This window comes from Artibeus jamaicensis, unplaced genomic scaffold (genome assembly GCF_021234435.1).
Source record: "Artibeus jamaicensis isolate MK-2021 breed Jamaican fruit bat unplaced genomic scaffold, CSHL_Jam_final contig_426, whole genome shotgun sequence".
In the NCBI taxonomy this organism is placed as follows: domain Eukaryota; kingdom Metazoa; phylum Chordata; class Mammalia; order Chiroptera; family Phyllostomidae; genus Artibeus; species Artibeus jamaicensis.
This window is the reverse complement of record NW_026521826.1, coordinates 1,314,821-1,458,999: the sequence shown is the minus strand read 5'-3', so window position 1 is coordinate 1,458,999 and position 144,179 is coordinate 1,314,821. Positions and strand designations below refer to the sequence as shown.

The window sequence follows — 144,179 nt, the reverse complement described above, 5'->3', positions numbered from 1 at the left end:
CTCTGTGAAAAGTATAACAGAGCCCGAGGAATTCATTGAGTGAGGATGAATAGAAGGAAGCTTGAGGAAAGACTAAACCATAGGGAATATATTTTTGCATTTCAGGGTCTCTGAGTGTCTGGTTTCATAAATACCACTTTCACTTATTACTGAAATGCCACTGAATACACCTAGATATGAGGCTCAGCAGATGTAGAAAGCTTACGCTGTATGATGCATAGCTCAGTTTGCATGAACAGCAGGTGTTGTTCAATAGTATTTCATTTTCTAACAGAGCCCAGTCACAAGTAAGAGCTGTTTCTCCAAAGGATAGTAGTTATGCATCAGAATGGTCTTATTTTTGTCCCTCAGATACAATGAATGTTGTTATCATTATTTTATTGGGGTTTATCATATAACACACATTGTACCTGGTCTGATATTCTGAGGATTTTAGCTCAAGGATCCTTCTTGCTATCTCTCATACTACTTTAATATTTTACAGTGATTTTAGTATATACTGGTAAATAGATGGTACTTCCAATACGCTGGCCTCTCAGTACCTGATCTCCTTTCTGTGAATAAACTTGCTCTTCCCACTAGCCTTTGTCATTACCAATAACTACACAGCCTCCATAATCTGTTTCTGGTGTCCATTGTTTTACTACCACCTTCTATGTTGCAGCTCACATAGTTTTGTACCCTATATCCAACAGTGCTTCTACATCTCTGAGTCCCACAATTCATTGGGCCTATTAAATCATCAACGTCCCTTAACCCTGTCTTGCATTCACCTTCCTACTTAGCCAGCTTTGATTCCATGGTCCAACATTACAACTCCACTGCTTAAACCCTCAACTATCATGACCCCCCACCTGATACCATTGCCCTCAATAGTAAAACCTCATCTCGTTAGACTCAGACTTGGCCTATTCAAGGTTTATACCTCTGCTGTTGAACCTAGTTGGAAAAAAAATACCCAACCATGGTAACTGGACTACCAACATCAAACAATGCTGGGAAATATTGTATTTCCCTGACCATTCTCATTCTCTCTCTCTCTCCTAACAATTTTATACTTATCTCTTCTCAAATATGCAACGCACTCTAAGTAATTTGTACTTTTTCAGATCTTACTTCTTATCTCCCTGAAAAATCAGAAATGATCAGAAAAGAGCTTCCACAAGCTCCAATCCTGCCTTTCTTCTGTTTCCATAGATGAACTCTCTGTGCTCCTATCTAAAGCCAACACCTCCACTTGTATTTTTTATTTTTTAACATTTCCAATAACTTTATTTTTAATGCTTTTTAAAAATTATATTTTATTGATTATGATATTACAATTGTTCTGATTTTTCTCCCTTTGTCCCCCTCCACCCAGTGCCTCCCTCAGGCATCTCCACCATTGTTCATGTCCATAGATCATGCTTATAAGTTCTTTGGCTACTCCATTTCCTACACTGTACTTTGAATCTCATTTCCCTTTGCCTCCTTAAAGACATCACCACAACAATGATGTCTTATCTTTTTTAAAAAGAGAGACTTCTCATGCTTCCATATGGCTCATGGCAGATGCCCATTTCTCTGTTTTCTGTGCAGCAAAATTCTGTGGAAGGGTTGAATCTGTTGCCTTCCCTCTCTCTTCCTAACTTTTGGTATTTATTGAAAAATTGTCAAATGTTAGAATTCAATTAGAAGAAAACAAAAAGTGGATCAGGGAAAAAGAGATTTGGACAAAATATCTGCAACTCAGACTTCTACCAGGTCCTTGTCTTTTAAAATTCAATCCTACTAAATAACCAGTTACCTCTCTTATCCCCTGCACACATCTTCCTTTCCCACTTTCTCACCATTGAGAGAATCCTTATGTCAGTGCCTGAATCACAGTTTTGAGGCCACTGACCTGAACCTTTCTGGACAGAACCAGAAGTAGACTCTTCAAGCAGACTATAAATCCCATGTAACATGTTTCTCAAAGCTTCTGTTTCCTTTTGGCCATGAAGAAAATTATAAAATTAAATATGGGGAAAGGTTACTTACCTTAAAAAATTAAACAAGCATAGAATAGTACTAAAAATACAAATTGTCCTCCAGATTATTTTTAAGATTTTTGGATTGTACTGCTTCTTAGCTACAAGGAACTATGAGAATTCAATGGGTAGTTCACCAGAATGTGTTCTAAAATTAAAGGCAAGCAAATATTTTTCTAAGATGATCTTTTTGTGTTTATTATCAAGCTGCATAGACTGAACAGATAGTTGCATTCTCTATATGACATGCATTTTATATGCATGTAAGCTACAGTTAGATAAGTAAGGAAATGTTTTCATGGATTAAAAATACTCTCACACTTATTACTAAAATTCTACAGGTTTAGCTTGATTTGATTTGCAAATTACCTTGTTTAATGAATTATGTATCTTCTCTATAAAATCTTTGAATAACAGATTCCTTTTTCAAGGTCCCTTAAAATGACCTTTAAGCCACCCTTGAAAACTTACTTTTAGTTTGTCTAATATTTAATGGTGAAATACTTGAAAACATCTAACCACAACATTCAGAAAACTTTCCAAGATGAATTTGCAAAGTCATATATTCTGCTTTCTTTGACCCCCAAAAGTTCAATTTATGTGTCCTAGTTTTTTCTTTGAAGAGACAGGAACAAGTTAGTCACATGCTAATCAGACTTTTGGGTTGAATGTGTAATGAATAATTTTTTGGAATCATTAATTTTTATCCAAGAGCCATCTCTGACATAAATGGATTTAAGAAGAGATAACAAGAAGCAGGTTCTATCAGAAATAAAAGAAAATCCACATATTTTTGAAAAGCTACCTGCTTCAAGAGGTCCATATTTATTGGTCCTCATTCTTCCATGTCTAAATTTCTGGATTCAAATCCCAAAGTTTCTGTCTTATTACAGAAGAGATGGTTATCACCATTTAGTTTTTGAAAATGTCCTTAGAATTTCAAGGCTCAACCTCTACAATGGGCAACCATGCCAAGGAAATGTACTGAGAAACTTAATCAACCAAGGTCTATTATCACTGTGAAGTAAGAGTACTTATTTCATTCATTCATTTGCTCATTCATTTATTTACTCAACAACCATTTAATGAGAATGCCAGATTCTGTGCCAAAAGAACTAATGAAACACATGTGATTAAAATATAGCTGGCACTGTCAAGTAGCTAACATTCAGTAGAGGCAACAGAAGTAAGTAAAAAATGAATGCAATACAATCTGGTAACAGAATATTATGTCTTTGTTTCTGGGTGTCTTGTCATAGTCCTGCCAGAATTATCTCAGAGTATATATTTGCCATTCCGTTGTCAACTCATCATCTGAAGTTCTTGCATTATGAGTCTTGGGAGGAGGGAGAATCTATCTCCCATTGTAAAAGTTGAACATGGTAGAACTTCCCTTTTCCAGCCTCCCATGCAGCTAGCTTATGAGTATATGGCTTAAGCTACTTCAGTGGAGTGCCTCTATCATTTATTTAGAGGTGGAGCCCCTTCTAAATTTACCCCTCTATTACCCTCTACTGGTGGAGCCAGTAGTGGTTAATAGCACCAGTGACAACATATGGTGTTCAGTGTTCTGGGTACTGGGAGTGCAGCAGCAATATACTCACCAAACCTGTTCAGTACTTTTCCTGCAAATGCTGTCCCATACCTAGATCTTTAGTGCTGCCTGTTCTTGGAGCTACCTGCTGGACTTCTCATGAGTTTCATTTCTGCTTACATTAGGCAGATACCTGAATTTTTAAATGCATTGGCAAGGCAACCTTTTTGACTCTTTTGCAGAGGGGTTGCTTGTTTTTTTATGGAAGGTAATGACCTAGATACCAAGTCAATGGGAGATGTTTATATTGTGACATTATTCAGAGCTTGAATAAATTGGGGTTAGTTCAGAGATACTTATGCATTCTTTACTTGAAGTTGCTAGTCCCCAAAACCATGAAAGTTCGAACTTATTTATCAGAAAGCTTGAAATTCACAGCTTGGCTTCACCTGAGAAACTCTAAGACCAGCACAAGTAGAAGCCATCTCAGATTGCTTTCTAGCTCAGGTAGGTTGGCCCCAGGCAAAACATAGGTTGGGGCTTACCTTGGCCTGCACCACCTGGGAAACCCCAGAGCCTACATGCCCAGTGGAGAGCTACAGATCATGTTGGAGTACCACTACTCTTTCCCCAAGTGGCTGATCCTCCATAGAGGGCAGAAGCTGGAGGTCAGTGGTCAGAACCAATCTTTGCAGCTGACTGGCCTGGGTAAATCCCACCATTGACCTGCCAACAGCAATCAAGGCTCAACCTCAAGAGGAGGGTGTACTCAGCCCACATGGAGGACACACCTTGAGTATCCAGCTTGGGTGATAGAGAAGGCTGTGCCACTGGACCCTATAGGACACCTATTACATTAGACCATGCGACCAAGACAGAGCAGCATAGCAGCTCTACCTAATACATAGAACAAACACAGGGAGGCTACCAAAATGAGGAGACAAAGAAACATGGCTCAAATGAAAGAACAGATCAAAATTCCAGAAAAAGAGCTAAACAAAATGAAGATAAGCAATCTATAAGATAGAGTTCAAAACACAATGATAAGGATGCTCAAAGAACTTAGTGAGGACCTCAAAACCATAAAAAAAAAAAAACCCAGTCAGAAACAAAGGGTACACTAATTGAAATAAAGAACAATTTACAGGGAAACAATAATGGAGTGGATAAAGCTGAAAATCAGATCAATGGTATGGATCACCAGGAAGCCAAAACAACCAATCAGAACAACAAGATGAAAAAAGAATCCAAAATAACAAGCATAGTGTAAGCAGCCCCTGGGAAAACTTCAAGTGTTCCAACATTCACAGCATGGGGTGCCAGAAGAAGAAGAGAAAGAACAAGAAATTGGGAATCTATTTGAAAACATGATGAAAGAAAACTTCCCTAATTTGGTGAAGGAAATAGACATGCAAGTCCAGGAAGCACAGAGAGACCCAAACAAGACTGATGCAAAGAGGCTGACTCTAGGACACATCATAATTAAAATGCCAAAGATTAAAGATAAAGAGAGAATCTTAAAAGTAGCAAGAGAAAAGCAGTTAGTTACACATGGGGGAATTCCCATAAAACTGTCAGCTGACTTCGCAAAAGAAACTTTGCAGGCTAGAAGGGATTGGAAAGAAATATTTCTTTTGAGTCATTCCTTTTATGTTTATTTTTATTATGATACAATATATATAAATGAAATTTGCCATTGTGTTGATTTTTATGTGAACTTTTTTGCAATTAATTATATTTATAATGCTGTGTATCCATAAGCACTGTTTATTTCCAATGTGATTTTGTTATTTAAACATTTCAGGGCATTCTGTTTTTTTCCCCCAGGTATTTATTCAATTTTTAATTATTATTATTTTATTGTTCAAGTACAGTTGTCTCCATTTTTCCCCCACCAATCCCCCAACTCCACCTATCTCCACCTCCCACTCTTAATCCTTCCCCCCTTTGGCTTTGTCCATGTGTCCATATATGTTCCTTGACCCTTCCCTCTTTTCTCTCATTATCCTCTCTCCCCTTCACTCTGGTTACTGTTAGTATGTTATTTATTTCAATGTTTCTACATATATTTTGCTTGCTTATTTGTTTTGTTAATTAGATTCTGCTTATAGATGAGATCATATGGCATTTCTCTTTCACCACCTGGCTTATTTCACTTAGCATACTGTTCCCCATACCCAGCCATGCTATTGAGAAGGGTAGGAGCTTCTTTCCTTCTCCTGTTTAGTATTTCACTGTGTAAATGTACCACACTTTTTTGATCCAGTTACTTACTGATGGGCATTTAGGTTGCTTCCAACACCAACTATCATAAATTGTGCTGCTATGAAGATTGGGCTGCCTAGGTTCTTTTAAACTAGTGTTTCAGGATTCTTAGAGCATAATCCCAGCAGTGGAATTTCTGGGTCAAAAGGTAGTTTCATTTTTAGTTTCTCTGAGGAAATTCCATACTGTTTTCCACAGTGGCTGCACCAGTCTGCATTCCCACCAATAGTTACTAATGTTCCTTTTTCTCCACAACCTCACCAGCACTTATTGTTTGTTGACTTGTTTATGATGGTCATTCTGACTAGTGTGAAGTGGTATCTCACTGTTGTTTTAATTTGCATCTCTCTGATGGCTATTGATGCTGAGTATCCTTTCATATGTTCTGGGTTCTCTGCATGTCCTCCTTGGAGAAGTGTGTGCTCAGGTCCTTTGCCCATTTTTTTTTAAATTGGTTTGTTTGTCTTCCTGAAGTGGAATTGTGTGAGTTCTTTATATATTTTGGAGATCAAATCCTTGTCTGAGGTATCAGTAAGGGAACTGTAGAACAACATGAAACATAATAATATCTGTATAATAAGGATACCAGAAGGAGAAGAAGAGGAGCAAGGGATAGAAAAGCTGTTTGACAATGTAGTGATGGAAAAATTTCCTAATTTGATGAGAGAAAAAGTTGCACAAGTCGAGGAAGCACAGAGGATCCCAATCAAGAGGATTCCAAAGAGGCCCACTCCAAGACACATCGTAATTAAAAAGGAAAAAATTGAAAGACAAGAAGAGAATCTTAAAGACAGCAAGGGAGAACCAGAAAGTAACACAGAAGGGAGCCCCAATAATGCTAGCAGCTGACTCCCCAACAGAAACACTAATAAGCCAGAAGGGAGTGTAATAAATCTTCCAAGTAATGAAAAGCAAAGGCCTGCAAAGAAGACTATTTGGAAAGAAATATTTAAAGTTATGAAAGGCAGGAACCTACAGTCAAGGTTGTTCTACCCAGTGAAGATATCATTTAGAATCAAAGGGCAGATAATGAGCTTTCTAGACAAGAAAAAACTAAAGGAGTTCATCATCACCAAACCATTATTATATGAAATGTTAAAGGGACTTATTTAAGAAAAAGAAGAAAACCAAAACTATGAAAAAAATGGCAATAAATACATGTCTATTAACAATTGAATCTAAAAAAAACAAACAAACTAGGCAAACAGAAAGAACGGGGACAGAATCATGGATACGGAAAGCATTTTGATGATTTCCAGATGGAAGGAGATCTAGGGGAGTGGGTAAAGAGGTGAGGGGATTAAGATGTACAAATAGGTGGTTACAGAACAGCCATGGGGATGTAAAGTACAGTATAGGAAATGGAGTAGCCAAAGAACCTATACACATGACCCATGGACATGAACAATGGTGTGAGGATTGCCTGAGGGGGTTAGGGGTGCTTGGTGGAGGGGGGCAAAGGGGGAAAATTGGGACAACTCTAATAGTAGAATCAATAAAATATAATTAAAAAAAGAGAAATGTCCACAGCTTTCATATTAATAGTCTTGTTAATAAAAAAAAGAAATAATCTCCAAAATATTGATTGTGTTTATTATTGGTTTTAGACATTTCCTTCAAAAATCAATTGGGTAGATTTTACTGTAAATGTGGTTCATTATATTGTCTTTTTGTGTTCTCTCTTTGGGTATTTAAATTTTTTTGTTTCATTTATTATTTTTCAAAGTACACTTTCAACAACTCATTTGTAATTTTACATGATGTTTTAAAATGATCAGGTTGGAACATCACTTTGAGCAGAACATAGCACAAATGATGAAGGTCCATTTACAAATCATTTTAGATAATACTTTAGGTGATTATTTACATACTGAATTTTTAAATAAATTATATCTTAATCTCCAAATGACCATCTAGTTTGGGCAGTTATGAATTGAATTATATCTCTGATTACTGCTCTATTTACAGTATATTGATATCTGTCCTATGTAATTTCTTACTTGATGAAGAAGACTTAACATAAGGTAAAAGTTCTAGTATACTAAAATGTGACAATTATTATTTATAGAGGGAGATACTAGCTCATTGTATGAATATAATTTTTTAAAACTTCTTTCTTCTTTATATAATCTTGAAAGAAATATTAAAGGTCAGTCAAATTGGCCTTCAAACTTTTCTATTACTTTTGAGTGTTTTATTTAAGTAGCAGCTAATGAAGTTTGTGTTTTATGTAACTTAAGAGTAAGAGTGGGATGCACAGAGATAATCTTTAGTAGCACTTAATGATCCACCCAATGCTCTGGAACTCCAGTAAAAGAGTTCGAATGATCACTTTCTGTGAGCATTTAGAAAAAATTTTCAACTCTATGCCAATAGCGTCTAATGCTACTAAATTATCTTTCTAGGCCATTTAAGGGAGTAGTTACAAATATATTTTTCTTAAGAGAAAAATAAATCATTAGCTTATACTAAAACTTGAAGTTACATTATTTCAACAATATATTTTACTTTATAGTTGTATCTCATATACTGATCATACTGGTTCCTTATTACATTAACATAAACATTAATTTTATACTATAATAATTATTAACATGCAATATAGCACTACTAATATTACTACTAATAATATGATACTGAGCACACTTTTGAACTTCTGTGGTTCTTTTGCTTTTAGAGTATATTCCATTAAGAATATATAGTCGAAATACTGCATTTTAAAATCAATTAAATAATTTCAATTGTCATTGTACTTATCAATTTAATATATCACTTGTATGTACAAAATAATTTCAGGTCCTTTTTAATATTGAAGAATAGTTTTTCTTTCCTTTTGATTATGTATGGTTTTATAATTGCATAAAGTGTTTATATGATTCCAAAGCCAAAATTATAAAACAAAGTATTTTCACAGAAGAGTCACTTTGATCTCTTTCCTCTCCATTCTGTTCTTTCTCCAAATGAAAGTTATTAATTTTATTAATTTTTGTTTTAGGCTTTTCAGCAATATTTAAAAAATTAAAACTGAAATATGTCCATAACAAATATTTTTATATTTCCCCCAATTTTTTTTACTATAGACACAATTTTGTGCCTTGCTTTTCTACATAATAACATATTTAGGAGATTGCTCTGTATCAGTACTGAGAATCATCTGCCTTTCTCTGTACAGCTGCATAATATTCTACTTTGTGGGTATCCCACAGTTTAGTCATGTTCTCTCTTTTTTGAACATTTGAGTTGTTTCTAGTCTTCTACTATTAGAAATAAGACTATAGTGAATATCCTCATATATATATGGCTTTTTGCATTTTTTGCCTGTGTATCTTTGGGGTAGATTTCTTTAAAAGAATGGCTGCATAAATAATTGTTCTTTTACTTTTTAGTTTGTAATGTGAGCTTCTTGTCCTTGTCCATATGTATATGTATTTTACACAATTTTACTCATGTTTACAAGGACTTTTTATTTTTCATTTACATTTAATATAATTGTTTATCAGTGTCTATACCTCTTTATTTTTATAGACTATTACAGAATTATTTTCATCTTTCTATAATAGTCATTAAAGAATATTTCAGAATTATTTATCTTCTATTTCTTTCCTTTCTGAGTAACTACTTAATGGATATGTACTGAAATAAAGAGAATCAATAGTACTTTATGCCTGATACAAAGAACATGAGGAAGTGCTTGTGTGCTTGTGCATACACATGCATAACAATTTCTGTGTGTCTCTTCAAACATCTAATTGCCTATGCATTTTAAAATTTGGTAATGTAAAATTCTATACACAACTGGATTTCAGATTATACCAGCTCATCTTATATTATATCATATCTATCAGCTATGAAGAAACAGAGTTGGTCCATGTCATATATTTCTGTACACTTGGAACATATAAACTGACCAAGACCAAGAATTCACTTATGAAATTAGAAATCACCAAAAGCCACTTTCCTCCCTGGCTGGTGTAGTTCAGTAGATTGAGTGTGGGCCTGCAAACCAAAGGGTTGGCGGTTTGATTCCCAGGCAGGGCACATGCCTGGGTTGTGGGCCTGGACTCCAGTTGGGGGCAAGTGAGAGGCAACCACACATTGATGTTTCTCTACCTCTCCTTCTCCATCCCTTCCCCCATCTCTAAAAATAAATAAGTAAAATCTTATAAAAAAAAACACTTCCCCCCACTTACTTCCTTCTTACCTTGTTGAACAGATGTGCTATGGGTTAAGAGGAGTATTGCTTTCTTGGACCTTATACACTGACCCCTTGTCACTAGCACTTGAAGCCCTTTCCTATGCATATGAGCTTTCTGTAACTCTTCTTGTGCCTGGACTCTTCCTTCTGTCCTCTCTGTTTATCAAAAAAGTTACACTTAAAATTGAAAAGCAAGTTACTAAGAAATGTAGATTGAGAAGAGCTAGTTGGTTTGGCATTAGAATGTCCATGTAATTTAGGAGGTAAGTTTTGCTAAATTCTCTTTGTTTTCTACTTATGTAGCAAGAATCAAAAAAAATTTAAATAAAAAAAAAAGAATTCTGAGAATTAACCATAAGTGGGTATGTAAAGAATATAGCGGGGTGGTAAATGGTGATGGAAGGAGCTTTGACTTTGGGTGGTGAACACATAATACAGTATACAGATGATATATTATAAAATCGTGTACCTGAAACATATGTAATTTTATTACCCACTGTTATCACAATAAATTAAAAAATTAAAATAAAAAAAATGATTTAATAAATCTAATTATGATCACTTTTTACATTTCTTAATCCAGCTTAGAACCATGATTTTTCTTGGGAAACAAATAGAAACACAATTTGGTTTAGCCTAAAACAATCCCTCAGCTATCTGTAAACATATGATTACATAATACAGAAAGTCAGATATCACATTCCTCAGTTGTTTTGGAATTAGAAACTTAATGTCATACAAAAATTTACAGATTTTATCCTAAAATACATGTCATACAAATAGAGATATAGAAACATTTTATTACAATTTCCATCCTTATTTGTTAATGGCAAAATGATTCAAAATTATTAACCCTGTCACAAAAGCCTAGATTGATGCATTTGTTATAGATGGAGAGATCCACAAAAATTATTTTAAAGTGAATGTGAGAATCATCTAACATTATTTACAGTATAACTATCTAGGATATTTGAACTAAAACATAGACAAAAGGGATGTAAATGAAGAAAAAAAATAAATGGCAAAAGAAATCTTTTTTTTTTCCTTAAAGGGAAGTCAGTAAGGAAGGGAACCAGCAGCATTTAAAATGTAATAGAACCCATGTGTAATTTTCTTCCAGGACCCTGAGCCACAGTGTTATCCAGTGAAAAATGAACCAGAGACATTTATTGCTGCCGAGGGAATCCCTAGGCCATCAGTGATAGGTTTGGACTGAGGCTTTGCTTGAAGGTTATGTGAAAACTTTGTCATTCAAAGTCAGCATCACTGACAAGCACTATCCTCTGTAGGGCCACACTAAACTCTAGTGGATAAACAAAGGGGCAAGATATATTAGAAAGTGTGGGGGATCTTTCTGCCTCCTCACAATTATTCTTTTGGATTTATGGTACGTGATTTTGACTCACTCTGGCCAGGGTCACTGATCATGCCATAAAGAGGCTCATTATCAATAAATGCACATTGATCACATGTGTTGAAACATGCACAAGCCAGCACAGACATCACAAAAGAAAACCAGTCATTTGATTGTGGTCACACGCATTTTAGACCCCAATCATTCTCTACTTTGATCAACCATCATTTTCAACAAGACCAGAACTAAATAATTGTTTGGCTGCTTCTAAAAAGCAAATTCATCCTCACAGATCAGAAATTTACTGCTCCACAGAATATTGAGAAAAAAATATTCTACAGGTTTTGATCCAATCTTTAAAAAGGCATCCCAAACTGATTTTGAATTGCAGCACCACTGGAATAAATGAAAGATTTCTCAAGACTTTGAAATAGATAACTCTAATCTGGGATTTATATCAGTTCATTACTGCTTCACCTCTTGATTTTATGCTCACCTCATAAAAAAAAGGATAATTCACCTATTAATCTTTACCACTTCAGCAAATGGTTACTGCACTAGTTTGTTGGCCCAAAGACCTATGGTCATCCTTGATGCCAATTTTTCGGACTCTACAACCAATCTAACAACAAATCTGACAAGGGTAGTGAAGCAGTTTGGATATCTAAAGAAATCTGTTGCCCTAGATGCTGTGGTTAACTGGTTGGAGCACTGTCCTGTGTACTGAAAGGTTGTGATTTTAATTCTGGTCAGGGCACATGCCTAGGTTCCCTGTGGGTTTGGTTCCCTGGTGGGTGCATCTGGGAGGCAATCAATCCAGGTTTCTGTCTCACATTGATGTTTCTCTCTCTCTCTCTCTCTTCCTTTCCTCCCTCCCTCCTTTCACTACTTTCTTTTAAAATAAATATATCATCTGGTAAGAATTGATAAAAAAAATCTCTTCATGTACATTATATCTAAATTCTAGCTAAAGTACAATTTGTTAACACACAGTTTGAGGTGATGGAAAATAAAGCAAATATTTATAGGCCAGTAATGTAAAGCATACATAGATCCTAATTATTTACTTTGCCGTGAGGTAAGTGCCTATGTCTACCAGCCCAGAACCTACATTTTGAGGGGCTGCAAGAGTGGAGAGGAGTCAAGTGAGAAGTCTGTGAATGGTGGGAGGTTGGACTGGAGACTTGGCCCATGAAATCTCCATAACACCATGGCAGGGATCTGGGTTAACAAAGAGAACATGAGAGTTTCATACCACCAGATCACATTGAAAGAGGTATAGGGCTTGAATTTATACTATATGTATGGTCCTCTCTAAACAAGTGAAAATTTTTGTCATTCCTTAGGATCCTTTGCTGCTCCATCATTTTCTCCCTGATTACTCAGGCCTGAGTGCTTAGTTCTTATTTTTCTCAATACTTATTTCTTGGCACATATTCACTCATAAATACCTGTCCCCCACCTGCTTAAACTCCAGCTTCGTATATTTACCTGCCACTAGGCACCTCCATTTGAAAATTTAAGAAGCTTTTTATAACTTCAGAAATTTCTGATTTCTACCACACCCTGACGAAACCTGGTCCACGTCCATCTTCCCCATTTCGTTTGCTCCTACTGAACCTTGGACCACCTTCTGCTCCTTTCTTCTCCTCACACCCCACACCGGACACCCAACCTATCCATAAATGCCACATCATTAGATGATGTAATGTTTTTACATCAAAATCTATAATTGACAGATTATTAGAACTAGTAAGAATTTAGTGATATCAACATGTCAAAGTTCAATGTAATTCTATACTCCAGCAACAAGAAATTAGAAAATACAATTTAAGAGGATGCCATTTTTAACAATAACATAAAACATAAAGTACCAGCACACATCTAACAAAAGATATGCAAGATGTTTTGGTGAAATCTAAATAAAGATAAACATAAAATATGTTCATCACCAGAAATATATAATATTATAAATTCTACCAAAAATCAATTTGTGATTAAATACATTTCTAATTAAAATAGTCCCTGTTTATTATAGAATTTGACAAGCTGATTCTAAAAGTATTCAGAAAACCAAGTACATATTTGAAGAAGAATTGGGAGCAAACCTGCCATGTCAGCTGACAAGACATCATAATGCTGGAGTAATTATATAACTATAGGAATGTGCATTGAGGCAGGGGGTGACAAAGAGACCAATGGAGCACACAGTCTCGATCAGGCTCCCCTTATGTCAAAATCTGATATATGACGGACCTGGCACTGCAGCTCAGTGTGGAAAGGACAGACAATTCAATAAACTATACTCTGAGAATTTCTTACCCACATGGGAAAAATTAAAGTGATGTCTTCTCCCATAAGATATAAGCAAATCAGCTCTAGATGGGTCAAAGATTCAAGTGTTAAACATGAAATGTTAAATTTCAAAAGGCAGTGCGACTTTTTATATTTTGTAGAGTAGGGAATGATTCTGGAATAAGATCCTAAAGAAAAGTTATAAAGAAAAACATTGACATGACTTCTGCCAAGATGGAGGCATAGGTGGAAGCACTGTGCCTTCTCACACAACCAAGTTTAAAACCAACAAAGTTTTAGCAACAAAAATGCACCCAAATCACAGAAAATTGAACTAAATGGAAGTCTGACAACAACAAACCCTTCAGCCAAACCAGTAAGAGGGGCAGAGCCAGCAGCATAGCAGGGTTGAGCAGGAAAGATCCACCAAACCAACCGGGGCATGCGACCCAGGTGTGCCTGCAGTCATGGGTGGATCCCAGGTGTGGAGTAGCGGGTGGACTCACTGAGGGCTGACTGAGGTCACACATTGGCGCACAGATAAACGGTAAAGGATCGAGCAGTGAGATGGACCATGCAGGCCCCAGTGGCAGGAAGCAGCAGAGGGGACCGCCATTGTCCCTCTCTAACCCCGCCCCCACATACAGCGTCACAAACCAGCGACCTGGGTGGCCCCGCCCTGGTGAACATTTAAGGCTCCACTCCTCATACGTAACAGGCACGAACAGATAAAAACATGGCTCAAGAACAACTCAGAGCCAATAAATCTAAGCGATGAAGAAATAGCCAAACTTTCAGATGCACAGTTCAAAACACTGGTCATCGGGATGCTCACAGAACTAATTGATTTTAGTCACAAAATTAGTCACCTCAAATTAGAGGAACATATGAAGGCTCAACTAATTGAAATGAAGAGAAATGCACAGGAAACCAATAGTAATAGAAAGGAAGCTGGGACTCAAATCAAAGGAGTGGACCAGAAGGAAGAAAAAATGACCAAGCAAAAAAGAATGAAAAAACAAGAATTCAAAAAAATGAGGAGAGGCTTATGAACCTCCAGGACATCTTTAAATGTTCCAACATCCGAATTATAAGGCTACCAGAAGGGGAAGAGGAACAGCCACCAGTGGAAAACTTATTTGAACAAATACTAAAGGAGAACTTCCTCAATCTGACAAAGGAAATAGACTTCCAGGAAATCCAGGAAGCTCAGAGAGTCCCAAACAAGTTGGACCCAAGAAGGAACACACCAAGGCACATCATAATTACATTACCCAAGATTAAAATGAAGGAGAGAATCCTAGAAGCAGCAAGAGATAAGGGAATAGTCACCTACAAAGGAGTTCCCATCAGACTGTCAGCTGATTTCCCAAAAGAGAACTTACAGGCAAGAAGGGGCTGGAAAGAAGTATTCTGAGTCATGAAATCCAAAGACCCACATCCAAGATTGCTCTATCCAACAAAGCTTTCATTTAGAATGGAAGGACAGATAAAGTGCTTCTCAGATAAGATCAAATTCAAGAAGTTCATCATCACCGAGCCCTTATATGAAATGTTACAGGGACTTATCTAAAAAAAAGAAGATAAAAAAGATGAACAGTGAAAGGACAGCAAACTCACAGTTATCAACAAGCACATCTAAAACAAAAGCAAACTAAGAGGATAGCTAGATCAGGAGCAGAACCATAGAAATGAAGATCACATGGAGGGTTAGCAACAGGGGAGTGGGAGGAGGAGAAGGGGGGAGAAGGTACAGAAAATAAGTAGCATAGATGGTAGGTAGAAAATAGGTGGGAGGGCAAGAATAGTATGGGAAATAGAATCTAAAGAACTTGAGACATGTGGTCATAAACTAAAGGTGGGAATGGTGGGGGAGGGGGTGTGTAGGGTGGAGGGGAATGAAATGGGGGAATAGAACAACTGTAATGGCATAATCAATAAAATATATTTTAAAAACAATGTAACAACAACAAAAAAACCATTGACAAATTTTACTACATTAAAGGTACATTGCATGCCATATAACTAATAAATGACTAAGCTCCAGAAACATAAAGAACTTATAGAAATTAACTAGACAAAGACCATCAACCCAACAGAAGTCATGCACTGGCCTTTCTTAGAAAAGGAAACAAGATTTCTACTATGTATGTGAGAAATCACTTAGTTGCACTAGATCAGTGAATTGCATATTAAAATCATAATAAGCTGCTTTTTCACACAAAAGAGGTTGGGAAAAACTGAATCAACTGAGAGTATGGTATTGGTGATGATACGGAACCAAAGACACTTTAGCATTAATAAGTGGAGTGCAAATTGGTTAAACCGCTTTAAAAAACAACTTGTCATTAACCAGTGAAGTTATGAGCTAGCTATTCTTTTTCTTGGAGTTTCACCTAAGAAATTTTGAACAAGTGCTCCAAGAGACATGCACAAGCATGTTTACGTTAACCTCCAGTCAGGGGTGTCCAACCTTTGCCATTTCTGGGCCACCCTGGAAGAAGAGTTGTCTTGGGTCATACATTAAATACACTGTAACCACAAAAAAAATCTCATAATATTTTAAGTAAATTTGCGATTTTGTGTTGGGCCACATTCACAGTCATCTTGGGCTGCATGAGGCCCATGGCCGCAGGTTGACCCCCCCTGTACCATCAAGTCAGGAACTTGATTTCATCCGGCTTGCAATCCTGCTAACTTGTTAAGTTAGCCCACCAAAGATTCATAGATACTGGCAAAAATACACAAGATGTCAGAGTTAAAGACAAAAGATAAATTATTCACAGCAAAAACAATGGTCTGAGTAACCTGCAGACCCCAATTCCTTCAGGGTGATGTGGTGAGGGCCAGGTATTGCTTGTAAAAGCAATGAAAATGCATCACAGAGAAAAAACCCTGAGAGACTCTGATTGTATGTAAGAGCTGCTGATAAACCTGCCTATCCTCTCTTCCAGAGAAAGAGAGAGAGACATCACCTTATTAGCCTGAAATGTAAGCAGTTCTCTCTGGGGACTGAGGGGAGGCATCTTTATCTTTATTACCCTGGAACATCTTTAGGTAAGGGGTTGTGTCTATCTTTGTGTTCTGGGAACATAAATAAATTAGCTCCAGAGGAGGTCCTTATCCCCATCTTTCTAGGGCTCTTGGCTTATACAAATATTGCTAAGATGATAACTCAAGAGCAAATTGGTTGTTAGTGCCAGATGTTAAGCAACAGGTGAGATTAATAGAGAATTGTATGTTGACAGTTCATAAGAGCATGGTTTATAACAGTAACACGAAGCAAGGCAAACCACGATGCTTGATGGCAGAAGTCTAGGCAAATATATTGAGGACTATCCAAACAAAGAAACATTTTGCAGGAGCTGAAAATGAAATGAACTATAGCTTTTTTCAACGTGCATGAACCCTATGTTAAGAGATCTAGTAATACACAGAAGTATATAAATTTGAGTTCAGAAACAGGTAAAACTAGCAAAATCATTTAAATAAAGTTATACATATTATAAATAAAATTATAAAGGAAAACAAGAGAACAATTAGCATAAAATAGAGTTTAACTCTGAAGGGAAAGTGAGGGGATGTGATTGGAGATGGACAGACAGTATATTCCAAAGATGTTGACAACATTGTATTTTTGACCTAGATGATGGGTATTCTTTTTGTTAATACTCTTTCAAATTACACATGAAAGTTGTATACAGTACTTTGTAAAAAAACAACAAAATACCAAATACCTGTTTAAAAATGGACAAAGGACACAAACAGACATTTCTCCGAGGAAGACATACAAATGACCAACAGTTACATGAAAAAGGCGCTCAACATCATAATCATCACAAAAAATGCAAATCAAAACATGTTGGTCTATTGCCTCATGTATTAGGTTGTATATTATGAAAGAAGAAAGAAAGAAAGAAAGAAAGAAAGAAAGAAAGAAAGAAAGAAAGAAAGAAAGAAAGAAAGAGAGAGAGAGAGAGGAGGGAGGAGGGAGGGAGGGAGGGGGAGAGAGGGAGGAGGAGGAGGGGGGGGGAGGGAGGGAGGGAGGGAGGAAGGAAGGAAAAGAAAGAAGGGAAAAGAAAAGAAAGACAAGCATGAGAATGAAGGGAAACCCTGGTATGGAATGGAATGGAATGGAATGGAATGGAATGGAATGGAATGGAATGGAATGGAATGGAAACTGTGGGTGGAAATGTAAATTAGTGAAGCTGCTATGGAAAACAGTATGGTGGTTCCTCTAAAAATTCAAAATAGAACTACTATATGGTTCAGCAAACCAGCTCCTGGAAATTTAGCCAAAGGAATTGAAATCAGATCTTGAAGAGATACCAGCACTTCCATATTCATTGAAGCATTATTACAATAGCCAATATATGAAAATAACATAAATATCCATTTACAGATGAGTGGATCAAGAGGATGTGGAAGAGTGATGTTACCAAGATGCTGAAATAGGTTGTTCCCAACTTTGCTTCCACTCACAAGAAGCACTACCAACAATTATTCATGGACAAGACACCACTGAGAAAAATCTTGGAACACGGAAGTGAGCCTGAATCACCCCTGCACCATAGAGACTAAGACAAACTGCATTAGAAGGGTAAGTGGAGTGGGCTACATACATGGACCACACTAACCCTCCTCCACACTATCACAGCACCACACTGAGAATTTACGATGAGCCTACCATTTCTCCAGTAGAAAAGGAGAACCCGGGGTGACATCTAGGTCTCCCAGATTCATGTGTAACTTTTTGGGAGTCTCTAGTATAGTCTCGAGTCATGAGGGTCACTGGGGAATCTGGGGGCCTTGATTACTGGGAATCTGATTCTGATGGAAAAAGGAGGGAGGAGTCTGCAAAAACCAGCACTGAGAACTTGACATTTTTTAGTATGAACAGTATGTCAGTTAGATCTCAAAACAAGTCTTACCATGTTCTTGAAGTTATACCAGGTTTCTTCTCTAACCACAGTGGTATGAAACTAGAAATCAATAACAGATAGAAAACTGCAAAACCATGAACTCATGGAAACTAAATCATACTCTCTTAGCCCAGGCTGGTGTGGCTCAGTGGATTGAATGCTGGCCTGTGGAACAAAAGGTCACTGGTTCCATTCCCAGTCAGGGCACATATCTGGGTTGCTGGCCAGGTGCCCCTTTAAGGGGGCGTGAGAGGCAACCAAGTGATGTGTCTCTTGCACGTTTCTCTCCCTTTCTTTCTCACTCTTGTTCCCTCTCTCTAAAAGTAAATAAGTAAAATATTTTTAAAAATTAAAAAATCATACTCTCTTAATTAATGGGTCAAAGAAGAAATTAAACACAATAAAAATATATTGATACTACTGTAAATGGAAACACAACATACCAAAACTTATGGAATGTAGCATAGAAAAAGCAAGAAAGAGTTTTAAGAACCTAACTTTACCCTTCAGGGGAAAAATAAAAGAAGAAACTAAGCACAAAGTTAGTAGAAGAAAGGAAATAAGAATAGAGTGGAAATGATATAGAGAACAGAAAAATAGAAAAATTAATAAAACTAAGAGGTTTTTTTTTGAAAAGATAAAGAAAATTATCAAACTTTAGCTAAACTAACCAAGAAAAAAATATTCAAATCAATAAAACTATGAGTAAAAGATGAGACATTACAACTGATACCACATAAATACAAAGGATCATAAGAGGCTACTCTGAACATCTATATGGCAACAAACTGGACAACTCAGAAGAAATAGAAAAATTCTTAGAAATATATAACCTAGCAAGACCAAATCAGGAACAAATAGGAAATTTGAATAGTACACTTAATAGTAAAGAGAGTGAATTAGAAATAAAAAAATTTTCTCAATTAAGACATACCAAAGTCCAGAAAGTTTTGCTGGTAAATTTTACCAAACATTTAAACAAGAACTAATATCAATACTTCTCAAACTCTTTTAAAATACCAGAAAAATAGAGGACACTCTTAAACTCATTTTATAAGGCCAGCATTATCTGATATCAAAGCCAGAAAAGAACACTACCAGAAAAGAAATTACAGGCCAATATCTCTGAAGAATGTAGATACAAAATTTCTTGATAAAATACTAACAAACTGGGTTCAGCAGTGCATTAAAAAGATCATTCACAATGATCAAGTGAAAATTTATCCTGGGATGCAAGGATGAAAAATCAATCAATGTGATACATCACATTATTAGAATAAAAGAATAAATTAGTATTCATCTCAATAGATACAGAAAAAGCTTTTGACAAAATTCACTATCTGTTCATGATAAAAACACTTAACAAATTAGGGACAGAAGTAATATACCTCAATATAATAAAAGACATATATGACAACCTCATAGCTAACATCACACTCAGTGGTGAAAAAATTGACAACTTTTCCTCTAAGGTAAGAACTAATGCAAGGGTGCCAACTCTCACTACTCATATTCAGTGTGGTGCTAGAAGTCCTGCCCAGAACAATCATGTAAGAAAAAGAAGCAAGTCAATAAAATTGGAAAGGAAGAAGTAAAACTTCCTATTTGAGATGACATGATTATATATATATATATATATATATATATATATATATATATATATATAAACTCTTAAAGATTCTACCAAAAAACTATTGATCTAATCAATTAATTAAGTAAAGTTGCAGGGGAAAAAATCACCATACAAAAACCAGTAGTAGTTCTATACACTAACAACAAATTATCTGACAAAGAATTATAGAAAATGATTCCATTTTTAATAGCATCAAAAACAATAAAATATTTAGAAATATATTTGACAAAGGAGGTAAAAAATCTATACTGAAAATGCTAAGTCATGGATCAATGGAATTGAAGAAGACACAAATAAATAAAAATATATCTCGTCTCATCATGGATTGGAAGACTTAATATTATTAAAATATCTATACTACCCAAAGCCATCCATGGATTTAATACAATTCCTGTGGCAGTTTTTACAGAACTAGAAAAACAACCCCAAAATTTATATGAAACCACAAAAGACCCAAAGCAAAAGCAATCCTGAGAAAGAGCAAAGTGGGGGATATAACACACCTTGATTTCAAACATATATTACAAAACTATAGTATCCAAAACAGTATCATATTGGCATAAAATCAGAAACTTTAGCCAATGGAACAGAATTGAGAAACCAGAAATCATCCAATGCATATATAGTCAAATAATATTTTTTTAAAGATTTTATTCATTTATTTTTAGAGGGGAAGGGAAGAAGAGGAGAGAAACATCAATGTATGGTTGCTTTTTTGGTGCATCCCCTGCTGGGAACTGGCCCCTGCTGGGAACTGGCCTGCAACCCAGGCATGTGCCCTGACTGGGAATCGAACCGCGATCATCTGCTTCGCAGGCCCACGCTCAATCCACTGAGCTACACCAGCCAGGGCCTTATAGTCAAATAATATTTGATAAGAAAACCAATAATACTCAGTGAAGAAAAGAAAGTCTCTTCAATAAATGATGCTGGAAAAATTGACATTCTCATGTAAAAGAATGAAAGTAGATCCCTACCTTATACAACTCACAAATATTAGCCCAAAATGTAGTAAAGATTTAAATGTAAGACTGAAAACCGTGCAATTCCTAGAAGAAAACAGAAAACATCTTTTTACATTTTATTTCTTTTAATTTTTATTGAATTTATTGGGGTAACATACTTTATAAATTTACATGGGTTTCAGGTACACAATTCTATAATGCATCATCTGCATATTGAATTGTGTGTTCACCACCTGAAGTCTCCTTCCATCACCATTTAGCCCCTGTTTACCCTCTTCTACCCGCCCCCCCCACTCTCCTTTCTTTCTGGCAATCACTATACACTTGTCTGTGTCTATGAGGGTTTTTTTCTTAGTCCTTGTACCTTTTACACCCAGCTCCCCAATCCCTCTGACCTCTAACAGCTGTCAATCAGATTTCTGTATCTATGAGTATGTTTCTATTTCATTTGCTTATTTTGTTCATTAGATTCCACATATAAGTGAAATCATATGGTATTTGTCTTTCTCTGACTGGATTATTTCACTTAGCATAATCTTCCCCAGGTTCATCCATGCTGTTGCAATAGATAAGATTGCCCAAGCGCCTATTAGTAGATGAGTGAATAAAAAAAAATCTGTGTTAGTTTACATAATGGAATACTACTCAGCTGTAATAGAAAATGAGAGAGAGATAGAAAAAGGCCCTTCTTGAGAAGGGCCTTGGCATTTATTATTTACCTATGACACCTAAAGTACAAACAACAAAATAAAAAGTAAACAAGTGGAACTATATTACAATAAAAAGCTTCTGCACAGCAACAGAAATGATAAAAAAGACATATCACATATGTATATATCATGTATCTGATGAGGGGTTAATATCTAACATATTAAGAATTCATAGAACCCAATAGAAAATAAAACCCAATTAATCCAATTTAAAAATGGGCAAAGGGTACAGGCTGGGTGGAAGGGTTGGAGGGTGAAGAAGTGGGCAACTGTAATAGCCTAAGTAATAAAATATTAAAAAATTAAAACTTAAAAAATAAATAAAAATGGGCAAAAGACTCAAATATACATTTTTCTCAAAAATACATAAGTGGCCAATAGGTACACAAAAAGGTGCTCAATGCTAAACAGTAAGGGAAACAAATAAAAAGGAGCATGAAACACCACCTCACGCCTGTTAGAAGGGCTCTCATCAGAAAGACAAGAGATAACAATGTGGGCAAGAATGTGGAGAAAATGGAAACCTTGTGTACTGTTGGTGAGAGTGTAATTTGGGGAAGCTACTATGGAAAGTAGTATAGAGGTTTTTCAAAAAATTAAATATAGAACTACCATATAATCAAAATTTCTGCTTCTGGGTATATATTTGAAAGAAATAAAAACACTATGTTAAAGAGATATGTGTACCCTCATGTTCACTGCAGCTTTATTTACAGTGGCTGAGACATGGAAACAGTTTAAGTGCTCACTGATGAATGAATGGATAAAGAAGTTGTGACACACACACACACACACACACACACACAGAATGACATACTATTCAGCTAGTGAAAAACGAAAATCCTGTCATTTATGACAACAGAGATGGACTTTGTGGGCAATATGCTAAGTGAAATAAATCAGAAAGAGAAAGACAGATACTGGATGCTCTCAGTTACATGGGGAATCTAAAAAAAAAATCTCATAGAAAAAGAGGTCAGATTTGTGTTTACCAGATGTGGGGGGTGCAGAGTGGGGGAATTAGAGGAAAGTGGTCAAAAGGTACAAATTTCCAGTTATAAGATAAGCAAGTATTGGGGTGTAATGTACTACATGATGACTATAGTCAGCACTGCCATATGGTACATTTGAAAATTGCTAATAGAGCACATCTTAAACTTCTCATTACAAGAAAAAAATTTTATCTATATGAAATGATGGATAAACTAAATTCATGGTTTTACAATATGTGTAAGTCATTACACTGTATACTTTAAACTTATACAGTGCTGTATGTCAATTATATCTTAATAAAACTGAAAAAAAATTTAGAAAGAAAATGTAGTATATGCATACAATGAAATATTATTTAGTCTTAAAAAGAAGGAAATGCTGCCATTTTCAGGAACATGATTTGACCTGGAGGACGTTGTGCTATGTGAAATATGCCAGACACAGAAAGACAAATTCTGGATGATCTTATTTATATGTGGAATCTAAAATATAGAACCAGAGACGTGGAAATAAAGAACAGACTGACAGTGATCCAGGAGGGGGATAATGGAGGAAAGAAGAGAAAGGGTCTAGTCAAGGAACATGTATAAAGGACTCCTGGACAAATACCACTGGGGGAGGATTGAATGTGGAAGTGGGGGGTGGGTAGGGCGAGGGAGAGTAATGGGGGAAAAATGGGGACAACTGTAATTGAGCAACAATAAAAAAATAGTCAAACTCATAAAAGCAGAGGTTAAATGGTTGTTTCCTGGAGCTGGGAGCAGGGGAAATGGAGAGGTGATGGTCAAAGGGTGCAAAGTTTCAGTTATGCAAGATAAGTAAGTTCTAGAGATCTTCTGTACAGCATAGTGCCTATCATTAACAATACAGTATTGTATACTTACAATTTGCTAAGAGAGTAGATCTTATGTGATCTTATTCTTACCATACCACACACACACACACTAAAGGGGCAGTAGGAATCTTTGAGAGGTGATTAATATGTTTATGGCCTTGATGGTAGTGATAGTTCCACAGATGTATACTTATCCTTAGACTCATTGAGGTATACACATTAAATGCATATGGTTCATTTCAATCATACCTCAATAAAGTGGTTTAAAACATAAAGCTGGGGCTACAGTCATATAAAGCCTTAAGTAGGGTGGTGGATCCAGTTCCAATCCCATGCATACGCCTGTTGACAGACCTTAATTCCTTATTGGCTTTTTTCGGAGGCCTCAGTTCTATGCCATGAAGGTCTCTCCTAAAGGGCTACCAGAGTGTGATTGTGACAGAGCAGCTGACCTCCCCTACAGTGAGTGGTCCCAGACAGAGAGCAAGCAAGGTAGAAGTTATGTCATTTACAACCTAAGCTGAGAAGGGACATATCAATTACTTCTGCCACATTTTAGTGGTCTCATTGTCTAATGCTGCTATGACGTGGGAGAAGGAACGAAGAATGAACAGCAGCAGTCAGAGAACACTGGGGCCCATCTTGGGGGCTGGTTAACAGAAGGGATTACACCAATACTTAAAGCTAGGAACCACACAAGGCTTAACAAGAATCTCAGTGGGGAAAGAAAGTAGAGAATGACTTGATCAATGTTTAGGATACAGAATTAATGAAACTTGGTGACTGGCGTGGTATAGGAGATGGAAAAGGCACAAGTAGAAACAACCTCAAATTTCTAACTTGCATGTCTGAATAGGAGACAGTACCTCAAAATCCAACAGAAGAAGCAGTTTCAGTGCAACAAGCTTTCCACTAATTCCTTATCACCTCCAGCAATGTCTTTTCCAAACACTTCTTGCTCTCTTCAACTCTCATCATATTCTAAGGTCATCTCATTCTCAACTGACAATATCATTTCCTTTTTTACAGAAAACATTAAGACAATCTGATGTTTAATTCCATCTGCTCTCAATATCACCATCTCAAGATACCATATTTCTTGGTTCCAAGACATATTTTTCATGTTTAACTTATCTGAAATTGAGATATGTATTCAAATGAAGTATGCTTTAGATATTCAATGAAATATGGCATATTGGTAATTTATTTTTTCATGCCTTCTTTTTTTCCTGTGAGAAAGACAGAGCTTTAAAAAAACAAATAATCATTTTTCTAGTGAAGCACTTGTGTCTTGAGAGAGTCAATTAACTCCTTTACTTCAGTTTGCCTTCTGAGCAGTCCAGGCTTTGTATGTCCCCAGGTTTACAATCAAGATCCAAGTAACAAGAAGATACATCAAGAAGAAAGAAAGATACGAGTGAAATCAAATTGCAGCATTCTCTATATATTTCTAACCTCCTCCTATGTCTCCAAAGATTTCTGTGATGTTTACACTCCATGATTGAGCCAGTCAATGGTTGTTGGGAGGAAGGCTTCTCCTTTTAAGATAGTGCTCGATGCATTGACATAAAAAACATTTTTTTAAGTGTTGGGCACTGGCCTGGCAAAAGAATAGACAGGGCAAAGGAAGGATGCTTGATCCCTGACCACCTGGCCAGACAGTCCAGACCTCCAGCTGTGCTCTCAGCTGGTGTCTTATTCTTCTTGGCAAGAAGCCTCTTTTCTATCTTGCAAGAAAGGAGCATTCTGACAAGGACACCTCATTGTTTAATTAAACCTCATAGAGCAGGAACCATGATCAGAACCTTATGAACCATTCTTGGATGGGTTTTTAAATCATCCTAAAAGGAAAGAATGCAATGTCTCTTCTGCAGATTTCCTTCCCCGCCAAACAGTAAATACTCCTGGTTGAGAAAGTAACATCTTTTAAACTGGGAGATAAGTTCTGCAAAGTTTAGTAGGCTTCCTAGAAATGCTAAAGATTTTGTTAAGCAAATCTTGCATGTAATAGATTTCTGTACTTAACTGTGAAAATATTTTATATTTACTTCAGTTTGCCTAAATGAGTATGGGCAATCATGATAGGGCTTTGCTAGCTTCAGATTTAGGATTTGGGGAAAATTTCTCACAGCTTTTATTACATCTTAATACAATTCCTTCCTTTCTCCTTCTGGTCTTTCTGCCAGCTCCTTTGCTGCTCTTCTTAGCAGTCTCTTCTTTGACCTTCTTCCACTCCTGTGATAAAATCTTCACACCACTCTTCTAGGTCCTGCCACTTTCTTTCCAACTATCTTTTTATTCCTCCCTGGTTACCTAACTTCTTGAAAAACGATGGGACACCAACTGTCTTCCTTTCTCTTCTCAAACTCTCTGTAATCTGGATTTTGCCCCAGTGATTGTTTGAAACTGTTCTTTCAAAAATCCTGAGGTCCTGATTGTTAAACCCTTTGGGTTTTTATCATTTTCTCAACATTATTGACCTTCCTCCTTCCCATACTTTTCCCCACCTTAGTTTTAAAAAATTCTTCCCACTCATATGGTCTTCCTGATCTTTTAAAGAGAAACATGGAAATGTCGTTCCCTTGTTCTTCCCACTGGCCTCAGCATTGAGAACAGACACTCAATGTGCTTTATGGGACCTACCAGTATCTGGTAGGTCAGTATGTCTCCAGTCTTGCCTTTTTCAGTCGGCTGCCTTACACTCAATGCTGGAGCCAGGCCTGTAGCTCCTTGGATGTACCAGGTTTATCTTGCCCCACATTTGATCATTTCGCATACCGTTCTCCCTTCTGGAAGATTCTATCACATTTACTATTCTTATTTTGTTACTATTTCATGTTTATCCATCTCTGTCCCAATTTAGACTGCAAGCTCCTAGAAGCAATGTCTATGTATATTGTTGTATTCTTGTATCTTCATCACTAACAAACGCCTCTCCCTTAGTATTTGTTCGGTGACTGCCTGCATTATACAAAAATGAATGCAGCATTTGATCCTCCCACCAGGACCCTCAAGACTCCTTTCCCCTCTTTTCCTATTGGCTTTAGTCTTGTTTAACCCCCTATGTTCCTGTACATCACAGTGGCTTCCTGTTTTACCTCTATTTCATGGTCTTCCCTTTTCATTGTTTGGCACCTAGCTGCAGGCTGTTTTCCATCAGGTACAACTCTAATCATGCCATACCACTTCTTTGTTAGATAATTTTCAGACTCTTCAATGCTTATATTATAAAGGTTGAAGTCCTTAATACATGGCTAAAACAATCCTAGGCAATGATAATATACTTCCCTAGTCCGTCTCTCACCAGTTTGTTCCACTAACCCTCACTGCAGCAAGCAGACTGCCAAGTTTCCATGATTTTGTGTGCAAGCTGTTCTCTTCCCTTAGACATGAGAGGGACTTGCACTCCCTCTAATGAAATTTTAGCTCCGCTCCCCAGCTCAGCGCAGGTGCCACTCCTCCATAAATTCTCCCTGACTCCCCCGGAGGACAGTACAGTTTCTTTCCCCAGCATTTCCAAGACACTTTGTTTTTACCTCTTTTTAGCATTTGTTATATACCACCTTCTGTTAAGAATATTTTGGGGGGGTTTAATTCAGTGATAAGGTGAGAATGGGTCTTGTTCATTTTTTGTATTTCCCAGAGTGCTTTGCACATATATGTTCAATAAATGTTGAATGAAGTATGGCAATTAATGAAAGAAAACCAGACAATGTTAAGCTTTAAATCACAGTAAGTTATATATTTTACTTTTTATCCAAAATAACTGTGGTGGTGCCTACACTCAAAAACCTAGTGTTAGTTATGCGAGAGTTTCATTAATACTTTTTTTAAAGGCATAGGAGTATCCCTAACTTACATTAAAAAGAACAGCTTAATAAAGTAGGATAAGAAATGAATGTAGCCCTTAAAATATCATAGTTAGTAACATGAATGTTAAACATGCTTTACATGTGTAAAGACTAATGTAAAAATGTAGTGGCCAAAGCACTGAGGGAAAAAAATGAAGTTAGTTTATTAGCATTTCAGAAAATGTCCTTACTTATGGCTTCAAACACTTCATATGCTGTAAGGTTGTGCAAAGATGGAAATGTCCTTATTGTCATATTCTGCAATGTAACCATTCCTTTTGGACTCTGCACTCAAGATAATATTGCTGATTACACAAACAAGCACCTGTGCTGTAATGTTAGCAACAAGCCGTCCATACATTTCCTTCCATTTCTTCATTCTGTGTGTGACCTTGGAAATGCTGTCCCACCTCTTTGGAAAGGAGACACCTCATAGCACTAATATGCAGATACTAATATCTTTTCTGAGTGAGGGTGGGCAGCTTGCTTAGATGGCTTTCTCACTACTCTATTTTATTTTTCACCCCCTCTGAAGCTTTCATTTAGTCATGGGTACCTTAATCTCTCTGAGTGAAGTCCTGCAATATTATCAATGCTGTCATGATCACGAATGTTTTAATGAGGGCTTGTGTTGTGCTCAGTAGCTCAGTATTGCAGGGAGCATCCTGGTAGACTTCATTCTCTGCCTTCTCTAGAAGCAGTCTCCAGATGAGACAGAGAAATCAGAGGCCAGCAGAAAACATTGCAGGTAAGGCAGGTATATCTATGTCCTTGCCATGTCTAGGGATGGTCAAACATCACAAGAGATTCATCTCTTACAAAAGATTGTCTTTCAAATTGAAGACAAAAGATTAATATAAAGAATAAACTGACAGTGACCAGAGGGGAAGTGGGAGGGGATAACGGCAGGGGGTATGGGGAGAAAAGGGAAGGGTCGTCAAAGAACATGTATAAAGGACACATGGACAAAGTCAAAAAGGGGTAGGATTAAGGGTGGGAGGTGGGGGTGGCTGGGGTGGATGGGAGTGGTGGGGGAAAAATGAAGACAATTATACTTGAACAACAATTAAAAAAGAATAAGAAAAGATACATAAAACTGTTAAGGTCAGGGTCAAAAACCAAGAGTCACAAAATTAGCAGAGGATACAGTAGGTGTAAAAAAAAGATACAGGAATTCACTTTTATGATCAACCCTCAAGGAAGGACTCAGGCCAGTCCAGCATCTGTCACAGCGCAGGTACATCCTGCAAGCTGCTTCAGGCCCACAGTCAAGAAGCATTTCTTCTGCTAGAATGAACCTTATGCAGAAGTCCTCTCTGAAATATGAGCCCAAAACATACTGAGTATCATCTGCAAGTGACAAAAATGATATTTGCTCATTAGCAGGGTTAATAGTAACCTTTCAGCAAGTCTTATTTCAAATTGTGTGTTCTCAGGCATGAATGAATGGGCTTTTGAAATTTAATCAGGCACAACAAAGTTATACGCACTATTTTCATGATAACTATGGTGACTTGATAGAAACATTACAAAGCAAACTATGCTGTAATGATCTCAAAATCTTTTCAGAGAGATCTATAGGAAACCACAAATGGACTTTAGCAATCGAATCCATACGTCCTGAGTGGCCTCCCTTGCTAACCCCAAATAGTTCACAGACAGCCACATATTTTGATTCATTTTCTCTCAGCAGGCAGGAGGTATAATCACACAGCACCAAGACATGGCAACATTCTTCATTCTAGTGGCCTCTATCTTGTGCATGGATGTGAAACTGACAAGTATGGAGATGAAATCTGCCTGGGAAATCCAAGTAGTTTTCTGTACAGCGCTTGGATGAATGGATATTTAGAACAAATCACAGATTGCCAGAGGATATTTTTTATTCACTCATGGGCAAAAAGAGTAGAACAGGACAGCACAGATTTCTTCTTTTTTTTTTTATTGTGGTTAAGAACACTTAAGATGAGATCTACCCTCTTAACAAATTTTTAAGTACATTAAAGAATATTGTTAGCTATAGGTACAATGTTGTACAGCAGGTCTCTAGAGCTTATTCACTTTACATAACTGAAATTTTCTACCTGTTTAACAACAGCCCACATTTCTTCCTCCCCACAGCCCCTGGCAACCAGCATTCTACTTTCTGCTTCTCTGAGTTCTATTGCCTATTTTGAATGCCTCACACAAGTGGAACCATCAATACTTGATCTTCTGTTACAGATTTATGTCACTCAGCATACTGTCCCCCAAGTTTTTCCATGTGGTTGCCTATGGCAGTGTTTCCTTCTTTTGGGGGGTTGAATGATATGCCATTGTAAGTTTATACCATATTTTATTCATCCATTCATCTGTAAATGGACACTTAGTTTGTTTTCATATCTTGGTTATTGTGAAGAACGCAGTAATAAACATGGTTGTGCAGATATTGCTGAGATTCCCAACTTCAATTGATTTCGACATATACCCAGAAGTACACATTCTGAATCATATGGTAATTCTATTTTTAATTTTTTGAGGACGCTTTACATTGTTATTCACAGCAGTTGCCCCATTTTACATTCCTACCAATAATGTACAAAGTTTCCAAATTCTCCACATCCTTGTCAAGATTTGTTGTCTTAAAAAAATACACACATGATAGGCCTGGCTGGTGTAGCTCAGTGGATTGAGCACAGGCCTGCGAACCACACGATCGTGTTTTGATTCCCAGTTGTAAATTTCAGTTATATAAAATGAATAAGCTCTAGAGACCTGCTGTACAACATTGTACCTATAGCTAACAATATTCTTTAATGCACATGCCTGGGTTGCAGGCCATTTCCCAGCAGGGGACTCAAGAGAGGCAACCATACATTGATATTCCTCTCCTTCTCTCCTTCCCTTCCTCTCTAAAGATAAATGAACAAAATCTTTTAAAAACAAACAAAAAATGGCACACACGATAGCCATCCTAACAAGTGTGAGGTGATTTCTCATTGTGTTTTGATTGATTTAAATTTCTCTGATGATTAGTGATGTTGAACATCTTTCACATACCTGGTGAGCATTTGTATGCCTTCTTTGGAAAAATACCTATTCAAATTCTTTGCCTATTTTTTAGCCAGTTTTTTGTGTGTGTATTCTTTTTTTCTTTTGCTATTGAGTAGTAGGAGTTACTTATATATCAACTGGTTATCAGATATGTGGTGTGCAAATATTTTCTGCCATTCTGTAGTTTGTGAATATTTAGTTGACTGTTTTCTTTGCTGTGCAGATGATTCTCATTTGATGTAGTCCCACTTGTCCCATATTTCCTATGCTGTGCTTTACATCCCCATGACTATTCTGTAACAACCAATTTGCATTTCTTAATCCCTTCACCTTTTTCACCCATTCTCCCAACCCTTCCCATCTGGCAACTGTCAAAATGTTCTCTGTACCTATTATGAGTCTGTTTCTCTTCTGCTCATTTATTTTTTAGATTCAATTTTTGATAGATATGTATTTGTTGTAATTTTGTTCTTCATATTTTTGTTCTTTTTTTTCCTTCTTCTCCTTAAAGAAGATCCTTAAAGGATCTTCTTTAAGGAAATATTCTTTAAGGAAATATATTTCATATATTACTGGCTTGGTGACGATAAACTCCTTTAGCTTTTTCTTGTCTGGAAAGTTCTTTATTTATCCTTTGATTCTAAGTGATATCTTTGCTGGTAGAGTAATTTTTGTTGTATGTCCTTGCTTTTCATCACTTTGAATATTTCCTGTTAATCCCTCTGGCCTGCAAGTTTCTGTTGTGAAATCAGCTGACAGTCTTACGAGAACATCCTTGTAGGTAACTAACTGCTTTTCTTTTGCTTCTTTTAAGGTTGTTTCTTTGTTTTTACTTTTGGCATTTTAATGATGATGTGCCCCAGTATGGGCCATTTTGGATTCATCCTGTTAGGACTCTGTGTGCTTCCTGGACTTGTGTATCCATTTCCTTTACCAGGTTAGGGAAGTTTTCTCTCATTACTTTTTCAAATAGATTTTTAATTTCTTGCTCTCTTTCTTTTTCTTCCAATACCCCTGTGATGTGAATGTTGGTACACTTGAAGTAGTTCCAGAGGCTCCTTATATTATCCTCATTTGTTTGAATTCTTTTTTCTCTTTGCTTCTCTGATTGGGCATTTTTTAAAATTCTTTATATTCCAAATTGCTGGTTTGATTCTTGGCTTCTTCTACTTTACTGTTGATCCACTGTAAATTATTCTTCATTTGATTTAGTCTGTCCTTCATTTATGACTGGTCCTTTTTTTATGCTGTTGAGGTTCTCACTAAGTTTATTGAGCATCCTTATAAATAGTGTTTTGAATTTTGAAATTAAGTACATTGCTTGTCTCTAATTTCTTTAGTTCTTTTTCTGGGGTTTTATTCTGTTCTTTCATTTGACACATGTTTCTTTGTCTCCTCATTTTGACAGTTTCCCTGGTTTGTTTCTATGTCTTAGGTAGAGATATCTATGTTCCTCAGGATTGGTAGAGTGGTCTAATATAGTAGATGTTTTTTAGGGTCCAATGGCACAGCCTGCCCAATTTCCAAGGTGGGCACTCAAGGTACACCCACTTTATGAGCTGTGTATACTCTCCTCTTGTAGTTAAGCTTTTACAGCAGTTAGCACATCAATGGGAGGGATTTACCCATAGCTGCAAGGACTAGCTGTGATCACTAACCACTGTCCTCTAATGAACATGGAGGATCAGCATGTAAGGACCCTCCCCACAGAGAAGGACTTACTTCAGAGGGGCTCTGAATTCACTGAGTCTATTCCTTGAGTGGGTCACTTGTGGTAGTGTTTGGATGGTGATGCTTCAACTTGATCTGAAGCTGTCCACTGAGTATGCTGGCTCTAGTGCCACTGAGAGGTTCAGTACAAGGTCGGCTATCACCCATGTTCTGCCCAAGGCCACCTGGCATGAGCTACAAAGTGATTTGCAGATGGCTGCTACTTTTGCTGACGTAGGAGGTGCCTGGGAAAGGCCAAGCTGTGTACCAAGACTGACTGCTGCTAATGCTACACCTGGGACCACTTAGTGAGAGGTATAGGACATGCTGAGGCCAGGTACTGCTTGTTTGAGAGACTATAGGAAAATATGAAGCATGGGGCAAGACAGGCTATTCACTTAGTAAAGCCTGTGAGAACAGCTTGGGTGGGCCTGAAAGTTGAGTGGGGCAGGTCCTCAGAGAATCACCAGGCTGAGCAAGAAGCATTAGCTGGGTTGACAGAGATTCAGCTTTGGTGCTACCTGCCAGATTTTTGGGTTGGGAGTGCTCATCAAAAAAACAATGACCTTTGCCAGGACTTCTGTCTGGGAGAAAACTGCCTTCCAGATCTGGGCCTGATGCTAGACAATTAAGTCCTTCTCTATGTGTCTCTGTTGCCTTTTAAGTTGCTCTGCCAGAACTGGAGCTCAGAAGGAGTATGAGTAAATCTGTGCATGGGCCCTTTAAGAAGAACTGTCTAGACCTCCAAAAGTCATCTGTCTCCCTTAGCCTCAATCCTTGCTAGTTTTTACAGCCAGAAGTTATGGGGATTTTTCTTCCTGGCACTGGAACCTTGGGCTGAGAGGCCTGGTGTGAAACTAGACCTGTCACTCCTCAGGGAGACCTCTGCAGCTGAGTTATCCCTCACAGTTTTTATCCACTGCATGTGGGTATGGAACTAGCCCATTCCACATATCTTCCCCTTCCATCAGTCTGGATGGGGCTTTTTCTTTAATTCCTTAGTTATAGAACTTCCATTTAGCTATATTTCAGGTGGTTCTGAATGACTGGGGTTCTAGAGTTTAGTTGGAATTTTGATGTAATTGTGGATGGATGTGCATAATGCATTTACCTATGCCACCATCTTGACTGAAAGAGTAGCACACTATTTTAATTCCTGTAGCTTTGTAATATATTTTAAAATCAAGAAATATGATGCCTATATCTTTGTTCTTCTTTCTCAAGATTTCTTTGGTTATTTGGGATATTTTATGGTTCCACCTAAATTTTATCATTCTCCCCCTAATTTGATAAAATATGTCATTGGGATTTTAATAGGGATTGCAATAAATCTGTGATTACTTTAGGGAATATGGACATTTTAAAAATATTAAATCATCTAGTCCTTGAATACAAGATGTCCTTATATTTATTTGTTTCTTATTTAATATATTTTATCAGTATTTTGTAGTTTTTAGTGGTTAGTTTTATTTCTAAATATTATTCTTTATAATGCTGTTATAAATTGGATTGTTTTCTTCATTACCACAACTTTGATTTCTTTATGTGAGCAATCTCTTTTATCAGCACAACTCACTCTGAACTATTAAAAAAAACCAACTAGGTGTTAAGTGGCCAAATCAAAATTTCTATATTTAATGGTAAACATTTACCATAAAGGGGATGATCAAAATTATATTTAATGTTATCAAAGATAGATATAAGATTAAAGTTTTCTGGAATAAAGTATATTTTGGTAGTCTGGGTAAGCTGCTTATAAAGTATAGGAAAGTATTCTGTTTTCCTATGTTAGGGATTGTCTAGTGAGTCCATACCCAAAGGGTTTTTTGACTTTTTTCTACTGGTCCCTTTTTTTAGATTGTGGGTTGGGATATGACCTTATAATTCAAAGGTCTTCTGCTCATTTTATGGATAAACAATCCAGAAAAATTTGTGGAGAGATCAAACAAGTTGGTTAAGATCACATGTTCCTTAGTGGCAGAGCTAGGAAAGATAAATACTTAAGTTTTCTAAGTAAATCCACTGACATTTTTTAGTGAACTTGCTGCTTTCTAAACTGAGGTTCACATTCCATCATGTAAAGTCAATTTGGCCATGTTCTTTTTAGGTAAACAAGTTTTATGGATTGAGTGCTTCCTACACAAAACCAGTTATCCTGGTTTTCTCATGTGTATAGAAGATATCCCTTATCACATATTCTAGTCAAAATTCTGACATGAATTGTATATATGAGCCATCCAGACACACATTGCCTCTCTGAAAATCTGCCTGGCTAGATGTTAGAAACAAAGTTTCTTGAGAAATTGCTTTCTAATTATACTGTAGACATTCAAACAGTCATAATATTTATGAATGCTCATTAAACATGAATTGATTATGCTGTTTGCTTGACATTCTTTATTAGAGCTGATGTACCTCAAAAGAAATCTCTTTAAAAGCAAACCATTATTAAATCAATGTGTCCATTACACACAACCTATTGATACCCTTGGAAAGCAGGAAAAGATGTAAAGGCATTGGCTTATACAATTATTTTTTTTTAATTTTTATTTATTTATCTTTAGAGGAGAAGGGAAGAAGAGAGGGAGAGAAATATCAATATATGGTTGCCTCTTATGTGTCCCCTGATGGGAACTGGCCTGCAACCCAGGCATGTGCCCTGACTGGGAATCGAACCGTGATCCTTTGATTTGCAGGCCCGTGCTCAATCCACTGAGCTACACCAGCCAGGGTGGTTTATACAATTATTAAGATCTTGCCTATGCCTTTACTAATAGAGCATAAGAGTTTTCTACTAAAAGTAAAATGAAACAAAACCTTATTATCCCAGGTAGTTGTGTTAATCAAATATAATAAAGCTTAGTTACAGGGGGAGGAATAAAGCATATAAAATGTGAGCCAAAACTTAGGCGTCTATTAAGTCTGGAGTTGTACCATTATGTATAATCTCTGATTCAAACTTCAGAGAATCAGTTAAGGAAGGAAATATAGATGTAGGATTCTAGGAGGCATGAAAAGTCTTAAACTAACACATGCCTTTAAAAAACGATCACAGCACATAGAGCTATAGAGTGAAAGCAAGTAGATTTATGTTGAAATCAATTACTGGGTGCCAATGCTGAAGACATTGAGGTTGCATATTAGTGGGTTTATATCTAATTTTAGAGACTAGAACATTTCTGTTCATGTCACCATTTTTTTGCTGTGCCAAAAGAGATCAAAATAAGTGCCATTTTCTGGAAACTAACTGATAGCTTCCCCAGGTTGCAATTTTTTAAGAGACATTCTCTCAGTGTTTGAGAGAGACAAAAAGAAAAGGCTACATTCTGCTGTTTAATAAAGGGAATCCTTTGTAAAAGCTTTATAAAAGCACGAGACAGATTTTCATATGATAATGAGAAACAGAATGTGTAAAAAAGAAATTGGAAAAAAAACTTTAAGCAGTGGAGTGGTAGTAGATTTTTTTTTTGTAAATACCTTATAGGAAATAAGAACATTTTGAAACTGGATTTTCTTTAACTATACGGGAAAGCAACAACACTTTTTGGAAATGCCTAAATTGATAAACAGGGTACACAAGCTGACCTCACTGGTTGTTTGAAACATTTGCCTCTGCTGTTCTTTTTCCTTTTCTAGTTTCTTTTAACACTATAATCCTACTGAAAATAACTCTGCACAAAAATAATCAAAGTCATGTACTTTATAAGAAGAAATGTATTATTTTTATATTTGGATTGTTAAAAAATACTATATTTTAGTTATACTAACTTAATTGTGGGGAAAAAGTGATTGAACAATAAATAAGCATTTTTAAGACAATTTTGTGCAAAATGTTTATAAATAAAATTTATAGAAATTTTCTAAAAATAATAAATTTGCATTTACACTGATTTCTCAATTCAGTTTAGCAATGTGCTTGCTAAATTTTTAACCACAGATATGACTATCTAAAATATATATATTTAAAAGAAAATAATTTTCTCATGACATCTATGAAGAAAGGTCATAAAATTCTCCATTTTCTCAGATACTCACTGAAATTAAATGAAATTAAAAAGAACACTTGACCTTTTCTGCTTCTGTTCTCTTTTGCAAATATAGAGCTATGCCAATCTTATTCAATAAGTAGCATAAAAATAAGGCAAGTAAACAAAAAATAAAATGTACTTATTGAGTTGATTTTCTTAGATTTTAATCGTGAACTAGGGTCTAGATGTTTTGGAACAAGAATCCAGTTCTGCTTTGCCTTTCTATCCAGTTCACACAGAACTAGCACAATGGTAACATGTCACCACTGAGGGCATACTGTGCAAGATTTATCTTCCCGTGTTCCAACAAAGCATTAGATTTATCTTTTTTGGTATCATAGGTCTTCATTGAGTCAAATAAACCATATTTTGTTTACTATACTGGAAAGATATAAATGCTAAATACTGTTTAACTTTATTTTATGAGAGCGAATATTATATTCTTTCCAGTGACCTTTTATTGCCTTGTGAATAAAGAAATAATCTGCCAGACAAAAATAGCAGCAAGAGAATGATGGAATTTATGAGCAGACCAACTCTGCTAATACTGAGAGATAAACATGATAGTTTCAGGATAAAAAATAGAGGATTTTTCTGTACCCCATTCTCAAAACTTTTACCAACTTTATATCATAAGTAAACAACACAGAAGGTTTAAAAGGTAGACAACTCATCGATCTTTTGCAAAAGAAAAATTAGCTCAAAACTAGTGATAGATAGGATACTTTGCCAAACTCTTCAGAATTTGTTCTTTTAACAATATAAAAAAGGAACACAGAAAAATGGATAAGTACAATAGAATACCTTTCACAAGAGAAAAAAAATAACCCAGTAACACCCAAAGGAAAGAGTACAAGGGTTTCTAGGACTTTATAGAGCACTCGTGATGGTGTGATAGTGGGCAGGTCACTGCTCTCTGATTCTCATTTTCCTTTCATATAAGGTGGAGATGATAATTATATGTTCCTATCTTATAGTGATGATAATATAATTAAATGATATGAGAGATGTAAAACACCTTGCATGTGCCTAGGATATTTTAAGTACTTGATGAATGTTAGCCATTATTATTAATTTTAGTTAACAGCTGGGTTTTCTTACCATGTACACATAAATTGTGGCTGCATATGTTAAAATTGTGGCCACTCAGCAAAATATTGCAGAACTCAGCCTATCAATCTATTTTCCAATCCATCTCAAATTGTTCTAGACAGTCCCTTCTGAGATTTCCTACTTTTGACATAGTATCAGAATCTTATAGCCTGGGAGAAAGTTAAAATTAAATATGCAAGAATATTGTTTAAGATGGCAAAGCTGAAAAGAATATTACTACTAAATTTACAATAAGAGAAAAGATGGCTGGCTAATCTATACAATCTTAACCTTTCCTGAATGTATTAGAGAGTTGAGGTCACAGGGGAAGAATAAGGCTGGTGAAAAACAAACATTGATACAAATACTCTAGAAATGAAGTCATTACCCCAAACATAAAGTGTCAGTAGAGGAATTTGAATCCTGTGGTTCACTAAGTGTGGCCACAGGGACAACCAAATCCAAATCTAAGTCAAGTCATAGCTACATTGACTCACTACCCACACCAATAACCTCCCAAATGAGACGTGTGCTCATCTACAGGCATACCAAATTTACCTCCTACACTCCTGTTCAATAGAAGATGTCTAGCAGTCAAATAGAAGTTATGAGAAAGATAAAGAAACAAGTAAAAACCAAATAATATCACAGTTATTAACAAAATCAGGCCCCAATATGATCCAGATATTGGTGCTGTCACACAAGAAATTTAAAACAATAATAATTAATATATTGTATTAGTATGATTAATAGTGGAGACGATGGATAACATGTTAACAAATGAAGGGTTTCTATCAAGGAAAGAAAACTACAAAAAATCAATATATAAATAAAATTCACAATAACAGAAATGAAGAAGGCTTTTGATAGGCTCATCAGAAGAAAAGAATTTGACACAGTGAGAAAATGATTTTTCAATTGAAGATAAATCAATAAAAATTACCTAAAGCAGAAAAGGCAAAAATCATGGAAAACTAAACAGAGCATATGATAGCTATGGAACAATATCAAACAGTCAAACATATTTGTAATTGGAATCCCAAAGGAAAAGAAATAGAATAGAGCAAAAAATATTTACAAACTAAAAGTTGAAAAAATTTCAAAATTGATAAGACAGCAAAACACAATCCCAAAAAGCTCAGGGTAGACCAATGTGGATAAATAACAAAGAATTACACCCATACAATAAAATTGTTGAAAACTAAAGACAAAGTCTTGAAAGCATCTGAAAAAAAGAACATTACATTCAGAGAAATGAAGTTTAGAAGTATATCAGACTTAAAATGAGAAACAATGAAAGGTAAGCAATAGTTAATTAAGATCTTTTAAATGCTGAAATTAAAAAGAAAAAAGAGTCAACCTCAATTTCTATACCCAAAGAAAATATCTTTCAAGTGTGGCAGGGAAATAAAGAAGTCTTTAGACAAACCAGCACTGAGAGAATTCTAACCAGAGCACATGCACTTTAAGAAATGTTAAAAAAATTTCTTCAGGCAGAAAAAAATATGATACTAGACAGAAACTAGGTTCTACATAAAGAAATCAAGAGTTCTAGAAATGGCATGAATAAATGTATATATAGAATATATTATTTTTATCTAAATTGCTCTAATAAAAATTGTGTAAAAATATAGTTGCAGTGTGGGAGGGGATAAATAGGGTACATTGATTTTCAACAAAGGGGAAAGGGAAACTCAATTAAAAAGTATATTTATTTAATAAATAGAACTGAATTAACTGGATATTCATGTGGATGAAAGTAAACCTTGATTCATATTCTGTACCACATACAAAATTTAACTGAAAATAGGTCAGTTAAATGTAAATGTAAACCTAAATCTAAAATTTAAAATTATAAAACCTATGGAAGAAAAGATAAGAATATTTGTGACCTTGCTTCTGATGATGATTTCTTCAGAATGATACCAAAACACAATACATAAAAGGAAATATGATAAATTAACTTTCATTAAATTGAGAATAAAAATCAAACTAATACATACAAAGAAGAGATTGGTGGTTGCCAGATATAGAGGGCATAGGCAAAATCATTGAAGGGGTTCAAAAAGTACACTCTTCCAGCTCTAATAAGTCCTGGAGATGTAATGTACTGGTGACAAGAGTTAATACTGTGTATATTACACACTGAAAGTTGCTAAAAGAGTAAATAATAAACGTTCTCATTATGAGAAAAAAATGTCTAACTATGTGTGGTGATGGATATTAACTGGACTTATTGTGGTGATTATTTTGCAATCTATACAAGTATTAAATTATTATCTTTATAGTAAGGCTAAAACTAACATGAGGATGTAATCCAGATATACCTCACTTAAAAAATAAAGCCATTAGACATAAGATGTTCAACATCACTAATTATCAGAGAAATGCAAATTAAAACTACAACAACATATCATCTCACACCTGTCAGAATGGCCATCAATAACTCAACAAAGAACAAGTGCTAGTGAGGATGTGAAGAAAGGAGAACTCTTTTGCACTGTTGGTGGGAATGTAGACTGGTGCAGCCACTATGGAAAGCAGTATGGAGATGCCTCAAAAAAGTAAAAATGGCACTTTCTTTTGACCAAGAGATCCCATTTTTGGAAATATATCTGAATGAACCCAAACACTAATTTTTTAAAATCATTTTTATTGTTATTCTATTACAGTTATCCCAGTTTTCCCCCTTTTGCCCTCCTCCACCCATTCCACCCCCTGCTCTACCCAGTCAATTCCCTGTATTGTCCATATCTGTGCATCATTCATAAATGTTCTAGTCCCTTCCCCTTCTTTCCACCATTATCCCTCTCCCACCTTCCCTCTGGTCACTTTTGGTCAGTGGTTCTATTTTGTTCATTAGATTCCTCTTATAGGAGAGATCATACAGTATTTGCCTTTTACCACCTGGCTTATTTCACTTAACACAATGCTTTCCAGGTCCATCCATGCTGTTGCAAAAGGTAAGAGTTCCTTCTTTCTTGCTGCCGCATAGTATTCCATTGTCTAAATGTCCCATAGTTTTTTGATCCATTCATTTACTGATGGTCACTGAGGCTGTTTCCAGCACTTGGCTATTGTAAATAGTGCCACCATGAACATAGTGGTGCATAAGTTATTTTGAATTGGTGATTCAGATACCTAAGGTATAACCCCAGCAGTGGAATTGTTGGGTCAAAAGGCAGTTCCATCTTTATTTATTTTTTTTTAGGAAATTCCATACTGTTTTCAACAGTGGCTGTACCAGTCTACATTCCCACCAACAGTGACACTAGGGGCATGAACATACAATGGAGTAAAGATGTCCACTTCAATAAATGGTGTTGGGAGAACTGGACTGGTACATATTTAAAAAAAAAACAAACTAGTCCATCAATTTACACCATACACCAGAATAAACTCAGAATGGATAAAAGACTTAAATATAAATTGTGACACCATAAAACTCCTAGATGAAAATATAGGCAAGAAAATGTCAGATATCTCACATAGAAATATTTTTGCTAATATATTTCCTAGGGCAAAAGAAAGAAAGGAAAAAAATAAAGAAATGAAAAGCTCCTGCATAGTAAAGGAAACCATCACCAAAATAAAAAGGGAACTGACTGTATGGGAGAACATATTTTCCAATGATATATTGAATGAGGGTTTGAGCTCCAAAATATATAAAGAACTCATGTAACTCAACACCAGGAAGACAAACAAATCCAATTAAAAAAATGGGCAAAGGACCTGAATAGACACTTTTCCAAGGAGGACATATAGAAGGCCCATAGACATATGAAAAGATGGTCAACATCACTAGCCATCAGAGAGATACAAATTAAAATCACATTGAAATATTACCTCACACCTGACAGAATGGTCACCATTAATAAATCAACAAATAACAAGTGCTGGTAAGGATTTGGAGAAAAGGGAACCCTAGTGCATCAAAACACTAATTTGAAAGAACATAAGCACCTCTATGTTCATTGAAGCATTATTTACAATTGCCAAGATATTGAAGCAGTCCAAGTATCCATCGGCAGATGAGTGGATAAAACAACCATAAATATTTACATATAGAAATACTACTCAGCCATAAAAAAGATGAAAATTTTTACCTTTTGTGACAGTATGGATAGACCTGGAGAACATTATGCTGAGTGAAATTAGCCAGTCAGGGAAAGACAAATACCATATGATTTCACTTATATGTGGAATTTAACAAACAAACTGAACTAATAAGCAAAATAGAGACAGACATATAGATGGAGAGCAGGCTGACAACTAAGATGGTGGAGATAGGGGTGGAGGGATTGAGTAAAAGGGAAAAAGAACTCATGAACATGGACAATATTGTGGTGATTGCAGAGGAGAGGAATGTAAGAGGACTAAATGGTAATGGGAAAAAACAATAAGCAATTAAAAAAAATTTTTTTAATTATTTTTTTAAATTTAATTTATTTATCTTTAGAGGGGAAGGGAAGGAGAGAGGGAGAGAAACATCAATGTATGGTTGCCTTTTGTGCATCCCCTGCTGGGAACTGGCCTGCAGGGAACCAGCCTGCAACCCCTGTCTGTGCCCTGACTGGGATTCGAACCGCGATTGTCTGGTTCGCAGGCCCACGCTCAATCCACTGAGCTACACCAGCCAGGGCAAAAAATTTTTTCTTCTTTGAAAGCTGACACGAATCCAATCTCCTGGGGTCTGTGGTGTTATGGATGAGACTAGACAAATTCACACTGACTATCGAGTCCTGTGGAGGAAAAGGGATGGTGTGGCTTCTCTCTCTAGGGGACAGCACCTTGGACCTCCTCAGCTACCCTCTCAAGAGGAGAGCGCCTCAACCCTCGCCTCGACAAGCTTTTATTGGGTTCAATTTGCATAGGAATACAGGGTGTATACATAAAGCTCAATCATTGTCAGGCAGAAATGATTAACAATAGATAACATTCAAAGAACCCTGAGGGATTATTCTGAGTCAGGGTCAGATAATTAAAGGGCCATAAAACTTTGGGGAACAAACTCACTTCCTGCTTGGACCCTTATTATTTAAATTGAGGGTATTAACAAAGTAGGTTTCATAGAATTTTATGCATTCTTTCTTAGGCCTGATCACCCCAGGAAACCTGTCCTTTCCAGCACAGGACCATACCCATCTCTAGCATTGTTTCAGGCTTAAGGCATTGTTTCAAGCTTAAGTTAGGCAGGGGGAGTAAGGCAGCCAAGAGATTAGACTTCTCGTAAACAGAATGAGGACTCAGTCTATATCAAAGCCATGGGGCAAGGGTCCATCACCCCCTTTTGCTATAGCCTCCCAAGTCCTTCCCTGAGGGCCCCTTAATGATCATACCTGTCTTAGGTCATCCCTCTTTTGAGGAATCTTACCCATCATTGGCTAACCAGCCATCCACCTGGGGCCAAGCAGGGTGAAGAAAAAGGGGGCAGAGGTGGAGTCCATACAAGGAAAATCAGCTTTGTCTCCTAAGTGGTTTATGGTTCCAAGGTCCTTTACTCTGCCTTACTCACAGGGGATTGCAGCTTCTGAAACTAGGCAGGGCAGTTCCCAACAGAACGTTACTATTAAGGAATGAAAAGGCAAGTCAGAAACTAGGAGAAACTAATTTGAAAATGCATTTTTATAAAGACTGGTTCAGTCACTGTGGAAAACAATATGGAATGTACTCAGTACACTAGAAATCAAACTGCCTTTAGACCCGGCAATTCCATTGCTGGAATTATACCCTAAGAACCCTGAAATACCAATTCAAAAGAACCTGTGCACCCCATTGTTCATAGAAGCACAATTTACAATAGCCAAGTGCTGGAAGCAACCTAAGTGACAATCAGTAAATGAGTGGGTCGAAAACTTGGTACATTTTCACAATGAAATGCTATGCAGCAGAAAGAAAGAAGGAGCCCCTACCCTTTTATGACAGCATGGATAGAACTCGACAGTATTATGCTAAGTGAAATAAGTCAGGCAGTGAAAGACAAATACCATACGATTTCACCTATAAGTGGAACCTAATCAAAAAAACAAGCAAGCAAAATATAAGCAGAGACATTGAAATAAATAAAAAACTGACACTAACCAGAGGGGAGTGGGGAGAGGATAAAGGGCAGAAAAAGGGGAAGGGTCATCAAGGAACATGTATAAAAGACACACGGACAAAGCTAAAGGGTGGTAGGATCAATAGTGGGAGGTGGGGATGGGTAGGGAGGAGGGGAATGATTGGGGAGGGGAAATGAAGACAACTGTACTTGAACAACAAAACAAAATAAAATAAAATAATTTTTGTGTTTGGAGTCCTAAAATAGAAGAGAGAAAATATGGTTGAGCATTCTTTGAAGATATAATGGCCAATATTTTCCAGTGCTGATAAAAAAATTAACCCACAGAACTAAGAAGTTCTCTAAGCCTCGAGCAGGATAAATACAAAGAACTCCACATGTAAGAACATTAGTCAAAATGCTGATAATCAAAGACAAAGAGAAATCTTAAACACTCATAGAACATTAACTTTAGAGAAGAATTATAAGATTTGAACTGGATTTTCCAACAAATCATACAGATGCCAGAGAAAAACACAATGGCATCATTAAAGTTAGGAGGGAACACTACCAACTTTTAATAACTAGAGAAAAAAACTGTTAAATGATGATCCTATTTTTTAAAAAAACAAAATGAAACCCTTTAAACCTCAGACATACACTAAAATAAGAGGGGTTCTATGGAAGTAAGATGATATCAGACAGAAACATAGTAATGAATAAAGAGCCCTGAAAAAAGAAAAAAAATGTATACAAATATAAATGATTATTCATTGTACAAAAAATAGATGCTATCTTGGGTATTTAAAAAAAGTATAGCACAAAAAAAAACAATGAAAATACAAATTATGAAATGAAAAACAAATCTTTGCAAACCCTATATTAGATAAGAGGTTATAGCCAAAATAAATAAAGATTTTATGCTACTCAATAGCAAAATCATCATCCAATTAAGAAATGGCCAAAGACCTGAATACACATTTTTCCAAAGAAGATATACAAATGGCCCACAGGTACATGAAAAAATGATCAACATCATTAGTTATTAGCAAAATGAAAATTAAAACTACATGGACATATCACCTGATGTCTGTTAGAATGGCCATTATAAAAAAAGACAGGAGATTTAAAAAACTGACATGGATATGAGGAATAAAGGGAACTCTTGTGGAATTGGTATACTGTAAATTGGCGCATCACTATGGAAAAGAGTATAAAGGTTTCTCAAAAAATTAAATATAGATCTGCCGTAAGATCTAGCAATTCTACTTCTGGAAATACATTAAAAGGAAACAGAAAAACTAACTTGAAAACCTATCTGTATCCTCATGTTCACTGAAGCATTATTAACAATAACCAAGACATGGAAACAACCTAAGTGTCCACTGATGGACGAATGGATAAAGAAATTGTGGTATATATAAATAATTGAATATTATTCAGCCATTGAAATGAGGAAATCCTACCATTTTGCAACAACATAGGTGGACCTTAAGGCATTATGCTAAATGAAATAAATCATACAGAGAAAGACAAATACCATATGAGATCACTTATAAATGGAATCTAAAATAAAACAAAACACCAAAGTCAGAGAATAAAAGATCAGATTTGTGCTTACCAGAAGTGGGGGGTTGAAGGAGGGACAACTGGAGGAGGGGTCAAAAGGTAGAAACTTCCAATTAAAAGATAAATAAGTACTATGTATGTAATATACAAAATAAAGATTATAGTTAACACTAGTGTATAATATAGAGAATTAGTTAAGGGAGTAGATCCTAAGAATTCTCATCACAAGGAGAAACTTTTTTTATATTTGTACGACTTATGATAATTAAACCTATTGTGGTAATCATATACCAATCTAAGCAAATCAAACCGTCATGCTGTATACCTTAAACTTATATAAAAATGTATCTTAATTATTTTTCAATAAAACTGGAAAAATATATGTGAAATGAAATAATATTTTAATAATAATACAAAGATATGAGAGTATAAATGGAGTTGAGATGGTCTAAAACTTTGGCATCATCTTGGAAGTGATCAGGTAATAATTTGCATAAGATTTTATTAAGTAAAATACTATATTTTAAGTCATAAGACAGCTATTAAATGAACAGAAAAAGAACATATTGTGAACTAGTTAATAGAGTGAAACATTAAATAATAAAGGCACTTACTTAACAAAATAAGAGAAAAGATAAAACAGAAAAAGAAATATAAAATGGGAGAGGTGTAAATAGGGCAAACATTTTAGGTTTTAAACACAAATAGAGTTGTAAGTCATTGAGCTTACTAGGGCTATGTAATCCAATTTGAAACTAAGATTGTCAGACAGGTTACAAAAATCAAATTGGATATAAGCTTCTTAAAAGAAATATATTCTAAATATAGAACATAAAATATTGGGAGAAAATAAGGGAAAAAATATAATCTATGCAAACACTAACCAAAAGATAGTTTTTATAGCCATAGTAATTACTGTTATAGAAAGCTAAGGCAAACCTAGAAATAAATATAAACATTTCATAATAATTATGTTCAATCTGCAGTAAAGTAACATTTTTTGAATATGTATATACCCAATAGGTAATTTCAAAATATAAAAAGAAAAAAGTTATACACAAAGGAGAGCTATTATAAATCTACAATTATAATGTGATAATAACATGTCTCAGTAGCTGACCAAATAAGCAGAAACAAATTCAAGTGCATCTATTTGACAGACCTGGAACAATTACTGTTTGTTACTAAGTTTTTGCTATAAGTGCAAGAAAAAAGTATCTGCATCTTTCTCTCTCAGTGTGGCAGCCAAGACTGAATGGGGAAATGAATACAGGAATTACGAAAACATCTAGGGGGCAAGATAACTTTTGTAACTCAAATATAAACTGTAAATAGTAAAAGTTTGTCCTATTAAAAAAATCTAAAATTTGAGTTTAAATAAACATATAAAATTCAATGAAGAACTAGAAAATATGAACAACACAATTACTAAGCTGCAAAAATCATGACAGAAAACATAGTCTTTCTCAAGTATGTATGTATTGATACCAAAGATGACCATATCTGGGACAGAAAGAAAGCCTTAATAAATTTTTAAATGAAATAATTTGTAACATGTTCTTTGACCACAGAATAATTAAGCTAGAAACTGATGTCAAAACAATTAAGAATAATCAAACTGTTTACAACACAGTCCCTATTAAAATACCAATGACATATTTCACAGATACAGAACAAACATTTCAAAAACTTATGTGGAACCATAAATTACCCCAAATAGCCTTAGAAATTTTGGGAAAGAAGAAGAAAGTAGAAGGGATCACAGTACCTGAAATCAACTATATTACAAACCCACAGTAATCAAAACAGTCTGGTACTGGCATAAGAACAGACATGTAGATCAATGGAACAGAATAGAGAGCCCAGAAATAACCCCATGTCTTTATGGTCAATTAATATTCCACAAAGGGTGCAGAAGCAGAAAATGGAGTAAAAATAGCCTTTTCAACAAATGGTGTTGGATCTGGACACCTACATGCAAAAAAATGAAACTTGACCCTACTTTCACCATACACAAAAATAAACTCAAGATGTATAAAAGATTTAAATATAAGTTGCGATACCATAAAAGTCCTAGAGGAGGACACAGGCAGAAAAATTTCAGATATTCCATGTAGCAATATTTTCATCAATATGTCCCCTAGAGCAGGTATATAAAGGAAAGAATAAACAAATGGGGCCTCATCAAAATAAAAAGCTTCTGCACAACTAAAGAAAACATCAGCAAAATGAAAATGGAATCAACCATATAGGAAAATATATTTGCAAATGACACCTTGGACAGGGGTTTGATCTCCAAAATATATAAAGAACTCACATGACTCCACTCCAGGAAGACAAACAATCTCATTAAAAAATATGTGAAGGAACACTAGTACACTGTTAGTGGGAATGCAGACTGGTGCAGCAGCCACTGTGGAAACAGTATGAAATTTACTCAGCAAACTGAAAATGGAACTGCCTTTTGACCCAGCAATACCATTGCTGGGATTATACCTTAAGAATTCTGAAACGCCAGTTCAGAAGAACCTAGGCACCCCAATGTTTACAACAGCACTATTTACAATAGCTAAGTGCTAGAAGAAACCTAAGTGCCCATCAGTAAATGAGTGGATCAAAAACAAGTGGTACATTTACACAATGGAATACTATGCAGTAGAAAGAAAGTAGGAACTCCTAAGCATGAATGGAAGCGGAGAGTATTACACCAAGTGAAATAAGCCAGGAGATGAAAGACAAATATCCTAGGTTCTCACCTATAGTGGAACCTAATCAACAAAACAAACAAATGAGCAAAATATAACCAGAAACATGGAAATAAAGAATAAGCTGACAAAAATTCTAGATAGGAAGGGTAGGTAATAGGGGTAAGAAGGGTCAAGTCAAGGAACATGTATAAAGTACCCAAAGACAAAGACAAGGTGAGTTGTGGTGAAGATTGAATGTGGGAGGTGGGGTGTTGGTAGGGCAGGGGAGAGTAATGGGGGAAAAATGGGGACAACTATAACTGAATGAGAATAAAAAACAAATAATAAAATATGTAAATTATATAGTATACTTCTAAACAACTAAAGGACAAAAATAAAAATAGAATTTAGAAAGAATTTGAAATAAAAATTTTCAAACTGTGGGATTCAGAGAAATCAATATGTACAGGAAATTTATAATTTTAAATGTATTTCTTAGAAGGAATATAGACTGAAAAATGAGTTAATTCAGCTTCTATCTTAATAAGCTAGAAAAAAGAAACCATACAAACAAACCCAAATATAACAAAAAGAGGTAAATAAAAATAACACCAAACATCACAAGAATAAAACTCATAAAATATAGAAATTACACATAACCTAAAGTTAATTCTTTGAAGATATCACCAAGAAAAAAATCACAAATTATTATATTAGCAAAGAAAAACTGGACAGTTTTCCAGATAGAAATTGTATTAGAAAGATAATGGGAAGATGTGAACAACTTCATGGCAATTAATTTAATAATTTAGATGAAATGAAAACAATTATAGGAAAAGAGAAGAAACAGAAACTTTCAGTGGTTATTTAATACTAAATATATTAAATCATTTAAAACCATTTTGTAAGGGAAAACTCCAAAACCAGATGGCTTTACAGATGAATTACTCCATATATTTAAGGAAAAAACCACATCATCATACTCAAACTCTTGCAGAACACAGAAAAAAAGAACGCCTGCTTTTTTTTTTTTTTTTTTTTATGAAGGAGAATAAACTTGATAGTAAAATCTGACAAGGACATTACAATAAAATTAAAGTAAAGGCTAATCCATGCCATAACATTAGATGGAAAAATCTGAACTATAATATTATTAAATCTAATACAGAGATATAGATAAGGATAAGTCAAAAATAACAAATAACACTCACTTTGGGAATACAAGGTGTCTTACCATTTGATAACTAATGTAGCTTATCACCTTAACTGACAAAAGAAGAATATAATTAGTTTGATAGCTGAAGAAAAAGCCCTTGAAAAACTTCAACACTTATTCATGATAAAAATTTTTGGTAAATGAAGAATAAAAAGAAAATTCCTATGTCAAAAAAGAATAACTACAAATAATACCACCAGAAACTTTCATATTTAATGATGAATTATGGAAATGCTTCCCTCTTGAAATCAAGGTTAGACAAAGTTATCTGTTATTATTAGTTCATTTCAATATTATACTGGAGATCTTAGCCAGTACTGTAAGGCAAGATAAATATTATAACAATTAGAAAAGAAGGGGAAAAGACCATTATTTTCAGATTACATTTTTGTGCCTAAAGAGAAACTGTCAGAATTAATAAATGAATCAACAAAAGCCAATATGTACAAGGTTAAACTACAAGAATTAGTTGTATTTCTGTATATCGCTAATAAATTTTGAAAAATAAATTTACAGGAATGATATAATTTATAATAACATCTACAATATCAAATAGGGATAAATCTAATGAATGATGCCAAAATCATACTTTATTATGTATAAAGCTACAAAACATTATTTTGAGAGTTATTGAACCCAGAGGAATATGCTATGTTCATAGGTGTGAAGAATCAAAACTGTAAAACTATTGCTGAAATGTTTTATAAAGTTAATGTAGTATCAATAAGAATCTAACTACTTTGCTTCAGGAACTTGACAAGCTAATTATAAAATTTACATTTGATAACCAGAGAAAGTGGTTTACCAATGCTTCAAGAATAGAGATACCTTAAAGAGGAAAATAAAACAGAAAGATGTATATATCTAGATGTCAAGACCTATCATACCCATACACATATCATATGACAAAGATGTAATTAAAAACACTGTTGGTCGGATTGCAGAATGGTATAACCATTATGGAAAACAGTATGGAATTTTCTAAGAAAACTAAAAATGGACCTGTCTTTTGACCCAACAATTCCACTGCTAGGATTATATCCTAAGAATCCTAAAACATCAATTTCAAAGAACCAATGCACCCCAGTGTTCATAGCAGCACAATTTACAATAGCTAAGAGTTGGAAGCAACCTAGGTGCCCATCAGTAAATGAATGGATCAAAAAATTGTGGTACATATACACAATGGAATTCTATGCAGCAGAAAGAAAGGAGCTCCTACCCTTTGCAACAGCATGGATGGAACTGGAAAGCATTATGCTGAGTGAAATAAGCCAGCTGTTGAAAGACAAATACCATATGATCTCACCTTTAACAGGAAGCTAAATAACAAAACAAACAAGCAAGCAAAATAAAAACAATGACACTGAAATAGAGAACAGGGGGACAGTGACCACAGGGGAGAGGGGAGAGAATTTCAGGGGAAAAAAGGGAAGGATTTACAGGAACTAGTATAAAGGACACATGGACAACTACTAAGGGGGGTGGAAATAGGAGGGAGGTGGGGAGCATGGGGGGGTGAGCTGGGATGGAAGTAAAAGACAGAAAACTGTACTTACAACATAAAAATATAAATCCAGTAAAAAAAACTGCTAAAGAACAACAAAAATTTAAAAGTTGTTTAAAAAATAGAGGATATGTTGAAACAGGGAAATATACCTTAAATATGATTCAAAATCTCTAAAAATAAAAGAAAAATTTAGAAACCTGGCCTCACTATAGTTATTATTTTTTTATGCAACAAAGGATGCCATTTGCTACTTTAAAAATAAGATAAACCATAAAAATGTGTTTGCATATAACTAAAGAATACTGATATACAGAATATTTAAGGAACCCTATAAGTGAATTAAGAATAACAAAAGACCTCAAAATAAAAATAAGGAGGTAATAAGTATGGCTTATATATGGAAAGGAAAGTTTAAATAGACAATAAATACATGAAAAGATTAATCTCTCCAGGATCCACACAAAAGTAATTTGGAGCAACAATGAGATATAGTTTTGCATTCACCAAATTGGCAAAAATTAAAAATACTGACAGTGTCAGGTGTTGGCAAGAATATGTAGGAGTAGGATCTCTTTGTGGTGGTGGTGATGGATAAATCACTTTAGAGAGAAATTTGGCATAATTTCCAGTAAAGTTGAAGATGCACATGCCTAGTAATTCTAGTTCCGGCTATATAACCTAAAGAAATTTTAACAGGTATACAGAAATTGTTTTATTCAATGCATATTATATTAATTAAAAACTGTTAAAAAGATAAATCAATAAAGAAATAAATTGTGGGAAGATCATTCAGTGAAATTGATACATTAATTGAAACAAATGAATCATTATGTATTAATCTCAAAAACAAGTTAAGTGATGAAAAAAGTTGAAGAAAGATTATGTATAGTATACCATTCATAAAATTTAAAAATGTCTACAGAAGGATACTATATATTATTAATGTATTATTAATGTATTCATGTTTATTAATATAATAGAAATAGATGAAAAAGATATTTTCCAATTTCAGAATAGTTGGAACTTTGGAGAAAGCAGAGAGGGGAATGTATAGTAGTAATAGTCATAAAGACAAGGGAACAACATTCAATGTTTTGTGTATTAAAATATAAAACAATATTTGAAAGACATGATTACTTTTCACTGCTATTTCTTATATTTACTTTTTATTTAAATTTGAAATATTTCATAATAAAAAAGAAAAAAATAGAGTTAGTAAACCTGATCTGGAATAAAGGCAGGTCCAATGGAGAGATAAAACAGTTAAAGAAGCTGAGCTAGTAATTTTTTTTTATTGTTCAAGAACAGTTGTCTCCATTTTCACCCCACCACTCCCCCATGCCCCTCCCATCCCCACCTGCCACCCTCAAACCTATCCCCTTTGGCTTTGTCCATGTGTCCTTTACACATATTCCTTGATGGCCCTTCCCTTTCTTTCCCCCATTATCTTCACTCCCCCCTCTGGTTACTGTCAGACTGTTCTTTATTTTGACGTCTCTTTTAATATTTTGCTCACTTATTTGTTTTGTTGATTAGGTTCCATTATAGGTGAGATTGTGGGATATTTGCCTTTTACTGCCTGGGTTCTTTCACTTAGCATAATGCTCTCCAGGTCCATCCATGCTGTTGTAAAAGGTAGGAGCTCCTTCTTTCTTTCTTCTCCATAAATTCCATTGTGTAAATGTACCACAGTTTTTTGATCCACTCGTTTACTGATGGGTGCTTAGGTTTCTTCCAGCACCTGGATATTGTAAATAGTGCTGCTGTAAACATTGGGGTGCATAGGTTCTTTTGAATTGGTGTTTCAGGGTTCTTAGGGTATAATTTCAGCAGTAGTGTTGCTGGCACACAAAGCAGTTCAATTTCTAGTTTTCTGAGTAAATTCCACACTGTTTTCTACAGTGGCTGCACCAGTCTACATTCCCACCAGCAGTGTACTAGGGTTCTCTTTTCTCCACAACCTCTCTAGTACTTGTTTGTCGATTTGTTTATGATGGCCATTCTGACTGGTGTGAGGTGGTATCTCGTTGTGGTTTTACTTTGCATCTCTCTGATGGCTAGTGATGCTTGAGCATCTTTCCATGTGTCTCTGGATCCTCTGTATGTCCTCCTTGGAGAAGTGTCTGTTCAGGTCCTTTGCCCATTTTTGAATTGGGTTGTTTGTCCTTTTGGACTGGAGTCATGTGAGTTCTTTATATATTTTGGAGATTAAACCCTTGTCTGAGGTATTATTTGCAAATATATATTTCCTATATGGTTGGTTCCCTTTTCATTTTACTGTTGTTTTCTTTAGCCATGTAGAAACTTTTTATTTTGATGAAGTCCCCTTCGTTTATCCTTTCCTTTATATCCCCAAGTCTCTATGGTTAATTAACATTTGACAAAGGGTGCAGAAGCATAAAATGGTGTAAAAATAGCCTCTTCAGGAAATGATGTTGAGAGATATGGACAGCTACATGCAAAAAAAAATGAAACTTGATCATCAACTTACACCATACACAAAAATAAATTCAAAGTGGGTGAAAGACTTAAATATAAGTTACTACACCATACAAGTCCTAAAGGAGAACGTAGGCAGGAAAATCTCAGATATTCCATACAGTAATATTTTCACAGATATGTCCCCTGAGCTAGTAAAATTGACAACTCTTGGTACCCAGTTACCTAGTGAGAGAAGATGGGCAAGACAGGGAGAGAGAAAGATAGAGGGGAGGGAAAGGGAGAAGGGAGGAAGAGTTGGAAAGACCGAAAATGAAGCTAAAGTATAAATGTTAGTTGACATGGGGTGAGGGGGTAGGTGGGGGATGAGTAGGAAAGGAAGCTGAACTTGGGGAAAGTAGCACTATTAACAAAACCAGAGAAGGTGGAGCGGGAGGTTCAGGAAGAAGAGGATGAGTTTTAAATTTAAAGATAAAACATCCAGTTACAGACATAGTTGAAACTGGTCAAAATAGGATGGGAACTTTAGGGTGAAGCTATAGAGTTTGAGAGCAACAGAACTGATAAGTGAAACCATGAGTTAGCTAAGGGTTAGGAGAGGAAGAAAAGAGCCACTGCGAATTTCTTGGCATCACCTCTACATTGTAAGATGGGCCTGAAAGGAGGCGCCAGAGCAGGGGGTGTAAGAGACAGGGAGACAATCAGGAGAGGCCTGGCCTAGAGGCCAGTGGGAGAGAACGTCAGAAAGGAATGGCTGTCAGTGTTAAAATGAGGGAGAAATGAAAAAAAGGAGAAACTGGAGGTAAAGCCATTTTGTTTTGCAACAAGGAGGTCACTGATGACCTCAAAAGACAGAGATGGTTGTCACTATCCAGGTGATTGTCTAGCTACTAAATGTATGCAGAAACGACCAGTGGGCAAAAATAAGTAACTGCTTTTGGACTTTCTGTGTCAGCTGTCTTCATCCTTCGTGCCCACTGTGGTTGCTCCTCCTGAGGCTGGTGCTCTTCCCAAAGTGGCGAGTGCTCATCCAGCTGCTGTCACCCTCTCACCTTCCTCCTGTGGGTCTTTGCTGAAAAGAGTCGAAGAACCGACTCAAAAATATAACTGTTTATTCCAACCCTGCATAAATAAATGTCACTTCACTATCCCCTGCATCTGAATCATTGATATCCTATATTTCGCTGATCTTGTTTATCCTTGAAGCTGTACTTGAACATTTTTCAGTCTCCTGAAATGCATACAAATGGATGAATATTTGAAAAAATGTAATTGCTGTTGTTTGTTATTTTGTCCTTCCACCGTGCTTCCTTACACCATCTGGACTGGGGGTGGACTTGTTAAAAAAAAAAACAAACCCCAAACCAGAAAGGACAGGCACACAAATTTAAGCCCTAAAGAGAGAAGGAAGTTTTCAGTCTCTCCCTAAAAAACAGATCTTTACAGTTTCCTGGCTGAACACGCAGCCAAGATGTTGCCAAGTCTGGGAAGCTTATCAAGTGCAAACTGTGAGTCTTCTTACAACTGTGCTCAATGACACGTGGCCTATTTGTTGCTTTAAATGAACATCACAGGAATAATCACAACAGACACCTGTACAGTACTGTGTGTTTTTCACATTATTTCCACATATAAGAGATCATTTCACCCTCCTAGTAACTTTGTGAAGTTCTGAGACTCTGAGAGGCTACATGATCAAGGTGAAAATCTAGGCAAGTCCACAGTGGGGCCAGGCCTTTTGAATCCCCACCGGGTGCTGTGCACCACTGTGAGTCATCTTTAATAGCTGGCACAGCTGAGGCTTGAGGTATCTGTTTTTGCTTATGACAGCAATTGGACAGTAGGAAATGCAAGGGTAAATGTCCATCCGAATTGATAGATATATGATTGATTCACCATTGTGTGTGTGTGTGTGTGCAAAAGGTGGCATCAAGTGCGCCCTCCTGGGTTCGTTTCAAGGACTGTGTTGTGCTTGTTGTGAGGAAATGACTCCACAAGTCTAGCATGCTGAATACTGGATCACAGTGCAGCTCAGCTTGTCCTGCAAGAGGCCAGGGAAGGAACATTTTGATTGGATCAGGAGGAAAGGGTAAGAAAGAAGAAAAAATAATCAAGGGCAGTGCAAGAGGAAGACAGAAGCTCTTATGCTTTGTATTATGACCTCTTTTTCTTGAGAGGGAGAGTTCAATTAGGATGCTATAAAAATTGTGGGAGGGCTCTGGACTGTCACTAGCTATGGATTTGGGATTTGGGCCAAGTTGAAGCACATTTCTGAAGGGCAGGAGGCCCCAGCTGGCATCTGAGTTACTTTAGAAATCAGAGAATATTTCCAAAGCATTCATTTGCATGTCTTTGATTCTCTGTTAATTCAATACACAAAATAAAAAATATTTGTATAGTGACATAGTTATTTTTAGTTATGTATATCTTTAAAATAATTGATTCATCAAGAAAAATGTGTCATATGACACAGAATTTCAGTTTAAGTGAGGAGGAACATTATATTTTTTATTGTACTCTAACACAAAGGCAACTTTGCATAACAATGAGTGGGTGCCCATTGGAGACACTTACAAAGATTTGGTAATATCTGTTGCCATTGTAGATACAATCTTTTCACTAATAGAACACTTATTCCCATCAACTCTAAAATTTTCCCTTTGTTATTATATTTGTTGATTAGAAGAGGAAAACAAGGGCTATGAAGTTATCAGAAATAATATTGTACCTAAGGTGGTTTCTAAGTCTTAATACAAGAAAAGATAGGTATAGTAGAGTTTAAAATACAATTTGGTCTTAAGCTTCTACTTTTGACAAGGTTATTTTTTTTCACTGAGTTGCCTAGTACAAGCTTGATTCTGAATCTATTTATTTTTTGACTCAGACCGCTAGGATTTTGAAAGAAAGGGCTATCCTCTGAAGATTCATTTCAGATTTTTATTTCACATTAAAGACAGATCTTTCCTCTTCCTTATTATCGCTGATAAAAGTGATGCATGTCTAGTTTTCATTGCAAGAGAGACACTATAAAAAGTATTTCACTTGCTGAAAACCCTGGAATAAAAACAAAACCAAACAACAGAACCCAAATATAACAAAACAAGCAAACCCCTCTATCAGTTTTGTTTGCTAATACTGAGCAGTAAAATTGAGCCCAGCCAAAAATGAGGTTCCAGGTGAAGAAGTTAAGCAAGCAGAGATGGCACAATGCAGCTTGTGAAAATTGTGAAGTGTGGGGAAGGGCTGTAGAATTTAAATGTCATATTGATAAAATCATCAGCTTAAATATTTCCTGAGATAGGAAAGAAGCAATCTGTAGGAAGAATTGACCCCTAAAGTGAGGGAAGTAAGAGAGGAAGGAAAGAAAACATTTGAAACTTAAAGAGGGTATCTTGGGGGCCAGGGACATGAAAAGTGCTTAAGTTTTCTTTGGCTGCTGCAACAAATTATCACAAACCTATTGGCTTAAAATAACACAAATGTATTATCTTGCAGTTCTGGAGGACAGAAGTCCAACATGAATCTCAGTGGATAAGAGTCAGAGTACTAGCCAGACTGTGCTCCTTTTGGAAACTTTAGAAGAAAACACATTTCTTGCTTTTTGCAACTTCTTGTGCTATTGCTGTTGGCTCATGGGCGCATTGCTCAACGTCTGCTTTCATGCTCAACACACCTTCTCTGAGTCTAACTTTCTTACATCTCTCTTAAAAACAAATTCTGTGATTACACTGAACCCACCGGAATAATGTCCCCATCTCAAGAAGCTTAATTTAATCACATCCACAGAGTCTTTATTACTATGTGACATAGGTATTAACAAGTTTCTGGGATTAGAAAGTGAACCACTTGGGGAGGAGCCATGATTCAGCCTACTACAGAAGGTCTCCACAAAAAGTGTCATCAGGAATGCTGTGATTGTAGTTAATTATCTGAATGCACACTTTAGGACAAAGGAACAACCAGCCCTGTTATCCAGGAAACCTTCCTATGGGGTGATATCAATATACATTGGTAAGATGCCCGCCTTGTGTCAGGGACAGGGCTAGGGGTTTGGAGGGAGTGAGACTTCTGATACTAACTATGGGGTAAATACCTTACGCTTTCTTTCATCTCATTGCCACTTGAACATTCTTGTCCCTGTCCTGAAAACTATTTAGCTTTTGGTTCTTGTCTTAACATTCACTGCCTTCAGGAAGTTTTATATGAGCCACTCAGTTCCCCTTTGAGAGAGTGTGCCCTGGCCTTACTAATCTCAGGAAGCAGAGTGGAGGATATTCTTCCCCCTGAAGCTAAAGGAAGAAGCATGCTCCAAGAAAGATCACTTATAAAGTTGACTATTTTCTGAACTGTCTCCCGTTCCACTTAGTTGGGTCTAATGACTGTCCAATTCTGTTGAGTGGTGTGGAAAGAGGGGGAAAGATAAAGATACCACAGATAACTGCAGGAACAACCGTCGCTGAGTCCAAAGGAGCCTTACCCTCACTACTTACAGGGTAAACCTATGCAATCTTCTGTGGGTTAAGGTAGCAATAAAGAATGTGACTTCAGTCAACTTGCTGGTATTATATTGAAGAACAGGAAGATCCCAGCAGTTAGAAGTTGTAGGATAACGCATCCGTATGATCCCGAGTTGTGGAATGGAGGGACGACAGTGGTCAGACCAGCGCAAGATCTCCCACATCAGGAGACTAAGTGGTGGGGAGGTTCCTGTAGGTCCTCTGCCAAGAACCGAAGGTGGCGCTACTCGTGAATGTTCATTTATACCATCCGAATGCCTTATTCACCACCACTTCCACCACTGTGTATATCAACAATGTGCCAGGCACACAGAGAACACCCAAACCAGTACAATTTTCACCTACCCTGTGGGCAAAAATATTAAAGTTTCATTATATATTCTAGGGTGAGGCTTTGGGGAAACACTTAAAATACACTTTAGTTTTTAGAAAAGTCTCAGCGAGAGCAAAATCGAACAGAGTAGAGCTCCCATACACCCCCCGCCCCTTAAAGGCACACGACATCCCCCACTATCAATGTCCTGCACCAGAGTGGCTCTGCTCTTCCAACATAAACCCCCATCAACACATTCCTATCACCCAAGGTCTGCAGTTGACTTCTGGGTTTATTCTGGGTGTTGCGCATGTTGTGGGTTTTGACAAATGAATGATGACGTGTACCTACAACTATCAGATGAAATACTTTCCTTGTGCTAAAAATCCTCTGTGCTCTGCCTATTCATCTCTCCCTCCTCCAATCCCCTGGTAACAACTGGCTGATCTTTCTGTGTCCATATTTTGCCTTTTTCAGAATGTCATGTGATTGGAATCATACAGGATATGGCCTTTTCAGATTGGTTTCTTCATCTAGTAGTATGCATTTAAAATTCCTCCATGTCTTTTTCGTGGCTTGCCGGTTCATTTCTTTGGGAGATATATTTTATGGAAATACTGTTACACTTATAAGAAGACAATTTAGCACACCTGTCAAGTCTGTAAAATGATAAGCCATTTGATCTGGCTTTAACGGTGAGCTTGGATTGGGGAGGGCTGTGTGTGTCAGGTGAAATCCTCTACAAAGCGGAAGACATGGATATTTATCACATAGGAGTAATAGAATTAAATTTGCAGTTTTGAGGAGTCAAGTAGTAACAATATGTGGTCTGTTTTGGAGCACAAATAAATAGAGTCAAAGTAACTTTTTAGGGAGAAAGTCACTTAATTTAACACGAAATGTATCTTTGGTAATTTTACATATCCTAAAAGCAGAATTACAAAGACCTGGTAAGTAATGGATGGCGAGAAAATGGAAGTCCTATCCTGGCCAGGTAGCTCAGTTGGTTAGAGCGTCACCCTGATGTGCCAAGGTTGAGGGTTTGATCAATTCAGGGCACATATAAGATATAAGCAATGAATGCATAAGTAAGTAGAACAACAGATCTCTCACGCTTTCTCTCATCCTCACTACCCCCCTCAAATCGATACATAAAAATGTTTAAATATAAGTAGTAGATAGAAATTGTGAATTTGAGAACTCAAATTGTGAATTTGAGTTTTACTAAGGAGAAGCATAAAAAGGGGTTAATAGAAGAGGAAAATACTTCAAAATATTTTTAGGGTGAGTGGAAAAAGTGTGCATGTGTGAAGACAATGTGGAAGGTATCAGTGAAGAGGGAGGGATTTAAGATTCAAGAGAGGGCAAGGTATAATCATGGCACTAAGATTCGTGGGAGATCTAGTGCATTTTAATCTAAAAATGTGTGAGAAATCAAATCTCATAATCCTTAGGGATGGAACTGGCTTGGAAAGTAATAGGAAAGAAGACAAATTTTTTATTATAAGTCCGCAGTGGTTCAGGGCTTATTTAGTCAAGAGATTCTGATGAAATGAGAAACAAGGTTGCAAAACAGAAGGCTGCTACTATAGGTTCTGCTTCATGGTGTCCCAGAGGTCCCAGAACAGCAAGCATTGGAATTAAAAGGGATAAATTATATAGCTCTACTTGAAATCATGGAGAAACATCCCATCAGACCAATACCTTTGCTGAAGTAGACACAGTTGAGTCAGGTAATGTTGCACATGTCTGTGATGACAATGCAAGCAGCACATTCAATATGAACTGCTCATTAGATAAACCATGTTATAAAATATTTCTACATAGAATGACAGAGCAATTACATCATCCCATAAAGTATATGTGCTGTTTTATTTCATCTCCTCAGGGAAAAAAATTCTCTACTTGTTTCTCTTCTTTTCCTTTCTTTCTGGTAACAACTTCTCAATAGCTTGAAGTAACTTTACAGTGCATTATACTCTTCCTTAGAATACTTTATATCCCCAAGAAACTAAAAGGAGGGTATAATTCTCAAAAATGCTGACCTGAATGGATGGTGTGACTGGGCAGCAGAGAACCCATCTCTCTGGTTTGCTAGCCCTCAGCTGGGAAGACAGACTCAGGGAAAGCTTAGTTAACTCCAGCAGCTGAATAACAGTCAACATGGCTTTAATTGTTCTTTATAAATTACATAAAACTGAAAATGGACATGGTTCCACAACCTCTTCTCAATACAGTTTGGAGGCGCTCTGGTACAAAGCATTTCTGCTTCCAAAAAAACATTGCTATAAAAAAGTCACATTATTCTGGTGAAAAAAGAGAGGTTTTTAGCTTTTCCAGTGTTCTACAGCTAGTTTCCAACCAAATGCTTCACAGAACCATGATAGCGAAAGACGAAAATATTGTAGTCTTTTTCTGAAATGACTCAAGTCTTTAAATACAAAACTTTTATATTCTTTCTTTGTAAAGCAGCATTAGCATATTGCAACTGAAGAGTGTTCTAACAACTACAAAGATTCCGGTCTGGACACCATTCTGTGGTGGACAAGAGGCCAGCCCTCTGACCTCCTCTCATCCTCTCTGCTTTCCAGCAAGTTCCGGCCATTTCTGTGAAGACATATCCTACAATCCCTTAATCATGATCCCTGAAAGCTTCTTTCATTCTCAGAAAAATGCCATCTTTTAAATGCCAGACTTTTCTCAACACCATGATTCAAAAAAAAAAATGAACCCAAATCAAAATGTGGTTAAACTAGTCTGAGAGATTTCCAACTAGCTTTCAGTCCAAAGTGGTGGCATTGTCAGTGCTGGTGAAAAGGACAGGAGTCCCTGGCTGCTGGTGGGACTCGGAGAAATGCTGGAGGGGGGCATACAGGGCTCAGTGTGGGCTCCTTGGTCTCCCCTGCCCCAGCATTACCAGTCTCGCATGGTCAATAACATCCAGTGAGTTTTTGGCATCCACAGCCAGAGAATGGGTGGCAGTCAGCATCTGCTTTTGTTCTGATGGAGGCTGGTCAAGACATACTCTGGGCCAGCTTCATCTCATTGATGAGCGCTCAGTGAGTACTGGCTGGCAGGGTGGGGATAGTCCCATCCATAGTGGCCAACAATGTCTGCAGGGCCAAGTTGACTTCCTTCACCATGGGGACATACCCATCTGGCAGGGCTGGCTGGATCTTACTAGATATCTCCATAAGGGTATTCACTAGGCTCGTCATGGACTCTGTCATTTGCACGGTCCAGGTTGGCAGTGGGCATGGGTATTGATTTCCTGGGGCTGAGGCCTGACATCCTTGTAACTGTTCCCTGGGCTGCTGAGTCTGCGAGCCTGCCTAGTTGGCTGGGTGCTCCAAGGTGCCATGGCCTATTTGGCAGAGCTGCAGGATCTGATTTTCCCACATGCCAATAAATGTGTTGATTTCCAGTTGGGCTCCAGGGACTCCTGTCTTCCCGGTCCATGCTGCCTCAAGAGAGCTACACATCAGGTTTCAGAAATTTCTCCTCTTTTTCTCCAGCCAGAGCTGGTCTTCTTCCATCTCCTTCTGCTGGTAGATTGGCCCAGCACTGCAAAGGCCTTCACATTGGGCTGCCATATTGATTTTTTCTGTGGTCTGTGATTCTACAAATCTACTTGGCCCCAAAGAGATGCCTGCCTTGGGTAGATGCTGCCAGTCATAGCTGTGATCCCATATGAACCAGGGTAGCCAGAGACCTGGTAATAATTGGTCTGTACCATGTGCTGTGGGCTGGAATAAAATCCTTTACTACACCTGGGACTAAGAATACCAGGTCTTCCGGGCTTGGGTAGTGCTTCATCAGACCCTCCAGAGTCCCAAGTTTTCTAGACCTGTTTTCTGAACTTTGTATTCATCAGATCTTCATGCTGAACCTTCTCCTCCTCCAGGATTGTGCTGAGTTGAACTTTGAGCTCAGTGAACCTAGGCTGCCTGCTGGGTCATAGGCTCAGCATTTCATCACAAGGCTCTAAAGGGTAGGAGAGAAATTTGGAGGCATTGGCAACATTTCCCCATCCCCAATTCAACACATATCACCACTGTTCTTCACTCCTTAAAAAGGCTTCACACCATGCATCAGTATCTCCCAGGTACATACACCAATATCCTCATATCACTAGTTGATGTAAAACATCAAAAATTAATTAATTCCAGAGCCATCCTTTTAATAGGCAATTTTCCTTTAGAGGGTTTAGTAAGTACTGCCTTCCAATATTGGGATAATCCAAATGTCTTCTAATTCTGTGCAATCATTTAAGGATCCCAGAACATTCTGAGCAGCAATGTTCCTGTGCACAAATCTTTTGCTCTCCGGGTACCCAGGAGTTATACTAAACTGGTAGGCATACAGGATCAAAGATGCTAGATCCAACCTATACTTCCAGACTTGCAGAAATGACTTCAGCTCTCAGAGCAGGCACAGCTCCATGATGATACAGATGGGGTTCTTGGTGATGATGCCAATCGGCTTCACGATATGAGGGGTGGGGCAAACTGACATACTGTTAAGGCTTCTTGAAGGAATCTGTTTCATGCTGTCCAAAGTGCAGTTTTTACATGTTTTAATTGTGACCACCAAAGCTGGATTCTCTGGGCTCATGTAAATGCCCTGATGTACATCTCCAAATTGGCCTTTTCCGATACATCATCCAACCTCTAGTTTTTCTCTTTGAATCTCATAGGCCCTGGTTTGAGGGCATGATGTATCTTCTCTGTGTGTGGTCCCAGCAGAGCCATCTGTTTCTGACACAGAGACTATGCGTGTCTGAACACCTTGATTTTGGCTGTTGGCCAGCTTTGGTATTGATGGCAAAGCCCATTTGCTTTCTTTCTGGGGTCTCATGGTAAAAGACTGTGTGACTCTATTCACCAGCTGGCAATATCCCTCTATCAAGTCAGCCATATTCGTGGCAATGGTTAGGGATGGTACTGTCATTGTCAGAGGCTCAGGTGCACTTGCCATTTTTAGGGCAGCATTTTTTTTTCTGCCCTTGTCTTCACCATTAGACTGCAGAATACTCTGCACTTGACTAAAGTTGGCCAGATGTGTGGGATTGCAGCCCTTGTCCATTAGGTAACAAATGTCTTCCTTGGGGCTGAAGGCCAGCTCTACTGAAATAATCAAGCTTGAACCAAGAGCACACTTGAAGCATTCCTTATCAAATCTGCACTGGGCAAAGGACTGCAAAGAATTTCAGAATACTTTCTTCTCTACTACGGGTGGCAAACTCTCTAAATGTTTATTAGAACAGTTTTCTTAGTTTGGGCCTTGACAGAATCCAGTAAACTTCTAGGAAAAAATTGCTTCAAACCAATATGTTTTTCTAATACTTTATAATTAGACCTCTTTTCTAGTATATTGCCCTGCATCTCCCAGTATGATTGCTGCAACCCAACTTCTTCTTTTATTTTCTACTGTATTTTTTTCCCATTACCATCTATCTCACTTATACTTCCCTCCCCACCAGCACCCAATTGCAAAGCAATGTCCTGGACCATTTGGTCAACCACCACTAATATTTAATGATTCTTCAGTTATTGATAGAGGAAATTTGAAGTTCACTACTCTTCGGTAGACTGGTTTAGAAATTCTTTTGTCAAATAATGAATTTCCAATTCATATTTCCACTCCTTCAGTGGGTGTGTGAGCTCATTCATACTTTTCCCTCAGGCTGGAGATACCCATGTCTAAGTGTAGCCAGTGGACCTCCTCTGACCACAGGTGATTGAGCTAAAAACTGTAGCAGGCCATGTGCTTTACTTTGTGACTGTCCACTGTCTTCTGAATGATGCCCCTCACTTCAGTAGCATCTCCATGCCTGATAATACTGGCCCAGGTGGTTGGCTCACTGTTTCTTTCAAAATAACGAAAGACCTATAGCACACTCTCCTTGGTTTCCTGGGAACATTCCACACCAGTACCCGGCAATGTCTTGGTTCTCCAATTCAGTGAGTGATTAAAGTTCGTGTCCAGGAGAGCAGCTGCCATTATTTTGCTAGATGCTAGGTACCTGTCCTACTAGTTCAGAAGGCAACAATAACTTGTCAAATGATGATTGAAAGGGGATACTCCTAGTTTTTCTTTCCTTTTTCATAGCAGTAAGAGAACTCAGACCAATCTGGTCACAGAGAGGTGAAGACCAACGGTACAGTGTCCTTCAGTTTCTCTATGTGCACTGTAGGTCAAGTTCCATTAGAGAGCAGACATGGGTATGGCAGACAGATTATGTGTGTTTACTAGATGTACAAAAAATTGTCATTCTTTAATTTATGTATTTTCCACTACATTTTAGTCCCCATATACCCCCTGTCCCCCAGAATCACCACAGCGTTGTCCATGTCCTTGAGTCCTTTTTCTATTTTGTTCAATCCTTTCCACCCCCTAACCTCCCCTTGCCCTTAGCTGTCATCCTGCTCTCCATCTATGAGTCTGTCTCTATTTTGCTCATTAGTTCAGTCTGTTCATTAGATTTCACATATGAGTGAAATCATATGGTATTTGTCTTTCTCTGAGTGACCTGAGAATATTATTCTAAGTGAAATAAGCCAGAAGGCCTTTCTTACAGGGTGGTATTGGATGGTCACCTATAAAAATTTCCCACATTTGTCTAATAATTAATATAATGTCATATTCCATTATTTCTTTTACAAGAGCCTCCAATATAAATTTCTCTTTCAATTGGATGACAGATTTTTTATTATTTTTATTTTAAAATAAATTTTTATTGAATTTATTGGAGTTACATTGGTTAATTAAATAGGTTTCAAGTGTACAATTCTATAATATATCATCTATATATTATATTGTTTGTTCACTACTCAAAGTAAAGCTTCCTTCCATCACCATGTATTCTCCCTTTATCCTCTTCTACCTGTCCCCCTCCCTCCTCTGGTAATCACAATACTGATGTCTGCATCTATGAGGTTTTTTTTTTCCCTTAATCTCTTCACCTATTTTACCACCATTCCTCAACATCTGTCAGTCTGTTTTCTGTATCTGTGAGCCTCTTTCTATTTTGTTTGTTTCTTTTGTTCATTAGACTACACATGTAAATGAAATCATATGGCATTTGTCCTTCTCTGCCTTTTTGCACTTGACATAATACCATCTAGGTCCATACATACCATTGTGGAAGGCAAGATTTCCTTCTTTTTTATGTCTGAGTAGTATTCCCTTGTGTGAATCTCTATAATTTTTTTTATCCACACATCTACTGATGGGCACTTGGGCTGCTTCCAAATTTCAGCTATTATCAATAGGGCTGTTATGAACTTAGCAATGCATATATTCTTTTGAATCAAAGTTTTAGGTTTTTTCAATTTACTCCTAAAAGTAGAATCTCTGGGACATAAGGCAGTTACATTTTTAATTTTTGAAGAAAATCCATAGTGTTTTCCGGAGTGGTTGTACCAGTCTATATTCTTAACAAAGTGCACTAGGCCCCCTTTCCTCAACATCCTCACCAACGCTTGTCATTTGTGGATTTATTGATCATAGCAGTACTGAGAGGTGTGAGGTGATATCTCATTGTGGTTTTAATTTGCATTTCTCTGATGCTCATAGACATATGAGCATCTTCTCATATGTCTATTGGCCATCTTTGGAGAAGTGTCTACTCAGGTCCTTTGCCCGTCTTTTAAGTGGATTGTTTGTTTTCTTGGTATTGAGTTGATTGAATTCTTCATGAATTTTGACTATTAATTCCTTTTCAGAAGTATCATTGGCAAATATGTTCTCTCATTCAGTGGGTTGTTTTTTTCATTTTGTTGATGGTTTCCTTTGCTGGGCAAAATCTTGTTAGTTTGACACAGCCTTATTTATTCATTTTTGTCTTTTGTGTCCCTTGCCTGAAGAGATATATAAGAAAAAATATTGCTAAGAGACATGTCTGAGATTTTACTGCTTACACCACTTTTTTAGGCACTGAGTCTTATATCCTACAGTATGAAGAATTTGTTGGGGTTTTGGTTATGATGGCCACATAGGTGAACACAGTTTGCCACATTGTACAACTACATCAAAATTACCACTGAACTACAGAACAACCATCACTTAGAACTGTGAGAAATCAAGCTGAATGGAAGTTTGACAACTATAGAATGAAAGAAACCACATCCATCTAGACTGGTAGGAGGGGTGGAGGTATGAAACAGGCTGGTCCCACAGCCACATGCAGTGGATAAAAATTTGGGAGGGATATCTTGGGAGCAATGAGTCCCAGCCCAACACCAGGTTCCCAAACCCAGCATTCCAGTGCCAGGAAGATAAGTCCCCATAACATCTGGCGGTAAACTTCAGCAGGGATTGAGTAAGTGGAAGAAACTTCTGGAATCCCAAGCAATTCCTATTAAAGAACACACACATGGGCTCACTTATTCAGACTCACTCCCTCTGAGCTCCAGCACTAGGGTAGCATCTTTAAATGCATCAGTGGCCTAAAGGGAGGAACTGAGTTGTCTGGCATCAGGCGAGAGCTGGAGGACAGCTTTTGTCCAGACAGACAATTTTCCCCACCCTATAGATTTCCAGAGACTCCATTCCACCCAGTTATGGGCCCACCCAAGCTACTTTTTGTGTGAATGGCTGATCTTGGCTCATGTTTCACCACTTTCTAAATCCTCTCAAAGAAGCAAAAGCCAGTCTCAGTGAGCCTCCAGCACCTGTACCTGTTTCTAAGTGGCCCCAGGCCTGGCAGTAGCAGCAGGCAGCCTAGATTCACAGCATAGCTTCCCCTTAGGACTTTTAAGCCCAGCACATGTAGCAGCCATCTCAGATTGCTTTATAGATCAGAATGGGTGGTCCCAGGCAAAGCACAGGTGGGGGATGACCTTGGCCTACACCACACAGGAAATTCCAGAGCCTGCACACCCAGTGGACAGCTACAGACCATGTTGGAGAACCACCACCCTACCCCTGAACAAATGATCCTCCACAGAGGGCAGAGGCTGGCGGTCAGAGGTCACAGCCAGTCCTTGCAGCTGACTGGCCTAGGTAAATCTCTCCCACTGGCATGCCTATAGCAATAAAGGCTCAACTACAAGGGGAGGGTGTACTCAGCCCACATGAAGGGCACACCGTGAGTCCCAGCTTGGGTGATATAGGAGGCCGTACCACTGGACCCCACAGCATCCACTATATTAGGGCATGCTCTTAAGACAGGGAGTCATAACAGCTCTTCCTAATACTTAGAAATAAACACAGGGTAGCTGCCCAAATGAGGAGACCAAGAAACATGGCCCAAATAAGAGAACAGACCAAAATTCTAGATAAAGAACTAAAACAGATATAGATAACCAATTTATCAGATGCAGAATTTGAAACACTGGTTACAAGAATGTCTAAAGGATTTAGTGAGGACCTCTACAGCATAAGAAAGATCCAGTCCAAAGTGAAGTGTATGCTAATCGAAATGCAGAACAATTTACAGGGAAAAAACAGTAGAATCAGTAAGGCCAAGAATCAATTCAATGATTTAGAACATAACAACAACAACAAAAAAACAACCAATCAGAACAACAAGAAGAGAAAAGGATGCAAAAAACAAAGATAGTATAAGCAGACTCTGAGACAATTTCAAGGAACCCAAATTCACCTCATAGGGGCACCAGATGGAGAAAGAAAAAAGCAAAAAATTGGAAATCTAGTTGAAAAAATAATTAAAGGAAAAATCCCCTAATTTGGTGAAAGAAATAGACATACAAGTCCAGGAAGCCCAGAGAGTTTCAAACCAGATGGATGCAAAGAGGCCCACTCCAAGATACATCATAATTAAAATGCCAAAGTTAAAGATAAAGAGAGAATCTTAAAAGCAGCAAAAGAAAAGCAGTTAGTTACCTACAAAGGAGCCCCCATAAAACTGTCAACTGATTTATCAAAAGAAACTTTGCAAGCTAGAGGAGACTGGCAAGAGATATTTAAAGTCATGAAAAAGAGGGACCCACAGCCAACATTGCTCTACCCAGCAGAGATATCATTTAGAATTGAAGGGCAGATAAACAGCTTCCTAGACAAGAAAAAACTAAAGGAGTTCACCATCACCTAATGATTATTGCATAAAATGTTAAAGGGACTTATTTAAGAAAAAGAAAATCAAAACTATGAACAATAAAATGGCAATAAATATATCTACCAACAATTGAATCTAAAAAACAAACTAAGCAAACAAGAAGAACAAAGACAGAATTATGAATACAGAGAGCATTTTGATGGTTGCCTGATAGGAAGGGTGGTGGTGGCAGGTAACAGGTGAAGAGGTGTGGAAATTGAGAAGTACAAATAGGTAGTTACAGAATAGCCATGGGATGCAAAATACAGTATAGGAAATGGATCAGGCAAAGAACTTATATACATGGCCTGTGGACATGAAAAATAGTAGGTGGATTGCCTGAGGGAGTGGGGCTGCTGCATGGAAGGTGGCAAAAGGGGAAAATTACACCTGTAATAGCATAATCAATATAACTTAAGAAATGTAAAGACAACATAAACATGAGTGTAAAGAAGTAAAGTCAGGATTCTTAGCAGAAGAAAAAAGAAGTCAAGTCATAGTTCATATGAAAAATGAAAAAAAATATTTATGTTCTAGTGTTGAATTAAAAACTTTCTAATTAATTTTGAAGGCCCCAAATAAAAATTTTGGTAGGGTTATTATTTACTCATACTTATAGGGTTAAAATTTGTGGTGTTACAATGATATTTATACAGTATGTCATTTTTAATCTCTAATAAATAACATCAGGCCAGGTCCCCAGTAGGGGGCACATGAGAAGCAACAACACATTCATGTTTCTCTCTCTCCCTTTTTCTCTCTCTAAAAATGAATAAATGAAAATTTAAAAAATGTGTTGAGTAGAACTCAGAGAAGGTTAACAACACCCCCAAGGTCACTCAGCGAGTAATTGTGTAAGCCAAAATTCAAACCCAGGTCCATGTGATATCAAAGCCAATGTCTCTTCCACTATTTGCCATTATTTCCTTCAAAATATAAATCACATAGGGTCCCTTTACAACAAGAACTATTTCTTCACTGAACACACCCAGCCTGTATCATATCAGCATTTTCTGAATGTTACTAATTATATTTAGTAAAGGTAGATATAAATCACAACTCACAGCTTAAACTATCTATCCAAAACCAACAGGAGTATTTTATGGAGTTCTTGGGCAGGCTATTGCTTGTCACTGGAGATTCTGCCTCTCTTTCCTAAAATTAGCCCAGCTTAGTTATTCTACATTCATAATTCTAATCAATCAATGCTTCCATGGAGAAACCTCTCACTGTCCTCTGAAACTAGTCAGATTTCCTGCTTAAACACTCAGGCTTCTTAAACACTTCCATGGTGCCATATCCCTTGATACTGTGGCACTTGCTACACTAATGGCTTTATGTCTTTCTGAATGTGAAGATTTGATGGATGTTTCTCCATAAACTCCATGAGGGTAGAGTCTCTTATGTTTTGCTCAATATTGTGTCCTCAAGTCCTCACACACTGTACCTGGAAAAGAGCTTAAAATATATATGTTGACTAAACACAGGTATTCACAAATAGTCTTGTACCTGAGGGGGCCAATTAGTAAATGATATTATTAGTGACTTTTTCTGCAGGCTGGAGTTTCTACTTTCCAGAAGGTAATGTTAATGTAAACACACATGCTGGCTCACATTTCACAGCACCATATGAGAGCACTCAAGTCATAGATTATGAAGGTGTCGACCATCTGTGAAGACACAAGAGAGGGTCAACATTCCTTACATCTGTGGGTTTAAATTATTTTATTTACATAAAGAGGGAAAATCACCTGAACAATGATTAAATAAAACAATTAAAAAAGAGAGAAAATGAAATAATTTAAATGATAGAATTATAATAAAAGCTAAATTTAACTTTAGCCATGGCCAGTGTGACTCAATTGGTTAGAGCATCATTCCATAAACCAAAAGATCTCAGATTCAATTCCCACTCAGGGCACAGGTCTAGGTTGTAGGTTTGGTCTCCAGTCAGGGTACATATGAGAAGCCCTGTTTCTCTCTCACATTGATGTCTCTCTCCCTCCCTTCTCCTCTCTCCAAAATCAGTAAGCATGTTCTCTGATGAGGATTAAAAAAAAAGAAAAAGCTAAATTTAACTTTCGACATTGTGGAAAGTACAAACTGTGTTGTGCACGAATATAATACAATTATGAAGTTCTTAATATATGAAGTTACTCAACAGATAGTGAATGAGTGGATGGATGATGTCATTCTTGCCATGTGGAATAAATGAACAAAAAAACAGACAAACATAAACTTATTGAGACTGTTTTAGAAGTCAAAGTTAATCACAGCACAATATTTTGATTTTGACAGGGGCTACTTTTGTGTGACATTGTGAGTAGAGAGTTGTTTGCAGTTTTTTTCTTTGTTCTAGGAACTAGAGAGCTGACTTTTGTTTTATTTGAACTAAGATCTACTAGAAATGATGCTCTTTAAAAGGACACTGTAATATTTCCTACATGTTCTATCAAATCCAGGTAAATAAACATGGGTCAATCTCATTAGGATTGTAGCACACAGAATTTATTTGGTTATGGGTAGAATTTGGAATATCTATAGCATTGTGGCTAAATGAAGGAATATAGAAGAGGAAGCAAACTGAAACAAAGTTAGGGAAACAGTTATGTACTTAACTTTCTTACATGAAGCTAAAATCTATTAATACACTTTTTAAGGAGTTATCCTAAAAATGTGAAAACAGGATGTATGTTCCTTAGAAAAATACTTATCGAGTAATTTCAGTTAGATTATCTTAGCACTGTAAATCAATTTATAGCTTTTATTTATTTATTAAAAATCTTACTAAGCACCCATTGTGTGTGTGTGCTGTGGACACAGAGATAAGTATGACATCTAAGATTCATATGTTGGGGTTTCATACACATACACAAAGTATAATACAACTTTATGTTTTAAAACTGTTAAGCTTTTGCTAAGCACTTCACACATACTGTTTTATTTTCACAACTCTACATGGTATATTTTTATCACTTTCTTTGTCTGAGAAACTAATGCTCTGAGGGGTTAAACAACTTGCTTAAGTCACCCAGTCATTGAATTGTGAGGCTATGGTCTGAACTAACTCTAAGTATATCTAACTTGAAACCCCATTGCTCTTCTCATAAAATCTCATTACTGTCTAATACAGGCTATGAGTGAGAAATAGGTAGCTAGAGGGAGTAAGTTTCACCCTATCTAGGGATGGGATTGAAGAAGATTTCTCTGTTTTTGCAAGATGAATAACTTCTCCCAGCAGAATGAGGATGAAGGTATAACAGTGCAAGGGATGTGGTTGTGGCTGGGGAAGAGAAGGAAGTAGTTGGAAATGAAGTGAATGAAGTTCTGTCAGCCCCAGATTTTGCATGCTCTTAAGTGCATGCTGAAATGTTTGAATCTTCCTAACCAACATGATGGCATAGAAAGGTTTTACACAGGGAATGGCAGAATTGTTTATATTAGTATCTGTATGAAGAAAAAAGGGTAAGAATTAGAGCTAGTGAGAGATCAGAAGCAAGGAAGCCAGGGCCAGTGATGAATATGGTGCTAATTTCAGAGTCATTCTGGAGCTGTCATCTACAGGACTGCAGAGCAGTTACATAGGAAAAATAAAGAATAAACAGAATGATTTCAAGTTTTCTATCTTATGTTATTTGGCTGGGTTGTGGTTCTAACCAAAATAGAGGTCTTTGAAGGAGAAGAATTTTGTGTGGAGAGTATTGTTAACATGCTGTGTGTGGTTTTGGGATGTGTTCAGACTGGGGCATCTACAAGGTATTTAGGAGAAAAATAGTTGACAAGTGGAAAATGAAGTTTGAAATTTCATAGGAAAGACCACATGGGAGATATGAATAGGGGGTCAGTGAAATCATGGGAGTGTGTGGGACTGTACATATAAGAGGGTGGAATTAGATGAGAATAAGACCAAAGATTAAACAATGCAGTATGTTATATTTAACTCCAAGCTGTCAGGAATCATGGCTATTTTTTCACTATTCTCACCCCCAAACCAAATGTAGTGTTTGGCTCACAGTAGATGATATCTGTATTAAATGAATAGATGATGAATAAAGAATGAATGAAATGAAGAGAGGTCAGTAAGCAGTCTGAAGGTAAAGAAAAAATGGAAACAAAATAGTTGGAGGTAGAACTGGAGAGCGCAGTGTTGCTAGACGAAGGGAGGAGAAAGTAGTGTGGGGCAATGACCAATACATTTAATGCTCACGTTATGTCATCGTTTGGTTAAAATTGCCACTGTATGCACACATGGTAGACTCATCTCCCCTAAATTTTATTTTTAAATTATGTTATCTTCCTCGAAAATCTCAAACATTATCAAAAAAAACAAAATTTAAATTTCCCCAGGTGACAATTAAGATCCTCTACAATTTGGCAGTCACATTTCCAACCATAGTCTTCAGAGTTTTGAATCATCCTTCTATTCATGTTCCTTTTTTCACTCTTTTCAAACAAGTTAAGGTGTTATCTGACTCCATCCTCTTTTCCTCTGACTTTTTCCCAGTTTTTTTATTTATATCTTATTTATTTTATTTTAAACAATTTTATTGTATTTTTTCCTTTAGTCTCTGTATACCCCCCTCCCTACTGAAATCCCTACACTGTTTTCCATGACCATGTTTTCTTTTTGCTCAAGCCTTCTACCCTCTTACCTCCCTTCACTCTTAGCTGTCACCTTTAGCTGTCATCCTGCCGTCTATGAGTCTGTCTCTATTTTGCCTGTTAGTTCAGTTTGTTCATTAGAGTACACACGAGTGACATCATACTTTCTCTGACTGGCTTATTTCACTTAGCATAATGTTCTTCAGGTCCATACTGCCTTTTAAAATTTACCTTCCATGGCTTAACTAAAATTCCATTTCATTCATGAGAGCTCATTGACTGAGTACAAACTTGTGTGTCCTTTCACTGAATTTATTCTTGTGTAGGTCATGCCCCATGATATCAGTGTTCTGAGGATTTATAAAAGCAAAGAACAACTACGAAATTATCTTGCTATACCTCACAGCCAGAGACTCTTTCTCTGGGTTTTACCAGTTTCTATGGGGATGTGTCCAGTGTGAGCTGCTTATCTGATTTTGAAACTCCTTCCCCTAGTGCTCACAGCTATAGCAACACTAGAAACAAAAATAAAAACAAGCAAACAGGAGATGCAGAATGAAGACCATTTTCTTCATATCTTATACTTCTACTTGTCACTCTGGGGGATGAGAAAAGTTGCCATTATTATTTTTAAATCTTTCCACTGACTTATCAGGGCATAGCCAGTTGTGCCCAGTGATGGAAGAATGCAGATAAGGTTGTCTGAATGGTGATACTCATCATGGGTGATGGAGCTATGGAAGCTGCATGGGGTTGCTCGTGGGAGAAATCAAACATAGGTGCTGAATAGTAATGCAGCAGAAACTGATTTGACTGCATTTAAAATGTTCTTTTCTCATCCCCACCTAGCAGCCTCTTTAAAAGGCTTATTTTTCAATTCAATTATGGAGTCCTCTGAGAAATCTTTATTGATCTGTATTATAACACTGTTTAGGAGCTCCCACCACATCTTTTATTGCTCTTAATACAGTAAATTATAACTCGTGTACTTAATTGTTTACCCCACAATATGCTTTGATATAAGAGAACACGTATAAAATTTTTTCCAATGCCTAGCATGAAACTTGGATAGTTAGTGTTCAATAAATATTTGCTGCATGAATATGATTGCTGGGTCTTCTATAATCACTTCAGCAACTGATTTAAAAGAGCCTTTTCATTTGTGAATGTGGCATACTTTGTTTTATGTCTCTGGGAGAATGCTAGTCTGCTAGGGGGCTAAAAAAGGAGGAAAAAGGAAAAACATCAGCAGTAAGGATCTGAATGTGATGTGAACACCAGTGATGTTCAGCACTGGTGTTGAAGTTAATAGGAGGAATTTCTGGGTAAGATGCTGAGTAGAAAATTGTAATTTTATTGGCCACCTCCTACATTCCCATTAAAACAAATGACTGAATATAACAGACAGATATACAGAAGACTAACTTGAAAATACTTCCTATGATAAAGAGAAATCCTACTTAGATGAAAGCATGCCAAGAAAGTAAGTGAGAAGATAGTGGTAAAACCCAGCTAACAACATGTTAGTCAAATGGATGACAGATGGGGGGAGCAGTGTCAGGTACCCAGGCCTGTCAGGACTCACTGCAAACACCATGTCAGCACTCTGAGAAGCCACCTACAACTATGGGTGATTCACACTTAGAGGGATGAGCTACAATAAACTGAACGACAGCATTGTAGAGGAAAGGGGAACTACCCTGTCCAGGTACCAGACACTGCTGCAGCTCTTACTTAGCACTGGACTAAGCAGAGAGAAACTGGTTACACTGGGAGCTGGAAACAAGCTTGGCAGTTCGCTAAACACAGAGAATAACTGACGCTGAGACTCGTGTTTTTGAAGTGACTGCACAGGGTTTCAGCTTCTGCTCCAATTCTCTCAGGCTGCTGTATTGTGAACTGGTCATGATAATTTAGAGATTTATATTTTCCCTTTCACTATTGTCTAAATATGAAAAAAATTGGGCAGAATTCCATATCAGTCTTTGTCAGACCCATTTCACTGCTGAATTCATCTGGAAGCCAGTAGATTTCTTGCTGTAAAAATATGCAAGCAGAAATGTTGTATTGTAGACTTAGAAGAAAATATTCCTGTCCCAAATATGAGGGATACTACAAAGAATCAGAACACATACCCTCTGTTGATACATATTTACTGAAAAAGACAAGGAGAAAATTTGTGATTCCAGAGAATATAACATTCAAAATGAAACAGCAAACAATTAAGAGAGACTAGAAGGGGTTAAAAATCAGGTATAGTGTGTATATTGCTTAAATGCTGCAAAATATAGAAATACAGAGCAGAAGACAAAATTTAAAATTTTTTTAAGAATTATGAAGGGATGAATAAAGAATAGTGAAAGGAATGGAATATAGATCTTGGAGACTTTTCTGGTGAGTGAGCCATGCTACAAATGCATCTATACAACCTCTACCAAACCATCTCCCGCCACACACACACTACATGTAACTTTCTTTTCTTTGTTCATTGTGGTGAGAACATTTAACATGAGATCTACCTTTTTCACAAATACTTAAGTGTACAATAAAGTCTTTTAAATGACCACCTCCTAGATTCCCACTGAAATGACTATAGGCACTAAATTGCAAGCAAATCCATAGAACTAATTTATCTAACATAAGCAAAGCTTGATACATCCTTTAACAGCAACTACAGATTTCCATGCACAAGGGTAACACATTCCCTTTTTTCCTTTGTCCAGGGAAGCTCTTTGTTCTCAGTCCAAAAACTAATGTGGAAGTATCAAAGAAGACAAAAAACCCAGGATTTATTCTTCCCAGATTTCCTTCTATTTAGATGACACATATGCAATCCCAAGTTTTTGGGATACCTTTTTATTTCACCAGTAACATGACAACTGAGTTTGTAAAAGCAACAACTTTCCTTACCCTGTACCATATTTGATTTATCTAATTCCCTAGTAGCTGTCTATGGAAGGGAAGTTCTGTCATGTGCTCTGACTGGCCACCAAGGAAGTGACCACAGATGTGTTCAAGCAGCAGGTTTCATACTTCCAGTTTTGCAGAATTTACTGTGGGGACAAGTTTTCCGCCAGTCCCCCTGGTGCCACAGACACGTGTGAATGAATAAATATGGCCAAGAGATGCTGGATTTGTTTAGGGGAGGAAGAGTGGGCTGTGGCCAGTTTCTCAGGGGAGACAAAGGCCAGCAGCAGCCAGTTTCTCCGAGGAGAAAAAGGCCCCGAGCACCCTCTTCCATAGCCTTTTATTGGGTTGTAATACACAGGAATACAGGGCGGCAAGGATCAAACAGTAGATAACATTTCAAAGAGATCTGAGGGCTTCAGAGTCTGAGTCAGTGTCTGTCAGGAAGAGAGTTATAGAAACTTTGGGAGACATACTCATTTCCTCTTGGACCCTTACATATGCATATGAATGAAAGCGCTCTTAGCAGAGCAGATTTCATAGGAAGTCTTTGTGATGCCAGATTTTCCCCCCAGGACATGCTCTAGCAAGGCAAGGAGCCGCACCCCTCCCCATCAGGTATTCAGGCTTACGGGGATTAAAGCCAGGAAGCGCTTTTCCCAGAGGACATGGGGACTCGGGCTTTGTCAAAGCTGGGGATGGGAGGGGCGAGAGTTCATTGCTCTTTGTTGCAGCCCCCCAAGTCCTTCCATGAAGGCCTCCCAAGTGATCCAGTCTGGCTTAGGTTGCCCCCTGGTGTGAGGGGTCTTACCCGTCATGGACTTAGCGGGGAATTGGAACATATCTCTTCTCCATGGTAGACTTTTATCTAATTGATGTCTTTTGCCCTATGGCCATATAAGACCCTGTTCTTCTCCAGACTTGCAGAAAATATGAACCAATGAAATCTAGAAAAATCTTTACAAAAGCAACTACCCTCACAAGCAGAATGAGAAAAGCTAAGGAATCTATCTGTTCAAAGGCCAGGTTTCCTGGGCCCAGTGGGATTATCATTCAGAGCAACCACTGCAATGACACACTTGCTTGGATATCAGTATAGAGACCAGAAGAAATAACTACTTAGATAGTTAAAAGAAAATATTCCAGACCAGAATAATAGAGTTAAAGCCATGAATCAAAAATATTAACTAACAGTAAAAAAATCACTTTACATGTAAACTATGTAGTAAACATTATGAAATCAAAACAAAGTTCTATAAGCTTCCAAGCAGAAAGAACAAGTGATCCTAATAAATAATCAGGTTGGTATTATAAAATATTGAAAAAATTTAGTCAGAATAGAAGGAAAATGAGAAACCTATAACTTCTACATAGAGCTGTGATATGTATATATATGAAACAGAAAAATAGTCTTAGATATTTAAGGACTGAGAAAGTAGCAAACAATTCTTATATCTTTTCTAAAATTATCACTCAAAATTTCACTGCTAATACACCAATAGCGAGTCAAATTGAAAATTTCAAAGATTTCATGTGGAATCATGTCAGTAAGCACTAAAATCAGATAAACAGAATTAAGCTTAAATAACTGTGGCAAATACAGCTACAAACTAACATAGAAAGAATTCATAAAAGAAAATAATGCAATATGTAAAGAGTGTCAATAGACTTCTGCCTCAAAGAAAATATAGTATATGTAATTTTCTCTATTGATTTTGTTAAGTACAACTAAAATCCATGGAAACTTCATATAAGAGAAATGTAAAAAGTCTGAATGGTGAAGAGAAGCCAGTAGAGTGGTTAAGCATCTCAAAACTCAGAAAAAAATAGGCTGAGTTCTTTGGGTTTTCCCTTTGACTCAGATACCCAGACTTGGAACTGAAGAACCTGGGTACCTGTAAATGCCAGCATTTAAATATCCACCAAGACATGTCACAGTCAAAATTCTGGAAAGAAAAATAAAAAACATGGAAAGCAGCATAAAGAAGGTTAGACAAAAAAAAAGGTTCCAATGAAATCAAGTTGTCTCTAGACAAAGAGCTAGGAAAGAAACAGCCTACCAAGACAAAAAAGGTCTAGACAATTACTGTTCTCCTCAAGCCAAATGTCATAGAAAACCTATGACCCCATCCACCCTAGCAAAGGCTAAGTCTAAGGGGAGCCCAGAATTCCACCCTTGCCAGACTGTAATAGGGTGGCCAAACCACCTTGCTGGGGTGGTGTCAGAGTAGGCCAAGTACAAGTTTAACACTTTTCATCCTCACTGGTGATAGTGAGCAATGCGCCCCTATCCTGATGCTGTAGTACCAATGGAAGCCACATTTGGGGCCTAGGTTTCTACCCCCACCCAGCAGTAACAAGAACCTCGTTCATCTCACTGCAGGGATCATGTCAGAGGAGGTCTAGTGGAGATTTAGGACTTTTATCATGAGCCAGGGCTATGGGTATAAACAAGGCTATCCCTGCTCCCATGGTGTCAGTGAAAACTATGTGAGGAGTAGCTGCAAGGTGCAAGGCACTCTTCCTTCTTGTAGCCAGGACAGAATCAGGGAGGTCCGGTGGGAGCCCAGCAATAACTTCCCACTTTTGTCAATAACAGAAATAAAAAAGAAAGCCTGACCTTCTCTTCCCATTTGGCAGTAATCAGCTAGCCTCTCCACCCTCATCTTTCTTCCACCCTCCTTTACTTATTAATATTTACCAATGTCAGAAAAAAAACAACTAAAACAAAGATGTTTATATAAAATTTAACATTCCATGAATATCCATATGTTGCTGTGTATAGTGCACACTCATGGTTCTGACCCAAAGTTTCAGGGAAAATAATCTTTCATTTAAATTTTTAATTCAACTATGTATTTATTTATATTTAGATATATGGTTTTGTATTATAAAGGAATTTTCATATTTATTTTTGCACATATTATGGAACAAGAAATTTTATGTAACAAATACAAAACGTAAGAACAGATACAATATATTTCAGGTGCTATCCATGTATAATGCACATCCTCATTTTTCCCTAAAAAATTTTGACAAAAAGTGCACATTATACATGGCAAAATATGGTGGTACCCATAATGTCTAAGTTTCATAGAAAATCATTCATCATACCAAAAAAACAAGTAAATATTAACAAAGTAAAAATAAAAATTGACAATGACATTGAGATGACAAAGATATTAAAATTACATGTGAATGGTTTGGAAGAGTTAACATTGTTAAAATATCCATAATACCCAAAGCAATTTATACCTTCAACACAATTTCTATTAAAATAGCAATAGCAATTCCTATTAAAATAGAAATTGCTAATAAAATAGCAATGGCAATTTCACATATCTAGAACAAATATTCCCCCGAATTATATGGAACTAAAAAAGAACAAATAGCCTCAGTAACTTTTAGAAAGAAGAACAAAGTTGGTGGGATCCCAATACCAGATATCAAACTATGCCACAAGTCCACTGTAATCAAAACAGTCTGGTACTGGCACAAGAACATGCACGTAAATCAATGGAACTGAATAGAGAGACCAGAAATAAACTCATGTCTTTATGGTCAATCAATATTTGACAAAGGAAGAAAAGCATAAAATGGAGAGTAAAGACAGTCTCTTCAATAAATGATGTTGGGAGAACTGAACTGGTACATCCAAAAGAATATATGCACCCCTATGTTCATAGCTGCATTATTTACAATAGCCAAGACCTGAAAACAGCCTATGTGCTCACCAGGAAGTGAGTGGATAGAAAAGCTGTGGTACATTTACACTAAGGAATACTACTCAGCAGTAAAAAAGAGAAGAAACTGTTACCTTTTGTGACAGCATGTATGGAATTGGAGATTATTATGCTAGGTGAAATAAGCCAGGCAGTGAAAGACAAATACCATATGATCTCACTTATAACTAGAACCTAAAGAACAAAATAAACTAAAAAGCAAAATAGTTCCTGCAACACAGAAAAAAAAAAAAAAAAAAAAAAAGGGAGGGGTCGGATAAAAAAAAAATAACTAAAAATAAATTAATTAAAAAAAAAAGAAACAAGGAATAGACTGATAGGTGCAAGAGGGGAGTAAGAAGATTGGGTTTAGTTGAAAGAAGTTGAACATACTAGACAAAGTATATATATGCATGATCCATGGACATGAATAATTGTGTGGGGCTTGACTGGGAAGGGGAGTTAGAAGGAGGAAACAAAGGGAGAAAAGTTGGGACAACCGTAATGGCACAAACAATAGCATAACTAAATTTTTTTAAAAAGAGAGGGGAATGGAAGGAGAAAGAGAGAAATATCAATGTGTTGTTGCCTCTCATGTGGCCCTCACTGGGGACCTGGCCCACAACCCAGGCATGTGCCCTGCCTGGGAATCTAATCAGTGACTCCTTGGTTCACAGGCCATGCTCAATCACTGAGCTACACCAGCCAGAGCTATTTTTTTTAAATTTTAATTACTTTATTGTTGTTCAATTACAGTTATCTGCATTTACCCTTCACCATGCCCCCCCCCCACACTCCAGCCAAACCCACCTCCCTTCCTTGCTTCCAACCCCCTCTTGGTTTCATCCATGTGTCCTTTATAGTTGTTCCTGAAAACCCTTCCCCCCATTATATTTTCTTTTATATATATACTTTCAAATTCTTCTTGGTATTCTTTATACTTTCTCTTCTTTTGTATATGTATCTATGCTTTTATTTTTGTACACATAATATTGTTTTTTCATGATCTGGATGTTCTATTACAATATCTAAAGTACCTGCAGATTTATTCTTGCTGACTCTTGTTTCAGCCATTTCTCTTTTATGATGTGTTGTTTTCATTTGTGTTTGACATTATTTTATTATTATGATTTTAACTACGAGCTGTTCAACTTACTTGGAATGTTTTATTGAGGCTTTTTTAAGAGTAACATTAGAATTATAATAAAAAGTATTTCACAAATGCTATGATTTGGACAATATGAAATAAAAACATATGCTAGTTACAATACTCTCAATATTAAAAATATTTAACAACTGGTATGGCATGGATACCAAGCAATCTAGAGAGATACTAGCTCAATCAGAGTCAGAGTCAGAAACAATGCTAACTGTAAAAATAATCATAAATAGACTAGTCTGTTCTGAGTAAGCATTCTTGGAGGGAAGATAAATTCTCTAGAGAGAATTTGCATTGCTTTTCCTTATTTTAAAACATAAGATACATGCATAACGATTAAAATTATACTTACAAAGTAGATTTTAATTTTTTTATTGTTGTTCAAGTGCAGTTGTCTCCATTTTCCTGCCACTGTTTTTCCCTGCCCCACCCACCCCCCATTATCCCACCCTCAAACATTTCCCTCTTTGGCTTTGTCCATGGATCCTTTATACATGTTCCTTGATGACCAATGGCTGGGGACACTGCTGTCCAAGATTACATAAAATTGCATTTTTTTCTTGAGATATTTTTGGGACCTAAAGTTGTGTGAATTCCAGCTATACACTCTCCTATTGGCCATCTTTTGGTTCTAAGTATTCAGTGGTTACTCTTCTCCCCTACATAGCACTTAGTTTGAGGTGAGTTTATTCTCTGTGAGAATTCTTGTAGGTGAACTGATTTCTGATTCACTCGTACAAAAGGAACCTTTGGGGGGGTCCCAGCCTTAAAGAAAGAATACCTATTAGATGTAGTGCTTTTGGTGCTCCTCAAGTTTTGTTTCCTCTGCCCTGTACCACTGCAGTCCTGGACAATTAAACTACAAATCGATCTTAGGCAGAGGAACACAAGGCGAAATTGTCTACAGAGAAATGTCTCAGCCACACAACAGATTTTTTTGCCTTGATAATTTCTTACTGTCCTGCCAGCTTATCAATGAATTTAAGAATTTTAAAAAAAAACTTTATCCATAATTGTTATTTTTTTAACCTGTTGGGGGAAGGATTGAGGTAGGCATTTCTTTTTCCTGTTTTTTAGAAGTGACATTCCTGTGATAGTATTCTTTATACAAAACTGGTTGAACTATGTATGGATTGAACCCAAGACCATAACAATGCTTTAACAGAATTTATTGAATAAGTTAACTAGACAAGGCATACTGGTTTAAGCGTATTTTGATGTTCAGTGGAATTATGACAAAACAACAAAAAATTTTTACCTCAAAGGGATTTGTTTTCTTTGAAGAAAAATAGGTACTTTGCTTCTAAATTGCATGCAATTGCTTTCTGTTGACCAGTTTACAAATGTGAGTGAAAAATACTTGGCATTTAGAGAAAAGATGAGACATGTATATCTTAGATATTATAACTGACCATAGATGGAATTGTTGCATTGATTACACCATTTAGAAACTTTCAAATATTGACTTTGATATTTATTAGTCTGTTTATCATGATATATGGGTAATTTGTAGATAATCAATAAAATTATCATTAAATCTCCCAAAATATATAGTATTTTATTCATAAATGGTATAGAGGCAATTCCCAGAGACAGCTATCAGAAGCAGAAGGCTTTATTATATGCAAAGGAAGGAATGAACACTAGGCTAAAAGTGTCCAACAAGGTATGGGCTCAGATATCTTCAAAATAGGAGTAAGAAATCAGTGGTGCCGTATTTCTCACAGTCAGTAACAATTTACTCCATAGGTGCATTTTACATAAGTGTTTGCCCCAAAACAACACTGGGAGAACAGAACTAGCTCTGAACACAAAGGGATATGGATAAAAGATATTCCTTGCTTTCAGTTTTAGTGGGCAAATTACAGCAAAAGAGAGAAAAAGGAGAATGTTGGGACTATTTTAAGGGGAAAAAGAAATCCCATTTTCATTCATATTCTGAGGAATTTGAATAGAGTAGCACAATAACTACTATGTTCTATGTTCTGCTTTTTTCTTAAAAGCAAAAACTAGCCAAATAATTCTGAGCTCTGCAAAACATCTTTATTTGACATAAATCAAATGCTCAGGGTAAGATATATATATATATATATATATATATATATATATATATATATATTTATATAATTTATAAATATAAGTATATTTATAAATATATATAATCTATAAATAAATTTGTATTATATCTTTGTATTATAAATTTATACATATATATAAGAATTGCTTCAATATATGTGATGTATTCTTTCTAAAATAAAGAATCTTTATAAAGGTCAATATGGCTGATTTATTCTGACAAAAAAAGGTTTTGATTAATTTATTGTAGGTAATTATTGTAGTTACTTTATTTTATGTCCGTGATACTTAATATGACTGACAAAGATGTAGCACACAGTATTTTCATTTTGCCTGGCTGCTGTGAAATCACACCGAAAGCTGATTGTCCACTCAACTGTTCTGAAAAAAAACTTTTAAAGCTCTTCTGTTTCTTAAGTTTTCCCTTGACCATTGGTTCTAGAGCAGGATTAATTTAAATAGTCTAGAAGCATCTTCCCATCTTTAGATGTAAGTGCATTTTTTAAACACCTTAAACCTATCTTAAAAAGAAATTGACAAATGAAGTGAATGGTTATACATAAAGGCCAGAAAAAAATCTGTTTCTTAAGATTTGGCCAGATATTAGATATCTTTATTGCGGACTCAAATCAATTTAAACTTATAGTTACTTTCATTTCTGAAATGGGGATTAAGTGGAGCAGTTTCCCTGTACTGTTTGTATCTCTGGTTTCTCATGGGGGGGGGCAACTGTGCTCACAAAGTCCCCCAGTCCGCCACAGATGAAAGTGAAACTACCAAGACGTAATCTGCTTGGGGAGGAGAGGTAGCCAGTCTCTCAGAGGAGAAAGGCCAAGAGCCCCTTCCTCAAGAGGCTTATATTGGGTTCATTTGCACAAGAATACAGGTAAGGATCAAACAATAGATAGCATTCAAAGAACTATGAGGGCTTATTCTCAGTCAGGGTCAGATAGCTAAGGAGCCATAAAACTTTGAGTAATAAACTTCTTGCTTGGACCCTTATCATTTAAATGAGAGCATTCTAAACAAAGCAGGTTTCACAAGATTTTACATATTCTTTCTTAGGCCTGATCACCCCACAGAACTCACCCTTTCCAGCACAGGGCTGCACTGCCTTCCCTATCATAGGTTTTCAGGCTTAAGTAGATTAGAGCCAGGAAGCACTTCTCCCAGAGGACATGGGGACTCAGTCTATGTCAGAATAGCTGGGGGTTGAGGGTCCATCACTCCCTCTTTGTTGCAGCCCCCTGAGTTCTTCCATGATGGCCTCCCAAGTGATTGTGCCTGACTCAGGTTGCCCCCCTCTGAGGGGTCATACCTGTCATAGACTAACCGACCAAGCATTGGGGGCAGGGGACAAGCTTTGTCTCCTTAGTGGCTCACATTCCAGAGGTCGCTCACTCAGCCTTATCTACAGGGGGTGGTTATAACTCCTGAAACCAGGCAGAGTGGTTCCCAACAGTTCCTCAAACAGTTTGCAGGCTGTGAATGTTGGACCTTCCAAGGAACTATCAGCAGGTCTGATCACAGGTCACAGAGCCTTCTGTTTGCCCCTCTGTCTGATCTCTAAAAACAGGATCAATGCACTTGCACTCCTGAAACCTGAAAACGAGCATCTATATATGTCAAAAAGCCAATATTTTGAACAACAATAAAAAAATTAAAAAGGCAATATTTTAAAAGGTCAAATCTTAATTCACCTTGGTTTCCAGAAATGGTCCTTATAGTTTTTTGATGAAAACAATTTCCTTGCCCTTGATGATTACATCATAATGTTCTTGTAATCAGAAATATTAAAGCCAGTTATATGTTTTTATTCTAAAAATTCTTAGCTTTGCTAAAGCAACATCCCCTTCGCAAGCTTCAGAACAAATAATAACAACTGATCCATTTCTTGAACAAAGATTCTCATGTAAGTACTAATGTGAAAGTGTGTCCAGAAGATAGCGTCCACCAAAAAGAAGAGCAATACTATTTCCTGAGCTGCATGTGTTGTGCTTAAAAACATATGCAGTTCAAAGAAACTAAGAGGATTTTTTAATTCTATCTCACTTTCTTGATGCCTTCAAATATAATGATATTATAAACATTCTCCTGCAATTCATTTGTGTAAAATATCAGTAAAATTATACTTTCAGTATAAAATCTGAAGAAAAAAATCTTTCAACGTTCTATTTATTTTATTCAAAATCCATTTCTTTTCTCAGAGCCCAATATTTTCCAAAATATGCAGTTTGGATAAATAGCATTGACAACTTCTTACTTAAAATACTTTTATAAATGCAAACTGAGTGATTTTTGGTTAATCTCATTTATTTAAAATAGCTTTATTTAATTACACATACAGCTGTTCTGTGCCCTGAATATAGCCCAAGAGACTATTTAAAGTGCTTATGTCTAAATGTCATGTTTTATCACTATGTGATATGTAGCAAGCACAAAAAATTGTTTTGTTGTTCATTGGGTAGTACTTTAAGAATACAGCATTCTTTTCCTTCTTTTTCTCTCATATGATGATAGTTATAAAGCTATAAGCTAAATATACATTGAACTATCTTTCCTTTTATCTGAACACCATTCAGGACATAATTCAAATTACAGTAATATCCTTGTTTAGAGAGGCATCTTTTATTTAATGGCTTTAATTACCATCTATAAGGTTTTCAAAATCCTTACCACAAGCCCAGATTTATCTCTTGTGCCACATACCTCCAATGTCAACTGAACATTTCCTCTTAAATTGTTTACCAAAGTGGGGTTTTGTTGGGGGCTGGGATAAGCCTGAAACAGGCTGATACAATCTGACCTGAAGGTTGCGCCTGAATAACAGGATGCTGCGGTTAGGAGCCATAGAACTCCCCCTCCTGGACATGCGGGTGGCACACCAATCAGTGCCTTGATCACGCGCCCGCCATGCACCCCCCGGCCAATCGCAGGCTAGAGCACGCCTTGAAGCCACCTATCCACTGCGCTTCCTCTACTACCCTCCTCTATATAACTCCCTCCATTTTGAAATAAATTTGCAGCTTGATCAGAATCCTTTGTCTTGCTGCCATTCTTCGCGCCTCCTGTCCCATCCCCCTTCATCCGTTACAGGTATATCGGTGGACCCCGTTGACTGCCTCGCGGGCCGAGGCAACTGGCGCCCAACATGGGGCCCCGCTGATCGCCTGTGCGGACCGCTGTCCCCTTCGATCGCAGCGTTTTCGCCCGGCTCACCGCGGACTACTCGGCCGCGCGCCGGCATTCCCTGAGGACCCCGTTCCCCGACAGCGGCATTTCAAAGGTAAGACCCAGCCATGGGACAGGCATGCTCACAACATGATTTGTTCGTTGCTCAATTAAAAGAGTCTCTCAAGGTGCGCAAGATAAGAGTTCGTAAAAAAAGATTTGAATTCCTTTTTCACTTTCGTTTTTAAAATCTGCCCATGGTTTCCTCAGGAGGGTAGCATTGACTCCCGCGTCTGGCGCCGTGTAGGCGACTGTCTAAATGACTATTATAAGGTTTTTGGCCCCGAGACTATCCCTATAACTGCCTTTAACTATTATAACCTCATTACAGACATCCTTAAAAACCACAATAATTCCCCTGACATACAGCGCCTTTGCAAAGAAGGGCAAGAAATTCTCCGCAGTCACTCCCCGGCCCCCTCCAAAGCCCCCTCAGTCCACGGCCTTCCCAACGTTCGTGCTGACTCGCTTTCGCGACCTCCCTCACGAGCGCCTTCAAATTGTCCTTCTGTTTCCATCCGAATAGATACAGACCCTCAAGTCCCTTCTCTGTACCCTCCCCTTCAGGAGTTCTATTCCTCTGCTCCACCCCCCCCCGATTCCTGGGACCCCGGCGACCAGTTAAACCCCTCCGAACAGGCAGAATTAGAGGACGAGGCCGCTCGCTACAATAATCCTGACTTACCACCACTCGTGGCGGCAGTCCTTCCGGCAGTCCTTCCGCCATTCAAACCGCCTCCTTATAGTACCTCTCACGCACCCGCCGCCGCCATTTTGCCTTCAGCGCATGGCGCGCCCGCCATTTCACCCACGGCGTGCAAGGCACCCCCATGCCTCTAGCTGTCTCCACCAACATATCAGCCCTAAATACCACCGAACAAAACTGCACCCTCGGCATACCCTTTAGAGTTCAGCCTATGCTCTTTGACTCCTCCCCTTGTATCTATAAAAGTTCACAAAATAATTCTTTTGATATTTCTGTTGGTTTCGCCAGCTTTACCAATTGTAGCCACACGCTTAATTACAGCACATCCCTCTGCCCTGGCCCAGGACGAGCATTCGTGTGTGGTAATAATCTAGCTTTCACCGCCTTGCCCGCCAATTGGACAGGGCTATGTGCCTTAGCTGCCTTATTACCTGACATAGACATCATCCCAGGAGATGAACCTGTCCCCGTCCCTGCTTTTTGACCACTTCGCAGGACGACACAAAAGAGCCTTAGCTGTTATTCCCCTGCTTGTTGGTCTAGGAGTCTCTGGAGCAGTAGCTACCGGAACTACAGGATTAGGAGTCGCAATTCACTCCTATACAAAACTTTCCAAACAACTTATCGATGATGTACAAGCCTTATCAAATACTATTACTGACATTCAAGACCAATTAGATTCCCTAGCAGAAGTAGTCCTACAGAATAGACGAGGTCTAGACTTACTCACAGCAGAGCAGGGAGGTATCTGTTTAGCTTTACAGGAACGATGCTGCTTTTATGCCAACAAGTCAGGCATCGTACGGGACAAGATCAAGACCCTTCAAGAAGACCTGGAAAAAATGGCGAAAGCTCTGACTGAGAGCCCTTTCCTTACAGCCTTCAACGGACTACTTCCCTTTCTTCTCCCTCTCCTCGGGCCTTTAATAGCTATCATTCTTTTCCTGACCTTTGCTCCCTGGGTTCTCAGGCGCACCACAAACCTCATCCGAGACCAACTTAACTCCCTTCTTGGCAAGCCTATCCAGATACATTATCACCAGGGTTTGTCATTTTTCTTTCAACCACTTCATCTTGCTCGAATATCACAAAATGGGGCTTCACTTATCTTTTAGAATAGTGGTGATCAAATGATCTTTGAGGCAAGATGGCTTAAACCTTACATCAACTCTATTCTTACACAGAACAAACTTCTAGTTTGGCATCTTAGAAAAAGCTTGAACTCTGGAATCAGTTGATCTGGGCTTGAATCTCAGCCCTACCCTTAATGACCAGGTGATCTTGGACAAATTGTTTCTGGAAACTGTGGTATGTCATCCATAATAAAAACACCATCGAACTTCCCAATGGTAACTACAGAATCCAAAGATAAAATATATGTGAAAATGTGATGTAATACATAAGGCCTATGCAAATATCAATACTTTCTTTTTTATTTAATCTTTTATTATTTTTCCAGTACCATTTAGTCCCCTTATGCCTCCCTGCCCACAGCAATACCCACACTGTGGTCTGCCTCTATTGAGGCAGACAATTGGACCTTTGTCCAAAAGGACTCTTTTTGGACAAAGAGTCCTTTTCTATTTTTGCTCGATCCCTCCACTCTCTAACCTTCCCGCCTGCCCTTAGCTGCCATCCTGCTCTCCATCTATGAGCCTGGCCTCATTTTCCTTGTTAACTCAGTTTATTCATTGGATTTCACATATTAGTGAAACCATATGGTATTTGTCTGTCTCCGACTGGCTTATTTCACTTAACACAATATTTTCTAGGTTCGTCCATTCTTTCACAAAAGGTAAAATTGTCTTCTTTTTTTTTTTTTATAGCTGAGTAGTATCCTTTCTATAAATGTCCCATAGTTGTTTTATCTACTCATCTACTGATGGACACTTGGGCTGCTTCCATATCTTATCTTGGTGATTGTAAATGATGCTGCAATGAACATATTCTGCTTATGTTCTTTCAAATTAATGTTTTGGGTTCCTTTAGATATCAGCAGTGGAATCACTGGGTCAAAAAGCAGTTCCATTTAAAATTTTTTGAGGTATCTCCATACTACTTTCCACAGTGGCTGCACCAGTCTATATTCCACCAACAGTGTAAAAGGGTCCCTCTTTCTCCACATCTTTGCTAGCACTTGTTGTTTGTTGATTTATTGGTGATAGCAATTCTGACAGGTGTGAGATGGTATCTCATTGTGGTTTTAATTTGCATTTCTCTGATGATCAGTGATTTTGAGCATCTTTTCATATGTCTATTGGCCATCTATATGTGCCCTTTGGACAAGTGCCTGTTCAGGTCCTTTGTCAGCTTTTAAAATTTTTTTTATGTTGAATTTGTAAGTATTTTATACATATTGGATATTAACACCTTATCAGATGTATCAGCAAATATGTTCTCCCATTTGGTAAGTTATCTTTTGATTTTGTTGATGATGTTCTTTGCTGTGTAAAACTTTTTTAGTGTAACATGTTTATTTATTTTTTTCATTCCCCTTACCTGAGGAGACATATCCAATAAAAAGTTGCTACTAGCTGTGTCCGAGATTTTGATGCCTATGTTTTCTTTTAGGATTTTTTGCTTTTGGGCATAACATTTAATGTTTGATCCATTTTGAATTTATTTTTATTTGTGGTGTAAGAAGGTGGTCTAGTTTCATTTTTCTGCATGTATCTGTCCAATTTTCCCAGCACCATCTTTAGCCCATTGTATGTGCTTGCTTCTTCTGTAGAATAGTAATTGACTATAAAGTGGACTTATAGTCAATTATGGACTTATTTTTGGGCTTTCTAGTCTGTTCCATTGATCTATGTCTCTGTTTTTATGCCAGTGTCATGCTGTTTTGATTAGTATGGCCTTATAGTATAGTTAGATATTAGGTAAAATTATTCCTCCAACTTTTTTCCTCTTTCTCAGGATTTCTGTTGCTATGTGGCCTTTTGTGGTTCCATATAAAATTTTGCAATATTTGTTCAAGTTCTGTGAAATATGGCAATGGAATCTTGATAAGAATCACATCGAATCTATAGATTACTTTGGGTAGTATGGACATTAAAATGATCTTAATTTTTCCTATCTATGAATATAGTATGTGCTTCCATGTATTTGTATCTTCTTCAGTGTCTTATAATTTTCTGAGTACAGGTCTTTACATACTTGGTTAGGTTTATTCCTAGGTATTTAATTCTTTTTTAAGTAATTGTAAATGGGATTGTTTTCTTAATTTCCCTTTCTGTTACTTCATTATTGGCATATAGAAATACATATAATTTTTGGATATTAATTTTGTATCCTGCTACTTTGCTGAATTCATTTATCAATTCTAGTAGTTTATTCATGAAAAAGAACAAGAAACAAAGCCCAAAGTGAGAGAAGAAAGGAAATAATAAAGATCAGAACAGAAAGAAATGAAATAGAGTCTAAAAAAATACAAAAGAAACAAGAGCCATTTCTTTGAAAATAGAAACAAGATTGATAAAGCTTTCGCCAGACTCATGAAGAAAAAAAGAGAAAGGACCAAAGAGAAATTTCAGAAATGAAAGAGGAGAGATAACAACTGAAACCAAAGAAATACAAAGGATTGTAAGAAAATATTATGAAGAACTATTTGCAAAGAAACTGGACAACCTGGATGAAGTGGATAAATTCCTAGAAACACATAATCTTCCAAAACTGAATTAGGAAGAACCAGAAAATCTGAATAGACAGATAACATCTCATGAAATTGAAGCAGAAATCAATAAACTCACAATAGTCAAAAGCCTTGGTCTGGGTGGCTTTACAGCCAAATTTTACCAAACATTCCCAGAAGAACTAACACCTCTCCTTCTCAAACTACTTCATAAAATTCAAGAGGAGGGAAGGCTCCCAAATTCATTTTTTGAGGCCAGCATTATCCCAATTCCAAAACCAGATAAAGACACTACAAAGAAAGAAAATTATAGGCCAATATCCTTGATGTACATAGATACTAAAATCCTCAATGAAATATTAGCAAACCAGATGCAGCAATGCACAAAAAGATCTTATACCATGATCAGGTGGGATTTATTCTGGGAATGCAAGATTGGAATGAGTTTTGCAAATCAATAAATGTGATTCGCCATCTAAATGAAATGAAGGTAAAAATCACTTGGTCATATCAATAGATGCAGAAAAAGTGCTTGGTAAAATGCAGCACCCATTTATGATAAATACTCTTAGCAAAGTGGGAATAGAGGGAACATACCTAAAAAATGCCATAAATGATAAACCCGCTGCCAGCATCATACTCAACAGACAAAAACTACTAATGTTCCCCTTTAGATTGGAAACAAGACAGGGATGTTTGCTTTAACCTCTCTTGTTCAACATAGTACTGGAAGTCCTAGCCGGAGCAATCAGACAAGAAGAAGCAATAAAAGGCATCCAAATCGGAGAGGAAGAAGTAAAACTGTATTTATTTGTAGGTGACATGATAGTATTCACAGAGAACTCCAAAGATTTCACCAAGAAACTAGTAATTTCTATTTAGCAAATTTTTAAAAGCATACAGAGGAAGATAGGCTTAAGTACAAAGTAAACTATCTTAGTTTATAAGACAATAGTATACAAGCCACAACCATTGGACAGCCACATACTGCAATTTGGTTCTCTAAAATTTCATTGAGACTTGTTCAATTCTAGTGCCAACTAATAAGTGGAGGTCAAAAGTATTTGTGAGCTAAGTGAACACATGTATCAGAGATATATGATTCATGCATGTACAATCTTTAGCAAAAGAAGGTTATTTTTCCTGGTAACGTGTACTTCTTAGTTTAGTAGAAATTAATGAACAATTGACTTGCATTAAAATAGAAGTCAGAATAATTACTTCCTTAATTTGCAATTAGGAAATGGTTTAAGAATGAGATAAATCAGGATTAAGATGTGACCATACTCAAAATTTAGTCTTTCTCTCAAAAAGAATATTTAAATACAATTAAATTTAAATGAGATTCTCTCTTAAGCTGCATCATTATTATGCCTCTAAATCAGCCTAGGACAGTCACCTCCTCATGCCATAAGTTGGCATATAAGTGGTTTGGATGACACTGGTCTCTGAGTATGATTTCATGTCATGACAGTCTTTAAAGTAGAAGATCTTGTGAGTCACCTGATGACCTAATCTCAGCATGTTTCAATATTCTTAACTAATTGTTGTTTGGATGGTGAGAAATCTCCACATCCAAATGACATCAGTCTGATCAGAGCATCACTCTAATACAAATGTCATGCAGCCACACATACAGTCACTTAGTCTTTTCTATTTGAAAAAGAAACTAATGGCAGTATCTGACAGAAAAATTTTAATCTTCTTCGCCTCCCAGTAAAGCAATTCAAGGTCACCTGTGCTATGCATTCAAATGCTTATCTCACATATACACCCCAAACATCCACAATCCAGTTTTCATTGTAGTGTCATTGAACTTATTTGCACTGCTAGTTTGATCTCATGTCCCAACCTTTATCTTCCCCCATCAAACAGTGGCAGGCTGACAGTTTTATCTCCTTATTGCATTATGCCAGTGTTTTGCAAGCAAGATGTAGCAAGTACCTAAACATCTTGGGGATAATTATTTTTCCAGTAATTTGCAACACTAATGATAAATTTTCATTTTTTATGGTGCAAGTGTTTTATGCTTTACTAGTTTGTACTTGGTCTTTGATGTTTTTCCTCCTGTGTGAGATTTTACAGGTCTACTACTTGTACTCTTCCTATGAACAATGTATTATACTTCAAAAGAAGTAAGATGATTATGGTAATACTGAAAAGACAAGGTACTGGCCTTTAAAAAACTAAAACTTGATTTGTATCTTTTCTACAATAGGAGGTTAACTAATAAGTAGAATGAGCCTGGTTAAGGAAAACATGCTTCAAGACTATACACAAATGCAGGTGACTGCAGTAGGCTAGTGCGTGTTTAAGAGACTAGATCAGAGCAGGAGATCAAGCACCCTCAGTACTAAGCTCTGAGATCTGGTCCTGTGCAGGATCCAAATGTTCCAGACTAAGAACAGCAGGCTAACACATGAATATGAAGTCATTATAACTCCATTTTCTGTCCCTATAGTTTTGTCATTTCTAGAATATCATATAAATGTAGTCATGAAATAGAGAACAGGGGGACAGCGACCAGAGGGGAGAGGGGAGGGAATTGCAGGGAAAAAAGGGGAAGGATTTACAGGAACTAGTATAAAGGACACGTGAACAACAACTAAGGGGGGTGGAAATGAGAGGGAGGTGGGGAGCACGGGGTGGGGTGGGCTGGGATGGGAGTAAAAGACAGAATACTATACTTGAAAAATAATTAAATTAAAAAATAAATTAAATATAATATTAATAAAAAACATATTGCCTTTGGAGTATGGCTTCTTTTACTGAGACAAATATGCTTAAAGGCTGTCTATGTGTTGCATGGATCGTAAGTTTATTTTTGCCCTTTCATTGTTGAGTAGTGTTCCATTTTGTGAATATACCACAGTTTGTTCATTCACTTGTTGAAGGCATCTTGACTGTACTAGGTTTTTGCAAGTATGAATAATGCTGTTATAAAAATCTGTATGTAGGCTTTTGTGTGAATATCAGTTTTCATTTCACTTAGGTAAATACCTAGGAGTAGAATCACTGGTCATATGGTAAGTGTGTATTTAACTTTATAAGAATATGTAAAAATGTTTTCAAAAGTGGCTGTATTATTTTGCATTCCAAGAGCAATGGATAAACACTTGTATTTCCCTGTGCTTTCACTAGCATTTGATGTTGTCAATTTCTTTAAAAAATTTTTATAGTCATTCTAGTCGAAAGAAATTGTCCTACGCTTGCACATGTGTGGCATGCACACACATAATGAGATATTATTCAGTGTTAATAAAGGACATCCTGCTATTGTGACCACATATATGAACTGGGAGTACCTTGTATTAAGTAAAACAAACCAGACACAGATAGAAAAAACTTCATGATCTCACTAACAAATAGAATTTAAAAAACTAAATTCACAGAAGCAGAGAGAAGAACAGTGGTTACCGGGAGAGGGGAGGTGGGGTAAATGAGGAAACACTAGTGAAAGGGTGCTAAGTTGTAGTTATGTAAGTTGAGTAAGTTTGGAGATAGAATGAACAGCATGAGGACTATAGTCACTAATACTGTATTGTATGTGTACTGGAGATTTGCTAAGAGGGTAGATTTTAGTTGCTCTCATCGCACATAGTAACTAGCTGGATTTGTAATCATTTCATTATGTATATGTATCTTAAAATGTCATGTTATACACTTTGAATATAGTTTTTATTTGAAAAAATATTTAGCCATTCTAATAGGTATGTAGTGATATCCTACCAATTTATTTATTTTTTTTTTAAATTTTTTATTGATTATGCTGTTACAGTTGTTCTATTCCCCCCTTCATTCCCCTCCACCCTACCCCCCATCCCCACCATTACCCCCCCTTTAGTTTGACCATGTGTCTCAATTCCTTTAGATTCTATATTTCCCATGCTATTCTTGCCCCCCCCCATCTATCTTCTATCTACTTCTATTTTCTATGCTACTTATTTTCTGTACCTTCTCCCCCCTTCTCTTCCTCCCACTCCCCTGTTGCTAACCCTCCTTGAGATCTTCATTTCTATGTTTCCACTCCTGATCTAGCTGTCCTTTTAGTTTGCTTTCGTTTTAGGTGTGGTTGTTAATAACTGTGAGTTTGTTGTCCTTTCACTGTTCATGTTTCTTTAACTTCTTTTTCTTAGATAAGTCCCTTTAACATTTCATATAATAAGGGCTTGGTGATGATGAACTCCTTGAATTTGGTCTTATCTGAGAAGCACTTTATCTGTCCTTCCATTTTAAATGAAAGTTTTGCTGGATAGAGCAATCTTGGATGTAGGTCTTTAGATTTCATGACTTGGAATACCTCTTTCCAGCCCCTTCTTGCCTGTAAGGTCTCTTTTGAGAAATCTGCTGACAGTCTGATGGGGACTCCTTTATAGGTGATTGTCCTCTTAGCTCTTGCTGCTTCTAGAATTCTCTCCTTCATTTTAATTTTGGCTAATGTAATTATGATGTGCCTTGGTGTGTTCCTTCTTGGGTCCAACTTCTTTGGTACTCTCTGAGCTTCCTGGATTTCCTGGAAGTCTATTTCCTTTGCCAGATTAGGGAAATTCTCCTTTATTATTTGTTCAAATAAGTTTTCCACTGGTGGCTGTGCCTTTCCCCCCTTCTGGTACCCCTATAATTCGGATGTTGGAGCGTTTAAAGATGTCCTGGAGGTTCCTAAGACTCTCCTCATTTCTTTGAATTCTTGCTTCTTGACTCTTTTCTGTTTGGCCATTATTTGCTTTCTTCTGGTCCACTCCATTGATCTGAGTCCCAGTTTCCTTTTCATTGCTATTGGTATCCTGTGCAATTCCATTCATTTCAATTAGTTTCGCCTTCATATATTTGTCTAATTTGTCGGTATAATCAACCAGTTCTGTGAGGATCCTGATCACCAATGTTTTAAACTGTGTGTCTGTGAGTTTTGCTATTTCTTCGTCGCTTAGATTTATCTCTGGGGCTTTGAGGTCTTCCTGCGACATTTTTGGTCTGTTCTGGCCCTTTAAGTGTGAGAAGCGGCGCCTTGGACTCCCAGGTTGCTGGGTTGTGACGCTATATGTGGGGGCATGGTCAGAGCGGGGAAATGGCGGCCCCCTCTGCTGTTTCTCACAGCTGGGTGCGGAGGAGCAGCGCCTTAGGTGGTTCACCTGGGCCGGGCCACTCAGAGTCGCTGGGTTATGGCGCTGTATGTGGAGGTGGGGTCAGAGCAGGGAAATGGCGGCGCCCTCCACTGCCACTTGCCGTGGGGACCTGCCGGCCAGGTCCAACCGCCCACTCCCTCACCTGTCCACCCGCGCACAAATGCGCGACCTCAGTCAACACGCAGCCCCGCTGCCCCGCTGTCTCCCCGCGGTCGCTCGCTCTGGTTGCTCGCTCGGTCACTCACTAGGTCCAACCCTGCGCCTGGATTCCGCGTCTGGATTCCGCGCCTGAGTCCGGCTGACCGAGACCTCCTGTGCAATCCCGCTTCACCAGCCGCTGGTTTCGCCCCTTACCGGTCAGGCTGAAGAATTTGTTGTTAACGGACTTCCGAAAAGTTCAATTTTCCGTGTTCTGGCTGTGTTTTCTGTTGCTAATATTTAGTTGTCTCTAAACTTGGTTGTGTGAGAAGGCACGGCACATCCACCTATGCCTCCATCTTGGCGGAAGTCCCTACCAATTTAATATATACTGTTGAATACCTTTTCATATGCTTATTTGTCATCTATGTATCTTCCTTGGTGAAGTGTCTGTTTAGATCTTTTATTCTTTGTTCATCAGATGTTTTGTTTACCTATTGTTAAGTTTTAAGGGTTATGTATTCTGGATACAAATCCAACAAAGGTTATATGATTTGCAAATACAGCTGACTCTTGAACAATGTGGGTTTCAATTGCCTGGGTTCACTTATACGTGGATGCTTTTAAAATGACCCACAAAATTTAAACCCACATCGTTCAAGGGTCAAATGGTCGTTAGAAATATGCATACGCAGAGGGCCAATCTAAGTTGTATATGTATTTTTCACTGTGCAGGAGGTCTGCCCCTTAACCCCCATGTTGTTTAAGGTTCAACTGAGTTCTCTGCTATTGGTGGTTTTCTTTTCATTCTCCTAGCAGCATCTGTCACAGAGTAATAGTTTTAATGTTGATACAGTCCAATATATCAAATGCTTCATGGCTTGTGGTTTGGACTAGTATCTAAAAATTCATCACCAAACCCAAGGCCACATAGACTTTTATCTTATGCTTTTTTATAGAAGTTTTATAATTTTATATTTAGGCCTATGATCAATTTTGAGTTAATTTTGTATATTATGTGAGAGTTGTCAAGGTTTATTTTTCTGAAAATGGATGTCTAATTGTTCCATCACTAATAGTTTAAAGGATTATCCTTTCTCCACTGAATAACCTTTGCACCTTTGCAAAAAATCCATTGACTATGTCTGTCTACATGGGTTTATTTCTGGGCTATTTTATTTCTTGGATTGACAGGCTTATCCTTTTGCTACAACAATACTGTTTTGATCGCAGTACTCTATAGTAAGTCTTCAAATCAGGTAACAACTGTAGGTCTGGCCTCCAGGAAATGTAAATTCTTCACATTTATTCTTCTTTGTAGGATAATTGTGACTCTTCCAGTTTCTTTGTTCTCCCATATACATTTGAGAATCAACTTTTTATTATCTTCAAAGAAGAGTTTGGTATTTGGATTACAGTTGAGGTGATTCTATAGATTGAAATGGGAAGAAATGACCTCCTAACTATTCCTTAACACACTAAGTCTTTCAATCCATGAACATACCTCTCCCCATTTGTATACATTTTGGATTTACTACTTTAGTGTTCTGTAGTTTCCAGTATACAGATCACACACATATTTGTTTAGTTATTATAATTTATTGTTTTGGGTTTTACTGTAAATGAGATTATTTTTCAAACTCCAAGTTCCAAATATTTATTTCTGGTATATGTGCCAGATGGGCATTTGTTTATTGCCTTTATGTTCTGTGATCTTTCTAAAGTAACTTCTTTAGGATTTTCCACATGGACTATAGTCTTGTCTGAAAATCTTATTATTTGCCCCACAAAATCTTACTCAATCTCCAATTTCTACTTCACGTAGGGGAAACCAGTTCTGAAATCATTAAACCTGCAATACTTTGCTCACACCTGTATTCTGCACTTACCATACTATAACATAACTACTTATTTACATATTTTCTCCTCTACTAGACCGTCTGATCCCTGGAGGCAGAACCTACAGCTGTTGCCTTTTCATTCCCAGAACCTATTAAAGTATCAGACGCACAGGAGGAATGTGTTGTTTAATGAAAAAATGAAGGAAAAGAAGGCAAAGAAGAAAAGAGGAAAAAGCAAATAAGCCTACAAATTTTCAAATTACTAATCAGATGTGCAAAGAAAATACAGCTTTTTTTCTTAGTACTGATCTTCTCATCTTTCTCATAATAGATTAGATCCCCTAACAGGGCTTGAAAGAGGGTACAAGGGCTTTAAACTTGCCAGGGAAATGCCTTTATTTCTTCTAGTTCAAACCATCTCATTCAGGCAACTTAATGTGTTGGATGAATGCTCAGCCTTCCAGCTGTTTTCCTACATCCTTCTCTTCCCCAAGATGTGATCTGGGTGATGGCAGTACACACAGGCTCTCGAGCTGAAGAGGTGCCTGACAACCAGCACTGCAACCTTTGCTTGTTATTAGTCACCTCTGCTTCTTCCACAATGGCTTTGTTTGCATGGTGGTGACTAACTGTCAGGCATCATCTACCAAAGCCTTGAGTGGAGTCTATAGCTGACCATTTGAAGTCTTTATCTTCACTTGGCTTAGTCAGGGCCTGGGGTTCTCCTTGAATTCATTTCCAACTCAGGTATTACTAGTCCTGAAGACTGTTGTAATATTCAGCTACCTTTTCTTTTTGTGTCCAGCTTAGGAATTCTGTAGTCCACAGTCCCTACAGAGGACATCTAATGCCTTGGCTGTCTTTTTGGAAGGTCCAACATCTCACAGCTCATCACCCTACCCCACAGGTTAAACAACTTCTTTTCATACTACCTGGAAGCCAAACTAGACTCAGAAAGCCTCCTCTTGGCCTGTACATGATATATAGTATCTATGGTAAAGACCCAGCCAGCATGGTGGTTGAGGTTAGATAAGAACACGACATTTGCACAGTTCCTTTTTGGAGACTTTTTATGAAATTTTGGATCTAGAAGAGTAGATTTCAGAATGAAATGAATGTGCATCTTTATTATAGAATTGGTTATTTTCTTTTTTGTGTTTGTGATAGTAACCACCTCTTTGCCCCTCTCTGGCACAGAGTGTAATGGAAATACAACCTAAAACATTAAGATCTGTTAGGACAAGTGTTTAACTAATTAAACAATTGAAAAAATGTAATTCTGCATTATAATGTGCATGTGGTTAAAACTACAAGTATGGGAGCATTTACTGAGAAATATACTTTTTCCTTCATTTCTTGCACAGAACTTCAAATTGGCCCACTTTGGCAGTTATTAAAACATTCTACCTTTTCCATATCTTACTATAGCTAATGACTCCATTGCGTAGGTGCCAATCTCTAACAGTTAGCGGTCCAGCTTTTCAGGGTTTAATTCAGATTTGTTTTCTGCAAACTACCAAGAGCATAAAAGAACAGCATTTGAAGTATTCAAGATACATATAAATATACATCTAGTTATATATCTATATATAGATATATCTTGATAAAATATATAACTATATAATATATATACAACAACACATAATATACATACAATACAATATATTTTATATATCATAAACGTAATAAAACATGACATGATATATGACATATAACATATCAACATAATGCATGATATAATGTGTGCATATATTATATATCAAATATATTAGATACTGAAACATATATATGATATATAACATATCACAATATAATGTATATGAAATAATAATATATAATGCATGATATATAACATATGATGTATGGTGTATAGTGTATAATGTATAATATATGACGTATAATATGTAATATGTGACATACGATGTAGGAGACCAGTTTGTCTTGGCCTGGCAAATGTGACTCAACTCTGTATGGAAAACCTACAGATGCAAAATGGTGGGCAGGAGCCAGATCTTCAAACCGAGTTTTCATGTGGGAATCAGGCCTAGAAAATACTTACAGACTGTTATGGCTTGTTCTTGCTAAAACTCCCTCACTCTGGTCTAAAACAACAAATGTATATTGTTTATCCTCAAGGTAGCTTCCAAAACCCATGTGAGCTTTCCCAAGGACAGAGCTAATGAGCTCATCGCCATCCCCCTCTGCATGCTATTTTTATTTCCTTGATTGTACCTAGAATGTAGACAATAATATTCTGTGTGATAGATAATAAATCTTTCTATGATGTAAGACCCCAGGAAAACAATAAAAGCCTGTTTAGGCAAGGGTCGGGGCACTCCCCTCTTGAGGGAGTGGCCGAGGCACCACAGGCACTCTCCCCTTGAGAGAGCAGTTGTGCCTGTTCCCTTTTTCCACACAGGGTTGTTGTCACCTGTGCATTGATTCTTGTCATCAACCACAACAGGTGGACTCTGCTGGACAGGGTCTGCAACAATATGATATATAATATTTATATGCATTATAATATATATCATATAGGGTTATTACACATAATATATAATAGCTATATAAATATAAATATATGTATATAGTATAACATATGTTATATATTATATATGTTTGTATTTATATAGTTATTGCATATTTTATATGTAATAATTATATATGATATACATTATATTATATGTAATTATATATACTATTATATATATATAGTTGGGCACCTCATAGTCATCTCATTTCATATTACCCTGTATGATGAGCCATACTGATTCACATATATTCATGTAGTCTCTGGATTTTATCACTAAAATACAAAACACAAAACGTAAGAAAAATTTCCCCAAATATATTTGCCTCAGTCCTTTCAAAATTAAGGTATAGGTTTCCAGTCTGCAAACCTCACGTTTCCTGTTTTCTTTCTGCTTGAGGTGGTGCCCCTCCCTATCAGAAACTCTTTGTTATGCATCGCTCCCTTTAAGTGTAGCATTGCATATCAAATTTACATTTCTGTGAAATTAATTCTTCAAAACTACCTGGTTCTATTTAATTGGGCCATCAGCCTATTCAAGTCAGTGCCAGCCCCTTTTCACAAGTTGCCACATTTTCCTGCAGACACACAAATGCCCTCATTCAATGTAAATGTTGCCACAGGAGTTCACAGTCACATTAGGGGAGAGGGTGTGATTTCAGTTGAAAGGGCTCCCATGGAAAGCTCAAGAGTTGCAAAGGTTTCAATACCGCTAATTAGATTCAGGCCCAAAAGTAATCACCTAACTGGTTCCAGCTTCAAGGAAGTCTTAATGTGATTATTAGGGATAGACTACTGATAGAAGGTGGCTGACCTTCTATTTTAGATCACAGTTTAAAACTATAAAGGACCACATACTCAACTGCTATAGCACTTCCAGAAGCATAGGGTGTGTACTGCTTGTAGTTTTAGGTGGTACAGAATCAAATATCTTGATTTTGCATTTATATTTTCCCAACATCGCATAATCACCGCAAGTGACACAAAGTCCAAGAAGGGAGCAGAGAAAAAAAAAAAAAAGGCCAGGAAATTCATCTAGAATAAAAAGAAAGAGGGAGAGAACATGCCTAGAGCAGAGGGCTGATGGAAAAAGCAACGAAGTAGGAGACAGGCTCCAGTGATTCATAGTGATTTCTCAGTACTTTTATGACACCCCAAAGACTCTGGCTGTGGAACTCAACACCCCGAATAGGAGCCACACCACACCGAGAGTAAAAAAGAATGCTTGGAAAAGCATGTGGAAAAGGAAATGGCAAATTACAGAATAGGAAATTAGCAGGAAAGCTTTTGGAGACAGGTAAATAGGAAATGAAATTAAGTCAAGGAACATGTATAAAGGACCCAGGGTCATGGACAGCAGAGTGAGGATTGACTGTGGGAGTGGGCGGTGAGTGGGGAAGGGAGGACAATGGGGGAAAATTGGGACAATTGTAATTGAACAACAATAGAAAAATAAAATAAAATACTGGAAAAAAGAAATTAAGAGTGGGGGGGTCTCGAATTTCTGGTAAATAGAGGACTGGTGGGGACCCAGCAGGATGATGAATTGCTAATAACACGAGAGAGGGTGGCCAAAGGTATTTGAATCTTGGACTGGAAATTAAAACACTGAAATTGTCTTCATGATGGGCAATTCAACAATTCTTAAATATGGGGCAAACCAGTCTTAGTTTCCTCCACTACAATGCGTGGTTATAAAAATTAAAGAGGATAGTGACCTGATTATGATGATGAGGTTAAATATAGTACTTTACAATGTAGTGAATGGTCACATGAATCCTGAAACTGGCCTGTATGGGCAGAAATCCAGGTTCTGCCACTCTTTGGCTGTGTAATCTCGGTTCCCATCTGCGTCAAGAAGCTCATGGTGGTACCTAAATCACATCGCAGCATTTGTGTGCAGAGTAAACAAGCTAATGCATCTTAAGTTTTTAGATAAGTGTCAGGCATATTTATGCGTTGTTTTTTTGTTTGAAAGTAAATATAACAAAAATGATTTAAAAGTTACTAGAATGGAAAACACTTTTCTATTCAAATATTTTGATTCTACAGAGATTTAGAGTTTATGCGGGTTGCCCAACTCCTCGGTGTCAGACCTTGAATTAGAATCTGATTTTTTGAGCCCCACTCCACCTTCTCGTGTCTCCTTTTTTTGTGCTTGTACATTGCTATGGCCGTGTGGGCAGGCACAATACAGCATTTTGTAATACCAACTCCATCGTATCAGAAGGAGCGTGTCCTGTTAGCAGAAAAAGTTGGGAAAGCTGCAAAAATAGCCACTTCACCCAAGATCTAAGATTTTCTTCTGTCATGAAAATCATAATTATTATACTTTTCCTGGTTTTGGGGGGAAATGAAAAAGCGAACTGGTGGCCACTGGAAGAGAAATAGCAACATAGGGTCTCCTCCCAGCTGTACACAGCCTGGAATGTAGGCAACCTACAGTTCTCATGAAGCAGCACATCAGTCACTGAAAGGACCCCACAATTCTTAACTCTTCACTTGCCATATTAACCAATAGGCCACAGAGTTTTCCTATAAATATTCTCTTTTTTTAACCGATTATGCCAATTAATAAATTGCAGTCTATTAGTTCATTTTAAGCAGCCATTTTGCTTAACACACAAAGCAGGAAGACCCGTAAGAGTAAAATTTATGTTTTCTTCAGATGCTCTCCTAATAATTCACCTTTTAAAAAAGATTTCATTTATTTTTAGAGAAAGGGGAAGGGAGGGAGAAAGAGAGGGTGAGAAATATCAATGTGTGGTTGCCTCTCATGTGACCCCCACCAAGGACCTGGCCCACAGTGCAGGCATATGCCCTGAATGGGAATTGAACCAGTGACCCTTTGGTTTGCAGCCCACACTCAATCCACTGAGCTTCCCCAGCCAGGGCAGTAATAATTCACTTTTTTAGGGAGAAGTTAGAATATGAACCTCTGCCTTCTGGGGCTGTTTCCTGATGAGAACAGTAATTGTGCCCTTGTTAGTATAACAATGGCTATTGTGAATAAAGCTTAAAAGCTTTCAAGCAAATATCATTTAAGATAAGTAATGCTGATTAGACACCCACCCATGAAAGAAAGAATAGAAAGGGATCAAGTGGTAAATGAAATAAGTGCTGCTCTTTCAAAGCAAATGGTGATAAATGGAAGACCCATGCTGCTGCTTACGCAGCTGCTCTGTAGACTGGTCAGACTATTTATAATTGCGTTTTAGTGTTTTGCAGCCCAGTCATTTATACGTAATGCTAAAATGATAAATTAGAAAGAAGCAAGTTGTTTAATCAGCAGATAAGCAGTGTTGTAGCTCAAATCAAAAGAAGAGACATTCTGTTTCTTTTGCGTGTTAATAAGGCATGGAAAAATCATTTGGTTTAAAGGAAAATTTGCCAAACATTCACCCTCTCATATAATTAAGTTATTGATATTTCCTTTCCTTCCACTTTCAATGTTTCCTTTTTTAAATTTCAGTCCTTCTTCAAATGATCCACCTTTTATATTAATCACCTAAAAAAAGAATTGCTGTGAGTTAGTGCCTTGAAAAAAGGTCATTTCTTATACCCTATCTTGGCTGTTTCAAAAACTTAGTATTAACTACACACCATCCTGCTGTGACATGTGATTCTGCAAGGAAAGCATAGCCAGCAATTCTGTACTGTCTGTTGGATTTTCAAACACAAACTCTTCAGCATATTCTTAATTATGTTTATGCATATGGTATAAGCAATAAAAATCTTTTAAAAATATATGTGCATTTTAGGTTTAAAATATATAGTTACTAATAAAAAATGGATGTCCATTAATAGAACTACCCATCACTGCCACTGACTCCATTTCATGTATTTTTATAAAACAAGTCTATTATTGACTAAATATTAAAGTTTATTTAGGCAGCAAAGTTGGATTAGTTAACTCTCTGATATCCTGAGGTGATGTTATTATTGATTCATAAAATAACTTTCTTCTCCCTCCAGATTAACAAACTTCCTTTCCAGTTTTGGGATTCTTGTGTGTTCTTATTTCCAGCTAGATTTCGATAGTATATACTATTAGGATGTTTGTTTGGTTTTACTTCCCCTGTGATGTCTATATTCTGAGGGCACGATAAAAGTGATACCAAATGCCACTGGTTCCATGGTGTACATGTGTCCAATCTCTGTTTTGAAAGTGTTTTAAATTTTTCTTCTAAAGCACATATTACTTGGTTGCAAAGATACCAGAAAGGCAGTACAACTGCATTAAAAAATCCAATAACATAAATATAACAGAAAAGAAAAGGGCATGGATAAAGGTAGGAAAATGTAAGACAAGTAAAAAAAACTAAGCAAAATCATGATTGAAACTTTGTTACAAAAGCATTCCATAAAGAGGGTGAGCAAACTATAACCCATGCGCTAAATCTAAATTCAGCCTAATTCTAACATGCGATCTACCCTCTACAACATTTAAGTGCATGATACAGCATTATTAACTATAGGCATATTTTATAGCAAATTTCAATAACTTACTCATCTTGCATCACTAAAACTTTATATCTATTGAGCAGCAGCTCTGTATTTTCCCTTCCTTTAACTCCTGGCAACCATCATTCTACTCTCTGTTTCTATGTATTTGATTATTGTATAACCTCACATAGGTGGAATTATGCAATTTGTCCTTTGTGACGGGCTCATTACGTAATGCCCTCCAGGTTCATTCATGTTGCCACATATGGCAGGGCTTTCTTCCCTTTTAAGGTTGAATTGCATTTAACTGCATGAACATTTAAGGTGTTTCCATATCTTGGCTATTGTGAATAAAGCCACAATGAACATGACAGTGCAGATATCTCTTCAAGATCTTGAGTTTTGTTCCTTCGGATATACATCCAGAAGGGGGCTTGCTGAAAGATATGGCATTTCTATTTTCAACTTTTTGAGGAACCACCACACTGTTTTCCATAGTGACTGCGCTGCTTTACATTAAGAGTTTTAAACTTGACAACAATTATTATCTTATTTTTTAATAATAGCTATTCTCGCAGGTATCAGGTGAAATCTCATTGTTTTGATTTGCATCTCTTTTATTTTATATCAGTGATATAAGTATAAAAATACCTTTTAATCTATTCATATGTCTTTGACAAAATGTCTATTTAAGTACTTTGCTCAGTAAGAGACTACTATGAATTACATATCAACAAATTGGGTGACCAAGAAGAAATGGATAAATTGCTAGAAACATACAACCTACTCACACTGAATTATGAAGAAATAGAAAATCTAAACATACCAATTACTAGGAAGTAGAATGAATCAGTAATAATAAAAAAAATCTCCTAATAAACAAATGTCCAGGATCAGATGTCTTCGCTGGTGAATTGTTCCAAACATTTAAAAAAGAATAAACACCAATCCTACTCAAACTCTTCCAAAAATAGAAGGGGAGAGAAGACTTCAACAATCATTTTGTGAGACCGGCATTAATTACTCTGGTACTAAAGCCAGACCAGGACACTATAAGAAAATGATACACCAATATTCCTGATAAACATAGATGTAAAAATCCTTAATAAAACACTAGCAAACTGAGTTCAACAGTACATAACAAGGATCATACCTCATGACCAAGTAGGACTTATTCCCAGGACACAAGTATGTTTAATCTATGAAAATCAATTAATGTGATATACCACAGGAACAGGATGAATGATAAACATTCATATGATCATCTCAATAGATGCAGAAAAAACATGTGACAATTTTTTTAATTGTTGTTCAAACACAGTTGTCTCTACTCCCCCCACCACCACTCTCCCACCTCCCACCCTCGATCCTACCTGCCTTTGGCTTTGTCCATGGGTTTTTTATACATGTTCCTTGACAACCCTTCCCCTTCTTTCCCCTGTTATCCTCCTACACCCTCCCTTCTGGTTACTGTCAGTTTGCTCTTTACTTCAGTGACATGTGATCAAATTAAATACGCTTTCATGATAAATCCTCTCAATGAAATAGGTGTAGAACAAATGTAGCTCAGCATAATAAAGGTTACATATGAAATGACCACAGCTAACATCATTCTTAACTGTGAAACACTGAAAGCTTTTAGTCTAAAACCAGGAGTAAGACAAGGATGCCCACTCTTAGCACTGCATTCAATATAATACTAGAAATTCTAGCAAGAGAAATTAGGAAAGAAAAATAAGTAAAAGGCATGCAAGTCAAAAAGGCAGAAGATGAATATCCTTATATGTAGAAAATTCCAAAGATTCCATAAAACAGTTATCAGAACTAATAAATAAATTCAGTAAAGTTGCAGGATATAAAATCAATATACAAAAATCAGTTGAGTTTCTATAAACTAATTAGGAACTACATAAAAAATTAAGAAAACAATCCCATTTACAATAACATAAAAAGAATAATATATTAGGAGTAAACAACCAATGAAAACTTGTACACTGAAAACTACAAAACAGTGATAAGATAAATTGAAGAAAACACAAATTAATGGAAAGATTTCCCATGTTCATTGACCAGACAAATTAATATTGCTAAAATGCCCATAGTGCCCAGTGATACACAGATCCAACACATTTTTCACAGAAATAGACAAAAATTCTTTAAAATTTTAGGGAAGCACAAAACACACCAAATAGCCAAAACAAACGAGAAAGAACAAAGCTGGAAATATCACATTTCCTGTTTTCAAAATACTGTAGAGCTGTGGGAATTAAAATAGTTTATTTCCTGGCATAAAAGAGAAACATATAGACCAATGAAGCAGAACAGAAAGACCAAAAATAAAACCACACATGTGTAGTCAACTGATCTCTGACAACGACTTCAAGGACCCACAATGGAGAAAGGATAGTCTCTTCAACAAACGGTGCTGGGAAAACTGAATATCCACATGCAAAACAATGAATTTAGAGCCATATCTTAATGCCTACACAAAAATCAGCTAAAATGGATTAAACACTTAAACATAAGATCTGAAACTATAAAAATTCTGGAAGAAAACATAAGAAAAATTTCATGACATTGTCTTGGCAATGACTTCTTAGCTATGACCGAAAATACACAAGTAACAAAACAACAGCAGCAAACTAGACAAATGGGACTGCATCCAACTAACAAGCTTCCGTACAACAGAGGATGAAAAGACAACCCATAAAATGGAAGAAAATATTTTCAAACCATTTATCTGATTAGAAGCCAATATCCAAAATATGTAAGAAAATCCTACAACACAATAGCAAAAAAATACATTTTATTTTTGACCTCTTTATTTCAAATGATTTGTGCAGTATCTTTTGAATTGTGGTGTAAACCGATATGTCTGTGAAACACTGTTTCCATACCAGAAGGAATTTCAGAAGGACAATGAAAGCTTCCACCTGCACCAGAAGCTCAGAGGCTGTCTGCATTTTGAGCACTAATGAATAAAAGAGAGTTCACTTATGGTTTGGTGTGTATAATGAACTAACATTTTAAGTTTATTTTTGGATATGTAAAGAGAATGTTAAAGAATTAAAACAGAGAAAAAAGTAAAAGAAACCAATGATTTGGAATGTAATTATTGCTTTGAATGCCTTAGCCCCACCTATTTTTTTCCTGGTATAACTCATTAACTTCTATTTGTCTTCTAGTTTCCAATTTAGAAGCCACTTCAATGAATTGGGTATTCCACCAGTTCAGCCCAACAGTATGTCTCAAAGCTCTTGTAATGGCACTTGGAACACTCTCTGTAATGGTCCATTTCTCCAGGAGAATATTAGTGCTGTGTTCTGAATGTGTCACACCAAAATGCATGTGTCAAAATCCTAATCCCCAAGGTGATAGTACTTGTAGGTAAGCATTTGGGAGGTTGTTAGGTCACAAGGGTAGAGCCCTATGAACAGGAGTAGTTCCCTAATAAAAGATGCCCCAGAGAACTTTCTTGACCCTGCCATCATGTGAGGACACAATAAGAAGGTGCTGTTTCTAAACCAGAGGGTAGATCCTCACCAGCCATCACACCAAGTCTGCTGACTCCAAGATCTTCCACTTTCCAGATTCCAGAGCTCTGTGAAGTAAATTTCTGTTGTTTATAAGCCACCTAGTCTGGTATTTTGCAATAGAAGCTGAATGATCTAAGATATTTACCTTGAAAACAAGGACAAAATTATAGTCACTCTCTATCCCCAAGAACTGGCTCAGCGTTTGCTGTAGAGTAATATAAGTGCTTACATGGTAATGCTCGTGACTAACTGAAATATTGTTGAGACTGTAACACACTATAGTATGAAGACAGTAGGTGTCTACTGAGTATCTCCCTCAATGACTACTGATTTACAAAACCACAGGTCACACACTCTTAGGAGGCTGAGAGTATTAATTTTATCTTGGTGGGTTTTTTTGTTGGGTTTTTTTTGCTTTTATAGGAGTCAAGAGTAAAGATCTGATGTCTCCTACCTGGGACTTTGCAGGGCCTGAAAAAGAAACTATTACTATAATTGTTATTGTAATTTTATTCTTAATTTTTAAAATTTTTCAAATACAGTTAACATTCAATATTATTTTATATTAGTTTTTGGTATACAGCATAGTGATTAGACACTTATACCACTTATGAAGTGATCCCCTGATAATCCTAGTGCCCCCTGGCATTATACATAGCTGTTACTGTTCTATTAAATGGTACAAAATTCCAATGAGTTTTTTTAACATTTAATAAACACTTCTTCTCTAAAGTTTCTCTCATATAGGAAGACAAGAAAAGAATCATACATTATATTTTACCATTTGTGAACTGCTTTTCAGTGACATGAATTAAGAAATTGGAACCAAGGAGATGATTTTTTAAACTTATTTTCTCACCTAATGTTAATCTTTAAATTGTGTAGAGTCCAGATCATGGTGGAGGTAGGGAGATGGTTGGTTGTGACTGTATCAGGAAAGTATTGACTTTGTGTGTCTGCTTCTGCAAACTATCAAACTAAAAAGAGTAGATTGGCCCTGGTCAGTTGGTTAGAGTGTCATCCTGATACACCAAAGTTGTGAGTTCAGTCCCTGGTCAGGACCCATACAAGAATCAACCAATGTGTGCATAAATAAGTGGTACAACAAATCAATCTCTTTCTCATCAATAAAAAATAAATAAAATAAAAAGAGTATCTTGAGCCAGTATTAATTTAAACGGCTATCTCATTTGGTTTTCAGATTTTCTTCTTTGGGAAAATAAGAAAAAATGGCTCTAAATGAGACTCATCCTTCCTGCGACATCAGCAGTCTGTGGAGGAGAGCTGAACTTTCCCCTTAGGAATATCCCTACAATCAAAAATCTTCACAATTACTTGACTTGGAAGTTCAAGTAATAACAATTTGTAATTTTCAGAAGTTTATATTTTTCTACTTTATTTTTTGGCCAAATCTACTGAATATGTCCTATGTTAAAACACTGTTCCAGTCATCAAAAGTACTTACTGTTATGGTTGGTACTGTGTTATACTTAATTGTTGCTAAGATGTTTTAAAATATGCTAACAGTGTGATTTAAAAGATTCTGAGTTGAGTTAGGTATAAAGGAAACAAGTCCCCAAATCCTAAGTTGGAAAGGCTCAAATTCTGAGTTTTAAATTGGTAAAGATATAGTTTTTTTTAGTCCAGTAGTCAAAATACAAAATTGAGGATTCTTCTAAAAATCCTATTCAAAAATAGATCTGGAGAGTACATCTTATTTGTGGGTTAACGGTGTTCTAAAACCGGGCACTGGTTCTTCTTTCTTCTTTATCAAATTAATAAAACTAAAAGTATTTCTTCCTTTTATGTTCAGGGCTTTTTCATGTATTTTCTTAACAATACATCCTAATAATGAACATCAAACTAATTGAGATCATCCTTTTCTTGGCTCAGCTTTTGCTTTTTGGAAACTGTGCTGGTACCCTGACTACACACAGAAAAATGATGGGAATGGAAATATGGGCCATCAAATATGACAATAAAACCTTTTCCAAGGGCAACAGGCAGGCTTTACTTGGCATTCAGGGTTTGGAAACATGCTCATTATGATAGCTAGATTAAAAATATACAGGAAGCCAAATATATAATTAAGCTAAGCCTAGCACAAAGCATTGATAAATATGGTGGGTGAAAACACTGAGATGACTTTGAGACACCTGATCTAGTTGATCTCTTTCTCTCCAAAGTATTAATTAAAAAAAAGACAGACTTTGCATAGTGGACTATTTAAGTTTCTATAGCACATCCTCAGCTCCAACAATGTTAAGGACACTCAGCATCTGAATAGTGCAGCCTTTTATTATACAAGATTTCCTTGTTAAGTAGCAAAAATTATATTTCAGATTCTGCTTTATACTTATGTCTTTGCTGTAGGTTGTCCCCAGTTTAGTGTCATTCATCATATTTTGAAATAAAACACACAGAAGAAGTAATTTTTCTAAATCTTTAAAAGTTTGGGAGACAAAAAAGATTTTACTTTTCCAGCTGATAGTTCATACTAATCTTTTACAAAAATTCCATCCCAACCCCAGCTGGGTGGCTTAGTCGGTTAAAGTGTCCTCCCATATACCACAAAAGGTTAAGACAGGGCACATATCTAGGTTATGGGTTCCATGCACTGGGACCCAGGCAGGTACAGGAGGCAACCAATAGATGTTTCCCTCTCACTTCAATACTTTGATGTTTCTCTCTTTCTCTTTCTCATCAATAAACATATCCTTGGGTGAGGATTTAAAAAAATTAAATAATAATAATAAAATAAAAGCCCATTCCATAGTTTACAAACAATTTGTGTAAATAGTGAAAATTTAAAAATGGTATCTTTGTTAGCTTTTATTTATTAATAATGAGATTGCTAAAATAACTTATAATCACACCTGGCTATTAAATCTAACTTTTATTATAAAGATATTTTTATCTTATGAGTATGTTATATATTATTTGCTTGAAGACAGAATTAAACAATTTGGTTCAGAAAAATAATAGTCCATATTAATATCTTATATTTATTTCTATAAAGCAAACATTCTTCACTATACTTTACCTAAAGTCATATTCTTCTCTTCAGTTGCTGAAGGTATCAGCAAAATGTTTTCTTGCCCACCAGAAGTCTACTTCTCTTTTATCCTTAAGAAGTTTTTTGCCCTAACTTTCCACTAGCCAGCTATTATAAATGATGTGAATGGAATTAGTGGTTTTCAGGGGACATTCTTTCTGTCACACTACTTAGAACTATTAGATTTAAAAAGTATATAACTAGGTTACAAAAGAGAAAAACACTCTTTAAGTTGAAGGAATGAAGAGGGAATAATAAACTAGAATAAGCCTGTGAACTAATGCTGAGTAATGTGTTTCTTGCTTATTTGGAGGCTAAATTTGCACTGACTATATGCTTAGGAATTAAAATGTGAAAATATTAAAAATTGATCTCAAGTGAAAAAGGAAAATCACATTAAGTGTAAAGCCAGAAGGAAGAACATAATAAATATTAAAGCAAAAATTAATGAAACAGAGAATAGAATAGAAAAAAATCTATAAACCAACAGTTATTTGGAAATCAACAAAATTGACAAACCTTTAGCTAGACAGATCAGAGAGAGAGAGAGAAGAACTAAAATAGCTAAAAAGAGGAATGAAGAAGAAGATATTTCTACCATACTTAAATAGAAAAAATAAAAAAGAATTGCAGGAGAATGCTATGAGCAACTATAGTCCTATAAAATTAGATAGGTAGATGAAATGAAAAAATTCTTAGAAAAACAAAATATTGAGGCTGACTCAAGGAGAAATAGTAATGTAAACACTTCTTACAAAGAAAAGTTTAGCTTCAAATTCTGTCAAACATTTAAAGAATTAATAGCAATTATACACAAACTCTTCCAAAAATGGAAAAATAAGAAGCACTTATCAACTTATCCTACAAATCCAAAATTACCCTGATACCTAACCCAAAGATTTTGTAACAAAAACAACAACAAAACAGAGACCATTATCTTTTATAAATATAGATGCAAATACCCTCAACAAAATACTAGTAGACAGAATCTAGCAAAATATAGCAAGTATTATACATCATTAGAAATTGAGGTTTCCTCAGGAATGCAAGGTTATCTTACCATAGAAAACTTATTCATGTAAAATCTTATTAAAGCAATGAAGGTGAAAAACTCCATGATGACAACAATAACATTCAAGAAAAGCAGTTAACAAAATCCAAGATTCTTATAAAAATACTGAACAAAGTAAGAATACAAGGAAATTTCCTCAACCTGATAAAAGACATATATAAAATGTCTTATATATATTGCCACAGTTAATATCACACCTGTATTCATTGCAGTGTTATTTACAATTGCCAAGATTTGGAAGCAGCCCAGTGTCTTTCGGTTGAAAAGCAGATAAAAACAGCTGTGGTACACTTATACAATGGAATACTACTCAGCCATAAAAAAGAAGAAAATTTTACCCTTTACAACAGCATGGATGGACCCGGAGAACATTATGCTAAGCCAGGCAGGGAGAGACAAATAACATATGATTCCATTCATATGTGGAATCTAATGAACAAATTGAACTAACCAGCAAAATAGAAACAGACTCATAGATGAAGAACAGGCTGACACTTCTGGGGGTGGTTGTAGAGGGGGTGGAGGAATTGAGCAAAATAGAAAAAGAACTTGTAAACATGGATAATAGTGTGGTGATTGTGGGGAGGATGATGAAGGTGGCTGGAGGTGAAAGAGAATATGGGGAGATAAGTAGTAATGGAAAAAAATACAACAAAAATAAACTATTAAGAAGAACCCCCAAATTATTTTCCCTAAGATCAGGAACAATACAAGGATGTCCACTCTTGCAACTTTTATTTAATATTCTACTAGAGGTTAGACCTAGAACAATTAGGCAATGTAATGAAGTAAAAGTCATTCAGCTGGAAAGGAACAAAACTATCTCTATTGAAGGTGATATAATCTTATATATTAAGAAATCCTAAGGAATAGACTAAATTTATTAGGAATAATAAATTAGTTCACCAAAGGTGGAAGATCCACATCAATATAAAATATACAAAAATCAACTACATTTCTTTATTAGCAATAACAATTCAAAAACAAATTTAGTACAATAATATTCATAATAAAATAAAAGAATAAATACTTAGAAGAAATTTAACAAAATAAATGCAAAACATATACTCTGAAAACTGTAAAACATTGTTGAGAGAAATTAAAGAAGATCTAAATAAATGGAAAAACATCACGTGTTCAAAAAATAATAAGACTTGACCATTAACCATTTTACCACCACCACTTCCCCTCCACCCACCCCCACCTCCCACCTCCCACTTCCCACCCTCAGTCCTAACCCCCTTTGGCTTTATCCATGGGTCCTTTATACATGTTCCTGGATGACTCTTTCCTTTCTTTCCTCCATTATTTCTCTCCCTCTCCCCTCTGGTTTCTGTCAGTTTTGTTCTTTATTTCAATGTCTCTGGTTATATTTTTCTTGGTTGTTCTTATTGCTGATTAGGTTTCACTTAAAAGTGAGATCATATAGTATTTGTCTTTCATTGCCTGGCTTATTTCACTTAGCATAATGCTCTCCAGTTCCATCCATGCTGTCCCAAAGGGTAGGAGCTCCTTCTTTCTTTCTTCTGTAGTATTCCATTGTGTAAATGTACCATCGTTTTTTGAGCCACTGATTTGCTGATGGACACTTAGGTTGCTTTTGGCACTTGGCTATTGCAAATTGTGCTGCTGTGTTTTTATAGGAATCTCCTCCTTTGTCTTTGGTCTACCCATGTCCCTGGACATTGTTGTTCCAGAAAATTAAATACTGGTTAACACTTTTAGGTGCATATCACTTACTTTTAGAAATATTGACATCTGCTACTTATGTCACCTCCTGTGTCCAACCTTAATTTGCTCTCAATTGGAAAGATATTATTTCTTTCTGTATAGCTATATCCTACTTTCATGAAATATAGTATTTGATTTCTAATTTTATTTTTGTACATTTTGGAGAGCTTCAGGAAATGCAATATATTAAAAAATATCTATAGTACCAATAGTCTTAATAATATGGGTTTTAGAGTTACACAAATGTGAATTCAAGAGAAATACACTAAGAGCAGACTAGAGCATTATTAGCTATCACTGAGGTCCTATCAGTCTAAGATACAGAAACTTTCTTTGAGCTGTTTCTGCCATTGTTCTTGAGATAAACATGTTACAGGGAATCTGGGCAGTATATTATTTCATCACTTTAATGAGAGGCAAGGAGGGTTTATACAGAACATTGTTTAGACTTTATTTCCTTAATTAATTTATAAATTATATGTGTGGATTTATATTATTATAAAAGAATAGCATTCATGGATTTATTTTGTTGGTATGCACTGTGTGATTCCTCATCCAGGGAGCAGAGTGCTGTGATTCCCTGTCCACATGCTCTAGGAAGAAACTAAAGTTTTCACAACTAGAGTTACAATATGTGCTTCTCAAACCAGAAATACACAATTTTGCTGAGTTGGGTCATCAGTGGAAGGAGGTATGTAACATCCATCTTGGGAACAACAGTAGCCAGGCCCTTTAATTAATGGCTGGGGAATCTGCTTTATCTTTTAAAAGGATAAAATCTAATTGTGGTTCAAATTAAACAGTCTAATGAAAGTGACTGCAAAGCAATTGATCAATACTAATGGGTGAGTAGTTTTGCTTTAGTTAAATGAACCTCTTGCTTGTTTTGCATAAATACCTTAAGGGGCTTAACTCAGGTTATCAATATATCAGAACTTCTAGAGGAAGAATAGCCAATTATTTTGGGGACTACTTTTAAAAAGGAGAATTCAGCTTAAAGAACTTAAAAGTATGTCTTTTCAGTTTTCTATTTAAAAATATTTATAACATTCCTAATCTATGCTGTATGTTAGGGATAAAGATGAATAATATAGCCTGTGACAATAGAAGACAGAACAATGAAAATGGTAGCAGTTATTTATGCCATCTTGAAATAATTATTTTTCAGTTAATTCTATTCTTCATGCTTTTTTTTTTTTTAAAGATTTTATTTATTTATCTTTAGAGGGGAAGGGAAGGAGAGAGGGAGAGAAACATCAGTGTATGGTTGCCTTTCATGCGTCCCCTGCTGGGAACTGGCCTGCAGGGAACCGGCCTGCAACCCTGGTATGTGCCCTGACTGGGAACTGAACCACGATTGTCTGGTTCGCAGGCCCATGCTCAATCCACTGAGCTACACCAGCCAGGGCCTGTTCTTCATGCTTTTATAAAAACCTTCCTTTCTAAATTTTAAGATATCAAACATTTCATTATTTATAATGTGGATGTTACACTGATTGTTATGATTGACACTACAGATAATAATAAGTGCTATTATTTAGCTTATTCTACTGTGTATGGCAAGGACTCATTTGAGAGTCTAGGAGGTTCATAGCTCAGGGATTTAAATTTGCAAGGGAATTTCTTGCAGCGTCTTTCTCACACATGAGTCTCTCTTCTCCATCTCTTATTGTGAATACCTCAACATAAAAGTTATATGTAATTCTAAGTTATGCATAGTTATAAGCAAAGCCATTCAAAATTCACTCAAGTTCAGGTTCCCAATTTGTTTGGGAGACTAAATGACAGATTGAGTTATAGAAAACTAATAATTTAGTTTAAAAAATGTTGTGCCATCTTCAAAATAAAAAGTCTTAGGAACCACAAGGTCATCTCTCTTAAAAGAATTCTACAGAAAATGGGTGATTTCCCAGAATTTTTAAAAACAACAGTGTGGACTTCCGCCAAGATGGAGGCATAGGTGGAGATGCTGTGCTTCCTTACACAATCAAGCTTAGAGACAACTAAATAATAGCAACAGAAAACACAGCCAGAACACAGAAAATTGAACTTTTTGGAAGTCTGATAACAACAAATTCTTCAGCCTGACTGGTAAGAGGGGCGAAAACCAGCAGCTGGCAGAGTGGGGTAGCACAGGAAAACTCAGTCAGATGGACTCAGGTGTGTGGAATCCAGGCGCAGGATTGGACCTGGTGGGCAACTCAGCGAGCGACCGTGGGGAAACAGTGAGGGAGCAGGGCTGTGGGTTGACTGTGGTCTCGCATCCATGTGTGGATAGACAAACAAGGGAATGGGCGATTGGACGAGAGCCAGCAGCCCCAGCAGCAAGCAGCAGCAGAGGGTACAGCCATTTCCCCACTCTGACCCTGCCTCCACATACAGAGTCACAACCCAGAGACCTGGGAGTCCAAGGTTCCGCGCCTCATACTTAACGGGTGCAAACAGACCAAAAAATGGCTCAAGAAGATCTCAAAGCCCCAGAGCCGATAAATCTAAGTGATGAAGAAATAGCCAAACTCTCAGACGCACAGTTTAAAACACTGGTCATCAGGATCCTCACAGAACTGGTCAATTATAGCCGCAAATTAGACAAACATATGAAGGCGAAACTAATTGAAATGAATGGAGTTGCACAGGAAACCAATAGCGATGAAAAGGAAACTGGGACTCAAATCAATGGAGTGGACCAGAAGAAAGCAAATAATGGCCAAACAGAAAAGAGTGAAAAAGCAAGAATTCAAAAAAAATGAGGAGAGTCTTAGGAACCTTCAGGACATCTTTAAATGCTCCAACATCCGAATTATAGGGGTACCAGAAGGGGAAGAGGAACAGCCACAAGTGGAAAACTTATTTGAACAAATAATAAAGGAGAATTTCCCCAATCTGGCAAAGGAAATAGACTTCCAGGAAATCCAGGAAGCTCAGAGAGTCCCAAAGAAGTTGGACCCAAGAAGGAACACACCAAGGCACATCATCATTACATTAGCCAAGATTAAAATCTTAAGGAGAGAATCCTAGAAGCAGCAAGAGATAAGAGGACAGTCACCTACAAAGGAGTCCCCATCAGACTGTCAGCTGATTTCTCAAAAGAGACCTTACAGGCAAGAAGGGGCTGGAAAGAGGTATTCCAAGTCATGAAATCCAAAGACCTACAACCAAGATTGCTCTATCCAGCAAAACTTTCATTTAGAATGGAAGGACAGATAAAGTGCTTCTCAGATCAGATCAAATTCAAGGAGTTCATCATCACCAAGCCCTTATTATATGAAATGTTAAAGGAACTTATCTAAGAAAAAGAAGTTAAAAAAAACATGAACAGTGAAAGGACAACAAACTCACAGTTATTAACAACCACACCTAAAACAAAAGCAAACTAAAAGGACAGCTAGATCAGGAGTGGAAACATAGAAATGAAGATCTCAAGGAGGGTTAGCAACAGGGGAGTGGGAGGAGGAGAAGGGGGGAGAAGGTACAAAAAATAAGTAGCATAGACAGTAGATAGAAAATAGATGGGGGGGGGCAAGAATAGTATGGGAAATATAGAATCTAAAGAACTTGAGACACATGGTCATAAACTAAAGGGAGGGTAATGGTGGGGATGGGGGGTAGGGTGGAGGGGAATGAAGGGGGGAATAGAACAACTGTAACAGCATAATCAATAAAAAAAATAATAAATTAAATTTTAAAAAATCGAACCAAAAAAAAACAAAACAAAAAAAAACAACAGTGTGTTTCTCTTCCCATTTTGTATCCAATCTTCCAAACTATATAAAAGTATCTAAACTGACTATTGTAGATGAAAAAAATTACCATATAAAACAGCTATATTTTATTTTTAGATGAATATAATAGTTCCATGTTTTTATTGAAAAGGACCAAAGGATTTTAGAATTTATTCAGAGAAAAAAGTGACACAAAAATATGAGAAAGAAAATACAAAATTAAAAATGATAGATCGGTGATCATGAAACATATCTTTAGAGAAGAAATTTATACTGATTCTGGGTATTTCTTAGAGAAGGAAATGGGTGGTCTTTATAAATATTCTACCAAATCTTTGTTTCAAAGCATTAGCTTTTACAACACTTCTCCTGAAATACTCTGTGCATATATCATAGCAGAAACAAAAATTCACTGAAGATATGATCATTTCAAATAAGACTTGGTTTTTGTTTCCATATTCATGTTGATTCTTATAATAAGTACTTCTATTAGTCCTTGCTTTCATATGTTTTTTATGCCAAATATAAAAATAAAAATTTATAAGAGCCTCATGAATTACTCCAGCAAATCATTCTCAACAAGTATTTGTTGAGCTACCTTATGTGCCAGACATTGTAGGCACTTGGGATCTGTGATAAGAATCCCCTCCTGTGGAGCTTATATTCTAGAAGGAAAAAACAAGTCATACACAATATGTGTGGTAAGTTAATAGCATATGCAATGTTAGGAATTTTATAGCCCGTAGAAAAAAAGAAAAAGTTGAAGAGGTTTGCGGGAAGTCAGGAGTATGAGAGGCAGGGCTAGATATGAGTATGAGCAGGGAAGTGCAAAAGAGGCCCTATTAAGAGGATAATACTTAGGCAAAACCTGGGGGCAGTGAGGAGGTGAGCATGCACTAATATGAGAGAAGGGCTTTCTAAGCAGAAAGAGCAGTCACTTCAAAGGCTGTTACCCAAAGGTGAGGCTTTTGAGGAACATGAAGGATGCCAGTATATCTAGAGCAGAGTGAACAAGGAGAATCTTAATAGCTGAATTAAGAGCAGCAAGAGAGGAGAAGCTGATCAAATACATAGTATGAACCGGTGGTGCTTAAACTTCAGTGCACACAATAGTCGCCAGCAGGCTAGTTCAAGATACAGATCCCAGAGACGCACTCTCAGAGGCTCCCATCCAGAAGGTCTGGAACGAGGCCTAGGACCCTGAATTTTAACCAGCACAACCACTCAGCTCTGGTGATTCTGATGCAGGTGCTACTTAGCATATACTTTTACCAGTGCTTATAAGCCACTGTAAAAACATTGGCTTTTATTATGGTAAAATGAGATTTATTGTAGTTTTGAGCAGATAAGTGCTATAGCCTGATTTGCATTTTAAACCATTGCTTTTGGCTGCTGTGTTGAGATCAAGTAATAGAGAGACAATGGAAATATCCAATAATGGGTAGTTCTTTTAAAAGCAATCCAAGGGAGAGAGAATGAATGCTTGGGTGAGAGTGACAGAAGAGGAGATGGTGAAAGTGGATTCTGGGCAATTTAAAGGTAGAGGCAAAAAAAATGTGGTGACAACTTGTATGTAGAGAGTAAGAGAAGAGTCAAGAAATGCCCCAGGTTTTTGCTCTAAAAAAGTGGAAGTTTGTAATCAATAGAGAGGCGGAGGCTGCAAGAGCAGGAGATTTGAAAGGCAAGATCAGAAGTTCCATTTTGGAACTTCGGATGTTTACAAAACATACAAGTGTAAAGTCAAGCTGACAGTTAGATGGTTTTGGCGTTTGAGAGAGAAGCCTAAACTTGAAATATACATTTGGGACTGATTACCATACAGATAAATGAGAAAAAAAACAAGAAAATAAATAGAGAAGATATGAAGTCCAAAGACTATTCCAGAGGCCCTCAAATCTGTCAAAAATGGAATATGAGGAAGAGATGAAGAAAGTAGGAAAACCACAAAAGTGTTCTAGATGTCAAATAAGAAAAGGTTACAAAAGAAAAAGAAGGGGTTTCTCACCACATGGTAGTAGTGTTGGTCTTGAGCTAACAGCAGTCCAGTTTCCAGTTTTCTCTTATGTCTCAGAGGGAGCAGAGCAGCCTTTAGTTGCAAATTATTGGGTATGTTTGTTCTAACTCATCTGGGGAAAACCTGTAGGACTCATATAAGGCATTCTAAGTCAGAACTAACACAGGAAAGTGGTGAGTGCTGCTCATAAAAGCTAAAAGCTGATTTTGAACCCACAGACACTTGTGACAAAAGGGGAAAAGTAGAGACATCCAGTAGAACATCTAAGGCCCAGAGGAGACATTAGGGTGAGACTCTCTGGGGAATTAGGATATTCAGAAGCAGCTGTTCATATGGGGGAATTTAGGATGCTACTTACAATCCAGGCAAGACCCACACCAGGACATGTTATATTCAAACTTTCAAAAGCGATGACAGAGAATTTTGGGAACAGCAAGAAGCAAGTCATAATTAATGTGATCCTTAATAAGATTATCAGCTGCTAACCCATCAGATTACTTGGAGGTCAGAAAGCAGTGGGATAATGTATGTAAGGAGACTGAAGATAGGAAAAAAACCTGTCATCTGAGAATTCTATATCCAGTAAAACTGCCCTTAAAAATGAGGGAGAAACTAAGATATTCTTAGGTAAACAAAATGTGAGGGAGTTTCTTCCTGCCAGACTTTCCCTATAAGAAATGCTAATGAGGGTTTTTAAGGTAGAAATGAGTGGATCCTATACTGTAACTCATAGCAATAAAGAAAAAAAGATCTCTGGAAAGGTAAAAAAAAATACACACACACACACATATATAAAGAGTATTATTTTAATTTTGGTTTAAAATTATACTTTTTATTTTCGACATGGGTTTAAAAGAAAAATACATAAAAACATTTAAAATTTTGTTGCTATGTACACAGTGTAAAAAGATATAGTTTGTGAAACCAACAACATGAAAGAAAGACAAAGCTTTATAGAAGCAGAGATTTATTTTTTGTATGTAATTGAAGTGAAGCTGATGTCAATATGAATTACATTGCTATATCTTTAGGATGTTATATATAATCCCAAAAGATAGTAATCAAAAAGAAAATAGTTGTAGAATATACACAAAAAGAAATGATTGCAATTAAAATATGTTGCTATAAAAAAGCAACTAAAGAAAAAAACATGCAGTAATGGAGAAAACAAAAAAGCTATGAGACATATAAAAAACAGATGGCAAGCAGTAATACCTCTGGTATCTCTCAGCAATAATTTTTTTCTGATATATCTCCTCGAGCAAAGGAAACAAAAGAAAAAATGAACATATTGGACTACATCAAACTAAAATTTTTTGCACAACAAAGCAAAACCATCGACTAAATGAAAAGACCACTATTGAATAGGGAAGTTATTTGTCAATGGTATATATGATAAGAGGTAAATATCCAAATTTTATAAAGAACTCATACAACTAAACACCAAAAACCAAACAATCCAATTAAAAAATGGACAGAGGACTTCCTGAATGGACACGTCTCCAAACAGGAAACAGAGATGGCTCGTAGACATATGAAAAGATGCTCATCATTACTACTAATCATCAGAGAAATACAGATGAAAACCACAATGAGATACTATCTCACACCTGTCAGAATGGCTATCAACAAACAAGTGTTGGCAAAGATGTATAGAAAAGGGAACCCTTGTGCACTGGTGGTGGAAATACAGATTGGTACAACTACTATACAAAACAGTATGGAGGATCCTCAAAAAATTAAAAATGGAACTGCCTTATGATCCAGCAATTCTACTTCTGGGTATATAGCTGAAGAAACCTAAAACACTAATTTGAAAGAATATATGCATCCCTACATTCATTTCAGCATTATTTAAAAGAGCCAAAAAGGAGAAGCAGGCCAAGATGATTGGATTAAAAAGTGGTACATATATACAATGGAATATTACCAAGCCATAAAAAAAAATGAATGAAATCTTCCCATTTGCAAAAGCATGGATGGATGTAGAGGGTGTTATGCTAAGTGAAACAAGACAGTCAGAGAAGAACAAATGCCATATGATTTCACTTATATGTGGAATCTAAGAAACAAAATAAACAAACAAAATTGAAACAGACTTATAGATACAGAGAACTGACTAATAGTAGCCAGAGGGGAAGGAAGTTTGGGGGACTCTGTGGAAAAGGTGAAGGAATTAAGAAGTAAAAACTGGTAGTTACAAAATAGCCATGGGAATGTAAAGAACAGCATAGGGAATATAGTAAATAATATTGCAATAACTATATATGGTGCTAAGTGGTTAGTTACTGGAAATATACGGGAGAACACTTTGTAAGTATACAAAGTGTATACTTTGTCTACCATATGATTGTCTACCACTGCGCAGTATACCTGAAACTAATACAAAATAATACTGAATGTACACTATAATTGAAAAATAAAAATTGTAGGTAAAATAGACATATTACTAATTTCCTACTCATAAGAAAAATGCTTTTTTAATAAAATGATTTGTACTTAAAAATATAAAAAGACATAGCAAAATGGCAACAGTCTTTCTTAGCAGTATTTACTTTAAATGTAAATGAATTAAACTAATGAACCAAAAGACAGAAATTGACAGGGATATTTTTAAAAGTGATCCAATTATATGCTGTCTACAAAATATTCATTTTGTATCTAAAGATGCAGTTAGTTTGGATGAAGTGAAGGTATGGAAAATATTATTCTATACAAATAGTAGTCAAAAGAGAACTGGGGTAGCCAGAGTACCATCAGACAAAATGGACTTTTAAGTCACAAATTTTAAGAAACAAAAGATATTATAGATTGACAAAAATATCAATTCATCAAGAAGATAGAACAATTATATGCACCAATAAAACAGAGCCCCCCCAAAAATATTTTAAAAAAACATTAAAAGAATGAATGCAGAAACAGACAGTTTTGTAATAATAGTAGGAGAGTTCAATACTCCACTTTGGATTTAAAAAAAGAGAAGATCAATAAAGAGATCTGGAACAATACTACTGTAAACTAGTTGGATCTAACTGACACAGAACATTCCACACAGCAACAGCAGAATAGACATTTTTCTCAAGTGTACATGGAATACTCTCCAGGACAGACCAGATAGCAGGCCACAAAAAACTCTTAATAAAGTTAAAACTGATATCATACAAAGTATCTTTCCAGATGAAAACTAAAATAAAACTAGAAATAATGGAAGCAAAATGAAAAATTCACAAAGAAGTGGAAAATAAACAACACACTCTTAAACAGCCAATGCATCAAAGAAAAAATCACCAGAGAAATTAGGTGACATCGTGAGATACATAAAATAATACAAAACATACAAAAATTTGTAGAAAGCAGCAAAAGAAGTTCTAAGAATGAAACTCAAAACTGTATATGCATGCATTAAGAGGAAGGATCTCAAATGAATACCCTAACTTTATACCAGAAGGAATTTAAAAAAGAAAAGTAAAATAAATACAAATTATTAGAAGGAAGAAAAGCTAGATGGAATGGGAAAATTTCTAGAAACACACAATTTACCAAAACTTACTCAAAAATAAATAGAAAATCCAAATAGACCTATAACTAGTAAATAGGTTGAGTCAGTAATAAAATCTTCCCAACAATAACAACAAAGACCTAGGCTATATGACTTCACTGATGAATTCAGTAAACATTTGCAAAAGAATAAACACAAATTCTTTTTACTCTTCAAAAATAAAATTAAAGAGGAGGAAGCACTTTCTAACTGATTCTATGATGGCAGCATAGCCATGATACTCGAAGCAAAGACTCCATAAGAAACCTACTCAAGGATACTATTCATGAATATGCTGTAACTAAGATCCTCAACAGGCTTACAGTACAGAATTTACCATGACCAAGTAGGATTTATTCTTGAAGTGCAAATATGTTTCAACATATAAAAATCAATCATTATAATAAATCATATCAATGAAATAAAGTCATTAAACTACATGGCCAACTCAATTTTTGAAGCAAACACATTTAAAAAGTTACCACATGCTTTCATGTTTTTAAAAAACACACACAATAAACCAAGAACAGAAAGGAAACCTCCTCAATATAATAAAGGTCATATATGAAAAAGATAAGGTTTTGTTCAATGGTAAAAGATTTACTTTTTTCTCTATAAGATCAGAAACAAGGAAAGGATCTCCACTCTTTGCCACATCTATTTAACATAGTAGAGAAAGTTCCAAATGGAGCAATTAGGGGAAGTAATAATAATTTAAATAAAGAAATAAAAGAAACTCAAGTTACAAAGGAGGAAGTAAAATTATCTTTGTTAATAGATAGCATGGTCTTATATGTAGAAACACTGAAAGATTTCACAAACAAACTATTAAAACTAATAAACAAACTCAGCTAAATTGTAAAACATAAAATCAACTAACAAAAGTTGGTTGTGTTCCTATGTATTAGCAATAAATAATCCTAAAAGTAAATTAAGAAGACAATTCCATTTACTATCCTATCAAAATAAATATTGTAACATACTATCAGAGAGAAAGTGATTGGGTAAAAGATGAAGATGGTAGAAAAGGTGAAACACATGGTGACAGAAGGAAATTAGACCAGGCGATAAACACACAAGAGTACACAGATGATGTATTATAAAGTTGTACTCCTGAAACTTATATAATGTATTATCCAATATTACTCCAATAAAATTAATAAAAAATAAACAAAATAAGTAACATACTTAGGAATAAATTTATCCAAGAAGAAAAAAGACTAGTATATTTAAAACTATAAAATATTGCTGCAAAATTAAGGAAGATACAAATAAAAGATGTTATTTTCATAAATTCAAAGACTTCATATTGCTAAGATTACAATACTGCCTAAAACTATGTACAGGTTTAGTATGATAACTTTCAGAATCCCAGTGGCAATTTTTCAGAAACTAAAAACCTATCTAAAACTCACATAAGATATCAAAGGACCTTGAAACCAAAACACTCTTTAAAAAAAAAGAACAAATTTGAAAGACTAATGTATCCTGATGTAAGAGAACCATGAGTGTATGTATGTAACAGTGTTTACAAGACCAGGGATTTTAATGAAGAATGTGAAGAAGGAGAAAAAAACACCCAGTTTGATTAAAGAAAATAGGAGGTTGTAGCATGATTGAATTGATTTTCTCAATGGTTACAAAGGATCGTTGGGGTTGGAATAATGTAGGAAGAGGGAGCTATAGTGATAGGGGGTGGTGGTCATAGAATAATTCAGATTTTGGAGGGGCTCTAGATATTGGTCACATGAAGATATAGACTTTAGAGGATGAGCATGAGAAGCTGAAGCTGAAGTTGGTTGGTATATAAGGTCATTACAGAAGTGGAGTTTGTACAATTGGAGACCAGGGGATTGGAAGAATCATCTTTTTCTACATTAAAACCATAAAATAATATTCAAAAGAATTACTGTAAAATAAAGAGGTTCATAGTAACATCAACACCCAAAAATGGCAGGTGAACAAATCTTATGATATGGTATATCACTCAGTTTGAGAGGTAGGAGGGAAGAGGGAAGAATAAGGAAAGGGGTCTGGAAGCTGCATTGCAGAGGAAGGACACTTAACTCACTCCCAGGTCCAGTGTACTTAGGGCTGTGGGAGTAAAGTAGGACCACTAGTTTCAGAGCCAGATTTCCATCAGAACAAGGAGGAGAAACAAACATAGAGAAGAGGTTGGGGATAAAGAGAGAGAGAACAGAGGGAAGGGAGAGGAAGAGAGAGAGAGAGAGAGAGACAGTCTTATTCTTTTTCTTTCATTTATTGTATTTTTTTAAATCACCATAATTTTAATGCTAATTGTAATGCTTTATTATCTTAATGTAATCTTATGCTTAGCTTTTTGTTTTAGACAGCATCATGTAAAATATACAGATTAAATTCTTTAACTTAGTCATAGCCTCAGATCCTATATGCTACACAGCTTTAAACTTGTTTTAAAGAGTTTAATGAGAAGCCTAGATTGTTTCACAAACTTAAGTTTGAAAAACTAACCACATATTTCAAAATATATTAGTAAATTTGTCAAAGATTATGAGATTTTTATATATATATATTTCTCCTTCCCTTTCAAATCTTAGCAAAAAGCATGAATTAAATGCTCATAATCCATGGCAAAATGACAGTGATGTGCTTCCCCAAGTAACTGCCAATTTACCACGTGCCCACAATGTTTCTATCCATTTATCCCAATTATGTGATAATGCTGCGAAGAAAAATGGACTCTTGCAAAGTTGCTTAAAAAGAATTTCAGGGACTCACATGTGGAAGAAGTTTAAGCACAGTGGCAAGATTTATTGGGGTGAAAATAAATACTATGCCCTCAGGGATGTAGAAAGAGGGCAGGCTCTGGCAGCAGCTGCTGGAGAGAGCGCAAGTGGTTCTACTGAGATGGGCCTTTGTTAGGTTGGATTATATTTCCTTGGGCTTGGAAGAGAACAGGCTTTCTTTCAAACTATCCAGTCCCTTTTGTGGATTTTCTGGGGTCTTGTCCCCTTATCCTATCTGATCTTTTCCCCAGATATTTTCCCAGGCTAAATTCCTCCCCTTTATGGTTGCTATTTTTGCTCCTATTTTACATGTCTTAGCAGAGGAATTTTCCTCTCCCTGTTTATTCCTCCCACTCCTGGTGATTTGGGCAAACTGATCGCTTCTTTTCATGGGGTGATTGGAAAGTCAGTCCTTCCTCCCTCCTAGGGATTAACATCCCTTTTGCAGAGGATGTTCCTGTCCCCTGGGGTTTCTGTGAAGCTGCCCCTTCCTAGTTAATAAGGCTTAATGTCTGATTCCATTTGCTTCCTTTCTTTGTTAGTAACTACCTACTGTAAAAATAGCATCTATTTATATTACTCAACAAGTGTTCTGTGGGACAAATAGCCACATTTTATAACCCAATGGGCTGCAAGAAACCATTATTCATGTGGAATAGTAACAAAATTAAAGTGGGCAATAACTTTGTAAGTCAGAGAACTTTAACGTTTTATTATGGGAATTAGTGCTTTCCAGCAAATAATGTTTCTACAGTTTAATTTTCAAGGGTCTACACTTTGGAAGGTCATAAATAATGGTAACAAGGAGTGGAACAGCATCGATTCATTTGAGATACAAGAAAATTAATGTAGAAACTATGGGCTTGTCTTCTCTAATGAGGAACTGTTATGAAGGACAATATAGATTTTTTTAATGGATGGGCAATAAATGCTTTATTTATATATTATTGCATAAAGTTCAGAGAGGCAATGGAAATCATAAGGGAATGAATTTTTTTGCATACAATTTCAGTCTCTAAATTATGAGACCAAAAATAAAACCAATGAATCAGCATTATAAGAAATGAAGTGGGAGTGGGTGGCAGTCCTTTCCTCAGTAAAAGTGGTAAAGTTCTACAGAAGCACTAAATTGACAAATTGAACTTCTTCTGGAAATATGCTGTCAAATTCATTTCAATTTTAAGAAACTTCTAAAAGTGATATTCATTTATCTGTCTGGTGGTACTCTTGAGATGAAGATGGTGATTAAAATGTGCAATCTGAGTTCTGGCCAAGATGGAGGTATAGATAGAAATCCTTTGCTTCTTTGCAAAACCAAAAGGAGGGGGGAAAAAAACCAATCTAAAATCAATAAACAACCAGAAGTGCCAGAAAATCAAACTGCATGGAACTCTGACAACCAAGGACTTAGAGAAACAGTAAACAGACCAACCAGACCAGTGCGCCATGATAAAGAAATAGGGCCCAAATGAAACATCAGAGCAAAACTCCAGAAAGAGAGCTAGGTGATGGGGAGATAACCAACCTATCTGATGGAGATTTCAAAGCCCTAGTAATCAAAATGCTCACAGAACTGATTGGGCTTGGTCACAAAATGAAAGAACAAATAAAGGATACCCAAAGTGAGATAAAGAGAAATGTTCAGGAAACCAAGAGTGACTGGAAGGAAACCAGGACTCAAATCAATGATTTGGAACAAATGGAAGAAATAAACATCCAACTGTGACAGAATGAAGAAACAAGAATTTTAAAAAAATGAAGAGAGACTTAGGAACCTCTGGGACAACTTAAAACATTCCAACATCCAAATTATAGGGGTGCCAGAAGAAGAACAAGAGTAAGAAGTTGTAAGCTTATTTGAACAAATAATGAAGGAAAACTTCCCCAATCTGGCAAAGGAAATAGACTTCCAGGAAGTCCAGGAAGCCCAGAGAGTCCCGAACAAGTTGGACCCAAAGAGGAACACACCAAGGCACATCATAATTAAGTTACCCAAGATTAAAGATAAGGAGGGAATCTTAAAAGCAGAAAAGGTTTCCCTACAAAGGAGTACCCATAAGATTATCAGCTGATTTAGCAAAAGAAACCTTACAAGCAAGAAGGGGCTGGAAAGAAGTATTCCAAGTCATGAAAGGAAAGGATCTACATCCAAGATTACTCTATCCAGCAAAGCTATCATTTAGAATAGAAGGGCAAATAAGATGCTTCCCAGATAAGGTCAAGTTAAAGAAGTTTGTCCTCATCAAACCCTTATTATATGAAATGTTAAAGGGATTTATCTAAGAAATTGAAGAAGATCAAAAACTATGAACAGTAAAATGACAACAAACTCACGAACATCAACAAATGAACCTAAAACAATAACAATGAAAACAAATGCTAAGCAAACAACTAGAAGAGAAACAGAATCACAGGAATGGACATCACATGGAGGGTTTTAAGTGGGGAAGTGGAGGGGAGTAATAGGGAGGAAAAGGTACAGGCAATAAGAAGCATAATTGATAGGCATAAAATAGATGGGGAGAGGTCAAAAATGGTATAGGAAACTGAGAATTCAAACAACTCATATGTACAATCCATGGACATGAATTAAGGTTGGGGGGATGCTGGAGGGTTGAGGGTGCAGGGCAGAAGGGGGATAAAAGGAGAAACATTGGGAAAACTAATAGCATAATCAATAAAATATATTTTAAATAGAATAAAATAAAGTAGAATGTATAATCTTTCAACAATTTATTTGTAAATTGAGTCTTAATTGCCAACCTGGCAGGGTATTACTGTGTTTATCTGCAGGATGTCAAGGGTACTTGGGTTAGTTCATTACCTCCAGGCTCAACAATCTCACTTCTTTCTACTAAACATAGTCTTATAGTTTTTCTTCCTCTTCCTAATCTACTCACAGCTCTTGTCTTTAAAATCAGATGATCAATTCTTTTTCTCCATCCAATTAAATATTTTTGCTTCCTTTTTCTAATATACTCCTTTTTATGAGGTATAACTGCCAAATTATAACATGTCATTTTTATGTTTTTATTCTCTTGTGTATTTTTCTTTGGGATTTTTTAATTAATTTATTTATTTTCATTGTTTCTCAAGTACAGTTGTCTCCATTTTTCCACATCCCTTCCCCTCCACTCCTCCACCCCTACCTCCCACCCTCTATCCTATCCCTCTTTGGTTTTGTCCATGGGTCCTCTATAAATGTTCCTTGATGATTTTCCCCCTTATTTCCCTCATTATCCCACTCACCTCTTCCCTCTGGTTACTGTTAGTCTGTTCTTTATTTCAATGTCTCTGTTTATATTTTGATTGCTTGTTTGTGTACTTTCATGTTTGTTTATACCAATAATGGGCATTTTAGTTTTTAACTTTCTAGGGAGCACTTTGCTTAATTAATGTGAAAGAGGTTTTGAAACAGCTGGATTCTGAATCCATATTGTTTCAGTGATCTTGGTGCAAAGAATACTGTAAAATTTGGGGCGGAGTGAATTTTAAAATTACTTCGGATATGAAAATAGCTGAAGACAAGTACTAATTAAGGAATTTAATAAAAGTTGTTCTGGTGTCTCAAGGAAAAATAAATTGCATGGCTGGGACAGTTACTGTAATTATATATCAGTTAGGATTGTGGCTGCAACTAATCAAACCCCAATAAGTAGTCATATAAAGAATGAGGGATAAAGTTAATTTACTAATGTAACAAAAACGTCCAAAGAAGGTGATAAAGGCTGATGCAAAGATGCAACGATGTCATTGACCTGCACTCCTTCCGTCTTTCCTGCATGAGGTGAGGATCTTCATGCCCATGATCATTAGCTGTGGGCCTCATTGGCACATTCTAGGGGGGAAAAGTGGAGGACTAAAGGGATTAAGAAAGCTTTTTTCTTCAGGGACAGAGACTTTGGCTACATCTTGAGATATGTATCATTCACCACCTGAATCTGGGCTTGAAAAGTGAGTATTTTCACTTTCCAGGATCCTCCATCAATAAAGATAATAAAGAAGGGGCTTGCTCATACTTTCTTACTAGCTAACTCATAGTTCCTTTCTGTATATGGCAGGTTCACTAATATCCCCCTTCCATTTGTCAGGCTATTAGCAGGAAATTGTTGCTCAGGTATAGAACACATATTGTTGTTTACTCCCACACTGCTTTCTGCATTCATGAGTGTCTATGTGTCACTGCCATCAATGGACTGCAAGCACAAGTGCTGAGTATCACTTCCAGACTAGTGTTTGGGAATAACAGATTTATTTTTGTCTCCCCAAAACTGATAGACTGAAAATTAACCCATAATGTGATGGTATTTGGAGGTAAGGACCCTGGGAAGTGATTAGGTCATGGAAAAATTTTAAAAATCATGTAAGTTACAATAGCATCCAAAATTATACAGTGAACTACTTAAGTTCAGGCAAGTCTTGAACACTAAAGATTTTTAACATGGAGAGATATGCCATATTGATGAATCAGAGAATATCATTGCAAAATTTGTATAAAAGTAAAAATGACTTAGAATAGTGAGAGCAGTATTGCAAAAAGAACAAAAAGCTGGAAAACTTACAGTAACAGTTCTCTGAAGTGTGTGTTAATGGTGTAAAGACAGAAAATAAATTGATAGAATATAACATAATAGATTACCTGAAACATACCCATTTATGTACAACTTATTTTCAACAAAAGTGCATCCATTCAAAAGAGAAAGGAATATATTTTCAATTAATTATTCCATAAAAATAGATATTTATATGAAAACAAATTAATCTGCACCTCTATTTTACACTGTACACAAAAATTTGAGGTAGGTCATAGACTAAATGTAAGAACTAAAAGTGACAGGCTTCTAGATGAAAACCATAGGAGGTTATTTCCATGATCTTAATTAAATTAAACAAAAAATTTGTTTGATTAGATACAAAGAACACAAAGTACAATGTAAAATAAATTGATAATTGATCAATTAAAAACCCACAGAATTAAGACCTGGGCTCACCGAAAGACAGCATTAAAAGTGAATAATAGAGTTACAGATTGGGGGATACTATTCTCAGTATACCTATCTCACAAAGGTGTTATATCCAGGATATATACACATCTCCTACCACTCAATAATAAAACAGACTATTTTTGATGGGAAAATATTTAATAAGACACTTTGCAAAGGAAGATAATTAAATAGCCATTAAGAAGAAGTAAGTATTCAAGATTATTAGACATTAGGGAAGTTCAAATTACAAGCAAAATTACATATCATTCTTCCCTCACTAGAATGAGTAAACTGGAAACAACCCAAATGCTCCTCAACAGAGTAATAAATAAGAAGATTTGGGTATTGATGCAATAGAATACTATTTAGCAGTAAAAATTAATGACCAATTAATACATGCAACTATATAGATACATATTAAAAACATTAAACATGGTAAAAGAAATAAAAAATTTAAACTATCTGATTTCACTTATGAGAAGATCTAGAATGGGCAAACTTAGTCTGTTGTGGTCAAAAGCAGAAAGGTGGTTGCTTACAAGTGAGGAATTGAGGAAAGGGATATAAGAGAACTTTCTGAGATAATGAAATATTCTTTATTTTGCAAGCAGGGTGGATATACAAGTTCATATATTTGTACACAAGTTTTGTGTATTTTATGGTACATGACTAAACATGAATGAAAAACTATAATGAGAAATATCTTCATCCAATTAACTGAAAAAAATTTAAAATCTTGACAACCTACGCTTTAGCTGAGGCTGTGGGGAACAGATTTTCATGTATATTGGTGCTAAGAATATAAATGGAAATTGATATAATTCCCTATGATGAAAAATTTGGAAATATCTGGAAAGTGATTATACACATTAACCCATTGACACGGTATTCCTACCTCTTGTATTCTATTCCAAAGATATGCTAAAAATATAAAATGACTGATGAATAAGTTTATTCATTGTGTAGTTTTGAATAACAAAAATAGAAAAAGCCTAAAGCACCAAATAAACTTTTGTGTTAAAACACAACTGAGTAGGTAGTGCAGAGGAGAGTAATGGGGAGAAAATGGGGACAACTGTAATTGAACAACAATAAAAAAATCACAATTGATTTACACAGGACACACTATGAAAACTCTTCTTAGCATTTCTTTAGAAAGTTGGAGAGTTATTAATTTAAATAGTAGTACGAAGAGAAGAAAAGTAATCAAACTTTGGTAGTGGCTGGGAAAAGAATGGATACTATAGTTAGCAAATACTACATGTTCATTTATAATAAAACTTATTTCAAAAAAACTGTAGAATCTTTCCACACTATATTGTGGAAAATATATAAATTTAGAGTTTTCATTATTAAACAAAAGTGAACCAAATGGGCAATTCAAGATCCAAGAAAAAAGATGGTCACCATTATATTATGAGAAAATAAAAAATAAATCTAACAACACAAGAAGAAACAGCCTTTTTAATATGTAAATGTAGGAGCTACTCTTTAAAAATTAGTGATACATCTATCGCAAATCTAAAAGAAATAAAATGCAAACAAAATGAGAGAACAAATATGTAGACAATTAAAATCATAAGGGAATGAGGAAAAGGACTCAGACAGGGACAACAATACAATGAGTGTGGAGGGGAGGGGATACAATAAAAATAAACTTAAAAAACAAAAAATATATTTAAAATCTTAATAAATTACTTAATTTTAAAAATATAATCAAAATTTTATTGAAAACTTGAATAAATTTCAATTGTTTTTAAAGAATGTCCTCTAAATCAATGTTTTTAGTGTAGTCAATTATTTCTTCCAAATCAACTTGTAGTTTTAAGAGATAGAATGGAAAGAATAAGACAAAACTACTCATAACCCAACCTAGCACAGAAAAGAAACTATACTAATCTATTTTATGAATGTACCTGTTAAAATCCTAAATAACACACGAAGTTGAAATCCAGCCATAATGTTTATTAAAGAATAATCCAACATGATCAAATAGGGTTTATCCCAGAATTACAAGTATAACTTTTGTCTTCTTTATCTTCTTTCATGTTCCTCAAAGTATTCCTGTGGAATATATTGGTGACTAAGGCACTAGAATTTTTAAAAAATCACTCAAAAGGCAAGTCTCTCTAGGCCATGAATTCTGGTAGGAAGGATATCATTTGCAATGGATTGGGATAGGAGATCTTTGGAGCAGGTAGCCTAGAGGCAAACCCTAAAGAAAGAAACAAAGTAGGTATGGATAAAGAATAGAACAGGCATAGTCATCATACCCTGAAGAATTTTTTAAATGCAGATAGTGCTAATTATGGATAAATAGAAATAAAAATTAGTAAGGAGCTCACCAAAAAGCTACTTGGTATGTAACGCAAGTTTTTTCAAAGATATTTGATCAGAGGTCCAACCTGAAATATTTGTCTAGTCATGATCCTATAGCCTATTCCCAGACCTGGTTCAGTTCGCAAGTGCAGAGCCCATTGAAAAGAAGGAAGCTCACCATACTTCATGACAGATTTTCTTATACAGTACAAAAGCAAGGTATGAAATTTCTTCCTAGTTTTTCTAAGGAATGTGAAACCATTAACCTTCATACCAGTGCCTGGGGAAAGAAAATAAACAAATGTTGGTGATGAGTGGGGGGAGATTAGTGGCTACTTATACTAATTTAGCCAACACTATTTTCTCTGGACTCATAAATGCATGACAGCCAATTGCATAACTGTCAGAATTTATTTCATTATCAGAATAGGAATAAATGCAGTTTCAGGTGATAAATGGAGTTTTGACAAACACTATTTTCAGGATGCTTAATGTACCCCAAATTATATAATGAATAATATTCAAGTTCTTGCACAAGTAGATGGAATGAATGCCCTGAACAACTGAAAGAAACAACTGAAAGAATTCCCACACTGAGTGCCTGACTTACAGACTAAGCGACACTGGTACAAAGAATAATGGACCTATACTTCTAAATAGGTTTGGTTTAGTATGTTTCATCAGGCCAACACTAAGAAACGACCATAAACATGGTTATATTTTTTAAATAGTATTCATAAAGATACCATGAAAGTCATGAGGATCTGGTTAACTAAAAAGAGCCCTTATTTTCTGAGTTGATAATAGCCAGCCATTTACTGCTCTGGAGGCATTTACTGATTCCAAGAGTGTGTAGGAGTACAGTTGGCCTAGGTAAAATACCCTGATGGGGAAGAGAGAAACTAGTAGATGTTTGACAGATGTGATACATTGGAAACTGAAACATTTCCAAACAAATGACAAGTTCGCACCACAAGAAGTTAGCTAGGTTCTTTGTACAAAACACTGAACAGCAGCCAAGAAATGTATAGATGGCAGAGTAAAATCTCCTGAAGTGTACAGGATACAATTCTTGCCAGAAATGGAAAGTGTAACATAAATACATGGTGTTTCTCAAGACATTTGCCAGATTCTGAAGCTGTTCAGGGTCGGAGCTAAAGTGCTAAGTTGAAATTATCCAAAGAACAGAATTGACCTTGTGTAAATTTTAGGGCTAAAAAAAATGACACTAAACACAACTCAACTGGAGAAAATTATGCTAAGTGAAATAAGCTAGCCAGAGAAAGACAAATGCCATATGATTTCACTCATATGTGGAAACTAGTGAACAAACTGAACTAACAAGCAAAATAGAGACAAACTCATAGGTAGAGAGCAGGATGACAGCTAAGTTGGGGGGAGAATAGGAGGTGGAGGGGTTAAGCAAAAAGGAAAAAGCATTGTTATTAACATGGACAAAAGGGTGGTGATTGCAGAGGGGAGGTATAAGGAGAATAAATAGTAATGAAAAATACAATAGAAATAATAATAATTTTAAAAAGCCAGAGATGACAAAATCTGAGGGAACGGATGAATCGGAATTGGACTAAATTTTACTAAACACAGCAGAAGACAGGGTGAGCAAGTCTGAAGATGAGTTAATTCAAAATGTCTTAAACACAAAAAGAATAAATTGTAGATTAATAAAAACATATTCAAAACACAAAGAGTAAAAAAATAAAAAGAAAAACAAGGATTAACAAATATATATATAAGTGCAGTATCAGAAGGAGAGCAAAGATTAAGACAGAGCAATATTAGAAGACCTTATTTTAAAAAATCTAAAATTGATGAACGACAGCAACTCACAAATTTCAAAGGCTCAGGAAAGAGAGAAGGATCAATAAAAAGAAAACCACACCTAGGTTAAAGTACTAAAAACCAAAACCAGTGTCCTGGAATAGCCAAAGAATAAGAGACACATCTTTGATGGAATTGCAATGGATATTTGATTGCTTTTATAGTAAAACTATGGAAGTCAGCAGACAATAGAATAATATCTTTAAATACCAAAAAAGTAAATGCTGACCTACAATTCTATACCCACTAAAATATTCTTCGAAAATATACATGGAACACAGTTGTTCCAATACAAACAAGAGTGGATAGGCTTTATATCTAGCAGAACCTCATGATAAGAAATACTTAAGAAAATTCTTAAAGTTAAAAGCAATTAGTCCCAGATGATAGCATAAACTGCAGAATCCAGAGAGGTGGATGCAGTGTCTGGTGCTCTTTTTTTATGTGAAACATTTGCTCACTCAAAAGCAACAGCTGAGAGGCTTTGAAAAGCTTAGAAGAAAGTTGTGCTTGGATTGGATGTAAATGACCATAAAGAGTAATGACTTCAAGTTTTCAACTGGAGCAGTAAAAGTCAACATCTAAGTGTAAAGATAAACTTGAAACCGCCCACAGAAAAATTAAAACCTAGCTTTTGGAGTTTAGTGAGTTTCCATTTGCTTTAAAGTAATCTACATATATCCTAAATACCTGCTAGAAAAAAAACCAACTAAGTCCTCTCTGAAGAAAGATATCATTATTAAAGTTTCAAATAATCTCTTCAAAGTTTCATTAATAATCCCTGGATTAGAGAGGCAACTAGGCAAAAAGATGAAAACTGATGAAGAACAGAAGAAAAGTACTGAATAAAAATAGATTCAGAGGAAAAGCAAATAGTGGAGTAATCAAGCACAGTTTAAAAATATCTATGAATTTTTTCAGGATTGAAAACTTTGAAAAAGAATATTATGAAAATTCTGAAACAAACATATAACAAATTGTAAGTTAAATAGGTGGGATTAATAGCGGGTTGGACATAGCTAAAACACATTTAGTGACTTGTATTACAAATAAGGAAAATATCCAAACTGAAACAAAGACACACAAACACATGAAATAAATAAAAGAACATAGGAAATACATGCTAAAAAATTAACATATGTGATACATTTACACAATGGAATTCTATGTAGCAGAAAGAAAGGAGCTCCTACTCTTTGCAACAGCATGGATGGAACTGGGAGGCATTATGCTGAGTGAAATAAGTCAGGTGGTGAAAGACAAATACCATATGACCAAATACCATATGTCACCTTTAACAGGAGCCTAAACAACAAAACAAACAAGCAGGCAAAATATAACCAAATAGAGAAGAAATATAACCAAATAACACTCAAATAGAGAACAGGCGGACCATGACCAGAGGGAAGAGGGGAGGGAATTTCAGGGGAAAAGGGAAAGGATTTACAGGAACTAGTATAAAGAACACATGGACAAAAACTAAGAGGGGTGGAAATGGAAGGGAAGTGGGGAGCACCGGGGGGGGGGGGGGGCTGAGATGGGATAAAAAAACAGAAAACTGTACTGGAACAACAATTAAATAAATAAATTTTGAAAAATTAACATACATGAAATTAGAGTCCTAGAGAGTGGAAAAGAATAAGGAAGAATCAATAGTTGGAATTAATAGGCTAGAATATTACAAAACTGACAAAAGAAATCCATAGCTTCAAGGACCTCTATAAATAACAAGTGAAATAAAACATAAAAATTATGTCTATGCTTATCACATTAAAAGGTTAAAAAACAAAAGACATAGACAGAAACTTAAAAATTACCAGGAAAGAATAGATATCTTCTAAAGATAAAGAATGAGACAGGCGACTTCTCAAAAGAAGCAATCAAAGACTGTATTAGTTTGCTAGGGCTGCCATAACAAAGTACCGCAGGCCAGGTAGCTTACACAGAAGTTTATTTTCTCACAATATTGAGGGGTATAAATACAAGATCAAGATGTCAGCAGGGTTGATTCCTTTGCAGGCCTATCTCCTTAGCTTATAGATGGCTGTCTTCTCCCTGTGTCTTCATATGTTTTTCTTCTGTGTGTCCTGATTTCCTTTTTTTAATTTAAATATTTTTTTATTTTTCAATTACAGCTGACATACAATATTATTAGTTTCAGGTGTACAACCCAGTGATTAGACATTATATTACTAAGTTATCACTCTGATAAATCTAGTACCCAACACCCTACATAGTTATTACAGTATTATTGACCATATTTCCCTAGTGAAAATATCAACAGAGATAGGAAACACAAAATTGAAACTAGAAAACATAAAGAACTATCAGAAATAAAGAATATTTAAATGAAATGAAATGTGCTTCACAGGGAATCAACAGTGAAGTCGATGAATCAGAGAATCGAATCGAAGTTTGGAAGATAAGGGAACAGAAAACAATCAGAGCAGCAAAAAGATGCCCCCCCCCCAAAAAAAATGAAAAAGGTCAGAACAGTATAAGGAGCCTCTCAGACAACTTCAAGCATATCAACATTAGCATCAAGGGGATGCCAAAAAGAGAAGAGAGAGAGCAAGGAATTGAAAATATGTTTTAAAAGGAATAACAGAAAATATCCCTAACCCAGTGAGTGAAATAGACACACAAGTCCAGGAAGCACAGAGAATCCCAAACAAGATGAACCAAAAAGGCCAACAACAAGACACATCTTAATTAAAATGATGTAAGTTAAATGCAAAGAGAGAATTGTAAAAGCAGCAAAAGAAAAGCAATTAGTTATCCACAAGGGAGCTCCTGTAAGACTATCCAGCTGACTTCTCAGCAGAAACTTTGCAGACCAGAGGAGATTAGCAGGAAATATCTAAATATCCTTTTCTTTTTTAAAAAATATTTTATTTATTTATCTTTAGAAAGGAAGGGAAGGAGAGAAGGAGAGAAATATCAATGTATGGTTGCCTCTCATGTGTCCCCTCTGCTGGGAACTGACCTGCAACCCAGGTATGTGCCCTGACTGGGAATTGAACCTCGATCCTCTGGTTCACAGGCCTGCACTCGATCCACTGAGCTACACCAGCCAGGGATTAATATCCTTTTCTTATAAGGATACCAGTCATATTAAAGTAGGCCAATGCCTCAATTAACTTAATTACTTCTTTAAATACCCAACCTCCAAACACAGTACAGTCAAATCCTGATGTACTTCAAGGTTAGTAAGGACTTCAACAAAATTTGGCCTATTATAAAAATGGAAGACAAAATTTCAGTGAAAATAACTCTCCACCTAGAATTATAATGTCCCCCAAAACTTTCCTTCAAGATTAGAGGTAAAAATAAAGACACTTTAAGTGTCTTTAGAGGAAAATTTTTTAAAATTAATCATCAACAGAACTGTGATTAAGGAAAAGGAGATCCTCAGGCAAAAATAAAATACTCTTAGATAAATGTAGAAATAGTAGGGAGGAATGAAGATTTTTAAAAAGGTAAACAAGTGGAAAATGAAATGAATATTGACTGTAAAAATAATCTTAAAAAATAATAATTTTGACTTTCAGGATTCAAAGTTTATGTAGAATTAAAGTATGCGATAACAATAGCTCAAAATGTAAACCATTGTCAATAGACCATTGTAAACCATTGTTCTAAGGTCCTTAAATTATACAAGAAGTGATAAAATACAAATTTTTATTATAGTTTAATAAATTAGGGATGAAATTATAATATTTAGGGTTACCACTAAATCAACTGGGATAGAATAGATCACAGTTAACTAATAGATCATAGTTAAGATAAATGCATACATAATATATATTCAAACAACAATTTAAAATAAAAATTTAAAAGGTACCATTTATGATAGCTTCAAGCATCATCAGATTCCTGGGAATAACTATAGTAAATGATGTGAAAGAATGCTACGTAAAAAATAAAAACTATTATTGAGAGAAATTAAGGACCTTAAGAAATGGAAAGTATATCATGTTCAGACATCAGATTATAAGGTCAGTCTTTCACTGCAAACTGATCTACTAGATTCTATATAATTCTATTCAAGTTCCCAATAAATTTTACATTGTAAAAATTGACAAGATCCTAAAAATGAGTATAAAAATGCCAAAGGCTGAAAATAGTTGAGAAATCTTTGATTTTACAGAATAAAATTAAAAGGCTTCCTATGTTGGATAAAAATATAAAACTACAATAATAAATTCAGTTTAGAAGTTGCATAAAGATAGACCAATAAGCAGATAAACAGAAAAGAGGAAGACCTACACCTACCTACACCTACAGTCATCTGCTTTATAACAAGGTTGCACAATATTGTAGTACGGAAAAATTATCATTTCAATGAATAATGCTAGAGTATTAGGTTATTTATATGGCAGACACTGAACTTCAAAGCTTTACTTTATGCCATTAAAAACACCAAGTCCAAATAGCTCATAAATCTAAATGTAAAAGATAAAACAAAAAACTTCTGACCTTGAAGGGAAAAATTTCATATATATATATGTATGTATGTATATATGTATATGTGTGTGTATATGTACACATACCATATCCATAAAAGAAAGATTTATAATTGAATTTAAATATAAGAGCTTTTCTTCATCAAAAGACACCATTAAGAGAGAAAGAGGGCAAATCATAGGGCATAAAAGGGTATTTATAATATATGTGCCTAACAAATTACTCATTCAGAATTTATTTCTAAAAAACCTTAAGATCATTAATATAAAATTAGTTGATCTAATGAGAAATTATCATAAGACTTAAAGAGCCACTTCCCAACAGCATTTAGTCAGCCAGCTGGCCATTAAACATATGAAAAGGAGCTCAACCTTATGGGTCAACAGAGAAAATGTGAAAACTAGAAACCTAAGCTACGTTTGGTATCAGTAGCCAGCATAGTACCTCTGCAGACACGGGCATAGTGGGTATGAGTGGCATGTTGAGGGCAGCTGGGATGCTGATGGCTTCTCTTTATTACTTGGATGGTGGCTATCTAGATGTATTTGCCATGTGATAGTTCCTTTTAAAAAATCCCAGGATACATTCATTTTCAAATTGTAAAAATGAATGAACAAGAGCTACATTTAACAACATGAATAAATGCTAGTAATGTAACTCTAAATAACAAAAGTATCAAAAAACTACATAGAGTATGTCACTCTTTTTAAACATTCAAAAATGACAAAATTCTATTATTTAGGCCCGCGCATATGTGAGTAAAAACAACCAAATAACTAAGCAAGGAAATGAAAAGTAGAAAAATAAGAAAAATGAGTGTCTTTGGGGTGAAAGCAAGTAACTGCATATTAGAGTAGAACATAGTTTAGAAATAACTTATTAATAATATAGATCCTGATAATATAGATCCTGAAGTTCGTGGTAAGCATATGCATATTTATTATTAAAAGGAATAAATAAAAATAGGTAAGAAATGGATGCAATGACTAGAGATGACAATGTGTCATGAGACAAAAGTTATGATTAAGGTTTATGCATTTGTGGGCACCATAAAAATTCAAAACTAAACATAGGTCAACTAATTCTGAAACCAGTAACTTAGCAAAACTAGGCATGACCATCATGAAAAAACAATCTTGCTGAACCCAATCTAACAATATATAAAAGAGAAAAATGTGCATGACCAAGGTATATCCCAGGAATTCAGTAGCACATTGAAAGATTAAAAGAGAAAAATTTTAGGTTGGTTTCAGGGCTCCCTGTTCTATTCCATTGATCTATATGCCTGTTCTCATGCCAGTAGCAGGCTTTTTTTTATTACAATACCTTTGTAGCATAGGTTGCTATCCAGTATTGTGATCTCCCCAACTTTTTTCTTTCTCAAGACATACACCTCTATGGTCAATTGATATTTGATAAAGGAGGCAAGAGCATACAATGGAATAAAAACTGTTTCTTCAATTAATGGTAGTGTTGAGAAAACTGGACTGAAATATGCAAAAGATGAAAATAGACCACCAACTTACACCATGCACAAGAAAAAATGCAAAATGGATAAAAGACTTAAATATAAATCCTGAAACCCTAAAAAAATATATATATATATATATATATATATATATATATATATATATATATATAGACAGTAAAATCTCAGACATCTCATGTAACAATATTTTTGCCAATATATCTTATAAGGCAAGGGAAATCTAGGGGAAATAAACAAACGGGACTACATCAAACTAAAAAGCTTCTGCACTGCAAAAGAAGCCACCAACAAAATGAGAAGAGAATGCACTGTATAGAAAACATGTTTGCTAATGATATATCTGGTAAGGGGTTAATTTCCAAAACATTTACAAATAATTTATACAACTCAACAACAGGGATATAATCAATCCAATTAAAAATTGACCAAGGACCTGAATAGATATTTCTCCAGAGACATGCAAATGGCCAACAGACATGTGAAAAAGGGCTCAATGTCACTAATCATGAGAGAAATACAAACTAAAACTACAATGAGGTATCACCTCACACCTGCCAGAATGGCTACCAACAATAAATTAACAAACAACAAGTGCTAGTGAGAATGTGGAGAAAAGGAAAGCCTAGTGTACTATTGGTGGAAATGCAGACTGGTGCAGTCACTATGGAAAAGAGTATGATATTTCCTCAAAAACTAAAAATGAAAGTACCATTTGACCCAGGGATCCCACTTCTGGAAATACATCTTAACATCTTAAGAATCCTAAAACAACCATCAGAAGGAATAAATGAACCCCTATGTTCATAGCAATGTTATTTTCAACAGCCAAGATCTGGAAACAGACCAAGTGCCTATCAGTAGACGAGTGGATAAAAATGATGTGGTACATTTGTACAATGGAATACTATGCTGCTATAGAAAGGAAGGAATCTTTACCCCTTGTGACAGCATGGGTGGACCCAGAGATAATTATGCTAAGCAAAATAAACCAGTCAGAGAAAGACAAATACCATATGATTTCACTCACATGTGAAATCTACTGAACCAAATAAACTGACAAAGTAAAACCAGAATCATGGATACATAGAACAAACTGACAGATCTCAGAGGGGAGGGAAGGGGGACTGGAAGAGACAGCCAAAGAACATATATGCATTGCTCATGGACACAGAAAACATGTGGTGAAGGCCAGGGGGCTAGGTGGTTGAGGGCAAAGGGAGAAAAAAGGGGAACATATGTAATGGTGTCAACAATAAAAACACATTTAAAGCCAAAGCTGAGATTTTCAAGATTTGGATAACAGTAATGACAAGTTTTTGAGATATTTTTAGGTGAATAGATGTTTAAGGTGGTATAGAAGAAAAGATGATTACAAATGAAAAAGATCAAGGTATTTGATTAATTTTCCTTTGGATTTTGAAGTCACCAACAATGATTTAACAAGGGCCTCCACTAAACAAGGGTGTCACTAAATACCATGATGATATTTTTATAAGTGACTTATGAAATATTTTCTTAAAAAATAAAATAATTAGAATAAATTTTAACAACTATGCCAGGACTTAAGCATTCTCAATAAAAGTTATTTCTCTCAAAGCAGAATCCTTGAAGCTACATAATTGCCATGATATTGCTGGTACTAAACATTAAAAAAGGAGATAAATAGAGAGGGACTTCCGCCAAGATGGAGGCATAGGTGGAAATACTGTGCCTTCTCCCACAACCAAGTTTAAAAACAAGAAAGTTTTAGTAACAAAAACGCAGCCAAACCACAGAAAATTGAATTATAAAGAAGCCCGACAACAACGAACCTTTCAGCCAGACCAGTAAGAGGGGTAAAGCCAGCAGCGGAGCAGGGTTGGGCAGGAGAGATACCCCAGACCAACTCAGGAGCATGACCCAGGCGTGCAGGCAGCTGTGGGCGGATCCCAGGTGTGGAGTAGCAATGGGCGGACCCACTGAGGGTGCAAGGCGGCAGGCTGATCACGGTCACACATTTGCGCGCAGATAAATCAGCAAAGGAGCGAGCAGTGAGACAGACAGAGCAGGCCCCAGCGTCAGGAAGCAGCAGAGGGGACCGCTACTACCCCCTTTTAACCCCGCCCCCACATACAGCATCACAAACCAGCGACCTAGGTGGCCCCGCCCTGGTGAACACCTAAGTCTCCACTCCTCATACTTAAGAGGCACAAACAGATCAAAACATGGCTCAAGAAGAACTCAGAGCCCCAGAGTCAATAAATTTAAGCAACGAAGAAATAGCCAAATTTTCAGATGCACAGTTCAAAACACTGGTGATCAGGATGCTTACAGAACTGGTTGATTTTAGTCACAAATTAGAGAAACATATGAAGGCTAAACTAATTGAAATGAAGGGAAATGCACAGGAAACCAAAAGTAATGGAAAGAAAACTGGGACTCAAATCAAGGGAGGGGACCAGAAGGAAGGAAAAAATGACCAGACAGAAAAGGATGAAGAAACACAAATTCAAAAAAATGAGGAGAGGCTTAGGAACCTCCAGGACATCTTTAAACATTCCAACATCTGCATTATAGGGGTACCAGAAGGGGAAGAGGAACAGCCACAAGTGGAAAACTTATTTGAACAAATATTAAAGGAGAACTTCCCCAATCTGGCAAAGAAAATAGACTTCCAGGAAATCCAGGAAGCTCAGAGAGTCCCAAACAAGTTGGACCCAAGAAGGAACACACCAAGGCACATCATCATTATATTAGCCAAGATTAAAATGAAGGATAGAATCCTAGAAGCAGCAAGAGCTAAGGGGACAGTCACCTACAAAGGAGCTCCCATCAGACTCTCAGCTGATTTCTTAAAAGAGACCTTACAGGCAAGAAGGGGTGGAAAGAAGTATTCCAAGTCATGAAATCCAAAGTCCTACATCCAAGATTGCTCTATCCAGAAAAGCTTTCATTTAGAATGGAAGGGCAGATAAAGTGCTTCTCAGATAAGATCAGATTCAAGGAGTTCATCATCACCAAGCCCTTATTATATGAAATGTTAAAGGAACTTACCTAAGAAAAAGAAGATAAAAAAGATGAACAGTGAAAGGACAGCAAACTCACAGTTATTAACAACCACACCTAAAACCAAAGCAAACTAAAAGGACAGCTAGATCAGGAGCAGAACCATAGAAATGGAGATCACATGGAAGGTTAGCAACAGGGGAGTGGGAGGAGAGAGGGGGAGAAGGTACAGAAAACAAGTAGCATAGACGGTAGGTAGAAAATAGATAGGGGGAGGACAAGAATAGTAGGGGAAATACAGAATCTAAAGAACTTGAGACCAGTGGTTATAAACTAAAGGGGGGAATGGTGGGGGAGGGGAGGGAAGCATGGAGGGGAATGAAGGGGGGAAACAGAACAATTGTAATGGCATAATCAATAAAATATATTTTTTAAAAAAGAAGTGTTCTATTCTAAAAATATATAAATAAAAATAAAAAAGGAGACAAATACCATATGATCTCACCTATAAGAGGAAACTAATCAACAAAACAAGGAAGCAAGCAAAATATAACCAAAGACATTGAATAAAGAACAAACTTGCAGTAACCAGAGGGGAGGGGAAAGGGGATAATGGGGGGAAAAGGGGGAAAAGATCATCAAGGAACATGTATAAAGGACATTTGGACAAAACCAAAGAGGAGTAGGATTGAGGGTGGGCGGTCAGAATGGATGGGGGGGGGGGATGGAGACAACTATACTTGAACAACAATAAAAAAAGAGAAAAATTGTA

The 144,179-nt window shown here is 36.3% G+C and overlaps 1 pseudogene; it reads right to left on the bottom strand.

Annotated features, from left to right (window-relative positions):
• Positions 1 to 60,593: 60,593 nt before the first annotated feature.
• LOC119046319 (focal adhesion kinase 1-like) lies at positions 60,594 to 63,718 on the bottom strand (annotated as a pseudogene).
• Between the last annotated feature and the right edge of the window lie 80,461 nt (positions 63,719 to 144,179).